Source organism: Vitis vinifera, chromosome 17 (genome assembly GCF_030704535.1).
Source record: "Vitis vinifera cultivar Pinot Noir 40024 chromosome 17, ASM3070453v1".
Taxonomy (NCBI): Eukaryota; Viridiplantae; Streptophyta; class Magnoliopsida; order Vitales; family Vitaceae; genus Vitis; species Vitis vinifera.
Window position 1 is genome coordinate 10231388 of NC_081821.1, and position 140018 is coordinate 10371405.

The following is a 140018-nucleotide window of genomic DNA, read 5'->3' on the forward strand; positions in this document are numbered from 1 at the left end:
TCCACAAGTTGTGACCAAACGTCATAATTTAATTCAGTCAAAATAATTCCTGGATTAAAAGTACCTTCAAATTGAAAAACAATAGTATTTTTTTCACTCTTTTTTTTAATCGCGAAGAAGGGGCGATGGCTGGCTTTACCGACAAAATATCCAGGATTTCAGTTTCATGGCTCTGATACCATCTTCAAATTGATGAATGATAGTTTTTCATTGATTTTTTCATTCGTTCATGTACAGAGTATATATAGAGGGTAGTCAACATTTCAATAATGGGAAAAAAATGATATAAGAAATGAATGATATAAGGAAAGAACAACTAATATCCTAGTATCTCAACTTTCCTAATATCTAAACATTCCTAATATCTCAACACTTCTTCCTTACTTCTCTACTCTCCTCTCATTTTCCCTCAAGCTCACTCCTTAGTGTCTTTTCTTTCCTCCGTTTTAACTTTTCCTTCCTTTTCTCTACAGCAAACCACCATAAGAATCCCCTTCTTTCTAAGCTCCCAGGAACCTCAAAAATATCTCCCGTTCTCTCGATAAAACCTTTTCTCCCAGTTCTGGCTTGCTGCTCAAGCCAAAGAATACTCTCTAAAATATCTCCCAAAACCAGTAGCCAAAAGCACCTCCCTTACTTTGCAGCTGGCTACCTTCCATAACTGAATACACATTCCTGCAGAATCTCTCTTTATAGGTGTCTTTCATTGGTCCCTCAACTCCACTACCTGATTCCCTAGCTACCAACTTAGAGACGACACGTGGTCTCCTAAGGAATCCTCCACCTGGCAAAACCAAGTTGCAAGAACATGAAAAAAAACAAGCCCCAAAATGGGGGTCTACACAATTTTTAAAAGATGTTCTCATAAACTATATTTTAGAATTATTTTTTGAAAATATTTCCCAAACAAAACCTTAATTTTTGATTTCAAAACGCAGCGTTTTAAAATGATAAATGAAAAACACGTGCGTTTTTGCGTGGGAGGCGAGATTTCAAAACGCTGCGTTGTGGCTGGGACCGCAGAGACACCACAAAACGGTGCGTTTTGAATTTTCTCACCAGTTCCCTTTGATTCTCTCTCTAGAAGCTACCTCACAATGAGGCCTCAAATCGTGTTATTTGGGGATTCGATCACAGAGCAATCATTCAGATCAGGTGGATGGGGTGCGGCTCTCGCCGACACCTACTCTCGCAAGGTTTTCCCGTAGTTTCTCCCTCTGTTTGGTTGCCGAGAAAAATAAAGTGAAAGACGTGAATTTGGAATTTTGTATCTTATGCTTTCTGTTTAATTGCTGAGAAAATGTGGGAAAGGAGAAGAAACTATGTTGCTTATCTACTTGATAGTGATTAATTTATTTTTATTTTTATTTTTATTTTTTTATTTTCTGCTTTTTGTGTAGGCTGATATAGTGTTGCGTGGATATGGTGGATACACCAGTAGACTGGCATTGTTCTTGTTACAATACCTTTTTCCTCTGGTAATGATTGACATCGTTTTTTTCCTTGTCTTCAAATCACTGTTCATAGTGTTGCTTTGTATATATCAGTGTATACTTAAATTTCATTTCATTTATTGTAAGAAGCGAGTTTCTGTTTATTGTTGATGGGCATGGTTCGTTTTCATTGTTAAGGTGCTTCATTATGTATACAAAGTTAGATCGTGTGCCTCATGATGTAAAGTTAGATCTTGTAGGAGAAACATATTAGGCGGAATCATAATTTTAGAACATCAGTTTGGATGCCTAAAAAAATAATGGATTGATACTACTAAAATGAAAAACTGTGAAAGTGAAAATTAGTTCGTGCATCTATGACACCAAATAACTCATTTGAGAAAGATACCAGAACCCGAATCACCTTAAGACATAATCAAGAACTTCAAATTACTACTTCACTATAATTTATGAGTGACAAGTGTGGTATGAATTGTTACAAAGTATGTATGTAAGTTTTTGTTTTCATTTTCCTTCATTATTACTATACATTGTGTAAATAAAAGTTTTTATACATGATTAGTCTTTCACATAACACCCATGGATGCTTTATGTTAATTGGTTCACCTTCCAATTGTTGTCCCAACTATTGACTAGTTGGTTTTCTGGGGTTGATCAAGGGTAGAGTTTGACTTTATATCCTTAAGACAAATTTTTCCTGCTCAAGTGCTTACAACACAAGTGATTGTCTCCTAGGATACAATGATCCCTTTTTTATGATAGTGGCACTCTAAATCACAAGAAATAGCGAATTACTTAGTGATTTATACTCTTTTAAATATAGAAAAAATTTATTAGAAAAAAGAAAAGACGAAACTTGAAGCTAAGAAAGACTTGAAAGTTTAAGAGACTAGAAAGGAGGAAGAGTGGAGAGAATGAATGAATGAATGAGAGAGTGAATCCCGAAAAGACATGGAGGGGACCTTATAGATTTTGTTGATGACTATTAGAAGAGATGTCTTTAAGACACTAGACATATCCCTTAAAGGGTTGTGTCTTAAGACACCAAACACATTCTTTGAAAGAGGTTGTGTCTTTAAAACACTAGACACATCCTCTGAAACAAGTTGTATCTATTACGAAACAACATGTCTTCCAAGGGAAAAATAAATATGTCCTAATTTGCATTCACCTATATATAAATTCCAACAATCCCCCACATGAATGGAAATTGACTTGGAAAAAGCAAATGACAAGTTAAACATTCTAGAGAGTACAACTTGGAAAGTAATTACATCAAGATAGGTAGCTTGTGACTTTGAAGCTTCCTTAGTGAAATACTATCAAATTTACTTAGCTGATCAATGAACCTGATGTCTTGAATTGTTCAATTGTTGATGTAAATAAAGACTATAATATCCATGTAATTCCCTTCTGAATCACCATTGATTCTCATGTTTGTGCTCATTTTGGCCTTGAACAAATCCTGGTTTTATGAGTGCTACAGAGAATTTCAGCCTTAAAAATTCTCATAGAAACGACCCCGTTTCACACTCACATAGGTGATTCCTATTAAGAGTATCCTATCATATCCCACTTGTTTTCCAAGCTATAAGACTCATTAAAAAGCAAAGCTTAACCTAGTTCACTCTGTAGAAAACACTAATTCATTATAGGAATAGGTAAGAGAGATTATCTCTTTACTGTTTCTTTTAGTCATTCACAACTTAGTTGTCCCTTTGAACCTAGATGTTGGGATCTCTAGTTAACTAGGTTGGGTTACCATTATGAAGACTTTTTTATCATAGGCTTTAATCCCATTCCTCTCGATGAGTAGTTAACTTGGTCTCTTGACAAACCTTTAGTAAGCGGACCCGCAAGGTTGTCCTTTGATTTGATGTAATCAATGTAAATCACTCCATTTGAAAGTAACTGTCTTACTATATTGTGCCTTCGACGTATATGTTGAGATTTCCCATTATATTCCAATAGCGGATTGATTATCACAATGTATGCTTATTATAGGCATAAGTTTTTGCTAACATAGTATATCCTCTAGAAAATTACGAAGCCATTTTGCTTTTCTCCTGCTTTATTTGGAGCTATAAATTTAGATTCCATTATGGATCAAGCAATACATGTTTGTTTTGAGGACTTCCATGATGTAACTCCTTTTGCTATTGTGAATATCTATCCACTAGTGGGTTTTGTGTCCTTTGTATAAGATATCTAGTTTGCATCACTAAACCTCCTTCAAGTACAACTGGCTATCTTATGTAATGCAATCCATAATTTAGACTGTATCTTAGGTATTTAAGAACCCTGATTATTGCCTTCCAATGATCTTTTCTTGGATTGTTTGTAAATCTACTCAATTTGTTATTATGCTATGTTTGGTCGTGTACAGTTCACGACTTACATTAAACTGCCAATTAGATGAGAATACTCTAATTAAGATATGGTTTGATTAGTATTTTTAGCTAAGTGTAGATTTACATTTATTGGAATCTTTACTGGACTATCTTCATTTTTATTAAACTTTCTAAGTATTGTTCAATGTAGTGTGATTGAGAAAATACTAGTCCATCAGATGTCTTAGAGATTTCAACTCCTAATATGATGTTTGCTATACCCATATCTTTCATATCAAAATGTTTGGTTAACATTTTCTTGGTAGCTCTAATGATATCGTTATTACTTCCGAAAATTATCATATCATCCACGTACAAACATACCATTACATAACCAATTGATGTGCTCTTAGCATAAACACATTTATCACATTCATTGATTTAAAGTCATTTGACATCATAATATTGTTAAATTTCTCATGTCATTGCTTTGGTGCTTGCTTTAATCCATATAAAGATTTAACAAGCTTACATACCTTTTTCTCTTGTTTAGAAGCAATTAACCCTTCAGGTTGTTCCATATAGATCTCTTCTTGCAATTCACCATCAAATTTATCCATTTGATGAATTGCAAGATTATGCGATGCTACGATTGCAATCAACACTCTAATGGAAGTTATTCTTGTGATTGGTAAATATGTATAAAAAAAAATCAAGGCCTTCTTTTTGTTTAAAACCTTTAGCTACTAGTCTAGCGTTATATTTATCAATTGATCCATCAACCTTCAATTTCCTTTCAAAAATCCATTTACAAGCTAAAGGCTTATTACCTAGTGGAAGATCCACCAGTTCCCATGTGTGATTTTTCATGATGGATTCAATTTCATCATTAATAGCTTCTTTCCAAAATGGAGCTTCTGGAGTAGACATTGCTTCCTTAAATGTCTGAGGTTCATTTTCTAACATATAAGTTAGATAATCAGGACCAAATGACTTAGATACTTTGACCCTTTTATTGTGTCTGAGTTCTTCAACATCTTGATGACTACTACTAGCATCATCATATGTTCTTTTTTGAGATCTTTTCTCTGGTGTACTTTTTCAAGGTGCTCTCAAAAAATGAGGCATTTCTTGACTCAATGATTGTATTTTTATGAATATCAAGAATGCCTGATTTATATACAAGGAACCAATATGCATTACTATTATTGGCATAACCAATAAAAACATAGTCAACTGTTTTAGGCCCTATCTTAACATTTTTAGGGTTAGGAACAACTACTTTTGCTAAACATCCCCACACTTTCAAATATTTATAAGATGGTTTTCATTATTTCCATAATTCATATGGAGTTACATCATTTTTCTTGTGTAGTATTTTGTTCAAAATATGGATTGCAAAAAGAATTGCTTCTCCTCAAACCAGAACTTATCAACATAGCATTCATCATTTCCTTCAATGTTCGATTCTTGCATTTAGCAATACCATTTGATTGAGGTGAATAAGGATCAGTGGTTTGATGAATAATATCATGTTCTAAACAAAACTCATCAAAAGGTGCTTCATATTCTCCACCTCTATCATTTCTTATTATCTTTATCTTCTTGTTAAGTTGATTTTCAACCTTATTCTTATAGTGTTTAAACACTCCCAGGGCCTAATCTTTGCTTCTTAGCAAATATACATAACTGTATCTTGCGCAATCATCAATGAAAGTGATGAAAATATTTTTTCCCTCTTCTAATTTACACAAACTTTAAATCATAGATATCATTGTGAATTAATTCTAAAGGCTCAGTATTCCTTTCAATAGAATGAAAGGGTGCTTTATGTCATGGATTTAGTCGTTCACTAAGCTCGTGCGGCACTTAGGCAAGTCAAGACGCTTGATCTTGCTAAGTCAGCCTTACTCCCAATGCTTAGCTTGCTAGGCTAAGACGCTCAAGACTCGAAAGCTTAAGAAGCTTAGTAGGCAACTCTTTAAAGAATGGAAGCTCTTATTAACTCAAGGAAGCTTTTACAAGTGCTTGGAAGCTTACTTGCTTGGTTAGGAAGTGATTTTGAGTAGTGCCTTGGCCAAATGAGGGCCTCACCTATTTATAGGCACCAATGGAACTATCTGGAACCTTGGAGAGTTCCTTACAAATCAATAATATTCTAGAACATCCTACCCTATTCTATGTACAACCCTATGTACAAGAATATACAAGAGATTTCTAGAAGTCTCTAGAAAGCCTTGGACTCCTCTCATGCCTTCCACCATAGTGTAGAGATGTGTGGACATCTCTAGGCATTTCTAGAACCTTCCACACTCTTCCCACCAATGGCTTAGTGTAGATGGCTCTAGGAGTCTCCAGAAGCTTCCCTCCTCCTATATAAGCCCATGGGGAGGGTCATTTAAAGCATCTTGTGACATTTAGCTAGCTTAGCTTCTACACATGTCTTGCACTTATGATTAGGATCAATGTGAAAGTTAGGTAATAAATTTAAATTTCTTAATTTGCGCAAAGAATTAAAATTCACATGTCCTAATATGTCATGTCATAAATTAAAAGACTCAAGCAAATAAGCAAAAGAACTGACTTTATTATCATTGAAATCTCATAGGATAGTCATTACATTTATCTTAAAAAGCCCATTTGTGAGATACCCTTTGCCCACATACACCTCATTCTTGGTGAGTATAAAGTTATTGGATTCAAAAACCAATTTGAACCCATTCTTACTCAATAATGAGTTAGACACTAAATTTTTTAGGATATCAGGCACATGCAATACATCATTGAGAGTGAGTTCCTTTCCTAAAGTCATCTTTAATATCAACTTTCCTATGCCTTCAATTTTAGAAGTAGTTGAATTACCCATGTATGGCTCCCTTCTATTTATTTGCACATAAGAAGAGAACATCTTTCTATTTGAACATACATAATGAGTAGCTTCTGTGTCTAGCAATCATTCCTTGGGGTTATCCATTGTATTAGCTCCAAACACCATGGCAGAATGCATCATATCCGACACATCAGTTGCCGGCTTCTCTTCTTTGGTCATATGTACTTGATTTTTCTTGTCATGTCCTTTGGAGTGGCAATCCTTAGCTCAGTGGCATTGTTTGTTGTACACGTAACACTTTCCATTGAATTTTTTGAACTTGTCTTTCCTCTAATTAGGACCTTCACTAGAGTACTTCCTTTTCTTGCCAAGTTTATGCTCGACCAAGTTTGCCTTGGACTCTATTGGAAGCTTTCTTGGTTTCTTGTTAGAAACTTGATTGTCTTCTTCAATCCTCAGTCTCACAATCAAGTCCTCAAGTCCCATTTCCTTGTGCTTATGCTTCAAGTAATCTTTCCAAGATGGTGGTAATTTTTCAATCATAGTTGCAACTTGGAAAGACTCGTTCAACACCATCTTTTTTGCATGTATCTCATGCAGAATGATTTGTAGTTCTTGGACTTGACTCATAACTACCTTAGAGTCTATCATTTTGAGTTCTAGAAATCTGTTGACTACAAATTTCTTCAAGCCAACATCCTTTGTCTTGTATTTTTTCTCCAAGGACTCCCATAGTTCCTTAGCAGTTCTTATTGGATTATACACATTGTATAATGTGTTGTCCAAACTATTGAGGATGTAGTTCTTGCACAAGAAGTCAGAATGATTCCAAGTTTCCATGGTTGCTTGCACTTGTTTATCAGTTTCACCCTCCTTTAAAAGAAGGGCATCCTCATATAGGACTGGAGCAGGATTCAAAGTTGTAAGCTAGAACAATATTTTTTGTTCCCCCCTCTTGAAGTCCATCCTAGTGAACTTCTCAGGTTTCTCACCATGTGCAGCAACATGAGGTGTAAAAGAAGTAGAAGCCATCTTCACTAAAAATTAATTGTAATAAAATTAGCTACAAAAGAAAATTTGTCTAAAGTTTGTTGTCCCAACTATTGACTAGATAGTCTTTTGGGATTGATCAAAGGTAGAGTTTGACCCTATGTCCTTAAGACAAATTTCACCTTGCTCAGGTGATTATAGTACAGGTGATTGTCTTCTAGGATACAATGATAACTTTCTTGTGATAGTAGCATTCCAAATCACAAGAAATAGCAAATCACTTGGTGATTTGTACTCTCTTGAATGACAAAAATATTTAGTAGAAAAAAGAAAATACAAAACTTGAAACTAAGGACTTGAAAATTTAAAAGACTAGAAAGGAGAAAGAGTGGAGAGAATGGATGAATGAGAGAGTAAATCCCAAATAGGCCGGGGGTGGGGGGGCGTTGGGCACTTATTTATAGATTTTGTTGGTGACTATTAGAATAGCTATGTCTTTAAGACACTAGATACATCTATTAAAACACATCCTTTGGAAGAGGTTGTGTCTTTAAAACACTAGACACATCCTTTGAAACAAGTTGTATCTATTAATAAACAACATGCCTTCCAAGAGAAAAATAAATGTCCTAATTTTCATTCACTTATGTATAAATTCCAAAGCCGATCATTTCATTATGCTCTTTTAATGGGATAAATCTAGTATTTAACTGTAAATATAATCATGCATAGTCGCATACCATAGGAAAATGCTAATATACTGAGAAGTGAGGAGATATTTTGGTGTTATGCTGATGTGAAGTGACTTGACTGTTTGCATAACAAGGTTAGGCCCCCTGGATATGTTACTTGAAGATTACATTATTTTGTTGGATGGGAGTGGTGAGGGCGGATGCCAATATAGAATTGGAAAAGATTTTAATTTTGGATTGCCTTTGTGATAAATATATTCGGCAATTGAATACAATGATGTTACAATGTTGAGATGATGAATAAGTAAAAAAAACTGGAATGATAAGCTAGAAATGGGAGCATTTGAAAAACTAGATACCTGATATAGTTAGGCAGTTTTAAATTGATATGGATTTAGCATGTACACAACTGTGCTGTTACATGTCTTGTCCTATTTCATCATATGTTGGGTTGGATGATCTCGAAGAAAGGGATGTTCTTAATCAAATCCTATTACGTGTCTTTGTGGTCTCATGAAGTGACATCCTTCCAAGTAAGAATATTTGGGTCCTGAGGGCAACATCTAAGGTCAGTTTGTTTGTGTGGAAGGCAGCACGGCAGAAGATTCTGACAATCAACTAGCTTATGAAGAGAGAGTCTGGAGTCTGGTTAATTGGTGCTGTCTATGCAAACATGGTGAAACATATGTGGACACATCCTCATCCACTGTCATTGGGCTTCTAATATTCATTGGCTGTGTAAAAATCTTCTATGAGATATTTTCTCATAAGGGATAAAAATTAAACTTTTAAGGGTGGACTTTTACTCTAAACAGATCTGTTTGCATAAGGAGAAAAAAAGTAACTCTTGGATCTTTGGAAACTTGAGATAGTCAAGAAATCTCTTTACATAAGCCTTCAAACCAAAGATGCTAGACACTTGAAAGATAGTCTAGAAGCTATTCATCAAGCTTTCAACTTGAAGAAGCCAGAGACCCAAAAGATAATCCAAAGAGCTCTTCTTGACCCAGTCATACCTCTTTCAAACAAACTAGTTTCTGGGATAAATTTTATTAGCAGTTATTCTACCAGGGAGTTTAATTTCATGTTTATATGGTTGTATTTAATTCAGGTATAGCATTTTATATATATAATGTATTGAGTATTGCTTATATAAGGGGACATCTAAGTTTGCTGTAGAAAGATTTGACCAATCTCCTGGTTTGCCTGGCATTTTAGTGACAATGTATTTCATCTTTGTGTAACTCTTCAGTCTGAGCAGTTTTGTTTATATGACTTCTTTTCAGGGCTCTACAAAACCTCCTGTTGCAACAACAGTTTTCTTTGGGGCAAATGATGCAGCTCTTGCAGGGAGGACCAGTGAACGGCAGCATGTTCCTGTTGAAGAGTACAAGGAAAATCTCAGGAGAATAGTCCATCATTTGAAGGTTCAAATCCCACATTTCGTATGCTTGTTGTATGCTAGATGCTATATGTTGAAATTCTCATGTCTAATATATGGTTTCAGTATTTCAAATTCCACATTTCACATGTTTGTTGCATGCTCAGATGCCCTTGGATCCTGGCCCAAGTGAAGCGGCAAGGGGTTTGTATAGAAGTGTGAGAGGTTAGAAGTTTGATTCCCAAACACAGGAGAAAAAATCCTATCAAAAGAAAAAAAAAAAAAAAATTGCTCATTGTATGCTAGTTGCTATATGTTGGACTTCTTATGTCTAATAAGTGTATTTGGCCTGCCAAGCTTTTTCATTGACCACTCAATTAATGTTTTTCCACTAATTTAAGAGAAATAACACACAAAAGCACAGGTTGCTCGATGGAACCTGCTGAAAAGGCCTGAAAATGAATTAGGGATTTCAGGACTCACTCACCGTGAAGAATTTTCTCGTGTTTTAACATTCAAGGACCAGCAATTGGTTGAATTATTTGGAGAGATTATATGTTGGATATTTCTCATCCTTCATCATTGACACCTTTGTTGAGTAGTTCAGGGATGCGTATAGATTTGGCAAGCACCTTCTTCTCTTTGAAGGAAAATGGAGGTGGATAATGATTGCTCCTACTTAATGTGTAAATCTTCCATTCCTTTGTGGGGTTGGGTCAGCAGTGTGAACCAAGGGCACCTAGCACTGGCTCTAAAAGGCGCCTCTTGAGCCTGTGCCAGCCTGATAGACATAACAAAAAATTGATAAAAGTCAATAAAACTAATGTTAATTGGACATATCTAGAATTGTTATATAAATCAAAATGTATATGAAATAATCATCAGCTCCATTTCTCACTGTCTAGAAACACTGATTGCAGGAGTGCTCTTCCACCATGCTAGTAGTGCTTGTAACTCCACCACCTGTTGATGAAGAAGGGCGTATGCAATATGCAAAGTATGATACTTTCTTCTTTATGTCAGTTGATATTGTTTAGAATGAGGGGCAGCTGCATGCGGAATCCATTTCTGAATCCACTGAATAATTAGTTGGAAGAGAACATGGTTTTTATAATGGGTGGTATTAAGATATTGATATTATAAAATGATAAATGTTTTATTGAATTGTGGAACATAATGGTAAGAGATATAATAGTGGTTATTCTATTGTTCTCATTGTTACCAAGCAATTCTCCCTTGAAGAAAGCAAGCTAAGATAATTTACAAGAATGCATTCCTCCTCAAATCGCTTAGGGGTCTTACCCTGGACTTGGGGTTGGAGCTGTTCCCATAACCCTCAAATGGCTCCCTTCTCTACACTCTTGGGACCTTGAAACCTCCTATTTGCCAATAGAAATGATGGCCTAACTTTTAACATGTGTAGTGGTCGAAGGTATTATATTTTGACACAACCAATTGCCACTACCATCACTTCCTATGCCATGCTATTGCTTCCTATGATATCCACCTTGAGACACTACAATCCCCTCCATCTTCATGCTACCAGCTCCACAATTGCAATGCCAGCACACAACCATCCCATTGTCACTGCCAACTTTGCCACCTTGCCTCCACCCACTCCTGGTGTCGGCCTCTCCATGTTGACTTCACCCCTGCCTCTCCTTCATCTTGGCCCTGCTGCAGTGGCCATTTCTAGCTGCAAGCATACCACCATTCAAACCTACGGGAACACCAGCACCTTCATGGCAACTCACCTTCACCATCATTGCCACCTCTATCATCACATTCACTAACACCCCCATTGGTAGTGTGCTGTCTTCTTCATGGCTGCATTTGACCTTTTTATTCAGTCACCTAAGATTTTAGAATATTTTCTGTCTTACAATGTGAATCTTATTGGAATTTGAACATCTAATTAAAGGAACAAGAACTTAGAGGACATGCATGATGAATGCTGCTTTTCCATTAAAATATGGTTACTTTTACTTTGGAAATAAGCTCCTCATTTGGCCTAGCAGATCTTTGTATGGTGAGAAAGCAATGGAGCTGCCTGAAAGAACAAATGAAATGGCTGGAGTTTATGCAAGGCAGTGTGTCGAGTTAGCTAGGGAACTGGGTCTTCCTTCCATCAACCTATGGTCCAAGATGCAGGAAACAGAGGGTTGGCAGAAAAAATTCCTCAGGTTAGTGATGCATAAAGCCTTCGTCTTTCAGGGAAATTTTGTGGCATGCTGCTTAATTAATCTGATTGAGTGTAAATTTGATCCATGATTTTCCTTCAAGAGGAAAAAAAATAAAAATGTAACTGAAAAACTCAACTCAGCCAAACCATATCCCAATTTTTTTTATTTTTTATTTATACCTTTTCATGCTTTTGACCTTTGTTGTATCAGACCATCTTGACAACTTTTCCGTATTTTCATTACCATCTATCCTAAATTGCACTATTGACTGTTGCTATCAAATTAGAGTTCATTTAAAGAGAAATAAACAGGGGACTAATCCCAACTGAGTTTTGACAAGTGCCTGGTGACCCGATTTCTGAAAACAAATGCCAAACCTAAACTACTATTATTGTTAACTGAACTTCCATTGATGTCTTTTCAAGTTTACCAGATATACAAAAATATCTTAAATTTTATTTACAATTATATTTTTTCCATTTACAGCGATGGGCTGCATCTGACAGCAGAAGGCAATGCAGTGGTCTACCAAGAAGTTGAAAGAGTGTTGAGGGAAGCATGGCTTCCGGCTTCAGAAATGCCGAATGATTTTCCTCACCATTCACTAATAGATTGGAAGCACCCTGAGAAGACTTTCCAGCAACAATGCATCTGATTTCTACATGGCCTTTTGGTAGAATTGATTCTTAAACCCCTTCATTCTCTTGAAGGGCCTTCTTGGGTTTCTCCAATTCTATTCCAGATTGGTTCTCCAGGTGATTCTACTATTCAGACATATTGTGTTTTTCCTTGCATTGGGTTCATTTCTTATGGAACAATCACAAACCCTAGAGATTTCCTGAGAGATTTTAATGAAAATGGTGCAAGTACTTGATGATATTTGGTATTTACAGTTTGTGAAATATGCCCCATTTCTTTGGGTTCAGCTCCAAATATTCTCTAATTCAGGCACATCTATCTATATCTGAATGGTCTAAGATTGAAGAGACCAAAAACCCCATGCCATTTTTCCTTGGAAACAAACAAATTTAAATTTATTTTATTTTAAATTATAATTAAGAACATTTGCTGCAGAATTAAAGGATAAGAAATTTCTTAACGTTACCTTGACCTGTGTAATTACCAGTAGTAATTGATATCTAATAAAATTAACATGTCTTAATTGTGTTTCTCTAATTAGAACCAACTCTTAATTGCTTACTAAATATTTCATTATACCAAACTCTCTTTCGGTTACAATCCTCCATTCCCTCTTTTAATCTCTATAAATTTTTGGATGTGCTGAAAGTTTATTGGATAATTTTTTTATAATTTATCCTTTTTTTTGTATAAAAAAAAAAAAAAAAGGTTAAGCAGTTAAAAGTTTTAATTAATTTTTATTTAAAATTTGAGAAAATAATAAAAATAATAATTGAAATTGGACAGTAAAGGAAAATAAATTAAAAATAAAAATGCTGATGGGCATGTGGGACAATGGAGAAAGCTGAAGTACTTAGAACTTTTTTCAATAGAGTAAGGGTAAAACGGTCATTTTGCATAGATAGTTAGCTCAGTGTCTTCCGTCATTTTTACCACGTGTTGAAAAAGTTTGACATGCATTTACAATTTACAGGCCTCAACAGAGTCCAGGGGTCTCAACAAACCTCCTATTTCTGTCTTTGCCAGTTGGCGTAATCTAATTGGATGGTTATTTTGAATTTTGAAGCGAAACTACTAACATACCCTAAAACAAAACATGAAGTACGAATGGATCCCAGAATATTCCAATGGGACGATGCCACGTGAGCAAGTTGTAATAACTTTACCAATCTGGTCAGGCTGATCCTCTGCGGTTGTCTGAAACCAGAGTCCTCCCTTTGACCATTTTTTACCAAAAATGGAAAATTTAATAAGGGCACTGTCCTACTAGCCATGGCCTCCGACAGTGAGAACTTAAGGGTCACAAGAGTAGAGCAATCCCGACCATTGGATTAATCTCAATCAACGGCCAGGACGAGCCCACTATTAGTAAATGCTTTCCCATTCATACCTATTAAGGAACACAAAGCTGATAGCTCCAAAAAGACACACAAATTTTCTCTCTCTTTCCCGTGCTTTCTCTCATGGATTTTGATAGAAAGTACAAGGAAAATCTTGGCTCTCAGCCAATGTTATTGCCTGAGAATTACCTGAAATCTTACATGGGAGATGGTGCGTTTTCCTTAGAAGCCTGTTCATCAAAAGCTTTCTTCCAAGATTTCCACCATCTCGATCATCAATTTCCCACCAATGCGTCATCAAAGACCCTCCAATTCGGGGTCCAAACTGCTTGCTTGGATCCCTTCGACAGTTTCACATATGGGTCTGGCATGAATCTCGATGTTTACGAATTGAAGCCTTATGCAGAAAACGTTGGAGTGATGGAGAATTTTCAGAGCAATAATGGAGGAGGATACCTGTTGCACCATCATCAGAGAGCCGCTGCTGCAGATATGATGGGGCTGGACCGAGGCCGAGTGGCCTTCAACTGTCAAGAAATCAAGCCTGTAAACTTTGTTATACCAGAGGAAGTGTGCATCGCGGCAGAGAATAGTTTATACAAGAAAATCAGCATGAGTACTGCTAAGAATGGAGCTTCGCCGGCGGCCAAAAAGACCTACAAAGGTAGAAAGAAAACCCATGTGGTTAAGGGGCAATGGACAATTGAAGAAGACAGGTAGACAAAAGATCTAACTCTACTTTATGGGTATATAAATCTTTTTTGCAAAATTTCTTCTGGGTTTTTGTTATAATTTTCTGTTTCTGATCATGTGCCCATGCATGGGTATGAAGACTGTTGATTCAACTGGTGGAACAGTACGGGGTTAGAAAATGGAGCCTCATTGCTCAGATGCTGAATGGGAGGATAGGGAAGCAGTGCAGGGAGAGATGGCACAATCACCTGAGGCCTAACATTAAGGTTTTTGGTTTCTTTCTTCCTTTGAATTATTTTTTATGTTCACACCATCTGTTGATGAAGTCATCAATTGATTAATTTCATCATATCCTGGGAGATACTCAGATGCATACACACAGACACAAACACACAGAGATATGGTTTCCTTTGATGCCCCCAAGCCAATGGAGCCTTCCACTGAATCAAAAACCTTGTGTCCATTACCCAAATGCCTTGATTGCTTCGCTCATCTGTTGTTTGTTAGCCATCCAATACGTCCAAATTCAGTAGGTTAGAAAAAATTATGCCCCCATTTCACTAACATAAGAGTCATGCATACATCATACATAAAACATATACACATGAATAAGATACTCATACCCTCTAATGGTACATAAAATATTAGGGTTTGAAATTATGCCTCATCATCATTGAGCTGGATGTATAGTTGATATTACGTACATAAATAACATACAGACATATTTATATGTAAAAGAGATGAGGATGCCAGTTCAATTGTTGTACATATGTTTGGTTTGCAGAAGGATATATGGAGTGAAGAGGAGGACAAGATTCTTATTCAAGCCCATGCAGAAATAGGAAACAAATGGGCGGAAATTGCAAAGAGGCTGCCTGGAAGAACTGAAAACTCCATAAAGAACCATTGGAATGCTACCAAAAGAAGGCAGCTCTCGAGGAGAAAATGCCGCTCAAAGTATCCAAGACAAAGCACCCTTCTGCAGAACTATATCAAGAGCCTCAACTTGGACTCAAGGACAGTGGATTACCAGAAAAACCCTACTGCAAATAACCCCATGGCAGCTAATAATACTGTCCTCAGACCACCCATGAACAGGCCAGAGATCTCAGACTTCTGCCCTGGCGACGGCGTAGTTCCGAATTTCGATTATGAGGAGGTCCCAGATTTCTCCTTTGATGCTAACATCTTTCAAGAGAATTGCAGTATCGACTCTCTCCTCAATGAGATGTCTAGTGCTCCTACTGGTGATGAGAAAGGGATTGAGATGGAGAATATGCCATTGGACATGGCTTCATTGTTGCAGTGTGAAGTGAAGAAGGAGATGGATTTGGTGGAGATAATTTCTCAAGTCAATCTCTGATCAAGTCCTTGGGAATTAAGCCTATAGATCATAATAATCCTGTGGGCAGAAAAGTTTTTTTCTTTTAACCATCTTAGGCAGGCCTTTAGGGTTCATCAAAGTGAATATGTAAGATGTAGAACAAGGCAAATAAAAATTGTTGAAACTGATCATTAGAAATGCTTTGACTTGTGCTTTCATCTTTTGTATGAAACAACTTGAACTAATCATAGATAGACGTTGTTATATTATTAATTTTTCTTTATAAGCTTATTATATATGTATGTATGTATAAGTATCTATGTATGTATATACGTACGAATGTTCGATGGTATATGTATACGTATAGGTAAGTGAATGACATGGGCCATATATTTTTTATTGTAGCAGGCTTTTCAAACTACAAATATTTGAATTAGGATTAGTACGTACAATTAAGTTAAAGTTGTATTTATTGGACTTTAATTGAATTTAAAGGATGTTTAATTCCAAATTTTTTTCAAAGGAATAAATGTGGTATTTTATGGTACTACTAAATTAATACATAGAGCAGAAACGGTATGGTATGATTGTACTGATATTAAGGCTTGTTTGAAGTAGGTTACTAGAACCATCTTGTCTTTGCCAAAAGGATCTTAAAAGGATTATATATATATCTATATCAAAGACCAAACACCCAAAATGAAATTGAAAACATTATCAAGTGTGATGTAAAACATTGGATAGGGGAGAAAGTTTTTTACCCTGTATAAAAATGAGTTTCTCTTAACCATGTATATGCGTTTTAAAGTCGTGAACATCTCTTTGGATTCAAAGTAAGTAATATCTATACAATTAAGTGTGAATCATTACAAATGATATCAGAGTTGATATTCGACCTGGATATGAAGGTTTATTTGATCTCATGAAGGATATTTGTTTGTTTGATCTCATAATCTCATAAACACAACGGGATGTTGTGCTTGCATGAGAAAGTGTTTGTGATGTTCCACATTGAATAGGAGAGAAAGTTATTGACACTATATAAATATGAACTCTTTTTAACCATATAAATGCGTTTTAAAAATGCGAGGACTCCTTTGAACTCAAAGCGGCTATACGTTTGAGTGTAGATCTTAGCATTATGAGGGATCTCTTAAAAAGAATTTAACACAATTTTAAGAAAAAGATCCACAATTAATTATGTAAGGGCTCCACAATTTTCCTAACTTGGATGCATCTAAACATGATAAATTAAGAAGTCAACAACTTTAGTAAGGGCCATTTGGGAGGAATTGTGCACTTTTAGCCTCTACTAGTAGGGATTTAAGTTTACACAAAAATAAGTGTTTCTAATAATATTTCTTTATAATGTATTAATAATAAAATAATTATTTTTGGAAGAAAGACTTACCATAGTCTAAGAATTATTAGATCTATTTGAAAATGATTCTCAAATAAATACTTTTAGTGTACAACATTTTCGTTGAACTTTTATTGTAATTTGTGAAGAAACCATATTTTAATACAAATTAAGAACGCGTTAGGTAGTATTTTTATTTGAAGTAATTTTAATAAATATATATATATATATATATATATATATATATATATATATATATATATATATATATATATATATATATATTTAAAGTATTTTTAGAAAAATCATCCAATAGATACTTTTCCAAAAAATATTATAAGTTATTTTCAATTTTTTTTAAAAAAAATATTTTTTAGCCTATAAGTACTTTTTAAAAGTATTATCAAACATATTTTAAGAATATGTTTTGTATTATTTTTATTTGAAGTGTTTTTAGTTGAAGTGTCTTTTTATAAGCATGTTTAAGAGTATTTAGTATTATGTACAAGTGTTTTTCCAAGAAGCGCTACAAATAATCTTTCAATTTTTTTATGAGAACCTTCTAAATTTTATTAAACACTTCATTTTTTTTTAGTTAGAAGTATTTTTTTTTAATAATATTGTTAAACAAACTTTAAGGCTATGTTTGGGTCCTAGAAAGTTTAAAAAATATAATTTTTTAAAATAAAAAACTTTAAAATTTTTTTTTTAAAATATAAGTAACACCTATATAAAATAAAAAATCTTTAAAAAATTTCATTAAAAAGATAATAATTCTTTTAAAACTGATTTTAAAAAAATTGAGTTGTTAAAATAATTTATTATTTCGATTTTAGAGTTTTATAAAATAATTTAACTACACCTTTTATATAAAAGTTTATACTTTTTTTTTTTATAGAGAAGTAATTGCTATTTTTAAAAACTATATCCAAATGAGACTTAAAGTGATTTTCTTTAAAAGCGAGAGATAACCAAAATCACTTTCCAATGGTTTCTTAATCATCTTAAGTTATTTTTCAAAATTATTATTTATTTAATAAAAGAAAAAAAAACTTTAAAATGACACATTCAGGCTTTTAGCCAAGTTTGTATTCGACGTAAAGCATTTGCCTCTTATGTTACGAGACTCATATAATGGTAATTTTGGGGGCAACGGGTTAAACTCAATGTCCAGGATCTATACAACGGTTTGAATTATCTTTGGTTTCGAAAATTTGATGAGAAAAAAACAAAGGATTTTCATGTTAAGAAAAAAAAATATAATTAAAATTAATCAAAATTTTATATATTTTAAAATTATTTAATTTTTATATAAACCATTTTTTTTTCTAGGAACCAAACATGGTCAAAACCTTTCTCCTTTTTCATTTTCATTTAAATTCAGATAAAAAGAATTCAAATAAAATCCCCCAAAGACAAATTTTAATTTTGAAGTCAATATTAGAGGCTATTATTTTTACGATTTTACTCGCCTAAAAATGAATAATAAAAAAAAAAGACTCCTTTTTAGTCTTTTCCACTAACCTTTGTCCACAGTGTCAGCCAGAAGGATGCCTCATCTTCATTTTCTTTTCCAAGTAAGCAGGGGATCAGGGATTGCAACTACCCACTTTGGCAAATGGTTCAACCCCACAGACTGGGGCCCCATTCAACTGAAATTTGAATTGGGAAGTGGGAGTGGATCTAACCTAATTTACAACCACCCTTCCCCCCTTTCTGAGTTCATGCTCCTCACTTGGGAAACACCATCTGACTTTCAAATATGGACACTTGAACTTCCACCAAACATTTTTAAAATAGATGAGACCACTCCTTTGAACTTTTCCCCAATTAACTATGGTAAATGTTTTGGCCTCATACATTCCTTTGGTAACTAGTAAATCAACTTTCACCTGCCTTAGGGTTGATGGTTGTGGACAAGACACAAAATGCATAAGAAACTTTCTAACTACTACCTACAACCTTGATGATAAGAAGGTAGGAACATTCAAAGGAGGAAGGAGGCTTGTAGATTAGCGGAGTAGAGTATTTACAATAGCATATGAGTGACACAACCTCTAAAAATAATTCAAATTTCATTCACTTTCAAGTCAAAGGCAATACATATTCAAAGTCAACTACGGTACTTACTTATATCATCACAAATTAATACCCTGATAGTACCTTTACCCATAGTAAAAGCATATAAAATCCTAATTGTTTTGAGTTGAATAAACTGAGTTTAGACTTTATAAATTAGCACACTTTTCCTTTTTAAAATTTCCAGACAGTGGTTACATAGGGCAAAGATGCCAGTGTTGGCTAGCATGTTCCTTTTAGCTTTCATTACTTATTTGAACTGCTTATAAAGTGTATTTTTGCACTAGCTTGCCCTAAGGTAACATTGCTAGAGTGAATTCTACATTCATGGCAAGAAATGAAAAATGGCAAAATGAAAAATCATCTCATATTGGCACATTTTGCCGTAGCAGAATTATGGCAAAAGAATAAAATTATCTCAAGAAAAAGAAAACACAAAACAAAAAGGAAAAATCAAAGGAGTAGATAAGTTCCCGCTTGGCCTACAACTAAATTTTTGAATCCCACAAAATATATTAACTTTGTCTAACCCAAGTTACCAACAAACTTTCGGCTGACAAACTTCAAGCTGTCTTTGGCTTGATGCGCTTCACTCTTGAATACAGGAACACTCCAGCAAGGGCCACGCCAGTGCCTACAGTGAAAGCCCAGGAAAAATATTTCTTATAACATGAAAATGATATTCTAAAAGATGGATGGAAAATCAGATGCAGTTAATTTTACCCAATGAGTTGACCGGTGAAACAGGGGTGCGGAAGAAGAGAACAGAAGTAACAATGACCACCACCCGCTTAACACAATTACCCACAGAGTGGGTAACTGGGGATACCCTTTGCAATATCATATAAGAGACCTGCATCAATCCAATTTCTAAATATTTAGCCAAATTTTGTCGGAATTGATGAATAATACAAAGACAGCAACAAATTTAGGAGTCAACTCTCACTAAAGAAGATCTTGGCAAGCTTTGACAGGCATTGACCATTTCTAACAAGACCTTGGTTTCCATACTTTCTCACCCTGGTGCATGAATGTTGCCAGTCTTTTACAAAGACAACCTTTGGTGCAATTCATTATATTCTTACTAAAATGTCTAATTTCTTTCACAACACCCACCATAACATCACCAATTGTCTTCTCTTCCTCTCAAATTTTATTTACTATTTAAAATATCATTATATTAGATTTCATTAGGGGTTCACATCCAAAATTTTCATAGATATTAAGATCTCTTGTTCTCATAGTATGCTGTATATCTTATGAGCACTATAATCTCACTGATTATGTTCCATCTTGTCATCACCTATGAGTCAGTGACTTGTCAAAACTAACAGAGGAACTAAACATGTTCTCAAGATCTACTTCTATTGACATAATGGGAGTCTCAGAACTTTGTAATGGGTAACTTTTGATAAATTTCTTTAATAGAAATATGATAATTATACATAATTAATATCAAACTATTGCCTTCATGAATTTTCAAAATGAAAATTAGGATCCAACATATTTGTAAATAAAATGTGGTTGACTGGTAAGCTTAGGTACAGTCATAAACTTACCAACACACTTTGATAGCTATTAATATAAAACCTTATAAACTTCCAATTATACAAAGAAAAGAGCAGATAAAAGAATAAAAAGCATGGTAAAGAAGCATAAAAAATCCAAAAAATTATTTAATGCAATGTCATATTTATGCGTTACTATTCATATGGCATGATTGAGTCTGTTCTATCTAGTTCGATATAAAAAAATGTAATACATGGTGACCGTTCTGTTTTTTCCCATTCAAGTGCAATGATTATTATGGAAAACCATAGCCATGAACTTAAGTAAGAAGCTTAACTGAATTCAATTATCTACAGAACTTTAGCTTTCGTGATTAGCCAGTTTCATTTTTTCCCCCTTCTCTGTACCAGAAAAATCAATTGATGTAGGTAAAATCCATTCAGATATGGAATCATCAAAGCAGCTATCTATGCTCATGAGAAGTTAGAGGACCAACTTAGAATCAGCAAAATAGATTACTTTGTTAATGTTCAAGTTGGAAAAAAGCTATCAAACAGACGACTACAGCCACAAAAGTATAGTGCAGGCACTAGGAGAAATATAAGACATGACTTCAGGAAGCAGAAGAACAACAAAAACATATAACAGGCCTCACCTGCTGATATGCGTGGAAGCAGAGTGCGGCAATGAGAGACCTTTTGTAGATCTGTCCCATATTCAGTCCCTAATATGCAATAAATAACAAAAATCACAGACTCATTAATCACTGATGTTACTTTATGAATGACCAAAAATGAAAATGGAACTGTAGCAATATCAGACTCTTGAAATTTACTTACAGCAGACTGCAGATATGAAGGGGTAAAATTTATGCCTTCCATGAAAATAGACACAGGGGCTAACAAGATAAAGGACATAATTGTGATTATTGAGAAGAGGGTAATGTTATCCAATGAATCCTGTTGAGAACGAACTGCTGGTCAGATGCCAATTTCAAACAGAAAGAAACAGAAAAAAATCTTAAAATAATTATAAAACAAAATATCACAATGACTTGAAGTATGATAATTATTTTAATTCGTTGAGGAACAGAAAAAAAAAAAAAAACAAAACAAAACTTCCCATGACACTAGCACTCCAATAACAATTAATTGGAAACAGAAAAAAATGTAAAATAAATTCTAAAACAAAAATATTACAATGAACTGAAGTATGATAATTATTCCAATTTGATCAAGGAATAAAAAAAATAAAATATTCCCACGACACTAGCAGTTCAATAACTATCAACTTCCTTTCTCCTTTGTAAACTAAATAACTACCAAAAACAGGTTATTAAGATCTGGATCCTGTAGATTACCTCTTTCTTAATCATGAACTTCTTGCTAAGAACATTACGAGATTGGTTTGTCAAATTTGATGCCATTGCACTCCAAAACCCGGACCTGATTTAGGAACAAAATGATGAGATTATTTTGTCAGAATCTAAGATAACCATTTCAATTACTTCTGAACTAATAATTTTTCTGTAACTGAACTCAAACAAAACAAGTAAATTCCCTTATAGAAAAGGATAATAAATAACATATAATCATATTTATTTTCTCACCAATTGAAGGAGGCCTCAGTGGCTGATGCCAGCGCCACTCCACCAACAATAGGAAGAAGGGAGGAGAGCACCCAGATTGTAGGAAACTGTAAGGGCAGGATAACAAAGGCATAAAGTTATAAACAACTTTTAAGGATAACTCTTAAAAAATGTCAGAGCCATGAATTCCTCAATCATCTGCCCAATAGGGCAACTTTGATGTACATCATAGGCATCTCAGTCTCATGTCATGAAATTGGAGTATAGAAACTAAATCTCAATGCAGGATTTCAGGTGATGCAACTAATTAGGAAAGGGAGGCAAGAAAGAAACATGAGAAATGCTCACCTCTCCTAGAAACATAGCAGAGAGGACAACTGAGAAAAAGGGCTCCATAGCTTTAATTGTGTGAGTGAATGAAACAGACACTTTCCCAAGACTCATATTAGTAAACAGGTTGCCTAACGTGTGCACCACAGCAAGTGGCAGGATTGCTACAAGCTGTAAAATGAATAGACACAATAAGAAGTGCAATGTAAATTCAATAATTTGAAAACAGGATTACCCCCAACAACATTGAAATACCTGCGAACTGCTAATTTTTGGTCTCTTATATAGATTAAGTCCCCACATAAGAATAACAAGTACAGTCCCTACTGCAAACTGAACCACGGTGACAGTTACAGGGAATGGGTAGACCTTCAGAACCTGTGAGCAAAAGGTATCGTTAATTATGCTGGAGTCCATGTCTGACAAATTCAACAATAAACTTTTTCACATATTCATATAACCAAAATTTTCAAATATCAAGATTAACTGTCAATAATTAAAAATTGACTTGCATAATCCATGTATTGCCACCATTAATTACTGTCTTTTGACAGAATTTGGCTCATAAAAACACTTTCTGATGATCGGGGCTGCAAAGGCCTCATAATGTTCATAGATAATGACTCACTGTATCTCGCCAGTTAGGTTCTGTAAAATATCCCCTTGCACTTAAATGAACATAAAGATAATTAAATTTATAAAATTTGAAACACTTGCAACTGTGAATTTTCCGGAACATGAAACACTACCTTGTTTACATATTGTTGTTTTGATTCATTTTCAAAGTCATTTAATTTTTTCACAGTATGAAATTTACAATTACAGAGATTCATCATTCTAGCATTCATGGGTGACAGGAATATAAAAAATAAACACTAAAAACCAGATCTTAGCCAATAAATTGGAACCTGACACATGGCTACTAAGTAGTGAGAGATCCTTATATCTTCCAAAAATGATAAACTCCCATTAGCATAATGCCATTAGTCTCAGTTTAGGGGAGGATCTGTCTTTCATATCATAAATAATGATAATTTTCAAATTTATTTCCCAATCAAAAGATTCAATATTCCAGAGCTTTCAACCTTTAAAGCCAGCGTAATGAACACCAAGGAAACAATCAAATCCATCCTAGAAAAGAGCTCCAATAGTTCGATTTTCAAAACTGAAAAACTCACATCAATTAAGCCTAACATGGCGGTATTACGTCAGTTCATCAGAGGCTTTGCTACGAAAAATCTCAAATTTCAGAACACACACCACAAAAACAAACCTGCTTGTTGTAGATATTGAAGTAGATATTGAAAAGGTACCAAAGACCGAACAACAACCCGAGCTGCAACGTCTGAACCAAGTTCCCCGACTTCTCGCTCTCCCCGGCGCTCTCCGGCACCGAACTCGCCCTAACCGTCAAATCACCCCTCCTCCGATCCTCAACGAGGTAGGGAGCAGAACCAAACGCGCCGAACCTCGACGAGGAGAGCGCAGCCGGCGTCCGAACGGAGGACGAAGCAGAGACGCCATTGGAAGAGGCGAGATCAGGAGATTTGGAAGAAGAAGAAGAGAGGGAAATATGTCTGAATCTAGAGAGAGAAGCGGCAGGCTTGAGAGGTTTGGAGAGAGAGATGGAGGAGATGGAAGGAGAGAAAGTGAAAGCGGTGCTCTGCATTTTAGGCAAGGGAAGGAGTAAGGAGATGGAGATCCGGATCGGCAGCGAGAGAGAGAAAGTGAAGGAAAGTGAGAGCAAAAGAGAGAAAAAGGGAGGTAGGCGGAATCGTTGGAATGTCCGCCCAGTAGCGAAGAAGTTGGTGCGTTTAAAGAGCTTGGAATTGGGGGTTTGGTGCGCTGCCTGCCCAAGACCAGCGACCGCATATTCCCCTGGATGTTACTTTGCCGGGAATTCTCCACTTGGTCACAAATTTGGACCTAGTTATTTTCTACCCTTTTTTTTTTTTGTCAATTTTATTTATTTATTTATTTAAGATAAATAAAACACCCTAACAAAAGTGGCAGATTTATAAGAAGTGTGTTAATTTTTTTTAAATTAAAATTAAAATTATTTTAATAAAATCTTTATCATATAAAATAGAAAAAGAATTACAAATAAAAATTTTAGTATATATTTGGATACACTTTCTATTTTCTATTTTTTAAAATCGAAAAGAATAATACTAATTTTTATGTAAGATACTAGAACTTTTAAATATTTATTAAAAAATTAATGGTTTTGAAAATTCTTAGAAAAAAAAAAGAAATAATTATATCAATTGGGTAGATAAATCCCGTAATGGCCCTGAAGACCATATATTTTGCATAATTATTAGTAAGTAATATGAAATGTGAAGGATGAAAATACCCTTATTAGGTGTCATGTGGATGACACTATGGCTAGTCCATTCAAACCTCTTACTTTTCTTCCTAGTCCATTAAAAATAAATAGGAAAATTTAAATATTTTTATTGAATTTTTTTAAGATAAATTTAAAAAAAAAAGAAAATAATAATAAATTTCATATAAAACACAAAAGCTTTTAAGGCTTCCAGTAAAAAGGTAATGGTTTTAAAAAACATATATAAAAAATGAGGTATTAAAATCCTTTTACTATCTCAAATTTTGAAATATTTGAAAGTAATATTTAAGGATATAAAATAAAATTTTATTTTTTAAGTTATAACATTTGTTATTACGTTCTTTTTAAAAAAAACAAAAAACAAAAAATATATTTACAATAAACCTTAGTATTAAATTTTTTTAAAATGTATAGTAGTAAAAAAAATATTTTAAAGTTTAAGATAATAATGAATATTTGGAAATTTTAAAGATTTTGAGTTTTAAAATTATAAATCCCTAGTGAGAAGTTTGGGGTATGCTTTCTTCTCAATTCTTAATGTTATTACTTCAACTATTCACACATGACACCAAAATCTCCATATTTTCTTCCTTTTTCTTTTTTAAAAACCCATATTAAAGGTATGTTAGGCATTTTAGGGTGATAACCTATCCATATATCCTTCATGGCAATTTTGAAACTTACCCTACCTTTTCATAGCAATTAGGCAAGCATTTCTACTCATCATAAGACTTAGGTTGTGTTTGTTTTTTGGCTTAATAGAAAAAACCAAATATTTTAACTTTTTCTATTCAACTAAAAGTAATTCATTGACATCAACCAACATTATTAAACCAAACTTATTGATAATAAGTTCACTTTAATTATGTTAGTTAGTATTAATAAGGTACTTTTAGCTGAATAGAAAAAGCCAAAATATTTAGCTTTTTCTATTCAGCCAAAAAACAAACACCACCTTAGCCTGATACCAATTGTCATAGACACGTTTCTTTCATTAAGTTTTTTCATATCTATGCTTTCTAAGCCAATCTAAGAGAAGTCACACGAGATTGTAACAATGAGAAACCCACAAAACATATGAGATTTATGGTGTTCTCCTCACTTGTATATTTACTCATTATATAAAATATAAGACAACTCTCAACAAGATGAGTTCTTTGCTTTCAAAAAACACTTTAGCCCTCTTTATATAGGCTAGTGGCACCAACCACCTCCACATATTAGAATTCAAGTTTACAATTTCAAGTTTTCAACCTACTACTTCATCTATTTGAAATTATATTCCTTGCTCTTATTGTTGCTCCATGTCCAAGCTTAACAGAACCACCATGCACTTGGGGACTTAGTTGCTTGACATGCCCATCTAGTTGAGAGAAGTGCTCAACCCGAGCCAAAGTGTCTTATCTCATGACTCAGTATAAATTTTAACCTACCAAGCACCAAGCCTATGGTGCTAGCATGTCCTTCCTAATGACTAGTCCACATTTCAACCAACCAAACATCATGCTTGATCTCGCCAAAATCATTATCTCAAAACACTTACCTGACTAAGTCAAACTGCAATCAGGTGCCCAAAATAAACCGACCTGAAGGCATGTTAGTTCTAAAGGTGTATTTGAATAACACCTATCTGCACCAGGTTAAGCTAATACACTTAGTGAAAAAAGAACCCATCTTTGACTTGACCCAAGAGGCAAAAAAATCTGCATGAGTGTCATGTCATTAACCATGAAGACTATAGAATCAAAACTTAAAAAAATAACTCAAGAGGAGAAAAAACCCTCTAGAAGCTTCATGCAAGAGGAGCATATAAGTAGCTCCTCCCCAACCAAAGGGAAAGATCGTTACTCGCTAGCTCTCCCTTGGGAAAACTCTCCCAAAATCATGAAACCCATTTCTACATCAAGGAACCTCCTTTGAATCCAAAAATGGAACAACCAAAATTGTCAAATATTTATGAAGATTTTGGAGCATCTTCATTTGGCGTCGTTTGTGGGAAAGTCTAAGCTCATCCCACTTAGTTAGAATGAAAAGCCAACCATGAAGATCAAGATCTTTACAAAGGTCAGGAGCCAACACCCGTACGCATATATATCGATGTCAACGAGTTTTCATTGTCGGAAGTCATCAGTTGAATTATCATTCTCAAATCAATCAAACTAGAGATCTTAAAGTCATGAGGCCCATATAGTCTTGGAATCACTCATCTCTCAACCACAATAGTTGCCATAGCCACAACAACAACCTCAACCAGGCCACCCATCTATGCCTGCCTTCAAGGAAACCAACATGAGAAGTTTGCATGAAGTTTCTCTTATAGTTGTGTGTGTAACTCATGATTTGGAAGCATGGTAAGGTTTTCCATAAAGTTTGTGTTCACTTCTCCATCTATATACAACATCACCCTTTTCAACTTCTTTACACTTGTGAACTACTATCGTGAGCTTTGCCATGAGACTCTCCAATGAGTAGTTCTGAGCCTAAGGTACAAAAACTAGACAATCTTTATCTCGAGTAATAAGAGCTACCTCATTCTCAAAGACCATCAAAGTAACTAGACTTGCACTCACCTGCCAGCACGCCCTTCCTTATAATTAACAATTGAACCTCTATCAAATTGACTACCCAAGGCATGTTGGATCTTGTTAAACTTGCTCAGGAGTTTACCCGACTTCTTGTCTTCTTAGCATATGTTAGAAGTGCTAGACTTTTCCTTTTAGGAAAAACGTGTTCGTGGTTTAATGCTTGGTCGAGAACACTTATATAGAATTAGGAGGCTATGAAAGTCACTAACAACATATGATGGGCTCATGCTTCAAGGCACACTAGGTGTTCAAAAATTAGTTAGACCTTAAAAGGTCATCTGATTTACTTGACCTTGATGAAAAGTCATAAGAAAGCACAAGAATGATCTTAAAGTCAACCCACATATGCATCAGCTAAACATATAAAAATCTTGTCACCTAGCAAGTAATCAACTAAGGCTTAGGTGAGTCTTCCTTAACACACCTATTTTATGATCTCTAGCTCATTTACTTTATGCTGAAAAGAAAAATGGTGAAAAACCAATGTCTTACAAGTTAGAAAAACCTCTTAATTGGAGACATAAGACCAAGTTAGTCTCGAAACAAAGGTTGTTATTGATGGCCTAGCTGAAAATAAATGGTCAAGGTGAATAGCTATGAAATACCTAAATGTCTATTTAATACCTCAAAACCTAACCTAAAAGCCCACATTTTGCATTAGTCCTCCTAATTCAAGACATCCTTTGCTGAACCGCCCTCAATGGTCATACATGAAAGTTATCTTGGTGCAAAACTGACCCCTCACTCTTTCAGAGATGGATCACCTCTGTGCTAAGCCAATCTCCACACCTTTGTGTATAGGTCGTACCTGCACACATTAAGTTAAGCTCTACCTTCGAGTATGGATCAACTTTGCACCAAACCAACTTCCAGAGCATGGATTACCCTTACTATAAAACCCTTAACTAAAAGGTCCCTAGATGTGTTATCCGCTAGACAAGTTGAACCATTGTCTAAATCAAAGTGATTAATTCTAATTATTCTAGCATGTAAAAAGCTTAGCTCAAGTCTTTTACATTCTTTACTCCGAAAACATTACTAATTCCACTGATTGCATGTGAACGAAACAATTGAACTTGCATATTAACTTATGATAAAGAAACTATTTTGAAAGAAGCCAGATAACCTGTAGAATGAGTCTGCCCTATGGCAAGATCACTCAAACGCTATATCAAGGTTCTTACAAGTACTAAAATAAGTACTCAAAATGACCTCATAAGAGGTATATTGGCAATCCCAATCCAATGGCAACAAAACACCCAAACCTTAGAATCAAGCTTACTTGAAAAGGTACTATGCTAATATTACTCTACTCAAAGCTGTCTGTTTTGAGTGTTACTTATCTCTTTACTCTGAAAACTGAAATCCTAGGCATAATACCTCTGATTAAGGTCTTGAATGGATTCCATGCTTAAGCCCTAACATCTAAAAATATGGGCACTAGGACCCTGCCTAGTTCACCTTCAGAGAATTGTTATTAGTCTTGCTAGCCAAGACGTACAAAGTCCAACCAAAAGGATGAATCACCTCAACAAAGAGGTCTCACCCATAGTTTGACCTTTCCCCCTTGGCTAAGGAAGATGATCAAAAGCCTGCAACAATATAGCATAAAAGCTTGTAATAATACAACATAAAAGTCTAAAATAATGCAATATAAAATCCTGTAATAGTGTAGCATAAAAATCTGCAACAATGCAGCATAAAAGCCTACAATAATGTAGCATAAAAGCCTATAATAGTGCAACATGAAAGTTTATAGCAATATAGTAACCCGTAATCACTTTCTCAACCTCATTAAACATGCATAACTACCATATCAGATCTTGACAAAACAAAAGGCAAATTCAAATTTCAAAGTGTTGTTCAAACCAAGGTTGCATCAACCTAACTCAAGCAAAAATCTACCACAATGGGCTAAAAACAAAGTAGACATCACATCATCATAGACACTACCGTAGAGAGGTCATGGCAAGTGCGAACAACTCATCATCTTTGCCCTCATCACCAAAAGGCTCGACCTTGTTTATATCGAAACACACCAACCTCACACCAGTAAAACAATATGCACCATCTGATTCACTTAATCTCCAACATGAGCAACTTCCAAATCACTCTAGTATCCACCTTGACCAAACATGGTAAGCTGACCATTAACAATCCCCAATAATAGCAAGTAAACATAAAACAATCAAGTTTGATCAACAAAACATCACATCTTTGGCTATTTTGCAGGCATCTTGTAATCCTCCAAAAAGCTCAACCTTATCACATACAAAATCTCAAAAAAAATTGCATCAACACCAAACTTTTTTGGCCCTTCCATCATATTAGCATTAAGCACTTAAGTGAAGTAGAATACAACCAAGTACAAATTAAGAAGCTAAGCAAGGCCAACAAACAAAGCAGTTCTAGATATCAGATCTAGATAAACCATCATCCTTAACCCGTATTAAGTCCATCTAACATTATCTAGTGAAACTCATGACATGGCAATAAGAACCAAAATCAAGGCAAAGGCCTCCATGCCTACTCTCAATCAAGCTAAAACAAACTAAGAAAACAAAGGCTATGTTTAGTTAAGAAAAACACCCAAAAGAGGGGGAGGGGGTGAATTGGGTTTTTTAAAATCTTTTCAATCACAACAAAATTAAACAAAAGATAAGCAAAGTAAAGAGATAGAGTTGAGAGAATTCAAACTCAAGTTTATAGTGGTTCGGCACTTCCTTGCTTACGTCCACTCTCCTCAACCTCCTAACCGAGTGAGGGTTCCACTAACTTGAAGCTTCAACCAAGCTTCCAATCTTCTTACACTTGGATTCCGGCTCCAATGGGCTCTTACACAACCTCTTCAAGATTCAACCCTCTTGAAAGCTTTAACACTCGAATTGTTACAAGATATAATCACTCAACCTAGCTTAAAGATGGCTCAAATACAAGACAAGGCTAGGATGACAAACAAGAGTGCACTAAAGGATATGCAAGTGGTGATTTAATGCACAATGAAAAAAATGAGAGCTTTTTTTATCAAGAACAGTTAGGTAGGCTTTGAATGCAATTGTTCTCTTGTCAATAAATGAAGTGGAGCTCTCAATTTATAGGTTTCTAAGCTCGGGAGTCAAAATCAGCAAAAGGCAACCTCGTCCGGTCAAGTTAGGGGTCGATCGGTTCACTAGCCGTTGGAGCATTTAATGCATGACAGGTTACCGTTATCTCAATCGGTCCTTGACTGGACCTCGACCGGGAAGAGAAGGCTACTGGGAGAGAGAGAAGGTTTTTAACCTTCCTCGACCGGTCCTCGACCGGACGACCTCAACTGGTCGATCGGTTCCTCAACCGGTTGACCGGTTGGCCATAGCCTCGACCGGTTGAGCATTTTTGGCCCCGAAAAACCTATTTTTTGATTCCTTTCTTTTCTAACACTTAGGCAATGTCTTTAGGTAAATTATTAAACAAATTTTGAAACATTTTTCCTAAGGTAAATTAGTTAAAAACTCGGGTTTTAATGGAGTCGACGTTTTAAAGAATAAACCGAGTTTTCTAAGATGCATGAAAACGTATGAAAATCCTAAGTGCACTCATGCATTCATCTTACATTAGTTTCCTATGATCTCAAGTCTTCCAAGCGTCTCGATCTTGTATCCATTTGGTCATTTGATGAATTTTCGAGTTTATACTTGAGATTCTTAAGCATTAAACCAATTAGTTACTTAACCATGGTTTGTTATCATCAAAACCCGATTAGGAGAACCCTTGAGCTAACACAAACCTCTCACTTCGAAGTAATTTTAAACGAGACTCAGACAAGCTCAACATCACTAGCAACTTACTTGACCATAGATAATTCATAAAAAAACAAACAAACTTAGCCTTTCAAGCCTATCCCTTCAAAATGAGGAGTAACACAATAAGCAATTGCTCAAATAACCATCATTTCTTGATGTTATTTTCCTAAGAAATAGCATCCACTCTTCAAAGTCCTTCATTTTAGAAAAAGTGGAGGCTAAGGGGACACTGATCCCACCAAAATCATTATCTTAAAACACATATACCTGACTAAGTCAAACTGCAATCAGGTGCCCAAAATAAATCGACCTAAAGGCATGTTAGTTCCAAAGGTGTATTTGAATAACACCCATTTGCACTGGGTCAAGCTAATACACTCAGTAAAAAAGGAACCCACCTTTGACTTGACCCAAGAGGCAAAAACTCTGCATGAGTGCTATGTCATTAACCATGAAGACTATAAAATCAAAACCTAAAAAAATAACTCAAATGGAGAAGAAACCCTCTGGAAGCTTCATGCAAGAGGAGCATATAAGTACCTCCTCCCCAACGAAAGGGAGAAACCACTACCTGCTAGCTTTTCCTTGGAAAAACACTCCCAAAACCTTGAAACTCATTTCTACATCAAGGAACCTCCTTTGAATCTAGAATTGGAACAACCAAAATTGTCAATTATTATGAAGATTTTGGAGCATCTTCAATGCTCATGATGCAATGTGACTTGATTGGGTTTGCCTCAATGCTTCCTATTGTGTTTTGTCCTAAGTCAACCCGCTCATATGCTTGAATTAGCCCATGCATTTGATCTAATCAAGCCTTGCAACCGATCAACTTGTTACATCCATCTATAGGTAGACGACAACCTGTGTGCATGCATGCCAAACCCCCTCTTGGTCCACACTCCTAACAACATGTCTTGGTGCTAAGCCCTCCCTTGGCTCGTGGCCCTTGGGGCATGCCAACCATGCTCGCATGCATTCCCACATCTGGATCGAAAGTGAAGACCATCAATTCATGTCCATTTTCTACCCACACCTCATGTCATTGTGCCCACCCTCGTGTTATAGTCTTGAGGATCATTATCACACTCATCTACTCCTTTAACATAATTGCCCTTTAAAAAATTGAGGTATTAAACAATTTTACTAATTCCCTCAAATTTTTTTAACTTTTTAAAGGTAATTTTTAAAGATACAATTAAAATTTTAAAATTAAGACAAAGTATTGAATGAAAATTTGATATAATTTTTTTTCTTAATGCAAGATAAATATAAAAAAAAATATTTAATTTAAAATATTTATACTTTTGTAAATTCTACTTTTAAAATAGAATTTATTACTCCTTTCTATTTTTAAAAATAAAATTTTAAAAAATATATATAAACCCAATGCTAAGATTTTTAAAAGTGATTTTTAAAATTTCATTCATTACCATACTTTCTGGACAATTCTCTCCATCAAATAGTGTTATTATGTTGTGTTCAGATTAAAAAGAAACAAAGAAAAAAAGAAAAAAAAATAGAAAAAAAAAGAATGCTATAAAAGTGATAGAAAAGAGAAATATTTGATTAAAATGATAAAATAATCTATAAACCGTAAATGTGATCGTTCTCATATTTTTTTCATAAAAAATAACTCATTTTTGATATAAATGTTTTTTATCATTTTAAGTATTTACATGTAAATTTTAAAAGAGATGGCTTTTTTTAAAATAAAAAAAAAAATAATGAGGATATTTTTACTCAAATGAGAAAAAAAAATGATGTAATGTCAAATTCAAAAATTGAATTTTCAAAAACTTTTTTAATCAAATAACGTAGAAAAGAATGTTCATGGAAATGTGCTTTCACGAGAAGAGTGAAATTTCAATGGGCAGGCGTGAAGTCTTCTCCGTATTGGGTCTCTCGTCAATTTTGACTTCCCCAGCAATCCGCCTGTTGTTTGGGCACATGCAGTGAAATTATTAGTTTAGCCCATAATTAAATTAATTAAATGCTAATATTAAAATTAAGAAAAAAAAATTATAAAAGAGTGTAAAAAAATTATTTCCTTATATATTTTTTATAATAAATATAATCAAAATTTTATATATTTTAAAATTATTTAATTCTTATTCACAAAAATAAATAAATTTAATACATAGATATATAATTTATTGATTTTAAATTTTTATTTTTTATTTTTTTATAGAGAAAAGTGAGTTTTGATTCGCTAATTTTAAAAAATATAGAAAAAATAACTTCAATTTTTATAAATCAATTTTATTTTCATCAATTTAAAAATATTTTCAAATACTTGTACTTTTTCATAACTTAAATAATTATTTTCTAAAATACCTTTGTACATGATAATATTAAATAAAATTATTCAAAATTAATTTATTATTTTAATTTAATAAAAGTGTTTTAAAAATAAATATATTGTAAATTTTTTATTATATAATATCATATACAAATTCTTATAAAAAAATTCTCTAAGATTTTCAAGTGACAAGTAAAATCTTTTTAATCCCCTAATTAATAATGATTTTATATCGACGTCTTATCTTTTCATTTTATTTAATAAAATTAAATAAAAGTTTTATTAGTTGACATCAATAATAAAATAAGAAAATTTTAAAATTAAAAATACAATAAAAACTTAAATACATAAAAATTAAATACAATTAAAAACAAAAAAAAAATGCTTAAAAATGAAAAATGAAATATTTACTCCTATTTTATTTTCAACTTTTTCTCCATATTTTTATTTTCTACTGATGTTGTAACAAAGTGAAAGTTAATATTTATTTTTATATTTTTAGCTTTAAAGTTTTTTTTTTTTTACTTTTAATTGTATTTTCAATTTTTAAATTTTCTTATTTTATTAATTGGTTCTCACAATAAATTAAAAAAAAAATTGTTAATTGATGTTATTAATTTCTAAAAAGGTCATTTTAGGATTTAATTATTTAAATTATGAAAAAGTGCATGTATTTTAAACTATTTTTTAATATGTGAAAGATAAATATGATTTATAAGAGTTTGGGTTTTTTTTTTCTATATTTTTTCAAATTAGTGAATAAAACCTACTTTTCCCTTTTTCATATACTCATTTTGCAAAAAAAAAAAAAAAAATTAATAATAAATTAAATTTATGGTTAAAAAAACTAAAAAAAAAGTATTTATAAATAATATTAATATATAATATATAAATTATTTTTATATATTAAATAACATAATATACAAAAAAAATATTTGTAAAGCTTAAATATTTTTTATCATGAATATTATGAAACATAAAAGAAATTTTATTTTTAAAATTAAAAAAAATTGAAATGTAAGATGATTTTTATTTTAAACATTAAAAACAATATATATTTCCTATTATTTTTTATTCATTTCCATAACATATTCCATTAGATATGGTATTTAAAAATATCATGAAATATATATATTATTCTATTAGATATATTACCTTAAAATATCATATGTATATCTCTCTTCTTGTAACCCTGAATCCACTGAATAACCCCACACTCTTGCATGAACCAATGCATCCATCCACAAGCACTAGTTGAGGACCAAGGAACTACCCGACCCCATACATTTGTAACAAACACAATGGTATTGTTAAAACCTACTGGAAAATGAATAACCCCCTTTGATATTCTATGCACACTCTTGCATGAACCAATGCATCCATTCCTAGGTGAACCAATTCTTGGTATAAATATTTTATCATCTCATTGTGGCTACTTTCCTAGTTCCAAATATAAAACATTACCAAATTAAGAGCTTTAGGTAGTGATTTTAGGAATATTTTATGAATATTGCTGGTGATTTTAGGAATGTTTTACGAGTATTAGAAAGGCCAAAAACACTTTCTTACAAATGATATATTTGGTTACCGAACTAACAATTGCATTTTACCAAAAAACACTTCTTTCTTTTTTTAAGTTATATCTAACAAGTTCTTAAACAAAAGAAGTTACAAATAAAAAAGTTTAAATAAGAATCAGTCAAATAGGACCTAAATATCTTTCATGGAAACAAAAGATACAAGGATTTAAACAGATTCATTGAAAATGCAAATGATACAAATTTGAGATGACATCATTCATCTTTCCAGAATTTGTACAATAAAAGATAGAAGTTTGGCTAGTTTGAGTTTAAAGATCTTTCTATTGATTCTGAACATCAAGATACATACACAACAAAAACAAGGCACCAGCCCCCCTCCTCTATTTCAAGTTTTCAACAAGTTCATTAACAGCCTCATGCCCATTTCACAATTCCAGTGACCATGAGAGAAGATATTTTTAATTCAAGGTAAATCCTGTACTTGAAAAGCGGTAATGAAACTTGCAAGTGTTTAGTCACGACATGAACACTTGAACACTTGCAGTTTTCATTACCCGACAAACCGGGCAAACGTCAATAAATCCTTCACAATCCATGCACAGACACAAGTGTCTACAAGGCAGTAATAACACACTCACTTCTCTAACCTTGCAAGCTCTGCAATTCACCTGCTTCTTCATGGATGTAGGATTTCCAGAACAGCCCACAACGCCCAATTGGATATGGTCTGTGTAAGATGCTGCATCATCTACCTCACTGTCCCCACAGCCTTCCTTCCCTTGCATGGCACCTTGTGCCAGAACCTGCTTCAAATTGCTCTTCAGCACATTGACTAAAGACTCATTGTACTTTGCTCTGTAGTGCCATGACTGAACTTCCATGGTCACCTGCTTTACTCTCTCCACTAGTTCTTTGTTCTTGCGGTTCATATTTTCTATCTCGAATTCTTTCTCACGTAATTTCTTGCCTACTCCTTTTTCTATAGAACTTAGGAAGGAAACTGTTTGTCTCTGCTTCAGTTCCCTTACACCCTTGATGATGTTTTCTTCCTGCATAAAACAGACTAATTGAGAAATGGATGTGAAAGCTACAAAAACCAACAGTTGCATCAACTCAGTACAGATTAAATATGGAACCATAGACATGAACCTAAGTACTTGTAATTAGGATCACTTGCCATACAAGATCAGTAAAATCTTATTGTCTTCTTAATATTAGTCATTTGGATAGGATGTCTTAAATGATGGGATAAGAGATGATATTGGATTGTGTCTAGTATAAATGTTTGACATGTAAATGAATAACACAAGTAATGGGGTTCTGTTCTGTTTTTGTTTTTTTGTTTTTGTAGGCAAAAGGATTACAACAAGGAGTAAAATTTATTTCTAAAAATAAAATACTATTAAATAATATATCAGGAAACAAAAGTTTATCTATTTATATTTTTTAAGAATAAAAATATTTTTTAAAAACTTATTCAAGATACAGGTCCTGATATATGCCTATCCAGGAATTTATGTTCTTGACCGGCAGACCCTAAAAACCAAAATCCTCCCTCTCAATAGATATGAAAGTCACCAAATATGGCAGACCTTTTGATCCTGAATCAGCTATCTTTAAAAAAATGACAAACACATGCATTTGAGTGGAATTTCCATCTTCGGTGGACAGCATGACAAAAGATTCCAATGCAGGGCATGCAACAAGACAACTTTAAAGCTTTTGTCCTCATCCATTTTAAATCAAGATCAAATAAATTAGTATTTATATCTCAGAAAGATAAAGAAGACCAAGTCAAGACAAAAACGTCTACAATATTTAATGACCTTTGCACCAGGGGAAGGTTTTGTTTATGATTTGTAAATACATAAATCATCCTACACTTTATCTGGACCCTTTAGAATATAAATGTTTGTACAGATTCTAGAATTTTTTTTTTTTTTTTTTTAAGTCCTAATAGCTTTCAAACCTAATAATACAGTTAGTTAATTTTTTTTCTATACTGATATAATCAATCTAACCAACATTTTGATATTTTAAAAAAAATAACTTCATTGTTTATTATAAGCTTTTTTTTCTTTAAATAAAAAAAATTATGAAAGACAAATCTTTCTATTTCCTGATTTAGCATATCCTATAAAAAAAACAAATATTAGAAAAATGAAAACAAAAAATTAGAAATCAAATTTAAAATCAATCTAACCAGATGTGCATATGTAGAAACATCTATATCCAAGTTATCATGAGCAAGCCATCTATTGTAAATAATTCCATTCTTGTGTAAAATCACAAAATTGATCTTAAATATTCCAGAATAACAAAATTACCACTCTTCTCCTGACTCATCATATGGCAGTTTACCATTCAAGTGTTTTTTTATGAGATGTTCATTATTCAAGTTTTCCCAGCTTAGTCATTATATTACCGATTAATTCCCTAACTTCCAATTATTTCTTCACTAAATTTTCTCATATTTTTTCAAAAGCGATATTTGCTATTAAATTATTTAAGTTTTCCCAACTTACTCATGGTATTTACCAATTAATTTCCACTTCTTAATTGTTTCTTATGGAGAAATCACATATCTCCAACTAGAAATCACACAAGCGGATCCATCAACTGGTCATAGGTTGTGGAAGAAGAAGAAAAAGAAAAAGAGGATTGGATCATTCTTGCAAGTCCTTTCCAAGTTTGATAATACTTGCATAGTGGTAGACTTTGCATCTAACCAGAAGTTAATTAATTAAAATCAAATTATTACCTGAACTCTGATATAGTGATCAAATTCCTCTTTCTGCCGATCAATCTCTGACTTCAGATTATCACCAAGAGATGAAATAACAGGGAGCGCGGCGGTCATGCTATCACTTGCGGAAGTAATAGAAGAGTTGTGCTCATCTTCCTCATAAGAAAGTTTCAGCCCAGTTGATACTGGGTTTGGATTCAGGATGCTCCCAGACTGACCAGCTTCATCATGGCAAAGGTTATTATTATTCAAAGATATGTGAAGTTTTTGATGTCTAGAAAAAGATTCTGCCTCCCTGCTTCTTTTGATTGGTCCATGCAGAGCATTTGCATGGTCATTTCTCATGTAGTTTAGGGGATTACCACCACATCCAACTGGGACTGTAACATAGATTGCAAAAGTGCTTTATGGAATTAAACCAACCATAAAACACTCAAGAATATCAAGAAAAAACACCAAAAATGATTATAATTCTGAATTAACACGGAGGGCCAAAGAACTTATTAAGTGTGGTTCAAGTTGTAAGTATGTGACCAATAACATACAGCATAGAGTCCAAAGCAACCCAAAAGGAAGTGAAAAAAACACTCTTAAGCAAATCATTACATGGGAACAGGGCTTTATACCTTGACCTTAAGCAAAAGTTTGGCACTCCAAAGTCAGTATCAATCTCTAGTATTGTGTGTATGTATATATATATTTAGAACCAGGATGCCAAATATAACCATTTATTGATTCAAATTTTAATATAGTTCTTCAAACTAAATTTGAATTATGAATATTTCTAGAAGCATATAAAAATGCATAACAGAAAGGGGAATGATTTTTGGAAGAGCTGAAGCATGCAGAGAATCATAACTACCCTAAAGCAGTAATAAAAGATGCATCAGAAATTTAAGCAATCACATTGTTCTACCACACTAAGACTATGACCGACATGTAATTTTTTTTGGATAGGTAAAATAAAAGACTATATATAAAAAAGAGACCAAACGAGTGTCCCAAAGTATATAACCAAAAGTTAGAACCAAGAGAAAAGAGGGTTTACAAAATACAACACCCGCCTCACTGGGAACCAAACCAATCAATGATGTTGACTATAGACAAAGGATTGTCAAAAGCTAGAACCACATGAATGGCATATAATTAATATAGAAGACCCAAAACCAATGTGAACACTGAATGCAATGTCTTCTCTACCATTATCAATATATTTACTGTGCTTGAAATTCGTGTGTGGCTTAACTCAACACAGAATCATCATCCCAACAAAGAGTAAAAATGCAAGATTAAGGTCCTCAAGTAATAATTCCAGTGAATCCCATGAGATGTGCAATGCGCCTCACAAATTGCATCAAAATGATCTTAATTTAAAATGTGACATTTGTTGCCCATATGGCACAAGCATAAGGTACTTGATCCTTACATTCAAGCACTACCTTAAAACTTGAGCTTAAATTGTGAACCAAGCAAAAATCTTTGAACCCACTTATACAACTTGTGAAGCAAGGATACCCCACTCATAAAATTGACCTCCCAGCAAAGCAGAAAACAAAAGGAATAATAAACACAGAATATATATGAACAAAGATAGACAACCGTTTGATAGCAAACCAAGTTTTGAGAACTAGAAATTTCTTAACCATAAAAAAGAAAAGTAAAAAAATGCCGAAATAAGGATAAAGTTTAGGGGAACACTCACAGTCTCCAAATAACTGCAACTGGGGCATTGCATTAGTATCATATTGGTAACGATTTTCCTCAAGGAAAACTGGAAAAACAGGGTTGTTGTTATTGCCTCCAAACATATTCCTATTACAATTGAACACAACACGATAATTCCATGAGTTAATCAAACCAATCACTGTCAGTAAAGACAAGAGAAGCAACAAGAGCATTGTAGTAATTCAAAAAATTAACTCATGTTCAACATTATTTTATTCCAAGACAAAGGAAAAATGAGGATTTGATCCTATTGAATGTAGTCAAAGCACCTTAAACTTTAATGCTTCCGAAGAAGGGAGAAAGCACAACCAGACTGTACACCTGCAATAAAAATAACCCAAATAAATTGCTTGTAAGATCAAAACCAACTTCGCTAAGAACAAGAACTGATCCATAGATAATAACCCAAAAACAAATTCAAAGACAATAGAATTTCACATATCTGTCAAACCATCAACCTTCTGTTTGCTTCCAAGATAATGCAGACATGAATTTATCATTCAACATAATCAAGACTAAGATTGGTGTTTCCTTTTTCTTTTCCCATTTCATCTCATCAATCAAAAGCAAGCTGAAAAAACCAATTCCCCTACCAATCACATCCAACCACCAACGGAAGACTTTCAACCCTCCCTGATATGATTCATTGACATAATCAAACAACCAAATACGAATCCATAAATTTAACAAAATAAACAAGAAGCAAAACCTATCATCCGATCAAACATTCCTCCACCATCCAAAACAAATATACACCGTCTGTTGCATACAAGACAGAACAGACTACCATCAACCAAAAGAAAAAGAAAATCCTCAAAACAAAACCAAACAGATGCGTTAGGCACTGGAAATCAACCACTAAAACACACCGTCCATGTCCATTTTCCAATATTTTCTTGGCATCCAAACGGAGGAAAAACAGCTATAAAAACAAAAAAGAAGCGATAATCGATACCTGGAAAAGCTCAGATCTCAAGACAGAGATGAAGAGAGCGTGGTGGTTTGGATTCGTCGGAGCGAGCGATCTGAATCGCGGAATAGTGGTTGGAGATGACGATGAGGGAGAGACAGAGAGAGAAAGAGAGAGAAGGAGAAGAAATAAAATGAGGAAAAGTGGTAGGGGTGGATTCGGTTAAGAAGAAAAAAACCGATTCCATTTGTACGGGGACTTGAAATCTTCATTTCCTCTCTCTATCTGCTTTCTTTTCGTTTTCCAACCAGTAATTTGATTTTTTATTTCGGTTACTCCTCCCTCCATCAATTTACCAAAATAACCCCCTTTCTTTTAAACCCCGATTTATTATTATTATTATTTTTAGTATGTTTGGAGCAACAAATATTATTATTTTCTTATGTTTCAATAATTAATTTTTATTTTGTTATCGAATCAATGCGGGGGTATTTTGGTCATAGAGAGGGGAATAGCAGGGTGATTGGAGAGCGAGAAAGGATGGAGAAAAGCTGTCCGAAAAGGAACAATAAAAACAGGAAGCAAGCATCATTTCCAAACCCGTGAACGAGGGTCAAAGCCACCCACCCACCCACCCACCTCTTATTTATTTGAGATCACGATGGGCATTTTCGTACACACAGTGACATTGTGATCGCCACCCCTCCAATCAAAACCCTAAGATATGTAAAAAAATAAAGAAATAAAGCGCCAAGACTCAGCCGTAGCACAGAGGCTAGACGGCTCGCTGAGACGCTCTTTCACAGCTCTTAGTTGTCTCGGTCCCACCCTCCAGTATTTTTGGCGGGTAAATTGAAGACCGGCGTCGTGGACCGTAATTCACGGACGTACACCCACCAGCATTTTACGTGGCTAGGATTCGGTGTTGTACGGTGTTTGATTTTTTGGTACGATACTGGAGGGATAGCCCTTTGATTGCTCTTGGGAGTTGGGATGCACACCACGCTCCCCACATTTCACCCATCAGATTTGAGAGTCGTATTATTTACATCCAAATCCTGACCGTCAAATTCATTACTTTAAATAGGATCCACAACAAGTCCTAATTTTGATTGCCCAAATCGACTCTAAAGACACAGTGGTAGAGAATATCATACTAGGAAAACAAAACCAAACCATACAATAAATAAAATGATTAGATTTTATTCTAATTAATATAATTAATATCTTAATTTAATATTTTTATGATTTAATTAATTTATTTATTTAAAGTCAAATTTCAAATTAATTATTTTTAAGGTTAAATTATGTCAAATATATTTAATTTATTTAATAAATTATTAAATTATTAAGTTGATTTATTAAACATCTACTTAACCTAAATATACTAAAAATTCGTAGGTATGGACTTATATTCATCAAATGATATCTAACTTTAGACAACGAGGAAGCGTGAGTCGCGTGACTACAATTTAATAAGGAGTAAAGGTGGATAGACAATTTTGCCACTTCCGAATCGGAGTGCAGTGGTCCCAGGAAATCACTTATGAAGGTCCAGACTCAGTCACCCATATAACCATCAGGATACGGAGCCCAATGCAGTCTGCAGGTCTCCTGCATTTACTGCTCTGCTTAAACGGCGTCGTTTCGTCTTGGCCAACCCCACTCTGCAACCACTTCGGTGTCAGCACATGCCTAAAACGGCAATGTTACCATGCGGCGCTCCACACCCGCTGCCAGGTATACCGCCGTGATGCTTGCTTTTCAGTTTCCGCTGTCAGTGCCATCTCCCTGTCCTGTGTTGGCAGTTGTCACCACATGCAGAATTGGAAAACCACCCCAAATTATTTTGAGATTCAACTTTTGTATTTCTTATTTAATTATTATTTTTTATAAATGATTTTTAATTTTATTATATTTTTAATAAAAAAATTTATAATTTATGAGAATTCAAAGCTTTAAATTATAATTATGGTTTTATAGAAATTAATAAAAAAACACGCTTCATTAATTGATATATCATATATGTAATCAAGTGACAAGTCATAAAATGACACATATTTATGAATGGTAAAATTATATTTTATATAATACTTCAAACTTTTTTCACTTATTTTAATTCTTCAATATAAAAATATATAATTTGAAAATATATAAGTTTTTAATTAATTTTACCTATATTTGATTTTCTATAATATTTTCCATAACACAACCAAACATGACAAAATCATTTTCCTTATGCTTTGTTTGATTCTCAAAAAAATTAAGGGAAAGTATAAGAGAATGAAAATAGAAAGGAAAAAAGAAAAAAAAAGTGAAGGAAAATAAAAAATATATATATTTGAAGTTAGTAAATTATATTTTATATGTTACTTCAAATTCATTTAACTTATTTTAACTTACTAATATAAAGTCTAAATAATTTGAAAGTGCATAAGTTTCTATTTAATTTTAACTATGTTTAATTTTCTTTTATATTTTTCATAAGACAAACCAAATATGAGAAAATAAATTTCCTTGACATTTTTTCTTTTATTTTCTCAATGCTTTCTAGGAACCAAACATAATTACCTAATACCATAAAATGAATAAAATTTAACATAGGTTCAAGTCTTGGCTTTTTTATCCGTTTGATTTCTTATAGCTTTGTCTTAGGTAGAAACCGATTCAATAGTTGCGGCAATGAAAAAAAAAATCATCTTAAACGGATCAATGGCATTGAACAAAACATTTCTAGCCCTAGATTTAGGATCTTTCCCATTTACCATTCCTAAAAAACAGGATATTTGATTCAATAATAATGTTTTTTCCTCATTTCCTCCGATCTTGAGCAATTCATGTGAACATATTTAGAACGAATTTCCATTATGCCTATCACCTTGAGCTTCCTCCCTTTTCTAGTCTACTTAGAACTTCTGACAACAACTAAATCTATGGCATTTGCCTTGGCTTATTCCCTCATGATATGGATTATTCACTCCCTAAGATAGCTTTTTAGCCTCTCATAGGAGTGTTGTCACATATACAATTCATAATAGCCCTATGATGCTTATATTTGATATCAAAATCCTTAAGCTCAATAGACCAATTAAATATCTTTCCTAAAAGATTGAGACTTTTGTAGAATTACTTAAATAAGCATTTAAGTTAGAATGATTATTATATGGGCTTCAAAGTATGGTGTAAGCCTAAGAGCAATTGCAATCAAGGAAAAAGTTAATCCTTGAATTGGTGAATATCAATTTATTATTTCAACCAATATTGTTCTCACATAATAAATAAGGGCATGAGAAGCGTCACAATTCTGTGTTAGGACAACACTAACAACATGTCTTGAAGCGACCAAGCATAACACTTACAGTCGCCCAAATATTAGGTATAATAGAGTTAGTGGACTAGACAAATATTTCTTTAACTATAGAAAAATAGTCTCACTTTACATTCTACTCAACCCTTTCCTTTTGATAATAAGCTTATAAAAGGCAAGAATTGATCCAAACTTTAGGAAATGAAGCTCCTCAATGCAACAATATAACCCATTAAGTGTTGCATATCATTCAAATTTGTTGTGGAAGGCATTTCTATTAGTGTCCTAATTTGGGCCGGGTTTAATTTCAATTACCCATTAGCTTACTGTGTGCCCTAAGAACTTTCCGCGTTCAATCTTAAAGATGCATTTTTTGGATTCAACTTTATCTCATGTTGAATTAAAGTATTAAAAGTTAATCGCAAGTCTTCATAATGTGAACTGTCCTTACTTTTAACCAACACATCATCGATGCAAGGCTACATATTTTTCATTAACAATCTATCAAATATTATGGATGTAGGAAGCTAGTAATTGGTGTTTACATTCTCTAATTCAACAATATAACTAACAAAGATCCCTTTTTAAGTAATAAATGTGATCTTCTCAACATCATCAGAAGGATTCATCTTTATTTGATTATAGAATATGTACCCATAAAGGATAACTTTTGGAAACCAGTTGATCCATTCATGGTAATGGAAAACAATCCTTCAAACATACATTATTTAAATCTTAGTAGTCCATGTACACTCTTTATTTACCATTCTTTTTTAGGGTACCAATTATATTGGCTAACCAACCTAGATGCTAAATTTCCTTGATAAATCCAACTTCCAAAAATCTTTGAACCTCTAGATTTATAATTCATTACTTATCTAAAAAACTTTCTTATTTTTTACTGAACTAAGATTGCTTATGCATCTACCTTTATTTTATGCACAAATACTTTCAGATTTATCCTTTATATATCAACTACTTATTTATCCTTTGTATATTAGCTACATCTTAGGAAAACACAAATAAATAGTTAACCAACTCTAATAACTCAAAGTCTATTAGGCTCATACCATTACAAACTTCCCTTCTAAGAAGGTTCACTTCTTTGTCAACTAATTTATCATCCAAGCTAGCATATTTTGTATCATTGGCAATGATCTTAAATATTTGTTGTAATGAAACTACTAAAGCCTAGATACTGCGTTTAGAACTCAAATTTTTATTTTTGAAGTAGTGATTGAAGTCAAAATATGTGCTCTAATGAAACATATTCGATATGATTTATACATCATAAGACACTCAAATCATCTGACTTGATCCAAATTGACGCTAAAGCCCTAACCATGAGTTTAACTTGCATTTTAGAAATTTATCTCAGGTTTAAGGGAAGAAAATGGTGGAAGTTGAATTACTTTAGATTTTGAAAAATCAAGAAATAGTTAAATGAGTAAATGAGTGAGTTGATACTCACAGACTACAAGGTGAGGCAAGACGAGGATATCACGAGTTTGGAAGATGAGGAATGCTCATTATGAAGTAAGAAAGAAGGCACACAAACATGGGAAATAAGGCATGAAGCAAGATTCATCAAGTTGCATGAAAATTTAGAACTCAAAATCTTGGGCAACATGAACTTTGACTTTGAGGAAAAATTTGGACTATTTCCCGGAGTCCATTTTAGTCATGCTATTTGAAGCTCGAGAAGTCAAGAGTCCAACACTTCAAACGGTGTGCAAATCAGAGCTGAAATGAAGATGTTATGACTATCTGAAGACAATTGCATAGAGTTGAAAAACCATTTCGAAATGATTTCAAAATTCAACTTATGAATTCGAAATCCAATTCGAAATGACCCCAATTTCGAATTCACCCACTACCACTTTGGTGTTTCACCTCCTTCACAATGTGTCACATGTTAGGTAATTGATGACATTATATAAACTTTCTTAGTTATAGGGTTTAAGCATCTTTGATCTTTTCCGGGAGTTTTGACATTGAAGGCAGAAGAAAACGAGAACTTTGATTTGTTTATTTTCTTATTTATTAAGTATATTGTTTTTAGTTTTTCTTGATTCAAATTATGGAATTTTACTCTTTTATAAATTATGATTGTGATATCACCCCTAGAAGCGACTAAAAGCCAACTTAAGGCTTGAATCATGAAAACCTAAAGGCTATGAAACCTATAGGGGCAATGGGTAAATCATTATAACAATAAGATTAATTATTGGTTGAGTTACAATTTATCAATTTTGTTTTTACCATATCCTTATGAGTTAGTTTAGGGAATAATACAATAAGTTATTACTTGATACTAATGATTCTTGGTAACTCTTGATCATTAGTTATTCTAGTATTCTCTATCATTATCTACCCCACAACAAAACTATAGAGAGTAGGAATGGTTAAAAAGTCAAATCTTAAATTAGTAATTCATCTTGTGAAACCAAGGTTTGGTTAATCTTGATTTTGATGATAACAAAACAAGGTTTAGAACTAATGATCATATTTCAAGTGTGATTAGGCAAGACGATTTTCAAAGTGGCAATCACAAAGACAAATCAATCCAAGGAGAAATCATGAAAAAGAAGACCACCTCAAAGAGAAGAGTTTTTCAAGACCAAAGCTTCATAAGATCTCTTTGTAAGGTTGTTGGTGCACTAGGACTTTCATACATTTCATTCTTTATTTATGCACCAAAATCATCCAAGAGTAATATTGTTTTAAATATCTTAAGAATTGGATGATTTCATGTTTTCAACTAAAACTGTGTTAAATGATTTTCAAACTTGTGTTAAAAGGTTTTAAGTTGAAAAAGGTTGGGTGGTGAGCCAAAAAATGGCTCAACCGGTTCAACCGGTCGACACGTTGTGCTAGTCCGGTCAATGACTGGTTGAGGGAGGTCAAAAAGCTTTTCTCTCCCAATGGCTTTCTTTTCCCGGTCAAGGTTGAACCTCAACCGGTTGAGGTCCAGTCGAGGTCCGTTTGAGGCCCAACGGTCACCTGCCAAGCATTTAATGATAACGACTAATCAACCGGTCGACCCCTAGCTCGATCGGTCAAACCCCAAACAGCTAGTTTGACTTTTTTTCTTCTATAAAAAGGCTCAAATCTTCATTGTTTCGTGTGTTTTAACCTTCCCAAGTCTTTCTTGATTATATTTGAGCCTTTGAAGAGTATTTTTTTAGTGCACCATTATTTCAAAACTTGCATATCTTTAGTACACCATTTCAATCCTAGTTTTTCTTGTATCATTTGAGCTTAAAGTTCTTGTGCTATGATTTTTGAGAAATCATTCATTTATAAATCTTTGAGATGAAGTTTCTCAAGTGTGGGGTATCACTTGAGAGGTTGTTCAAGAGTGGGATATCTCTTGAGAAGTGTAAAGGGTGTTTGAAGCCAAAAGTCCAAGAGGGTGAATTGGAACCATAATCCAATTGTATTGCTTAAAGGCTTGGTTTGGAAGCCTTGAATTAGTGGAACCTCAAGCTTGGGATTGAAGCTAGAGGAGAGTGGATGTAGGTCGGGTTGCGCCAAACCACTATAAACTCTTGTGTTTGCATTCTCTCTTCCCTACTCTTTAATTTATATGCAATTGTCTATATTTATATTGATTATTATATACTTGCATATAATTGTCTCTTGCATTCACTTGTTTAAATTTGCGAAAAGAGACCATCACCCTATTCACCCCCCCTCTAGGGTGATTACCATAGGTTGGATTAGCCTCAAATTCCTAACACATCTAATTTATTTGAAGGGGTTTAGGAATATGTTTTAAAAAGGAAAATTAGGTTTTGGATGCAATCTTCAATTTTAGAGCTCGGGTTGATCGCGAGCGGTCAAGGATCCTAAAACCCTAAGATCATATTACTTAAAAGACCCTTGGTCTCTTTAATTTCTATTCCATAAGTTGGATTTTGGAAACCCCAAGATTGAGTCAATCAAATTTAAAATCAATATTCATTTTGTTATTAATTTAGTTTCCTTTACTTAGTTCTATTTCATAAAAGTTAATTCTCATATTGCTTTTCAATTTAGGATCTAAATAAAAGTGTTTCATTTATCATAGTATTAACAAATTCCATAAGTCAATCCCTGAAGACTTTACCCAAAATACTACAGAAGTCATAGTAGTTTTTTCTCTAATTTTTCTTGGCTAGAGCTACTACGTATTAAACTTAAGTATTTTGATACAACAGAGAAGATTGGTCAATTAAATCTCTTAAACTAATTAAAGATGACATTTAATTTTGGTTTTCAATTCTATTCAATCAAATGTCCATATCTATCTTGTAGATTCAACTTTGAGATCCATTAATACTAGGATCAAATTGAGGTAAGTAGTAATCAAGGTTTTTATAAGAATCACTAACACTTTTATACGAAGCCTTTATTTTTTATCTAAGATAAACTAACACAAAAGATTTATTCCTACCAATTCAAACTTAAAAATATAAAGAAAATCATAATCTTATCATGTTATTACTACTTCTTCTTTGAATTCTTCACATTTATGTTAACATCTCTAGATCCATCAAGTTAGCTAAACATGGTAGAGAATTTCCTTTCATAACCCGTATTTGGTTACCAAGAAAATATAGTAAAAATATGGAAAAGAAAATAAAGAAAACTAAAGGTTTATTAAAGAATTCAAGAAAAAGAGATCAATTTTGCCCATTATATTTTATATATTCATTGTTAGCTCAAGGGTTCTCCTAATCAAGTTTTGATGATAACAAATCATAGTTAAGTTATTAATTGATTTGAATTGTAAAGAATCTCATGTATTAATTTGGAAATTCATCAAAGAACCTAATGAATACAAGATCAAGACATTTGGAAGACTTTTAATCATAGAAAACAAATGTAAGATAAATGCATTGGTGCACTTAGGTTTTACATATCATTTCATGCATATTTTGAAAACTCGGTTTATTCTTTAAAATTACAATCTCATTAAAACCCGAGTTTTATTAAATGTACCTTAGGCCAAATGTTTCAAAATTGACATATTAATTTACCTAAAGACCTTGTCTAAGAATTAGAAAAGAAAACAACAGAAAAAAAAATAGGTTTTCGGGGCTAAAAGGTTGAATCGATCGAGGCACTAGTCAACCGGCTCAATCGGCTAAGGAACCGGTCGACCGATTACCCTTTGTCCAGTTGAGGAGTGCTAAAAACACTCTCTCTCATCCAATAGCCTTCCATTCCCGGTTGAGGTATCCTATTTCCCGGTTGACTTCCAATCGAGGTCCAGTTGAAGAAATGATAACATGCCAAAGCATTAAATATTCCAATGGCTAGTGAACCAGTTGACTCCCAACTCGACCGATTGAGGCTACTTTTTGTTTTTCTTGGCTCCCGAGGTAAAAAACTTATAAATTGAGAGCTCCACTTTATTTATGACATAGAGAACACTTGCATTTATTTGTCTACCTACTTGTTCTTGGCTTAAAAACTCTCATTTCTTTCTTGGTGCATTAAATTTTCACTTGCATATCCCTTAGTGCACCTTTTGTGTTTCATCTTAGCTTTGATTTGTATTTGAGCTAGGTTGAGGGATTTATTCTTGTAAAATTGAGTGTTAAAGCCTTCAAGTGAGTTGAATCTTGAAGAGATTGTGTAAGAGCCCATTGGAGCCGAAATCCAAGTGTAAAGGAGATTAGAAGCTTGGTTGAAGTTTCAAGTTAGTGGAACCCTCACTCGGTTAAGAGATTGAGGAGAGTGGACGTAGACAAGGAAGTGTCGAACCACTATAAAATCTGAGTTTGAATTCTCCAACTCTTTATATTTGCTTCTATTGTGCTTGAATTTATTGTGTTGAAAAAGATTTTAAAAAACTCAATTCACTCCCCTCTTGAGTGTTTTTTTTCATTTAAGATTAGCCTTTATTTTCTCATTCATAAACCCTAGAACAAAACATACATGTAGCCTAACCCTAAACATACATCTTCTAATTTATCATTTTTTTTATTTTTTATTTAAACAACAAAAATATCCTAAAATAATAATAATAAAAATTATGATTTCTAAATGATCTAGGCCCATCTTGGGTTGGTTGAGTGCCAAAAATATCAAATTCAAGGTGGAGGAGGTTCAAGTTTAAAATAGCAATGGACAAATTCACATTGAATGAAAATTTGAATTAAAGGTTAGTTTTTTTTCCCTTGGACAATAGATGAATTTGAATTTGGTTAAAATTTGAAGTAGATTTGGCTAAAATTCGAATTGGATTCAAATTCATTAAGTCCAATTTGAATTTAGAATTTGGAATTCAAATTCAACAACTATTCTACCTAGTTGACTTCAACTAGCTATAACTTTCTTGTTTCAATTTCGACATGCAAAATGTTTGAAGCATTGAACTCCTATTTCACAAGATTTGAAAAGAGATATAGCTTACCCCAAAACTATCTTAGAAAGTGCTCCATAATTTACCTCAAATTGAAGGTATGTGCTGCAATCAGATTTTGAATTCCAATTCCTATATTAAACTTCAAGTTATGGCCCCCAACCTTCTTTCGTTTGTTTGCTTACTTTCTAACTATCTCTATAGCATTCAATACTTATATTTCATACCCATGACTTGCTTGTTTTTCCCTTGATTATGTCTTTTCATACTTCACAAGTCTTAGATCCCTCATTTATGCATATTTGACGCACTTTCTCTTCCTTTGTTGAAATGGACTTTTACAACTTGCATTTTTTTCATCTCTTAAAATTGAAATTAAGTTTAAAATGTATGTTAACCCATAACTTGGGTTGTAACATTAATTTGAGTTAAGTTGGGTGATTTAAGTCTTTTATATAATAGAAAACATATCATCTATGTGTCATTGGAACACATATTTTGACTTCAATAAGACATTTAAGAAATAGTCCCCTTTTTCCCTTGCCATTGACTGTAATTATTATAACTGCAGTGCTCCTATTTCTAGCTTCTTAAATGATTCTTTCAAAGCTACATTATAACATTTATTTTTAGTTAGTCGATCATTTAACATCTTTATTACCCTATAGTTTATAGAAATGAGCAACTTGTAATGATAAGTTGATGAGACCACCTTTAATCGATGAATCCAATTTCTCTTAAGCATAACATTGCAAGGAGAGGATACACATACTATTCAATAAATTAACTCCAACTATATGTAGTCCAATACTAACTGGAAGAGCCAATTCCCTTGGTGCATTTATTCTCTGAAGTAGTTGAAACCTAACTCCAACTTGTTTAGCAGTTTGAAAACACCTCCATTTGTGGTAATTTTGATAAACTGTAGCACTCAACACCTAAAGTCTTATCTTCCTTGTAGATAACTAAAGTGACCCTTTTTGCACATTTGTCAATGGAGCTCATATTCTACTCAAGAACTTCTATTTATATTCCTTTAGCAACAAAATTATACAACTGCATCTTTCTCACATACATCTCATCATGTGCTTCAAGTTTTAGGGATTCCTCAGTGGTATGTCCTTGGACTCGATGATATCACACAATATTTAGCAATGTTTTCAGAATTGGACCGATCATTGAATCGGAAAAAGTTACCGATTCACGGTTCACTAGTCGGACCTGCGGTCGAATCGGTGATGTCATAAATATATAATTGATAAATTATTAAAATTTAAAATAATTATAAAAATTAAAATAATAATTTATATATTATTTAAAAATTAAAATTTTATTTGAAAATCATAAATTATGTTCAAATTATAAATTAAAATTAAAATCATAATTTTAATTTAAAATTTAAAATTTTAATATTTATTTTTTAAATAAAAAACTTATTTTAAAATCAGAAATTTATTCAAAATGGTAATATTTTTACCATTAAATCATATCTCAGACATATAAAAGACATTTTTTTTATAGGATTAATTGATTAAAAATGATGAAAACATCCCAAATTTGTAAAACTAACCTTTCCCATTTTTGAACTTGAAGAGTAACCCATTTTTTTATATAAATACCTTTCAACATTTTCATTATTTACATGTGTGTTTTAAAAGAAATGATTACTTTTGCAAGAAAAAAATGAGGGCATAAAAAATGAGTATTCTTTAGGTTGAAAAAATGTGAAGAATTAGTTTTCCAAAGTGGGGAATATTTCATCATTTTTAATCTATTATCCCTTTTTTATATGTATAAAATTTTAAAAATTTCACTTTACACATTCGGAATCCAAAGGCTCCATAAGCGCGAATTCAATAGCCCCAACACTTCCGACAACGCCTTCCTTGTCAAGCCCTTGTGGTTGCTCGCCACCATGCCTTGTATAATCTCCGCGGTCTCCACCGCCAACTCTTCTCCCAAGACGTCTCTGTTATTGTCCTTCGCCTTTGCTTCTTCGCACCCATCACACATTATCAGGGCGTGGCTCTCCTGGGCGGGTGCAATGCCAACGTCATCAGTATTCAACACTTTAGGAACTTCTTCCTCCACTACCAACATTTCGAGCTAGCAAGATACATCATCTAGCTTATCGGTGATACGATGACCAACACGCTCTTTCTTCTTCCCTTTGCCACTGATTTGGGGCGGGTTGGGAGGTAGACAACAACTACGGTTTGGAAGGAGGTTTTATATCCTCTAAAACGGTGTAGTTCTGATGCTTAAAAAAAAATAAAAATTAATCGAACCCATCCGGTTCACCGGTTGGACCGTCGATTTAGTCAATCCGATCTCGGTTCAACTTGTTTTCGGTCTAATTGACCGGACTTGTCCGGTCCGGTTTTTAAAACCATGATATTTAGTGGGGTCTCTCTTAGAAGAATTCATCTCAAAATGCGAGGCCACTTGAAATCCAATATCTTGACAATTCCTTGAAAACTTGTGTATCTTTTAGTTTAGTAAAATCTAGGTTAAGGTCTCAAACTATTGCCCTAATATTCCTTGTAGAGTTGGTAAACCATTCCACATGTCGTCACTTTCCTTAACAAAACTCCCTAAATTTTCATCTATCTTTTTTTCTTCATGGTTGGTAACTGCAACCACCTTAGACATAGAAGTTTCCATGTCTTCTTCTAAACTTGCATATTTATAGCCTCTAGTGAATATTTCTTTTATACTTGATCATTAACATCATCACAACTTTTACTCAGACCAAAGTTGCACCTAAATCACTTCACATACTTCTATATGCTCTTGCATTTAATCATGCAAACATTGAAGAAGGAATTCTTGTCCTTTCTTTGTCATAAAGAGCATATGTGTTGAGAAACAAAAGTGGCACAACTTCAAGAAATGAGAAATGAACTCACTCAAGAGATTATGAAACTAAACCATGTGGGCCCTTGTAAGCTTATTAGGCGTACTATGCATGAAAATTAAAGAATGCAAACCTTGGTGTTATGTTCACTTCTAGTTTGTTCGTAATAAATAAAGCATTAACCAATCCACGAACAATTTGATTAACAAAATGGTGGACAATTTTTCCTCTCATTGAACAAACTTTAGTCTTCAACTCATCTAGTTATTCTTCCATAGCAACCTTCTCCTTGTAGGAATGAATGATCCTTCTCCAAATCAATTTATCATCTTTCACGATGAGAAGCAAGTCCCTTTGGTGTGATTGGTTAATTGTGTCTAGCATGGATAAGGTTGAAAGTGAAACCAAATACCCCAAATGTAAGCATACTCTTAAATTATCATTGTCTTGTCTTTGACCAAAACCTTATTTTCTAGTTAAAAAGACCACATTCTCGACATCAATCATCTCTATTGAAGCTTCAATTATATTTACAATTGAGAGTGTAGTTCTACTTTGACCAAATGGAAAGGTCACTCGCCCTTCATTTTCAATCGGACGGCTGATATTGTGGATGCCAATGGGTGATGGACTCACACTTGATCACAGCGGAAGAGAGTATTGGGGCCGTCCATATTTTCCACGGTGGACATCTCCAGATTCACTACTTGGCGACACGTGTAAGGTTCTCTACCATAATCACCAAAATCTGCTGGTGTGGCTCTGGCGGAAAACCAACCATGAGCAAATAAAAAAGATCCCTTTTGTCATTACCCAAACTACCCTTACCTTGGTCTTAGATTAGCAACGCTGTCAGGGCTGGTTTAGTAATTTCATCTAACAGAAGGCCCGGGGCACTCCATCATGACACTCACTGTTGGAATTCTCTGATCCTCTACCGCACAAATTTTTCCCGGAAAAATTTTCTAATTCGAAGTGGGTGAGAAAGTGGAAAGAAAAATTCGAGAAAGGGAAGGGAAATGCATGCATTGAGTTTCAAAGGGTTTCCCGATTTGAACGTTGGCAGGGAGCGCTCTTGGCCTGGCCGACTGTACCATTGTACAGGGACGAGAAAGGATGGTTGGAATTGTAGGGATTTTAGGAGAAATTGCAGGATTTTTGCTTGTTCTTCGGGGGCAAATGGGGAGAATCAGAGCCCGAGTTCGTTTCTTTCTCGCAGTCAAACTTACGCTCTTCTGAAGCAGCAACTGCAGGTTGCTGCAAAATCTGAGGTTCTCTTCTCTGTTTCTCTCTATGTATAGTGATGTGGGTTTGTATTATGGTGTCTGTGTTTTGCCTTTCTACATCCCACTTTCGTTCGTCGGAAACCCAACTGGGAAGTGGAGTGGTTTGTTGGGATTTATATGTCAATTATTAGAAAATGGAGGAAAATGCTAATTTTGAATGGGATATTATTATTATTATTATTATTATTTTGATAGAGGTGGGTTTTCATTAAAAAAGAAGAAGAAAAAAAATCTGTACTTGTATGGAACATATGATTTTTGAATTTTGGGGAACCAAACAGTTGAATTGTGTCAGGTTTTATTGATAGTCAATCATGGAGAAATGGATTAAATATGCTTAGTTGTTATGAGTTTATTTTGGTTGTAGGATTACAAAGAAGCTGCTAGACTACGCGATTCATTGAGATTATTTGAGGAAGAGGAGCCGGTTTTGCGTCTTCGCAGATTGATTAAAGAGGCAGTCGCCGATGAGAGGTTTGAGGTACCTGATTTGAATGCCCAATTCTTCTTTTCCACCTTTTTGTTCTTCAAGCATATTATTTTGCTTTCAATTTGAATGGGAGGTTTTGGAATCTGGGTTAATTGTCAATGCTGCCTAAATTCCATTTGGAAAGTTCATGGTTTGGTTCTATCTTGTGTTCCACTGTGCAATGGGCTTTGTGATCTTTGATAATGTCATTTTAAATGTGTAAAGCTACATTTTTAATATTGTTCACATTAATTTTGTCTGTCTATCATCAGGGCATGGCATTTGGCTCCTTATGAGGTCAAATACCAAAGAGATCGATGTCATTTCCTATGCCAAAATAGGCCTTTTATCCTCTTTGTTGGGATCCTTTCCTATACTAGGGAATTGTTGAGAACACCGTTCTGTATATAAAATGGGCCTTTTGTCCTCTTTTTAAGAACCTTTCCTTGTCTAGCGGAATTGTGTTGGGTTACTCCTTGATTGCATGAGTTTAAATTTCATGACTGGCAGGGTTTGTTTGCCTAACCACCAACTAGTCTCAGCCAAATTTCATGACAGCCCCTTTCCTGCCATGATTTGGCATCAATACCTAAAAGGTTAATGTCAGGTTGAGAACCAATTATAAACCATCAGGTTGAGGACCAAACATAGACCATTCTCAAATCTTGATGGATGGTACTTTTTTCTAAAAGTCAACACTGAATCTTGGGGCTATTTCTCTCTGGTTCTAGTTCTTATTGTTCCCCCACCAGCTTTCATTTAAATATTTAAAGGACATCATGATTAGAAACCCTTGACAAAAGACATGTACCTTGATTGATTGTTTTATGATAATGGACAAGGCAACATTTCTATTTTCTGGTTTCAAATTTTGATATTAAGAGTCTAGTTGCTAGGAATCATATTCTGAAATCTGATGTCTGTTCATTTCAAGTTGTTACATCTACTAACTTTCTGATAGATCTGTTGATTTTCGTAACCTTTTCCCAGGATGCAGCTAGATACCGTGATGAGCTTAAGGAAATTGCACCGCATTCTCTCTTAAAATGTTCAAGTGACGCAACAACCGTGGTATGATTTAAACATCCTGATTTGTATGTGATGGTTTTAAGGTTAATTCTCATATTTGCTGATTATGTCACATGCAAGTAGTTTCAATCTTTGCCTTATTAAGGTCCTTTCAGTTTTCCTTATGAAATATAATTTTCATTGATTGTCAAAAATTATTGATGCCAAGTGTTGGTCGATATGGCATGTATGAAACTCCCCTCTGTCATAATCAAATTACTAACTTTTCTTGAACAATCAATTACTTAATCATAACCGTCCAAATAGTAATTTTGAAAAAGAAGGAAAAAGAAAAGTTGTTACTTTTAATCAAATGTAAGTAAAAGTCACATTCATTCTTGATCCTGTCATACTGTGGGATATTTTGATTAGCATAGATACAGAAAATGGAAACTGTATTAATATACCAGTGTTATATGGCTATTTGATTCTAAGTGCTTCATGGGTATTATCAGAATTTTCCTAATTGTTCAGGGGATCAGGGTTCAAGTTAGAAGTGTGTACATTGAAGGTCGAAGTCAGCCTTCAAAAGGGCAGTTCTTTTTTGCGTATAGAATAAGAATTACCAATAACTCAGACCGCCCTGTTCAACTTCTCAGAAGGCATTGGATTATAACAGATGCAAATGGAAAAATTGAGCATGTCTGGTTAGGTTTTCCTTCTTCTCGTTTTCCCCTTTTTATGCTATCTATGATCTTCATAGATATGTTGCTGCTTTTTCATATTACTAAGGGGCATAAGATACATTTGTCTTTCCTCGAATTGAATTCTATATTTTTCTTTTGTTCACAGGGGGATTGGTGTCATAGGTGAACAGCCAGTTATACTTCCTAGAACCGGTTTTGAGTACTCATCTGCATGCCCATTAAGCACTCCAAATGGAAGAATGGTAAGATGGAATAATTTTGCTTTCTTTATTTGTTCCATTAAAATTAATATTTGGGTTTTCATCTGTTCTTTAAAAATAAAATTAGGAGAAAAAATTTATTTTATTTTTTTGCTGAAAGAAGCTTTGACCATTGCACTGGCACTGAATGATAGAAAAAAAAAAAAAAAAAAAAACCTAATGATGATATGGCATCATTGTTGAAGTAGTATATGATATAAACCTCTATAAAAACTTATCATGGGTATGGAATTCCGTCATTTTGGAGGATTTTTATGGAACTTTGTTTTGATGAGTATTTAAATTTTTTTTCACCTCCAAGCACAACTTAAGTTGGGTTTTGCTGTTTCGGAAAACTTTTCATGTATCTGCCTTTCCACATCATGAAATTCAGCCTTAATAATTTTTGTTGGGCATGTGTCAAAGGTGTATCCATATGACTGAAATTGCCATAACTCCATGGTGGGTACCAACATAATCATGTTGCTTGACTTGCATAAGAGGGGGCAACACCTTATTTGGCATGGACTTTCCACAGGACTTTTTCTGATATAGAGGAACTATTTGACCTATTGAAAAATCTAGTTTTCTGTCCTGAATGCATTGGTGCAAGTTCAATGAATGGAACTTCCTGAAAAGTATCCAAAAATAAACTCATTTTGCGCATGGTTTTTATGCTTGTTATCACTGGTGACATCTAATTCTTTTTACGATAACAAGTCAAATTATTTTTTTGATCAAGAAGTCCTAAAATCAATTTGCACAATTCTTTTCGTTGAAGTTGACTTTGATTTTATTGCTGTGCAGGAGGGTGACTTTGAAATGAAACATATTGACAAAGTGGGTTCTCAGACTTTCAATGTGGCAATTGCCCCATTTTCTCTCTCCACACTCGGAGATGAGTCTGATACATTTGAGATGTGAATCATTATACCACAATGGAGAAGCAGAGGAGTGTTGCATCCTAAAGATGCTGTAGATTTTGGTCAAATTGAAGAGGTGAAAAGGCCATTTTACTTTCAATTTAATGCTCTGAAGTATGAAGCATTGTGTTTGGTGATGCTGTGTATTGATTTACCTGCATTATCAGGATATTGTATAGGGATATGCTCTCATCAATTATTGTAGGTGGAGCTCTAACTGGTGATGTACTTTGTTGAAAAGCTTCCAAAAGAGAAAAAATGGAAAAGAAAAGAAAAGATAACTGATAGAGCTGAATGGAATAATGTCAGAGTCCCCAAATGGGTTTCTCCAAATTACTTCTCTGTTGATTTTGCAAGAAGGGAACTAGACATCGCATTCGTTTGTGAAGCTGTTTTGGAGAACCCATTTGGAGAGTATGATTTTTCGAATGAATGTATAGGCAGTGTGACAGTAACAAATAAAATCTATTTTTGACATTTCTACGACATAACTCTTTTCGCTCTCCTTTTTTTTGCTCTTTTTTTCCCCTCGTTTGTTCTCTCTGATGCCTTCTTAAATGGTATACTGAGTGATCTATGTATTATCTTTGGTGTCATAGTTGTAGGGGTTTTAGGCATTTTTCAATGATGTGGGAATTTGGGTTTTGAAGTTCATACTTGCTTCACAACAGTTGCCTCAATGTGATTCCACACACGATTCCCTTATGCTTAGGGGCACACAAGGACAATGTGCAACATCAATGATGCTGCCCCCCACAAGTGAGCAACTACTTCTCCACATCTTTGTCCTCTCACTCACCTCCTCACTGCACCAGAAACATGAAACAACCAGCTTGGTCATGCTTGCCGACCTCCTAAACTGGCCCATACCATTTGCACCTTCCTCATCATCAACCCCACTTATTTTCCTTCCGTATTTTTCCTGGAAAAAAGGCTAAATGTGCAGTTGGGTTTTGGGTTACTTGCTTGCTTGGCAAGTTTCCGTGCCGAATACGCGAAACCGTGTGTGCCGAGTGCCAAAGTCCTTCGTACACACATAGAAACTTGTAAACTGGCCTGAATATGTTATTTATCAATTCCTCGCTATACTTCCTCCTGCATTTTTCTCTTTTCTGAAACTCCAGTGGGTTCTGCATTGTGTTCCTCACCATGGAAGGTATGTACTGTTTCTTCCGCGCACACAGTTGATTTTTTTTTTTTATTCTTGCCCGCCATGATTGAGCTTGTAGTAGAGTCAAAAGTGATAGAAAACATGCTTGTTCTTGGATTTGAATGTCAATAGAAATAGAATACCTTCTTTGCCTCCATGCTAAAGTTTTCTTCATTCATAAACTCTGGAATGAAGAATGGGAATAACGAATCAATTCCATTCATTACTGTTTTGGACTATATTCTAGAACGAGAATGAAAGTAAAAAATTCAATAGCATGGAAATCAAATTTTACTTTTTTTAACCTTTATTCTTATCCTATTTTTATTCTTATTTGGATGGTGCAAACCCATGTGAATTCAAGACATCATACCCAACCATCCATAAAGGGGAATTAGTATCCTTCATTCATTTCCCATTGCCAAGAAGATAGAGGTATTTCCAAAATTTCTCCCATTGTCATGCTCATATATTCCATTGTAATGGGTAATCGAAGCATGATGAGAACTTGCCAGAAGAGTAATGCTGTAACTTCTCTGAATTATTCTTCACTTTACAGAAATTTACATGCCATTTACTTTACTACATTTTCTAGCCTCTTTCCAGGAGGCCTAGAAGCAACCAAGCCCACCAAATTCAGCGTAACCCCTTGATGGAAGCAACGTGTAGAATGCAGACAATGGAGAATTTGGATTGGGGGGCTTGGGGATCAAGTATGACAAAGCATCAGACATGTCACAATCGTACTAAGCTTGACACCTGTCCTCCAGACATCCCTCCAAATCACCAGCCTGTCAATCTCACCCCACCCATTTCCGATATTTTCTCCTTTTAAGTTTTAACTTTCCATCATTTTCTTTCCTTTTCTTTCCTTTTCTTTCTCTCCAATCCAACAAAACCCACCATTGATTTTACCATGTGATTCTTTACTTCATTTTGCATAAAAGAGAATAAAAGATGTTTTGATATAATCACAATAAATTTGACAAAAAAACATGACTAATAAATTCAGACAAGAAAATTTTAGAAGTGTGTGGATCTAATTTTTCTTTCAATTAATTAAAAAATGAATTATTTCTGTTTTTATTTTTCTTTTCTTTCCCTCAAATGGGTATAATTATATCCAAGACATGGAAAAGGGCTGTGTCACCTGGACCACAAAAATTGTGACTTCAGCTAAACATTCAAACAGTATTGATGAAAAAAAGACAAACCCAGTTCCCAAACACAGGAACAAGGGTTGGTAATTTCAGGGTGTGTTCTGCTTCTACAAAATCACCAAATTGCCCCTTACAGATGTCATCACAGGGTGTCAGGTTGTACCACAGCTGTGACTATTTTATATCACAGGCCTAACTTTTGTGTCTTTATGGCCCATGGGTCACCAACTCATGGCTTGTCATCACATTTTCATTTTGGCATGTGGCTGATTAGTGTGACCCATCAACGGTGGAGATCATGGGTTGATGGGTCAGAGGAAGTTGTAGCAAAAGGCCATAGTGGTTGAATGTAGGATTTAATTTCTCTCCGTGCTCCCGCTGCTTTATTCCTTTAACGGAGGGCACAGTGACATGGAAGAAACCAGAGCTAAATTTATATAATGAAAAAGCATCTCAAGACAATCCAGCATGAAATCCAATTAAAATAGCAGATGGGTCTCCGTCTGTGATCCAAATATCTCTTTCTCTCTCCTCTCTTTTTCTCTCTAGATTTTCTTGAAAGACTGAGAAAAGGTGACAAAATCTTGAAGAATGAGATTTTAAAAAATTTGCATGGAGATGTATGGAGATTGAAGCATGCAATGCAATGCAGTGGAGGTCCAGAGTGTGGGGAGAGTAGTGTATTTTTATTTATGGGGATGATGATAAAAAGAGAAGCTTAAGCTCAAAGCAGAGCACCCTTTTCTCTTCTATGTCTTGCCTTTACTAGTTTTCTCTACAAAGAAACACAAGCAAAGAATCTCTTCTTACACACCACCACCACCCATTCTCTTTGCTTTCTCTTGTAAGTATCAGCCCTTTTCTTTGCTTGGAATTTAGCTTCTTCTCCTTCTTGCTTTTTATCTTTAATGTCATTAAGTGTATAATATTGTGTTTTATCTTTCTGGGCAAAAACCAACCTAAAGTTTGGAATCTTTGCGTTGTTTTAGGGGATAATGAGGTCAAATTTGTTATGGGTTTTGGTGTTTTCTGACCTATATTGGGGTATTTTGAACTGCATGTCTGGGTCTTGGGCAGTCATTGGGTTCTGAGTTAATGGGAGGTTTGTTGGGTTTCGAGCATTTGAGCTTTCCTTGTCTGTCTTTTTGTTCTTCTAAGGAATGGGCTTTCTGCAGCACTGTTTTTGGAGCTTTATTTTGATAAACTATTCTGCGTTTTGGGTCTGTGGGGGTTGGGTTTCCTAGAGTTTTTCCTATAGCAGAAGATTTTTCTCCTCCTGGTTTTCCCCGTAGTGAAAATTCTTTCATTTGTTAGCTTCTCTTGGTTTTTCCCATCTGACTTGTAAACCTGAAAATTTTCCTTTGGTTTTTTTCTTTCTTTCATTGGGAATCGCTTCCAGGGGCCTTTGATTCAATTAAAAATTTGTTCAAATTCTTTCAATTTTTTTTTTCTTAATTTTCTGGGCTTTTGGTGATCTAAGTTTCTTTTCATTTCTTTCCCATGTAATGATTTGGAAATAAATTGGGCATTGTGGCAAACATAAAGTCAGTGAAAAATCAGAGAAGTAGAAGTAACTCCATGGATTTTTTAACAGGAAACTCCAGAGCTTCTTGGCAGCCAGTCATGACTTCCGATACAACCACGTCAAGTTACTGGCTTAACTGGAGGGTACTGCTTTGCAGCATATGGATCTTGATGTCCACTGTCTTTGCTTCCTTTCTCATATGGAAATACGAAGGTTTCCGCAATTCACAACATGAAAACAGAGAATCCCAGAATGACACTGCAGGAGCTTTGTATGAGGATGAAGTTTGGAAGCCATGCCTGAAAGAAATCCACCCTGTTTGGCTGCTGGCTTTCCGGGTCTTCGCATTCTTTGTTCTTTTGGTACTGCTAATCATCAATGCCATTGTGGATGGAGGGAGCATATTTTACTTCTATACTCAGTAAGTTGTTCTCTTTCAGTTCCACCTATAATGATGATACAATAGGAATTGGCATCTGTATTGTCTTTACTCTCTTAATCATATGTTCATACAGTTTCTTCTTTAAGTTCAACTCGAAAGAGGGCTTTTATGGTTGAGCATCAATGGCTTTGAAACAGATATTATATTTAGGTATTGGGCATTACAGAGATGGCAGCTTCTGCCAACTAATGAGTAGACTTATGTTGGAAATAATTCTGATCTTTTGGTCCATGGCTATATAGGTGTTTGAAGGACTTACATAAATTTGAAGAAAGATGAAAGCTGGTCTTGATATTCATTCTCACATGATTCTCAGAACAATGCCGATGTTAATTTAATCATAAGCCATCCTATTTTATATTGTTCTAATGAGTGACTTTCCTGTGTTGGACAGGTGGACTTTTACATTGATCACAATTTATTTTGGGGTATGTCATCTACCTTCGGATGCATATTTCTTTTGGGCTATTTGAATATCTACATCTTCTCTTGAACATTGTTCTTCTTTTTGTCTATATTTCCCCACAATCTTACATTTGCCTATTTGTAGCTTGGGTCGTTGCTCTCCATGTATGGATGCTACCAGTATCACAACAAAGTTGGTGGTGAAAGTGTTGATGATGCGGGTTTAGACGCAGAGCAGGGCAGGGTGCATGGAGAAAATTTTAACTTGTCCAATACAGCAAAAACTTCACATTCCCATGACAGACAACATGTCCGCAAAGCTGCCGGAATTTGGGCTTATGTGTTTCAAATTATTTTCCAGGTAAATTGATGAAAACCCGTAAACAATTGGAAAGCTTTTGTGTGTTCCTATCTCTTAGCACTTTTCAGTTGAACTCTTTGTTGAACTTAATATAGTGAAAGTGTATTGCAATCATGATTTTGTTGGAATTTTTAGTTGCATAATACGATGTCTGGTTCTCATGCAGCATGTAAATTTGGTTATCAATTTCAAATTTTCATCACTACTGCTCATCTCTGTTTTGCTCATACTGGTTCATCTTAAGTGAAAAATTGGTGTGTCCCACCATGGCACAAAGGTTGAAAAGCTTTAATGTTTGTTCAGTTTTTCTTTTCCGAGAATTGATTGTGGCACCCCTCCATGGGGTGCCATACCATGATGTAGCCTGCTGTAATTGGTTATTGTATGAAATAGCGATTCACCAAGCAGAATGGAGCTGAACCCTTGACAATAATGTTGAGATCTTTCTGTTGGTTTTAATGTTTATACACTAGATTTTTTGACATTTTCTGTTTCTTTTCTCGTGAACAGATGAATGCAGGTGCAGTGATGCTCACAGATTGCGTGTTTTGGTTCATAATAGTTCCATTTCTTACCATCAAAGACTACAATTTGAACTTTGTAAGTATCATATACTTCATGCAGTTCTACATTCATCATCATACAATTCTATCCAAAAAAATACATTTTTCAAGTAGCCTGGAACATTGAATTTTTCTTGAAATATGAAATTTTTGTAGAAACAATTAAAATGATCACCAAAGGTATCATTGAAATAGATCATGATTTTTCTGCATACTTACTATGCCAATACTACAAAACAGACATTTACCAATGATGTTAATTTTTTTTTTTTGTTTTTGTGGCAGTTGATTATAAATATGCATACTATCAATGCTGTGTTCTTGTTTGGTGATGCTGTTTTGAATCGCTTGGTGAGTTGCAGTTCCATGGTGGTTTCTATTTCAATTCGTTTTCTAATTTCATTTGCTTGATTGTTGTCTCTGAATGGTTTTTTCTTGATCAGCGTTTCCCCTGGTTTCGGATCGCATACTTCTTTCTGTGGACAATTGTTTTCGTTGTTTTCCAGTGGATCGTCCATGCTATTGTCTCACTTTGGTAAAACCTCTCTTTTTTGTGTTTATGCAATACAAACACATCTAATTTCAATTCTTTCTTTAACTCTTTTCCACTTTTATAACAGGTGGCCATATCCATTTCTCGACTTGTCATCTCCTTTTTCTCCATTATGGTATGTAATAGAAAACCTTACTCTAAATTTTATTTGAAAAGATTGCTTGCTTGTAACAGTTTCATGAGCTTGCTAGCAAGATTTATCTAATAATGGACATTAATACCATCTTAGGTAATAATTTATCTACTAAGTTTGGCTGAATTGGAATTTGCAGGTACTCGTCGGTAGCACTGATGCATATCCCATGCTATGGTGTCTTTGCGTTGATCATGAAGCTGAAACACTTCCTTTTGGCTAAATGGTTTCCTGAGTCCCATCACTTGTGAGGTAACTCAGGCGATTACCCGGTTTCATGGTCCCTATTATTTGTGAATTTTCTTCTTAGTAACAACAACTCTAGTATACAAGAGAAAGAAAGATGCACACAGATTATTGTTTTAAGTCCCAAGTCATAGAGAAATGCTTCACATTATGGGAAATGTAGTGAGTTTTGTTTTGAAGATAAACAATGAAAACAACATTCTTAGTTGTTCATATAACCATTCCCAAAGGAGTGGCATAGTTGTAATTACACACAACCTCAAGTTGAAAAATGAAAAAAAAAAAAAAAAATGGAAATCCACACAGAAATTCTTCCTTTTATATGGCCTCCAATATGTATTTGTATTTTATTTCTTCTTCCTTTTCTTGTTGGTTGGCTTCCTAAAAGTTCAGCATTTCATGCTACTCATTCATTTGTTCATCTTACATTGACCATCATATTCATTGTTAATTAACAAAATGTTAGACTGTAAGAACACGGACTTAGAGGGGTATTACGGTAACCTGAACTCCTAAATCCATTCCCAGTTCACAAACTAGCTCTTCTTACATGGAGTTGGTCTTAGGGTTTCAAAAAAAAAAAAAAATCAGTTTTCAAATAATTTTTTCATTGAGATCGAATCTCATCATCAAGTAGGAATATGTGAAAAATGTAGGTTCACAAAAGTAAGTATATTGGGCTTAGGATGGATTAGGACTAAAATTGTAACCTATAATCAACGAGTCTGCCGTTGGGGAAGATCTCAAATGATGACAATCTTTGGCATCATTTAGACAACTGGGTGGATTCCAATCATGAGAGACAAGCAAAGGAAACTAATTTAGAAGACAAGCAGCCCCAAATCAAGGGCTAAAGTCCCTGCATAATCAATAAGAAGATAATTTTAACTCCAACTATGGCATATCTCCCAGTTCACAAAGTTACTCATTATGGGCCATGGTTCTCTATAAATTCTCCTACAGTGGGGCATAACCTGTCAAAAAAGATCAAGTCAAAGAACGACCACTTCTTTGAACTTTATAAAGCACTCATTCAGCAGAAAGGGGAAATAAACAGTATAGTAATATGGTGCTTTCAAGCAATGATCAGCCCCCCTGCTTTCATGTTTAGATAGGTTGAATTAGCCCCAAAATAATCACAAAAGAGAGATTCCTAGTTTCCAAATTGTTTTGTGATTTATTCCAAAGTGTGAAGAGGCTGATGCAGCTTCCACTTGAAGGAGGTATTTTGTACTAAAAGGGATTGGTCTAAAATATAGATCTGGTAAACGGATTTGATAAGAGGTGTCAGACCAGACATCCCCCTTTTTTAAAGGAGAATGAAGATCTTTGGAAGGTGACACTGGAACTGGATCAAAAGGACATTATACAAAACCAAAACTCAGCTTTTGCCTCCCTTTAATGCAATTTGCCTGAGGAGTTTGCAAAAGGCACTTGTCTGTAAGTAAAGGTATCAATTAGCATAGCCTGCCTTGGGCAGTTTGGTTTGTGCAGTATGCATTTAGAATAAATTTGCGATAAATTTAAATGATAAAAGCTTCTGTATTGAAAGCATGGGAAATGATCTACAACCGAACCAAACTCGATCTGCATATGGATTTCCAAATTCTTCTAATTCATCGGGTATTGACCAGCATTGACTTCAAGCATTCTATGATCAAATTCATCCATAAATCTGCCTTCCAATAGACAAGGGCTATCACACTTCATGCCTCTGGAAATGGCAAACAGGATTTCAATGAAGGTATTGTAGCAGAGCCTAAGGCTTTAGGTGCTTTGTGATGAACTGCTCAACCTGAGATATCTCGCCCACCAGTCCGGAAGCTTCTTCAACAGTAACCATATTGCAGCACTGGGAGAAGGTAAAGGCTTCTCCAGTTACACCAAGTGTGTACTCATTAGCAATATCAGCTTCTGAAATGGCAGTTCCTGATGCCCTCAGCTTTTGACTGTAAATAATGGGGAAAATTTGGGAATGAAAACAGAAACTGTTTTAGTAATCAACAAATGATCGAATAATATCATTAGAAACTAACTAGCAAACAAATCGAAAGCAAAATTGCAGTGTTTAGAAATCACATGGAGCATCCACTCAATAGCAACCTATAAATAAGCAAGCAAACAATATTTGGGTTCATTAGCTTACTATGACTAAAATAGCAAGAAATTATTTTTCCTAGTGAAGCATACTATGTAGACAGATTTTGTGGATTATTCTCTAAAAATAAAGGAGAGATAGCAACATAAGAGATGAAGTGAATCAGCTGGCTATGAACAAATTCCAGAAAATGCCATCAGTTTAAACTTTCAAGCTCCAAATTCCTGATGCAAGCATAGAAGGGAATTGGAAGGAGAAAAGTTAAAAGAGAAAGAAAAAAAAATCTCCATCCAGTCCAACGACTCGCACCTGTCACCTAACAAGGTGGCAAAAAGGGATGAGAAGACGGGCATTTCTATGGATATATAATAGCTAAATTAGATATTACATGTATTTTGCAGCTTGTAAGCTCTAATATGATGCGAATCCGAGTGGTAGTTATTGAAATATTTAATATCTAGAGAAGAAAAAGGAGTGAAGTCATACATTTCCCTTTCCAGTAGTTTTTGAATGAATTCCTTGGTATGTGCAGTTACTTTATCAGTTTTGTTGCAGACGATGAGCACAGGGATTTTTCTCTTCACAACGGTAGTATTGGTCAGGATGTCCAACAAGTACCTTTCACATAAAATACCAAAGAAACTTTAGATACTGCAGATGTGTGAAACAAACACACATATGCACACAAATAAGCACTCAATGTGTGTTTGGTGTGTCAAAACCAGACATATGGCTTGTGAGTACTCAGCAATTGCAGGGCAATGTCGTAAAAACTCTAAACCATCCACCAAAAAAATAAGGCCAGCTGCTTGGGGCAAGTATTTATCAAGTTTAGATCGAAGATGGGATTGCCCAGGAACATCAACCAAGTGAATGAGCCTTCGCTTTCCCTTCTGTTCAAAGAGAGAAGAAATTGCATATAAGTGTGCAGATACTAAATAATTATGCACATACATGAAAAAGAACCAGATTTTATAATGATCCAAGAACGAAATCTTTACTTCCAATAAAGAACCTCTGTGAGTACCATTTCACCAAGAAAATGCAGTGTGATTGATTTAAAAATAACATTTCAAGACATTACAATGGAACTTCTGAGGTTTGATATTGGAACCTTAATGCACAGGGCATGCTTATGTCTATGGCAACAGAGTCATGTTTAGATATCTTACAGATGCTATCTTTTCTACTGGAGGACTGAGGTTCATGTTAGGACCAAATAAAAACAAAGGCACATCAGCAGGGAGGTTACTCCACCATTCACCACGCCCAACATAAAATTTACCTAATTATTCTAGGGGATCTAAGAAATTGCAAAAATCTCATCTACTTTGCCTTACGAAAAAAAATATTGAAGCACCATATAAAGTTCGTATATTAAATTGCCACTGGAGAAGGGAGGCACAGAACAAGTAGTTGCAGTCAAGATGGATAAGAAATGAATTGTAACCAGCACAAGAGTTTCTGGATTCCTCATGGGCTTGATGCTTGAACCCATGAGTACCGGCCGGTGGTCCTGGGCTACTCCCGACAAAGTTTCTTGAGAAATTACTTAGAATTTTTTGGCGTTATAGGGAATAAGTCCTGAATCCCCTCCATCCCATCCTAACCCCTTGTAAACTAACCATGGCCTTAGAGGCAAATTATAATAAAGAAATATATCAGTGACCAAGCAGCATGAAAAGTGATGCCATGGAAAATGCAGTTTCTAATGTCATAGTGAGCATAGGTCAAAAACATCTATTGAAACACATTATATTACCCAAAAGGGATCAGTTTGCAGCACAAAAGTGGCTTCATTTGTATCCGTCGAAGTAACAGTTCCTTGATGTGAAGAACCATCTCGAAGCTGGCACATGAAAGACTGACATAACTATCATAACATGAAAGAAATATACAAATTTATTTACTTTGAAACATGGTCGGATTCTCCTAATGATTCCAATAGGTATGGATCAAACAACAGGTCCCAGAAACCTTGATAGTTCCCCCATAGAGCAAACAGGTCAACGAATGAAAAGGCTTTTTTGACTATATCTCTGGTACAGATCCATCTAATCATCTTACTCATCCCCATAATCAGATCTCTGTTCCAAGTTGGAAAGGAAATAAGACCAATAGAAAATAACAGTGTTTGTACTGCTCCAACAACTTCTATTTGATAAATGAATTTTTTTTTGTAAATGACGCCTTGTTTTACCAGCATTTGCAGGAAAGAATGAAATTGTATGGTTAAACCTAGCACATACAACTTTTATGTTGTCTGATTAACCTTATATTGATTGTTGTCACCACTATGTAGGATGGGATCAAGGTATGCAAAATTAAACCAGGAAAGGAAGAAACTTAGCAGGACATCCAGGGCATCCCTTGTTGGTTTATTTGGAAGCCAAAGAAACCACATAAAGCCTTCCATAGTTTAAATCCTAGAGTGCACATTTTGCAACTTAGGCTTTAGCCAAGGTCTGTGCTACAAAAATCAAATCACTTTTCTTGATAGGTGCTCCCGTTAGCTTATCTACAACCAAAGACCATTCCCGGCCATATAAACATGAGTAAAATGACCATTTATCCCTGATATCAAGAGGGTAAAAGATATTAGATTCGACTAAATGAAATCCAACCAGAAATTTTAGGTAAAAAATGTGAAATTACTTGTAAAATTGGATTAAAGTTATTACTTAGTCCAGGACTAAGGAAATAGCGTGAAAAAGACCAAAATTAATGAAACGATGGAATGGTTTGTTTAAGAAAAGTGTAGAGTACAAAGAAATCTGGAGTGGCAAGAAAGAGGATTCAAAATTAAAATAAATGAGACCACAGAGGAAGCACCTGTTCTGTTATATTAATAAATTAACATATTTGAAATGAGTAGGTAACTGTTTTTTTATTATGGGCATGGACAAAAAACTTTTCAAAAGCATGTCAGAAGTTTCATAGAAGACCAAAAAATATTCCACAAGCAATATTTCTGATTTGTCTACATGACAATCAAAATGAAGCTCCTACCTGATAGAAAAGTACGGTTTTCCCACTACCACTTAGTCCAGCAAGAATAATAGTATTGGATTTTCTTGGCTTCAACCAACGAACTGCAGCAATCAGTTAGGAGAAGAAGGTCAGTAAATGTTTGAATCATCTAAGCTCTATTTGAATCTCAAGGATGAGGGAAAGGAAAGGAAAGGAAAGGGAAAGTTCTGAAAACAGATTGATACAGGAATCGATCTTTAAATAAGTTTCAACATTTTCTTTTCCATACCCTCATTCTTTTTAAGATCAAAATGGGGTCTCATTGCAGAACATATTGGACTTAGTTTATGATGAGTTAGTGCCTCTTGAGAGGTTAGAAATCATTTGCAATTTTTGAAAGATAGGAAGCCAGGATTAAGGAAGCCTTGTTAACATTACAACATGAAAGGCTTTTAGGTCTTATGGCATTCCAGCTGAGGCAACAGTGGTTCAGTCTAATAATTCAAAGTGGCACCAACCTTTATGAAGTCATCTGAAAATCAGTTAAGGTAAAGACCCAAAAAAAAAGGGGATTTCTCCTTCCACTTTCATCACCTGTTTTCTAACAATGTCGTAAATGAACTTCCCTAAAACAAATTTAAAAGCTTCTACGGATTGTTTTTCATCTTTATAACAAGTAAATTGGGCTAAAATTATTTCTGGGTCAATTCTTCACACTTGTCATGCGAGTCAAGAAGATACAGAACAAGAGGTGAGGGAAACGAACTTGAAAAAATGACGATGGTTGATAGGGATACAACGCCAATAGTAGTGTAAAGTGGAGTTGATGACATCCGTTGAAGCCATTGTTGTGCTTGATTTACATATTGTAGCAGTTGATTTTTCCACTGAACAATTCTATCCATTTTTTTTTTTGGTTTAACTAATCAAATCAATGACAGAGTCTGTTCCTGTAACAACTCAGGAATTAAGTTAGAGAAGAGAAATAATTTACTTTTCGCTACGAAAAAACTACGATTGTGGACTTCCCAAAAGCCACAAAAATGAAAGCAGCAAAAAAATAAAAAAAAATAGAATATAAATCATATACAATCCAAAAAACAGAAAGAAAGAAAGAAATCTCTGTCTTCAAATAAATTTTGGGGAAACAGTTTCTGCAAACGATCTTTGATATTCATTTTCAACATCAGTTTTTGACACAGAACCAAACAGAGCCTAAATTTCTCTGAGATTCTCCATTTCCGTTGCAAACACCCGATTTTCAGCAAAAAAAAAAAAAAACACAAACTAAGATCTTTAAGAAAATCATATCCACCAACAAATGACAGTGAGCTTCATATTGCCATAATTCTTCTTCCATCCTAATGTGTTTCGAAGATCCAACTACGGTCCTGTCCGTTTTGTTGCCGAGAAAATACAGGAAACAATACAAAACTTGAATCTGTCTAAAATTTATCATCATTAAGGACCCGGGAAGACGAACAAGCTCCACTCGATCATAGCATTGGGCGGAAAGCAAACGCATGAAAAAGAAAAGATTAAAACTTTTCTCTTAATTTTCGTTAGCTTTCTTGGAAACCAAACGGAAACCCTAGAGAATGGTGTACCTGAGCAGCTCGGGAGCAAAATTGGATCGATCAAGGAAAAAACTAACCGCGACCTTAGTGAAAAGCCAACCAACTGTTATCAACAATCGTGTTAAGGCCGCGTTTGGATTCTGCCCTTTTGATATTACACTTTGTTATGACTACTAGTTTGCACGTGCATGGCTTTGTTGATTTTTGATCGATGATTGCCATCATGTACAAATGTTCTAGTGAATAATTGATTTAATATTTGGAAGTAAATTAAAAATATATATTTTTAATAATATGCTATACAACAAGACAGTGATTTTTCTAAGAAAGACAAAGACATAAAATCAACAACTTTATAAAAATAATCAAAATATTGACACGACATTCATGTCAAAAATAAGTTATTTAGTTCAAATATGAACTCAGATCAACAAATTTAAAATCATTTCATCAATTTTAATCGAATGATACTATAAAAATAATTTGATTTTATCCCTCCCTCTCTCGTAAATCAACAATTTTATAAAAATAATTAAAATATTGAACAACATTTATATCAAAAATAAGTTCAAATATGAACTCAGACCGACAAATTTGAAATCATTTCATTCATTTTAATCAAATAATACTAAAATAAATAATTTGATTTTATCCTCCTCTCTTAAAAAAAAACCGCTACTTTGTTACGTAACATATTATTAAAAATATTTTTAAAATTTATATCCAAACAATTAAATTAAATTTTCACTAAAACAACTAGGGGTTAGATATACCAATTCGGGATGTTAATCAAATAACCCTAATTCTTAATCATGTGATGATAAGTTTGTCTGGCTTTAGCTTTACCTTCCAACTAAAGCCAAAAATATGAAACTACCCAAACAAGGCCAAAGTTTGGTCAATTATTTTGGCTTAGAAAATGAGTGAAAAACAAAGGGTAGAAAGTTCCATGGTGACAGGATGTGCTCCCACTCATGCACCTGTAAAGTAACCTGTATCAAATCCAAACTGCGAAAGATCAACCAAGCAGAATCCATGGCAAATACACCAACTCAATGAAAACCAGTCACTTATATCATATTATTAACAAACATTATGTTACAAAGAATCACAAAAGGGAAAAAATATATAAACTCAAAGTCTGGTCACAAATTATTAACAAGAGTTGCAAAAAATTGCTCCAGATTCTGTGGTTTTTACAAACTATGAGTACAAATTGGTAAAATACAATTAAGAGGAGATCAAAGAGAAGTGCTAGGTAAAGAACCCATTAAGATGACATTGTCGCTTTCTTTATGGTCCAATGCCTTTTCCTGCCTTGCCCTTGCAAATAGTCCAGTCAGGAATCCACCACCCAAACCAGTACTACTTAACTTCCTCCCAAGCAAGTCCACAGCTTCGCCCTCCTTGCCCCCACCCCGACCACTTGCCTTCTTGGTGAGCCCTGTGACCTCCTCGGCCCTTAGTTGCACCCCGCAGGGACAGTTTGTGAGCTTTCTGAAGCAAGATTTGTGGAAAACCAATTCACAGGATTTACATCTGTCAACCTCACCTTCCTGTTGATGATATAGTATATGGGTTGATCATATCAGTCATGATTAATAGACAATAACTTGAGGCTGGTTTTGGGCTGTCTTAAGGGCAAAATGAAAATAATTAAATTTTCAGGAGAATTTAGTTTTACGACAATATACAATCTTATGGTGCCCATGCTCATCAAGCCATACAGGCCCTAAAAAAGGAATCAATACAATGAATAACCCACCTGAAAAGGGAAAATGAAAGAAGACGGGTCATTACAGGCTTGCCGACCATTACAAGGGACGCCAACATCACAGCATATGAGGCATTGCTCTGTGATATGCTCCAATATTTTCCTTGAAACGGTTTCTACCATCACCGGTAATGCTGCAACAAGAGTTCTCATACATCAAAAATGTCTAGAAACATGAGATCAAATAACAAAAATTGTGTCAAACATCTACAAAATATTCTTTTACAAGTAACATTTAAGTTGATGAAAGGAAGATGTTTGGCAACCTTTTTATGCTGCTCCATATTAGGTTAAATAAAAAATAGAAAATTAAAGGAGCCAGGTCTAGGCAAAAACTGAACTCTAAAGCACACAAAGAAGAAAAAGCAAAAAAGGCCAATATAGGATTAACTGTAATATTATCATATTTTAAACTGAGGAAGATCAACATCAAATATTGACTTTTGAAACTTTGAAACTTGTCATGCCCCTAGCTAAAAATAAAAAAATAAAAAATAAAACTTGACAGCTTGAGAGGCACATTGTCATGCCCCTAGCTAAATGATAAAACATTTCACCGGAGCAACTCAGATCTGATGTTTTGCTCACTAAAAGAGTTGTCCAAGAGATAGGTTGTGTGAGGCTTATAAGATTGGCCATCTGTTTCTTAGAGGCATTTAGTTGATTTTGAGTTGAGCTTCTAGAATATTTAAATGATCATATATTTATGCACCAAACAGGCCCATTTCAAAAGCTGTATAAAGTACAACTGAAGAGAATGTGGGTATTATTGCACCTTAGATAATTCTGAAACCTAAGTAGATGCAATACATTAGATGCATCTGAACAAGAGGGTATGGCTCCTAATAGGGCAATAACTGAATCACTGAAAAAAAAGAATAGGATTTATATAACAGCTAACCTGAAAATGCCCCCTTGGACAGATCAATAAGGTCTCTAAGTGCAAAAAAATCATTGCTTTCAAGAAGATATCGTCGAGACCCCAGTCCTTTGTTGACAGACCTACGGAATGGACAGCGAATGTATGGAAGAATAGCTCCTATCTTCTTTCTGACACCTGTAACATGAAGCAAGGCTGGGACCTTCGAGAATAGGAAAGGATTAACAGCACTGACACAAAGCATGGGCTGCAATAAAGAAACTTCTGTCAAGGAAATCTAGCAACAGTTAAAAAGATCTAAGAAGGAATTGAAAGCATAACCTAATTTCTAATATAGAGAAGTGCACAATTAAAAATGCAGCTGAGGTGCATGAGCCATCTGAATACCATAAATGAGTGCAGGATGCCTCTTGGTTGGATAGTTTTCATAAACAAAATTGAAAACTTAATCTTAGTTTCCCTGAATAAAACACTTCACAGACACTTTAGAGAGGTTTTGACATCTTCGGGAAATTTAGGCTTTGGGAAAAAGAAAAAAAATAAAATAAAATAAAATAAAATAAATGAAGAAAAACTAGCAAATGCTTAGATAGGAAAACCCAAATATTTTAACTTTTAAGTGTATACTAAAATAAATATTTGGTCAATGAAACTGAAATCTATGTTGGCAAGGCCATCAGCTACTTGGTTCTTTCCAAATTGCTTTCAGGCCATGGTGTCAATATCAACTATGATTGTGCTTTTTCTACTATGCCAATGGAATTAAGTTAGCAGTGAGACTTCAGACTTAAAAAGGAGGAAACCTGAGAAAAACTAAATGATATTCAGCGTGCTTAAACATCTTCTAGCAATGAAATATAAATAAATATAATAAATTTCCGCTGCTTACTCTGGACTCTGGAGTAAAATCAACTGATTTACATGGACAGATATCAATAGATAGCAATATAAACTACAAAAGACATGAGAATCTTTAGATTACCTGATCATGGATAGAATCCAGATATGATTTAGCCAATTGAGAAATTGGATATTCAGTAAAATCCCAGTGATGTAAAACTCTGGCTGGCAAGACTGCAGTATCATTCGTATGGCACATGGAACAAAACAATTGACCAGTGTATTCACAAAGCCGAGGTTTGCCCCACCCAAATGTCTGTACAAACTCCCGAACGAGGGTCTTGCCATCATCAAAATGTTTGTGGCATCCTGCACAAGTATAATGTTGTGCCTCTAGCATCTGTTTCATGGATTTATATGGTTGGAGTTCTACCACAAGAGATATGGTCTTCCCTAGAGCGGAAACATTTTCAATATTCACACCTCTGTTAAAGGATGTAGAAGAAGGCATCAGTGTATTTGATGCAAAGGAAGTAGGAACAGCATTTTGGGGGGACAGAAACCAAATCAAAGCATTAGGAGGACTGGACAGAAACCTAAAGTGGAGAATGGAGCGTAAACACTCTTGAATGAGAACACTTCTCTCTGCTACGACATCAGGAGAAGCATTTCCAAAAATCTTTCTGGATTCCCGTTCAACAGAGGACCAAGGAGAAGGAAGATTCCAACCTTGATCAGAAAATACTGTTTTCATCCGACGATAAAGAGTAAAGAAATCACGGTATCGACGTTCAACCTCCCATTGGTCATTGCCACTCCACACTCTTATTTTATAAACAGTGTATTCCTTAACTCCAACCAGTCTTTCACCAAGTGAGACATCTCCCTTCTTTTGCTTTGCACCAATCACTTCAACCCCATCAATGTTCTGTAGCTGTCGAAGTGGTGGGTAAACATCATCTGTACCGGAAGTAGAAGCAGTAGAACCACCATCTCTTAAAGGCAAAGGTAGATGGGATTGGAATGTCCTATTGCCTTGAGTGAATCTAGCCCCAGGAGACTCACTAGACTCGAGCAGAATTTCCTCCATGTCAAGGACAACTTCATCATAGGATTCTTTTAATTCAATATTCTCCATCTGCAATATTTGAATAGATAAGAAGCAACATAAAAGCAGCTCAAATTCCATGAGTAATTGACCCACAGAAGAATGCCCAGTGAAGAAAGACTGATGGGTTGGCACATAGCCACTCTGATGCTTCGTCAATGAAACACTCAAAGTAGGTGGTACAAATTAACCAAAACTATCCATCAGATGAGAACTCTGAATGAGTCATATTCGCAACTAAATTCAACTGAAAGATACGAGCTACCTATGGTTGACTTTTTGCATTTACAGAGACCAAAACAGATGCACATCATTGTTTTCAAAAGAAAAATGATTCATTAAAGCCATTGAACTTCACAAAGTCTATACTATGACATGAAAATACCCTGTAGACTCTTCAATTAGATCATTTAATCAAATTTCCCAATTCTATTGAGATGCTTCAATGATTCCTGCTTTTTCAAATATAGATGAACAAGATGGCAGATCGGAATTTAGGCACCTGAATGAATAGTCTAGTTGTTTTTCCAAGATTCTACGAATAATTTTGTGCATCCACCAGTGTACCAAAAAATCCTAAGTAGCCATTACTTTTCATTTTAACTCAAGCCATGCTCTCTGCATGCCTTATGTGGATAGGAAGAATATTATATCTGTAACTCCCTCTTACAATCTATGTCTGTGGAATGATGCATCATTTTTATCTAATTTAATTTATGGCTTTTTAGCTTTTTCTTTCTTTCTTTCTTTCTTTCTTCCGTTCTTTCTTTCTTCCTTTATTTCTTCTACTTCCCTTTTTCTTTTTTCTAAAATAAGGTGGTTGATGAGTTTGGGGTTAAAATGTAAATTCATGCTTACATGATAAGATTCCAAGTCTTCTAGACAGAACCTTGCTTGTTAAACAATATCCACCACAATTCTTCAGCTTGTCTTGGGTTTTTTTTCCCAAACCTTGCTTTTGGATCATCTATTGCAAGACTGGATATTAAAGGCTACATTAGAGCTACTAAATTTCTCGAACATAGCCTAAAAAACCCCTAGTTTAACAGTAGATTGCACCACCTTACCTCCATGGTGCTGCCAAGCTCCTTTGACAGCACTAATTATTCAGTTGGCGATATTAATTACTAAAATGTATGCAAGAATTTTTATATAAAAATCCTCACCGATTAAGCAAGTTTTGAATTAAAAATTCCTAGTTGCCATGGCACAAGCAAATTCATGGAAAGAAATGAATGAGAAAAATACAAGGCCAATATTTCAAAATTGATGATAACATGAAAGAAAAGAAAACATTTCCAGGTTAGAAACATTATAACTTTATACTATGGAATGCCACATGCATGAAGTCAATTTTTATTCCTATTAAATATAAAAGATATTTTAAGATTAATGCACTCAATATTTTAATTCCTAGTGCCAACCCAATAGTAACTTATAATGGGCCCTGAATGGAATCTGTGCAAGCATCCCTCAATCCATGAACGCGGTTATGCAACCATTCAAAGCAGTCAAGCAAGTTTGCATAACAAGAGGCCAATGTAAATTGAGGATGCAAGCCACTGAACGAGAAGTAAACAATCTTCTGGAAAGTAATGGCTGACCTTAACTGGTGCAGAATGACCTTCAAAGGGATCTGATGAAACAGGAGAATCCTTTGATTCATTCCACATATCATTCTCAAGCATTGATGTGTGTGGATCTGGTTTGTAGCCTTTGAAGAATCCTGCTTGTCTATTTTCTAGCGCTTCAGTTGAAGGAGCATAAACTTGATCAACAGTATTATAAGAAAGTGGATCCAATTGTACTTTTGGTTTCCCCAATTCTGGACTATCTGAGACTTGTCTGTCACCAAGGTCAAGAACTTCTGAGGTGTTTCCATGTTGCTGCTCCCTTTGCATGATACCATTGCTAGTGTTCAATCCTATCCTCAAAGTGGCCTTTTCTGCTAGCGGGTCCTGCTCTGTTTCAAAGATATTGTTAACAGAGCAACTTTGAAGATACTCTTCTGATCCATCAGCACCTTGAATTAGAATCTGATTATTGGTTTCACAAATATCTCTAACAGCTTCTCCTTCCTCTGACTTACCAAGATTCCTTAAGGCATTGAAAACTGCAGAACTGTTTTTAAGGTACTCAGCTGATTCATCAGTAACTTGGACTTGATTAATGGTCACATAAATGTCTTTCACATCTTCTTCTTGCTCTGACCCCCCAGTACTAATTGGGACCAAAGAACAACGTTTGATACACTCTTCTGATTCATCAAGATTGTGAACTTGTTTTATGGCTTTGGGCACATCCAAAACATTTTCTCCTTCTGTTGTCTCACTGATACTTTGAAGCCCAATTGGTGTCACGTAACTTGAATTTGGCAGCATTTTTTCAGCTTTGAGATTCTGTTCCTTCTGCTCCTGAAATTTATCCAACATCAAAGAAGGAAAAGCACTTTCCCCTGTTTCTTGGACAAAATCATCCCAATCTTCTGAACCAAAGGCTAGGGATGAGTTCATAAGCAATGGGTTCCCATTCTCAGCTTTTTCTTCTTGACGATATTGCACATTCTTCCCACGATTCAAATCTGTCTTAAGTTCATCATCTGTCCCATACTTATACATTGAATCCTCATCTTCTGAATGTTCATATCTGGATGAGGTTCCATCTTCCTCACAGCAATTCCCATCCTCCCTCTCCTCAAACTGAAAATTAGATTGCAAATTTAACCCATAAAAGTATCTGTCGACTTCATTAACCACGTGAGATGATGAATCTTCTTCAGCAATCCCATCATTAAACATGGCATCCTCAACAAATTTTGCATTAGCATTCTCTTTGTGGCATTCATTTCCCAGACCGCTTAGCAATGACCCCTTATCCCCACACCCACTCTCCACCCTCAAAGATGCCATTTGACTGCTAGAACCCTCCTCGCCATCTCGTAATTTTGACCCATTCTTTATCGTTCTCTCACCATCGCTCTGTGCTTCACGATTTTCAATTCCATGATCATTTCTACAGATATCTGACCCACCCAAAAATGCAATTCTCCCGTGGTTTTCACAGTTACTATCAAAACCTCCTCCCAAGCTAAAATTCTCCAAACTACCATCCTCCCCAAGCCCAGAACTCCACATAAACCCTAATTCAGAATCGATACACTCATTAAAAGTCCCAAAGGAACTACTACACATACTGGGCGTACCCATGACCGAGTTCGCGCTACAATACCTATCGAACTCAGATTCTCCACAGGAGGAGTATTGAGACAATGGGGAATCATCCGATTTCTGACCCTGGAAGGGCACAAATTCATGTAGCGGATCGGGAGAGTCCTCGCGAGCCGTCTCTCCATCGGTCATCTGATAAAGGATCGAGTCCTTGACCTAGAACCAAAGGCCTTAATCCAAACTGGGATTGCGGTGTCAATGGGATCAGGCAACAGTGGATTATACCCAGATCCTGTCCCTGAGCATAGAGGATTTGAATATAAACACGAAAATGGTCTGAAAAAGTAAGAAGAACAACTGAGAGGATCGGAATCAGAGAGAGAGAGTACCTGCGAGAGCTGCCAGAGCGATGAGAAGAAAGGAGGTTTTGGAAGTGTTTTCTAAATTCCGAGAAATCCGAAAATGTTATCCATGTTTTCGTTTTGAGTTTTCGGTTTGTATTTTGTAATGGAAATATTATCTTCTTTTATATATATATTGGATTTATTTTTTCCCTTTCATTCCAAGCATATTCATTTGTTAAAAAATAAATAAACTTTTAGGAAATAAATTTAATTTTTTTAATATTTAAAAAATTTTATTGTTCAAATATTTAAAAGAGTATAAATATTTTAAAAAAAAATTATATTTGCATTTATCAAAATTCTCTTTGCATCTACATTTTTAATGAATTTTTAAAAATATGGAATCCCTAAATTATCCTATGCATAAAAACTCGTCAAAGTTCCCATTTTTTTATTTATTTTCTTGTAATCTTTGCATAATTTAGGGAAAAGATGTCATGTTTTTCATCGATACATAAATAAATAATTATTTTTAATGATGATGTAAGTGTAGAGAGTTATTTTTTTTTTTATCGTATTTTTTGAGTTGGGAAAAGAAGGTGTAATGAAAAAAATTCACCATAGGATGAAAAGATCTAATATTATAAAATATTTTGTATGTAATTTGGTGTAGGGGTAATTGAAAAGATCCCCTTCAACATAATTTTTAGTATATAATTTCAAACTTGCCAATAAATTAGGGTTGTAGAAACAAAATAATAACAATAAATTTATACATTTTAAATGAACAAACGGGCTAATTCAGCTCCCTGGGCTTAGTTAGTACGGGTCAGTGCCATGTTTCATTGGGCCTGGGCCCAAGTCAACTTTGGTCAAATGAGAGAGAGAAAAACTAAAATCACCAGCAAACATTGAAGCACAACATTAGACACATTCTCGGCTCCAAAACGACGTCGTTCCCCGTTACCACCAACCTAAAACCCTAAACCCTCTGAAACAATCCAGGGTTGGAACTCACCACCATGGACACCGTGCACCGCCTCAAGTCGACGGAGCCGCCGCTATGGCTCTCACCGAGTTCCGAACTCTCGCAAACGGCTCGTGCAGCTTCACAGCACCTTTTCGCTTCTCTAAAACCATTTGCTCCCAAATCGCCCTTTGATCGCCTCCTCGTCGACGGATTCGACGCCGAGCAAATTTGGCAGCAGATTGACATCCAATCTCAGCCTATTATCTCCAGCCTCCGCCGCCAGATCAATCGGTTTGAGAAGAATCCGGAGGAAATTTCGAAGATTTTTGGTCGGAAGAAGGTTCGAAGAGTTGAAGAGAAGGTTCGAGAGGTTGAGCAGAAGGTTCCAGAAGAGGAGATTGGGGGTTTTTCTGAAGAGGAAGATGAGGATTTGGAGGAGTTTGACGAAGATAGCGAAGAGGGAGAGGACGAGGAGAGAGAAAGCGAAGAGGATGAGGCGGAGGACAACGAAGACGGCGGAGGTGGTGGAATCGAGGATAGGTTTTTGAAAATTAAGGGTCTGGAGGAGTATTTGGAGGCAGAGGAGGACAGAGAGTACGGATTGAAAAATAAAAAAGGTGGTAGCGATGCTTTGAAAGATGGTGAGGACGAGAATGAGGATGAGGAGGAGGAAGAGGAGGAGGAGGAGGAAGATGACGAGGTGAGAGTGTTCTTGTTTGAGCTTCGTTGGACAGTTTTTGGCTTGTGGTTCCATAATTTTTCCTTTGTGGTTGATAATTACATGCTGTTCTGCTTCTTGGCTATAAGAAGAATAAAAAAATTAAAAAAAAACATATGAACTACAAATAGTTGTATTAGAGGATGTCAAGTGATGGTTTTGGTTTTTTGGGTGTGATGAAAAATTGTAATAATCAAAGATTTTGATTATTTTCCTTCTTCACAATTTTTTTCCTGGGAACCAAGCAAAGCCTTGAAGAGAATGTCAACTTGTCTCTGCTATGAATTGTGTGATTTTGATTTTATAATATTTGATAAGATGTTTGATGGTTGAATTTGGTTGAGAGAATGCCTTTTTGTTCTCTTAACTTGGTTTTTAGGATGCATCTGTTTTCCCTTTCTTTTGATCATTTTTGTTCAATTTTTGCTTTTGCAGCTTGGAGCTTTTGACCTTGATGATGGGGAAAACGAAGGCATGGATGAATTGGATGATATTAAGTAATGTTTCATCTCTCGTCATCCCTGTTTCAATCCATTTTGATCTATGTGCTGATGTGGTACAGGTCACAAGATATTGAGTATAACTTGTTTGGTTCTTGTTTTATTTGCTCTAAGTTCTTATGATTACACTGGAATGCTTTAGGTAAAGTAGTAGATTAGTTGTCCTTGACTGGAATGAAGGCTTGTAGATGAAACACAAACACACTCAACTCTTATGCATTTTAGTGTTGCTTGCATTAATAAAAGAAATAGCAATAACGGTAAAAAGTTGGAATGCCACAGGGTGGTGCAATTGAGTAATGTGGTGGTTTTCCTGAATCATGATGATGGTGAGTTTGCAGTGTGGGCTGTAGAGTGGCAGCTGCTGCAGTAACATAGCGGTGGCTAGGCAGTGAAACTTTTGAGTGGTGGTGGTGTACAGTGATAAAACAAAAAGACTATTATCATACTAAATAAAAGATGGCTAATATGACTCAAACTAATGAAACATGTCATATATGATGTGTCCTGATTCAAAAGAACTTCCAGCATTTTCAAAATTCTCATTAAGCTATTTTAAGTAATGTATTTATGAATATTATCTAACTGGTTTGAGGGTATAATTGATTTTTTGGTTTCACTGTGCATCTTCTGTCTTCAGATATGAAGATTTCTTTGGTCCTAAAAGGAAAGTTTCAAAAAAATCCAAATTGACTGATGGGTTGGAAGACTCCGACAGAAGTGATGAACAAGAAGATGATCAGGCAACTGATAATAAGGTAGCGTTATTATTATCTTCACATACTTTGTATCTAACAAATTCATGCTTACTCTATATAGCAATGAAAGTCTTCTTTCTCTAGAATGAATTTAAATAATCATTATTTAGTCCTCTTTCCTTACAGAACAAAGTTCTTTCTACCCATGAGAAAGAGCGTGAGAATGTTCGAGCAAAGATAGAGGAGATGGAGAGAGCAAATTTGGAGTCAAAAACTTGGACCATGCAGGGAGAGGTAACCTTTTTTGTTTCTGACATTTTTGTGTTAGAGATGAATTACATTTATTCAAATGCAAAGTGTGCTTTGATATGAATGTGTGTTTTTAAAATATGAATTTGACACTGCTTACTTTGGTTTTTGATTGCAGGTAACTGCTGCTAAAAGGCCAAAGAATAGTGCTTTAGAAGTTGATCTAGATTTTGAGCACAATGTGAGACCTCCTCCTGTAATCACAGAGGAGGTTACAGCATCCCTTGAAGATTTGATCCAAAAAAGAATCCTTGAGGTAAACTCCATCTTCTAATTGATATATTTGAAAACAGCAGGACATAAAATGCTGAAAACACAATAGTTTTGTAGGTGCTTGTTATGGGGATGATCATAAAGTAATCGACTTTTGTATTTGTTTATATATGGTCATTTAATCTGCCTAAGATAGTACCAGCTGCATGCCACCTGATTTTTTGTTTGTGGGATACTATTTTTCTAAAGGGATTGGAACATTTTCCAGCACCAACAATTAATATAGTAGGGATGGTTGTTAGGGGCCACAATAGATCAGTTTATATCATGTCAAGATAAATGATACTAGAGATTTACTCAATGCTAGAGATAAAAGCAAACTTTTAAGTTTACACTATGTTTTAAAATTTTATATCATTTTTTTTAATCATGAGGTATTTTTAATCTTTATCATTTTGAAATATATAAAGTTTTGCTTTGATTAGTTTAATTATTTAATTGTTTACCTATAGGATATTTATTTTTTTGTTTGATCAGAAAATGACCTATAGGGTATTTATAAGATAAATTATTTTAAATTTTGTACAAATTTAAAAAATGAAATTAGTAAATCTACCAATTTTTTTTTTTTTTTTTTAAAAAGAACAAAGTTATCCTCAATATAAATCTACCAAATTTGTGTCATTTTCATTGTTTTTAAAATCGGACTAGACCGGCCGGTTCAATCGTCGATCGGACCCTGGTCTGGTTCAGTTGAACTTCTAAGCCGGAAGGGCTTTGAACTAGCACAAAATCAAATGGTTCGTTTGGTTTTCAGCGAACCGGTCAACATGTGGGTTGACCAAAACCTCAATGGGCTTTGCCCACACTGGGCCCAAGATTTCTTGTTCTCCCATTGAACAACTTACCCATACCTGCATGTGCAAGTTATTTATACAACTAATTATGTTTGTGAGTTTCCCTTCTTTTAATATAATTTTTCTGTGTTTATCTATCAAAAAAAAAAATTATGTTTGTGAGTTGCCGATGTGGAATGTGGGATTTGAACCTTGGATCTAAGGTTGCCAAAAGGAGGAGCCAACCATTATGCTGCACACTTCTTTTGATTAATACATATAACTATATATTATATTAATGCTCTTTTCAAATTTTTATAATTTAGAACATTTAAACAAATATAAGTATTTATATTCATGCTTATTTTTATAATAATTATTAATAATAAATATGAAAATAATATGAATTAATTAATATAATAATTTTTGAAATTTTAAAATAATAAAATGCATAGATACGTAGATAAAATTAAATGTTGTAATTTTATTTTCATATATATATATATGTATATTTTTAAATTATTTTTAATTTTAATAAAATATAAATTATATATTTATGACATCACTGGTTCGACTACGGTTCGACCACCGGTCCGATTAGTTGACCGTGAAGCAGTAACTTTTCCGGTTCAATGATCAGTCCGGTTCTGAAAACATTGGTTATTTTCGAGTATTGGTGATGGGTTGTGTTAAAATTTTCACCCCTAATGGTTAATCATTTGCAAGTGCGCACCTTTCCATCAAATGGCAATTTCAGCCCAAAAATATCTTTATTGGCTTTCTATTTTTTGAAGTGCAAAGGGGAATTGATTTATCAACCCAAATGGTGTTCTCTAGAGTAAGATGATAAAAGTAATTTCCACTTTACTAAGTTAGGACTATTTCCCAGGTTTTTGTAGAATTCCTATACGGTTGGCAAAAAACAAGCAGTTTCCTTTTCACCTTTCTCATTCTTCTATTTAACCCTTGCTGTGATCACTCTGTTACTTGTGGAGCTGTTCTTCTTAAAGAAATTTTTCAGAACCATCCTTCAAAAGATGTGGAGCAACAGATTCTCCTTTCTGTTCCACTCCTAACATGACATCACTTTATGAGTTACCAACAGAAGCACCTGGTGCATCTTCAGTTAGCACCTTTAATATATTTATTCTGTTTACCTATCAAAAAAAGTTACAGAAATACCACTTGCACAGCAGCTAGAGTGATGTTTCCTGAGAGAACTCTTGAACAATATTTTCCTTTGATCCAATGATTCTTTGCTTCTTGAGTCACTGTAGCTCTTGTATTTTAAGCATTAGATATCTGTGTGAACTCCAAATCTCTCTCTTTCACACATACGCCCTTACGCACAAAACAACACTCAAGCAACAGAACAGTAGGTTACTGACCAAAAATAACTGTGTTATAATGTTTTAGGGTCGTTTTGATGATGTTCAAAAGGCTCCACGTCTACCGTCTAAGGCACCGAAAGAAGTTAAAGAGATGGTAAGCATTTTTTTTTTAAAAACAACTAATTCTTTGTCATCTGTAATGTCCATCTAATTTTTATCCACCTTTTCCTTGACACTTGCAGGATGAAAATAAGAGCAAGAAGGGTCTTGCTGAGATTTATGAGGTCAGCATTTCCTGATAGTTAGTTGTCAGATTTTCTTCTCATGTTTCCATTGCTGTAGACTGGATTTGTTATGATAGTGTTATTTTATGATGATGTGGCTATTGATTGTTAATCTCTTTTATTTGCTTGTTCAGCAACTTTAACTAGCAAGACTTGAAGTCTAAAGAACTTCTCCTTTAATTATTGCAGGAAGAATTTGTTCAGAAGACGAATTTGGATTCTGCCCCATTGTCCTTCTCAGATGAACAAAGGAAAGAGGTATTACTTTTGATTGTTTTACTACTACATTTGCTATGATTCTTTGTCCTTTGTGTCAATTATTTTATCATTGTTATATGGGTTTAATTTTCAAGGGACTTTCTCCTGGTTATGTAATTTTTCTAGGCTTGTACATCGATATATTCAATTGTCCCTTGCATGTCAGATAAAGGGGAGTTTTTTTTAGTGCTTTTTAAATTGTATATGTTCATCTCTGCAAGTAAAAAAAGAAAAAGAAAAAAAAAAAGAAAAAAAAAAGGAAAAGGAGATGCTTGCACATTTATTTATGCCTATCATTAATGTGTGAGCATTTCTTTCTAGGCAATAAGCAAATACATAAGAATTTTACATTATGCTTCACTAGATCTAGCTGCTTCTTTCCCCAGCGTTGTGCTTCCTTTCCTATTCGAGTTTTAATGGTGGTAGATTTGCTTAACCTTGGGTCGATCTTCTTGGGTCAGGCAAGCATGCTGTTCAAGAAACTTTGCTTGAAGTTGGATGCTCTCTCGCATTTCCACTTCACTCCAAAACCTGTATGCTTCTTAGTTACTATTGCTAAATTTATTAAGTACAATATATACTTGAATTTGTGGACTTTTCTGTTCTTGTATTTATCTATATTGAGTTGGACTTGAACAGGTTATAGATGACATGTCTATACAAACAAATGTACCTGCTCTTGCAATGGAAGAGGTAAACAGGTCTCCTTATTTTTCTTTGTATATTTTAATTTGCTCTGGCTATTCACCTGCTAACATTTGTCTTAATTTCACCCTATTGAGGCTTATAACCTCGAGGCTATTGTGTCTAAAATTTTCAAAAGCTTTTAATGGGTTTGGGGATTTGTGGGCTTTTGGCATACATATTTTGTAACAGGTTTAATTTTCAATTTTCATTAAGTTTTAATGGGTATTGTGTTTTGGTGGGCTTTTGGTATAGATTTTACAAATTTTGGCTTGGGTTGAACTTTTTACAAAATAAGGGTGTTTATTTTAATTAGCTTCTAATCGACCTTTAAATGGTGGGGGAGAAAAAGAGATTGAGAAAAATAAATAGAAGAATTGTCGAATGCTTTTGTTGATAGATATAGGGGAAAAAAAATAGAAGTATTGAACATGATCATAATTCATAACTTCTTGGAGGGGATCCTACTAGTGATTGTAATGGTAGTGTTAAAGATTATTAGATGAAGTTATGAAAGAGAGTTTAACTTTAGAAGAACTAAATTTAAAACTATTGGCAATGACAAACAATTAATTTTGTTATTATGAGTTTTATGGTTTCCTTATTATTTAATTTTCGTGTAATTTTGTCAATATTTTCTTTTCTTTTCTTTTTTTTTTTTTGGAGAAATTTACTTTTTCCACCTTGAGGCTTATGCATTGCTTCATTTGAGCAAAATGCCTCAACACTGCTGTTAGCTTTTTACAACATTTTAACCATAGGTTTGATACTATGCTAAGCTATCAACTCTTCTAAAAGCTTAAGCTGTCGGGATATGAACTCCTCAATGTATATAAGGCTAACAACTTGCAAGTACTATATGTATACCATGGACAGATTGCACCTTTGGCAGTTTCAGATGCAGCTATGCTGGCTCCTGAAGAAGTCTTTGAAGGCAAAGGAGACATTAAGGAAGAAGCAGAGTTAACACAGGCAGAGAGGAAGAGGAGGAGAGCAAACAAGAAGAGGAAATTTAAAGGTGGGCTGAGAATTTTCCCTTTCTAGAATCATTCATTTAATTTCAAATTCTTGTTTTTAGTATGATCCATTAAGGATGAAGGTGCATTTTGGTTGTGCACACCCAGATCAGCAAGATTCATCTTGGTTTCTCCAGTTGGGGGGAATCTTTGTTTAAACCTAGCCCAGCCACTTGTATGCAACTGTTCTAATTCATCTAAAATATACTAGACATTGAAAGGTTTGCTAGAGTCCAGGAAGTTCATATATCAAATACTAACAAAGATCTTTATTGCACATCCTTTTTGGGAGAGAGACATATCTTAGCAGCTAAAGTTAGACAGAGTTGCTGTGGAAGTTTTATTGGCTATCAATCCCAATCATTGCCTTACTCCTAGAATCATTCTCAGATTAGCTTCCATTCTCTGGAAATTCTTAGTGGTATTCATGTCTATATGAAACATCACTCCTTCCCTAGCAACCTTGGAGTTTTGGAGCAAGGAGGGGTGGTTGTGTTTGCTTGTGGTAGTTTCAATTTGGAATCAAGTAAAATTAAAGATTCTCTTATCTCCAAACTTTTTTGTCAATGTCAATGTCAATGAATTCGTCCAGTTGGGGAACTGATTTCTAGTACAAAAACCATCAGAACTAGGACTATACTTGCCATTATTGCAATAGGTTGTTGTCATGTACTCTGATTGTGGTTCTTATATAAAGTATTAATCGTTCCATTTACCTGACTTCACTTCAACTGCTATTTTTGCACATGATTACAGCCAACACAACAAAAAGAGCTGCAAAGAAGGCACAGGACGGCACATTGCAAAACAATAAAGAGGGTAAGTTAAATATTCTCACCACCCAATGACCTTTTCTAGAAAACTTAATCAACATATATCATATTCCTCACCTCAACTCTTCATAACAATGCAGGCAAAGAAGAAGCATGAGTTCTCACATAAGATTTCAATTGACAACAATCTCGGAATGCCTTCAACCTAAAAACAGTTGCAGTTTCAGCACTGCTGGCTGATGGAAGGTGGTCTTCATTACTTCCTCAGGACTTTGGAAGTGAGGGGGGGGAGAGGGTGGAAGAAAAAGATGAAATGCATCTAGGAGTGCCTGGCAGAATGTTGGCTGGGGTTAGCCACTTCTGTTGTTTCAATGTAATTTTTGGAATTACAAAAGAATTTTGATTCGTGATAAGTTAATAATTTATTTTTCATTTACATCCAAGTCATGTTATCATTCCTTAGTATTATTCTTGCAACTGTCAATGATTATTGCGTAGCAACAAGAAGTGATTGTATCAAGCAATTAAGCATCTATTTTCCTTTGCATAAAAGTTCAAAGTTGTGACCTTGAATTTAAATGGTTTATACCATATTGTGAGACCAATTTTCAATCTTTCCTCTCGTAACAGTTTATTGCATTTTCCACCCTCACCCATTCACACTCGCAAGTCCCAAGTGAAATTAGAAGTGAAATTCTCAACAAGAACTTATGAATCCCGTTGAATAAATGGAGTTCAAAAATTAGATGAGAAGGAATCAATAAAAGCTAAATTCTCATGAGGTATCAGTTCAGGTTTGGTTAACCCTTTTCTGCAGAAACTGGTATGATATGTAGCTGAGTAAATATCATGGAAGATGTGAATAAAACAAACTTTCAATATGCCTATGATCAAGATCGACACCATTTTTATACAAAATTATTGCCAAAATTTTATGCTTCTGCATGCTTCCAAGTCTTCTTTTCCCAAACCACATCTTCTGGGAAAATGGAAATAAATGCTGGACATAACCATTTAATCAGGTAATCCAGTTCTCTCCTCTTGTTATCTATACCTATTCTTCTGCAGGAAAAAGAAGGGTTTCACCGCTGCACTTATTGCTGTTCTATTTATTCAACTTCCCTTCAAGCCTGTCAATTGCAGCGCCAACACCACCCTTCGCTTGTCCTATTTGATCTGAATCAGGATAGGCAGCTAGTCTTCCTTCATTTGCTGTCTCTAACAGCTTCAAATGAGCCCAACCTGTCAGCAAATTCCATAATTTGGTTACATGCCCTGCTTCCCTCACAGTTTGAATGAGTTCTCTAATTTTATACACACTGTGTGTGTACGGATTGCACCCCTCTTTTTCAGTCCATAATGTTTCTTTGCCTATCAAAAAAGAAAGAGTGCTCTAATTTTCCTTTTCAATATCACCTGGGGATGCAACTTCCCATGCTACCCATCTAGATTAATACAAGTTATCAAATCTTACAATTTACAGCCGTCTCATAAACAGGCCATAAATATTATTCCATTGCTTTTTATATAACCAATTTCAGATGGAGATATATTAATATTTTTGGGATAGTACTGCAGTACATAATTACATGACCATTGTTTAAATTATAAAAGGTGCTATAACCTTTGTTTTTGGTGTTCATGAAATAACAGTTATTCAAATAAACATGATATTAGGACAACCCAAACAGTTTACTATGATGGGATATGGGACAGCAACCCTATTAAGGTGATTTGTCACAATAGCCAATATTTTTTTGTTCTAATTTCTGGTAATAACTGATGTGTAGCACTTATTTAAAGACTGTCTTAGAGCCCACATGTTATGTCATTTTATAAAATAAATAAATAAATAAATAAAAAACTTAACAAATACAAAATACAAATCAGATGATAAGATGAGAATATATTACCAAGGGGGAAACCAAGTGCTGCTCCCAGAACTGAACCCAGCAGCACATTCCTTGCACGCCAACGAATCGACCCTGGCACTAATTAAATAAAGTAAAAAAGACAAAAAGTCAAATAGCCAGAGATGACTGCATTTCCTCAGTTCTATTCTCATATTCAAGGCTTTCAACTTTGGGTTAATTGAACCTCTTTCACCCCAAAAGTGAAAACAACTTTGCCATAAATTCAAATTACAAAATCAAGCATAAATGCACAAGATATTAAACTTCAACTTCATGTTAAACTTCAGTGAGTCATGTAAGTGAAGTTAATATGCTGAAAATAGTATAAATCTTTATAACTATGAACTCAAATCACCAGATGGTATAAATTTTTAATAAGTATATAGGTGCCATAAAGGAACTGCAAGCAAATTTAAAAGTTCAAATGAGAGAACAGGTCTGATGCATTAGTTATGAATTCTTACTAATTAGACCAAACGTTGCAGCAGTGAGTGAACCAGCTCCAGCAATATTAAAAACATCATGTACACCTCGTTTTTCAGCAAAAAAATTCTGTAGAGTATAGAATGCAGCAGTGAACATCCCAAGGCGTACTCCACCAACTATGGACCCACGAGTGACTCGGATGAACCTTTTCTCCATTGCATCTCTCATTAACCTATATTGCTCCCGCTTGTCTGGTGTGCTCCCAAGCTTCAGCATCACTTCTGCATCCTTGCTCTGCCATAACATTGTAATCATCATTAAAAGTTTAATTGGATTGTGCACAAGAAGACAATGAAAATTATTTAAGATACACTGTTTACTAAGACCTAAAATCTATAGGAAATCATAATTCATACCAACACTAGAACAAAAATGTGTCAAGAAAGATCGGTAAAGTAAGAATAATTTGCGCATGTAAGTTTCAGTTAAATTCATTAATTCAAAAGTTTAGTTTGCATAATATTAAGCTGTGGTATCCTTAAAAGATAGCTTCTATAATCTCAATATCCGCATATACAAGTCTTCTCTTCGTACTCCTTCCCTCCTTTTGAGTTATTCTATTCAAGAGGAGCATGACTGCATAGGAAGGAGGACAGAGAAGATCATTGGATGGCTCTGTTGAACAGAACACTTAGGTTATGTTTGATTTTCAGAAAGTACTAAGGAAAGAAAAAAAGTTCAAGAAAATGATTTTCTCATGTTTGGTTATACTATGGAAAACACGAAAGAAAATCAAATATAATTAAAGTTAGAAATTTATGCATTTTCAAATTATTTAATCTTTATATCAATGAACTAAAATGAGTTTGAAATAGTATATAAAAATAATTTATTCACTTTAAATGTATTTTTTATTTTCTTTCACTTTTTCTTTTCTTCTACTTTTCCTCTATATTTCCTTTTCCTATCATTTTCCCTCAAATTTTCTGGAAACCAAGCTTAGCTTTAATAAGTTCCTAAGAAGATATGCATTTGAAGCAGTTTTCTGTATGGCAACTTACCACAGAAGCAGATGCCTCCTTGCTACCTCCATATAACATGCCAGCAAGCACACCAAGTACAGTCGCAGTGCCCCAATTAACAGTTCCAGGGATCTTTGAGGTACCCTAATTGTGTGGAGAAGACAAGATTAGCCTCTAGATATATCACAAAATCAACATGATCATAGAATCATAATAGTCATACACATAATATCTATTCTGCCAATACACATTCATAAAGCTATAATATCTGAACTATTTTCCCGGAAAACAAACTTAAGAAAAATCAACCAGGAAAAATATTCTATCCCCAAATTCAATGCAAAGCACAATAGAGCTGCTCAAAAACCATGGAGGTTTCCCTGAACAGAACGAACCAAAATATATGTACTACCGAAAATGAAAATTTGTAAAGGACACAAACAGTTAGGGTTTCTCATTTTGTACCTTGGATTCATATCAGATATTCATGAAATTTTCTTATGGTTCACCAAATCAGTACCATTTGACACAAAAACCACTTAAAAGGCACTAGAAATGGCCTGAAATGAATTCAGACAAACAAAACCTTAACCCCCCACCTGGTAGCTAAAAAAATCGATTAAAAACAAAGAAGATTTGCAATTGAAATCTCGATTTTTTTTGCCTAATTTTTCTCAGCAGCTAAACAGAAGATAACCCAAATTCAAGAGCAAGTAAAAGCCAATATCTAGCACTGTATATAAAAAAGAAATGTAGACTGAGATGCTTACATTCGATAAGGTTTCTTCAGTTTTTTCTACATCTTCCATGGCCACAGAGCTTCTCAAATCTCTAATGAACTGTTTGGTGGCTGAGAAGAAAATTTGAAGCTTTCCTGTGAGAAGTTTATCAATAAGGCAATAATCAGTTCATATGTGTATTTTTATTTTCCTTGGTTTTCTCAGCAACCAAACGGAAGCTACTCAGACTCCATGAAGCTATTCAGGAATTCTACCGCCATGGCAGATCGGCACCAGAGGGGACAGAAGTCAAATTACCAATTTATCCCACGAATTGTACAATCCCCGAAATACCCTTTATGTTAATCTTCACAATTTTTGCCAATTGAATTCTTTCTTTTTATTATCAATATTAATTTTAAGATATGATATCAAAATTTTCTTAAAAAAAATATATATATTTTGGAATATTTTCTGTATCACGTTTTTTTTTTCCTATTTTAAAATTTTTAAAAAAAAAAATTATGTATCACATTTTTTTTCTCCTAATTTTTTTCTTTTTTTTTTTTCTTTTTCTACTCATAAATTAAAAATATGTAATTTATTGCTAGAAGAATTTTGATTATATAGAAAGATAATTCTTTATTTTCTTTTTATTTTATAGGATATATTTACTTGATTATTATGACTTTGTCTGGCAAGTGTTTTAAAAAATAATTTTTAAGAATGATTTTTGAGAATTATTATATAATATTTTTTTCTTTGTTTGGTAATTATTTTCAAAAACAAAATTTTGTTCTCTAAAATAAAAAATAGGAAAACACATTTGAAAATAAGAAAATAAAAAACAGTTTTTTATTCTTAAAAATAGAAAATATGATGTTTTTAAATAATATCTTTTAATTATTTTCATTTGTTTTCACTTTTTTTTAAAGGTATTTTAAATAATAATAATTATAAAAAAAATGAAGAATGATTAAAAATGAAGTACTGCCTATAAAAATATTTTTAAAATATATTTAAAACTATAGAAAATGTGTTAAAAACATTTCAAGTTTTCAAATAAATTTTTGTTCTACAAAACATGGAGAACAATTTTTTCTTTTTTTTAAGTCTATTTGATAGCCTGGAATGTTTTTGGCATGTTTTCTATATTTTTAAATATGTTTTGAAATAAACTTTTATATGGAGTGTCCTCTATATTTGTATCATTATTTTTTATTATAGTACTCAAAAAACAAGTGAAAAATCCTCTTTTCTATTTTGGAAAACAAAAAACTATTTCTAAAATAGTTACTAAATAAAGCCTAAGTAAAAAAATAAAAATAAAGAGCTTAGAGCTAATGGGAAAGGAGAGTATAAGTCCAACCTTTTTAATTCATTTTGTGAAAATCATAGGATCATTCATGAGAGTACTCTTTTTTATTTCTCGGAATCTAATGGAGTGCTAGAGAGGGAAAATAAGACTCTTAAGGATATAATGAACACAATGTTGGTAAGTTATCGGACACCCATAAACTTGTGAGGGGAAGCTATCTTCTCCGTTTGTCATATTCAAAACATAATTTCTTATAAGAAACCTAATAAAACACTTCAAGAGTTGTGGAAAAGTTATGCAACTACCATAAGGTACCTAAAAGTGTGGGGATGTTTGGTAAAGGTACTTCTTCCTGAACCTAAGAAATGAAAAATAGGTCCTAAAACTTTTGATATAATGTTCATAGGATATGTTGGGAATAATGTAGCAAATAAGTTTCTAGTTGTTAAATCAAAAAACAACCTCATAGAAGTGAATACGATAATAGGAACCAAAAATGTTGATTTCTTTGAAAACATCTTTCCTGCGAAACCTAGTGGTGAAGAACTAATTCAAAGAACAATTAGAGACTAGTCTAATGAATCCTTTTAAATTGAACTAGAAGAAGTAGAAGAGATAGGAAAGCAAGAAACCTTGGAGATAATTTTTACACCTTCCTAATAGATAAGGACCTTAGGTTTAATAAAGAAGTAATAAGTTTTGTTGATGCATCATTCTATAAGGAGGCCATTAAAAGTGAAATTGAATCGATCACCACAGATAAACCATACATGAGATATATAGATTTTGTGAAGATTATAGGTTGTAAGTGGATTTTAAAAATAAATTAGAGTCTTGTGTCCATAGAGAAGTACAATGCATATTTAGTAGCCAAAGGGGTTAAACAAAGGAAAGGTGTAGATTAGTTTATCACCTTTGTCCTAACCATGATTTCCTCAATTAGAGTTATGTTAGCTCTAACTTCCATTCATAACCTAGTAATACATGAGATATAAGTGAAGGCTACATTGTTGATGTTATGATAAAGCTTTTAAAAGTAAGATATGATACAACAAAATTAGACTTAAGTTTTCACTAATTTATCCATTGTTTGCATTGATATTGATTTGAGTATTCAAGCTTGCATCACTTATATTGTATATGACTTAGGTACATTAAGAGTTGTATAGAAGATCTAAGTCATATTTGTTATAGTCCACAATAGCCACTACAAGACACTATCATTGTTGTAACCTATCCTAGTTTAAGTATATCCATGATAACTACATTAGACTTTATACTTACTGTATTATTTTATTTCTAAAATGCATTGTTTCTCATCCAAGGAATGCCCTTTAGGCAAGTTCTTGACCATTGAATCCTGAAGGTAGGACATCAGTTCCTTGCTACATTGAGATTAATCTTTGAAAAGGGTGAATCTACTTTGAAGACAATGTTTTATTACGTCTCAACCATCCCAATCCAATAAGTACCTAAATTCTTCTTTTGTTTTCCTTGATTGTTGTGTTTTGGGCTTAATTTAGTTGTTACTTAGCTTTAGCTCTCTAGAACATTCAAATTACAAATTTACAACAAATGAGAGAGAAAAAATAAAAAATAAAAATAAAATAATGGGGTGAATCCAATTTGAGAAGGAAAGATGAGAGAGAATAAGAAAGCATAATATTTGAATAATATTCTAATGTTAGAAGGCCCCTTGGTTAAAATAATTGAATTCCCTAATGATAATAATAATAATAAAAAGATTAAATCCTAATAATAACAAATTTGTCTTTTAAAGTCATAATTAGAATTCCTAATCAAAGTAAAAGCTAAAGAACATCATAATTGAGTTTCATGTATTGATTTTCTCATATTTTATTTTATTATAAAAAAATTAAAAAAATCAAATATAATTAGAATTAATTGAAACCTTATGTACATATATTTTTAAATTATTTAATTTTTTTATATGAATTAAAATAAATTAAATGAGTTTCAAATAATCTACAAAAATAATTTATTTATATTATTTTATTTTTTTCCTTCTATTTTCTTTTTATGCCCAACCACTGTTAGTCATAAGTGAGAGGGAGATGGAGAGCAAGTTGCTTGATTCTAAAGCAAACCCAACAACAAAATCTAGGGATTTCTTATGATTTCTCTCTGTCTGAAATACTGAAAAAGCAAACTAAAGCTACGAGGGAACCTCCAAAAGTCCTGAACATCCGCTCAAACAAGTAATAATTCCTTCAAAAAGAGAATGTAAATTCCTAAACAATTCTTCCACCAACCTCATCAACACTACCATGTGAATAAAGTCATCTTCAACCATACAAGCAAAGTATCATTATCTTCCAATACTCAAAAACTTTCTTTCCTTCCAAACACTCCACTCCTCTCCTCTCTCATCCTCAACCATGACTACACTACTACTAGTATTCTTTACAACCACCCAGCTGTTTGCTCTCACCTCACTCGCATTACTGGTCTCCGGCCGTGCCGTCCATGTCAACACATGCCGATCCTACTGCGGCAACATCACCATTGACTACCCCTTTGCGCTCCGATCAGGCTGCGGCCACCCGGGTTTCCGCGACCTGCTGTTTTGCATGAATGATGTGCTCATGTTTCACATAACCTCAGGATCATACAGGGTCCTGGATATCGACTACGCTTACCAGGCCCTTACGCTTGACGACCCCCACATGTCCACTTGTGAGTCGATTGTGCTGGGAGGCAAGGGGAATGGGTTCGCGATCGAGCACTGGCGGGCGCCGTACCTGAACCCGGCTGCAGACAATGTGTTCATGTTATTAGGCTGCTCGGCACAATCCCCACTCTTCCAGGGGTTCCCAAGCAAGCATCTTCCGTGTAGAAATGTTTCAGGGATGGGGTGTGAGGAGTACTATTGGTGTTCAGCTTGGGGAGTGTTTGGGCCAAAGAAGTTGGGGTCTGGGACAGGGCCGCCGGAGTGTTGTGCGGTGCCGTTTGAGGCGATCAAGGCTATAAACCTCACGAGGCTGGAGTGTGAGGGGTATAGTAGTGCCTACAGTTTAGCGCCATTGCGAGAGATTGGACCTGGGGGGTGGTCGTATGGCATAAGGGTGAGGTACTCGGTGCAGGGGAATGAGTTCTGTCGAGCCTGTGAGGCCACCGGCGGCGCCTGTGGGTACGGGAGCGATGGCGTTCGGGAGCTGTGCCTGTGTGGGAGCTCCAATTCCACGTCCAATTGTGATTCAGGTACAACGTTTCTGCCCAGATTACACTTATTTAGACTTTAAGATTATATTTGCTTCCAAAAAGTCTCAAGGAAAGGAAAAAAAAAAAAAAAATCCAAAATAATAATAATAATAATTAAAAATAATGAAAATATTAAAATTTTTATTTTTATTTAATTTTTACGTAAAAAATGTGAAATGAGTTTAAAATAGCATATAAAAATAATTTATTACATTAAATTTAATTTTAATTTTTCCTTACATTTTTTTTCATTTTTCTTTTATTTCTTTTTTTCATATTTTTCTTCAATTTTTCTAGGAACCAAACCCAACCTTTACCAAAAAAAAAAAAAAAAAAAGCAAATGCCACCTTAATTTTCATTTTTGCCAACTCGTCATAAATTTTATTTTTTTATTTGATTTCAAAATTTTAAAGAAAAATACGAGGAAAAGAGAACAATAAAAAAAAATAAAAAATAAATTTAAAGCAATGTTTTTAGAGCAAGACCCGATATCAAACCAAACCAAAAGAGTTATTAGTTCATCCGTTAAGTGATTGATTGGATCTACAAGTTCGATTTTCAAATCGTTGATTTAAAATTTATAAATTATTTTTATATGTTATTTTAAACTTACAATATATCTAAATTTTTAATTTTATTTTATCATATTTTTCAGTTTCCTTGAAATTTTCAAAACCAATCATAATATTTACATTTTTTTTCTTTCTTTACTCTGGGAAACATCCAAACATAGGTTTAATTTGATTGTATACTGTGCAGTGAAGTCATCTTCAAGCAAAGTAGGAAGGTCATTGGCCAACACTTTAGCAGGTATCATAATCACTATTACTCTTCTTCATCATCCAGCAAAAAACAATATTAATAATTCTTCTCTGGAAATGAACAAAATTATGATTTTAAGGCCTTGCTGATCATTTTTGAAAGAAATATTTGCCATGAAAATTTAGGAATTCAATTGGTTTTGAAATGAATGCAGGAATTTTGGGTTGTATAGTAACATGGAGGAAAATGCACCAGACTTGAAGGATTGGAGATTCAAAATCAGCATTCAGCAGCTGGTGATTTTCATTTTGTATTGATTATAATTATTAATTATTAATTATCATTACTTGATTTTAGTGGTGTGTTTGGATGCCATTATTAGGAGCACAAACATTGAGAGTGAGAGATGTAAGCATATTTTTGTGAACTACACATAATTTTTCCATTTCCTCTTTCTTCCATGGAAAATAGTTTTAAAAAGGCTAAAAAAAATGAAATAAATAAATAAATAAATACAATTTACCTTATTTTTCATTTGGGTATACAACATCTAACATAATTGATTTGATTAATTCTAATATTTAATAAGGGATAATTTTTGCTCACCATCTCTAAAGTTTAAGTTAAGTACATTTTATAGAGATTTTATCAAACATCTCTCCCATACTTCTTATTTATTATTTTTATTTATCTTCTCTTTAATTCAAAATAAGAGAAGCAAAATTAATCTTATTTAAAAGTTTGTTTAAACCCTTCAAGTTAGTCCAATTGGTTAGGACAAATACTGAGAAGTATGGTCCTAAATTCTATCACTTGTGATACCCTTAATTTACGCAATGCTGGTTGTTGTGAGAAGATGAGCACCCCGGGTCCTCATAGAGAGTTATAAGGATTTGGTCATGGAAGGTTCCTTGATTAAAAAAATAAAAAAATAAATAGTCCATTTGACAGTAATTCTATAAAAAGTTTTTAACCTAAAAAGTGTCTTTTTAAAATAAAAATTAAAAAATTAGATTTTTGACAAGATTTGTAAAACTCTTTTAAAAAATTGAAAATTCATTAATGTTGAAAAATTACTTATCGTGTTTTCTAAATAAATATTTGATAGATGATTCTTTAGTAAATATTTCAAGAGAAAATATTTCTACCGAATATAATTAAGAGTAAAAATAGTATTGAACGCAATCTTAATTATCTCAATGATTTTTAGAAATGTAATTTGAATGGGTAAAACTTGCTATTTCCAATAGAATCTACACCTTAAATCTAGATATGCATGGAGATTTAACATTTGAAATATTTAAATTATACTTAAATTTCTAGATCATTTAAAGGGTATTTGTTTTTTTTTTTTTTTAAACTTTTTACTCAAAGTAATTTATTTTTAGAATTCAAGTTATTTATTTATTTTTTACTTTTTTATAACTTGTTATAATTTTTTGACTGATAAAAAAAAGATAAAATATTTTATTTTTTTTAAATAAAAAAATAATATATTGATTTTTTTTAATGCTTAATATAAATAAAATATTATAAAAATAAACCACCTGATACTTAACTTTATTAATCATTATTTAATTTTAATTTCTATTTAAAATCAAGTAAAAAAAATTAATACCCATCAAATATTTTTTAAATTTTAAAAGAATAACAAAAAGGAAAACAAAATCATAATGATGATAAAATGAAATATAAAAATATTAAATTGATCCCCGCCAATAAGGAGGAACTACAAAATGAGTATGGGTTGAATGGGACTAAACTTGAGAGGAAACGCAATGATAAGCAAAAGTGAAAAAGGATAAATAAATGCACATGGTTTACTATTAGAGTGTCCCTGTGGACCACCCAAATGCTTATTATTAACTTTATTGTTTTGGGTGGTAGAGGAAAAAGCACATGTTATAAAATCATTCCATGATGTTACAAATTTTATCGGTGTTCTTAAGAATTATTTTCGAAAAAAGTTTTATGTCCTTCGTAATTAAAAATATATATTTAATAATTAAAATTTATTTTTTGTTTTTTGTTCTTAAAAATAGAAAACAGAATGTTTTAAAAAACATCTTTTAATTATTTTATGTTATTTTACTTGTTTTTTGAGTGTGTTTTTAGAAAATAATTATGCAAGTATGTAGAATGATTAAAAATAAAAATGATTTTTTAAAAATTTTTAAAAATTGTCACGCCCCAAGACCCACTCTAAGGGTATGACGGTCATTTCACACTTCAAATCCGAATGTTTACAGTGTAACCTGACCCAAACAATTATCTTATAATCGGAAGTTACCAATTACCAAATACTTGTTTAGAGTAGCGGAACAAAATCTAAAATCCTCAAAATTCGATTTCAAAACTAAAACATCCACTATCCAAAATCCATTATCCAAATATTTGTAAACTTAAACAATTCAAGTACTAAAACAAATTTCAAAATCTTCAAAACTCAACTTTGAACTAACATAAAATTTGAAGGATCAATATCCAAATAGCTTCCAAATACCAAAAGATCCAAATGAACATAACTAACAGTTAAACAAAATCCAACATAAAATCCTAAGTCAAATCCTAATGATGACCATTCCTCAACCTAGCCATCACTCATCACCCGAACTAAGGGTACCTAAAAAGTAGTCAACAAATAAGAATGAGCTCACAGCCCAATAAGGAACATTAATGTAGTCCATGGATCAAATATTTCAAATTCACTTGCAAAATAGGAGATATTGTAATCAATCATTTTCATAAACCTGTGAGTTAAATTTTGTTTTTTTGCCAATACATTCAAAATTTCTAACTGTATGCATTTATTTCTGATTCAAACATTTTCATATCAAATTTAGTCAAAGCATTCCAATAATTTATTTACTCTGGTCATCAAACATCAGAGGGTGCCCAGTTAGGTGGGACTTTTCAAATGGATGACTAACCTCAAATTGTTCCTTTAAGGTGGATGGAACCAAACACTACTAGTACTAGTAACCTTTAACCGAAACCCCTAGAGGTTAGGGTTCAAATCAATTACATTCCCCACCAAGAAATGTAAAGATCAACTATTATATCCCATTAACAATGACCAAAAGTCAAAAGTCAACTATTATATCCCGTTGACAAAGACCAAACAAACCAGAGTCAAATATTTATTTCATTTATTCAAATTTACAACATATAATATCTCCACATTTATTTGTCAAAAACAAAATATAAAATTTTAACATACTTTTCATACAAAACAGGTTTGATCTATGCATAAAATGGAATATAACTCAAACGTTTTCAAATAATGTATATATGTAGAAAAAAAAAATGTTTCAAAAAAAATTTAACAACTGCATTAATTTCCCTTACCTCAAATAAGCACTCCAAATCTTGAAAAGTTTGGCCCCAAAATTTACTTCTCACCTAACCTAACAAAAAGGTACTATCAACATTATTGACTATTCATTTAAAATAGGTTTGGGAATCCTAAAATTTATTTATTTATTTATTTTTATTCTTTTTTTTTTTAAGTCAATATTATTATTACAAAAATTATTTTCCAACTTTTTAACCAATAACAGTTTATCCTCAATAATTTATTTCTCTTTCCTAAACTAAATTGAATTTCCTAAAAATATTTATTTACAACAATCTCTTTCATCACTTTACATAAGAATTTATTTCTTTACTTATTTATTCCAACTTTTCCTAGGACCTACTTCATATTTTAATAAGATTATCCTACAATCCTCGATATATCATTTTTCTTTTCCACCCTCAATATCACAAGTCATTGACTTTTCAACCATATAACCAAACTCACACATAGTATGTCTCCATGATCTCCACATTTTCTTTTTAATCACTATTCTGCCACATGTTTTTTTTTTTTCTATTTATTTATTTCAAAACCTCACTTTCCACACCTATCCTACCATCTCCAGCACACACCAACCATTAAACATTAAATAAGAAAACATACACTCCACACCCAACGGATCCACACATTCCCATTGCTGTTTATTTATTTATTTTATTTATTTATTTAATCCTTAATTCTATGGGGCTTCACGCTGCCACAACTATCACACGTCATCCACCACGAAATTAAATTTATTTATTTATTTATTTTAAGAAACACAAACCCTAATCTAGATTGGGGTTTCCTACCTAAGGTTAAAAATATAACGAATATATTAAAATAAGATCTAAGAATTAGAAAACAAAAATCTTACCTAAAGAAATTTGTTCTTCAAACCCTAGATCCGAAAGTCTTATGTCCTCTGGTATTTTGCCAATAGGAATGAAAATTTAGAGAAGAATAGAAAGGATTTTTCCTCTTTTTTTATACCTAGGGTATTTATTAGGAAAATTACCTTTTTACCCTTCTTTCATTTTATTAAAATAATTAATTCACTAATATTACTATTATTATAAATTTCCTATCTTATCCTTATATAAAAATTTCTGGGCGTTACATCCTCCCCTCCTTAACAAAAGTTTAGTCTTCTAAACTTGACATACCTAAGTCTTGAAATAATTGAGAATGTTTTTCTCTCATCTCATCTTCTAACTCCTAAGTGGCCTCTCGGATACTATGATTGCTCCATTGGACCTTTACCAACTTGACAACAACATGTCGTAGTACCTTGTCCATTACATCTACAATTTGAATGGGCACATTTTTATAAGTCAAGTCCTCAAAAATCTGAATAGGCTCCAACTCCACAACATGAGAAGGGTCAAAAACATATTTCCTCAAAGTCGAAACATGAAACACATTATGAATCTTAGACAGACTTGGGGGCAAGGCTACTTTATACGCCAAGGCACCTACTTTTTCCAATATTTCAAACGGACCCACAAATCGAGGACTAAGTTTTCCTTTTCTCCCAAATCTCATCACAGACTTCATTGGCGAAACTTTTAAGAAAACATGATCACCTACTTCAAACTCCAAATCTCTCCTGCGATTATCGGCATAACTCTTCTGTCTACTTTGCGTTGCTTTCAATCTTTCTTTAATCAAAGTTATCTTTTCAACTGTCAACTGCACAAGTTCAGGCCTTAAAAGTTTCCTTTCTCCTACATCATCCCAACAAATAAGAGATCGACATCTCCTACCATACAACCCTTCAAAAGGTGTCATCCCAATGCTAGCTTGAAAGCTATTATTATAAGCAAACTCCACTAGAGGCAAATAATCATCCCAATTACCTTTTAGGTCCAAAGTACAAGATCTCAACAAATCCTCCAGAACCTGAATTACCCTCTCTGATTGACCATCAGTCTACGGATGAAAAGCAGTACTAAAACTCAACTTAGTACATAATGCTTTTTGTAAGTTATGCCAAAATCTAGAAGTGAAACGAGGATCTTTGTCAGAAACTATAGAAACAGGTACCCCATGCATTCTCACAATCTCCTTAACATAAAGAGAAGTCAAACGGTCCATAGAAAAATTTACTTTCATAGGTAGAAAATGAGCAGACTTTGTCAATCGATCCACAATCACCCAAATAGCATTATTACCTCCTAAGATTCTTGGCAACCCTGACACAAAGTCCATGGTAATATGCTCCCATTTCCACTCAGGAATAGTAAGTGGTTGTAAAGATCCTGTTGGTCGTTGATGTTAAGCTTTCACTTGTTGACATACCAAACACTGAGCCACATATTGTGCAATATCCCGCTTCATTCCTGGCCACCAATAGTTCTGCTTTAAATCTCTATACATATTTGTCCCTCTTGGGTGGACTGCAAGTTTAGAACAATGAGCTTCCTCCAACAACTTTCTCCTTAGATCTCCATCATTTGGGACACAAAGTCTAGTCCCAAATTTCAAAATCCCATCATCTGATAAGACAAAGTCAGACTTACTACCCCTTTTTACTTCCTCCATAAGTTGCAATAATTGCACATCATTCTTTTGTAGGGTCTTAATTCTCCCAATCAAGTCTAGTTGCACTCTAAAGTTTGCCACAAGAGCTCCCGAGTCCAAAACTCTGATATGGACTTGTAAACTCCTCAAATCTTCCAATATTTGCCTCTAACAGCCTCCAATAGCTGCTAAGGAACCAACAATTTTCCTACTCAAGGCGTTAACCACAACATTCGCTTTCCCTGGGTGTTACTAAATAATACAATCATAGTCCTTAAGTAGTTCAAACCATTTTCTTTGTCTCATGTTCAATTCCTTTTGGGAAAACAAATACTTCAAACTCTTATGATCTGTGAATATCTCACAAGTTTCACCAAAAAGAAAATGTCTCCAGATCTTAAGTGCAAAAACCACTACAGCTAACTCCAAATCATGAGTAGGATAATTTCGTTCGTAAGGCTTTAATTGTCTAGAAGCATAAGCCACAACTTTCCCATGTTGCATAAGAACACAACCTAAAACCTGACGAGAGGCATCACTACACACCACAAACCCTCCTGAACCTGAAAGGATAGTCAAAATAGGAGCTGTCACCAATCTGTTCTTTAACTCTTGGAAACTACATTCACAATCATCATACCACTCAAACTTAACCCCTTTTTGAGTCAAACTGGTTAGAGATAGGGCAATCTTAGAGAACTCCTCAATAAACCGCCTGTAATAACCAGCCAGTCCTAAGAAACTTTGAATCTTGGTCACAGTAGTAGGTCTCCTCCAATTTGACACAACATCTACCTTTCCAGAATCAATTGAGATGCCATCATTGGTCACCACATGCCCAATGAAAGAAACCTTGTGTAACCAGAACTCACACTTCTTGAGTTTAGCATACAATCGCTTATCTTTGAGAGTCTGTAATACAATACTCAAATGGCGCTCATGTTCCTCCCTACTCTTTGAGTACACCAGAATATCATCTATAAAAACTACCACAAACTGATCTAGATAAGGCTTGAATACCCTATTCATTAAGTCCATAAAAATAGCAAGTGCATTAGTCAAACCAAAAACTCATAATGCTCATATCTAGTCCAAAAAACAGTCTTAGGTACATCTTCACCTTTAACCCTTAACTGATGATAACCAGACCGAAGATCAATCTTAGAGAACACACAAGCACCCTGAAGCTGATCAAACAAATCATCAATCCGAGAAAGGGGATACTTATTCCTCACCATCACCTTATTCAACTCTCTATAATCAATGCAGAGTCTCATAGATCCATCATTCTTCTTTACAAATAAAACAGGAGCTCCCTAAGGTGAAACACTAGGCCTAATGAAGCCCTTATCTAACAACTCCTGAAGTTGAATCTTCAACTCCTTAAGCTCCAAAGGTGCCATCTTGTAAGGGGTCTTAGATATAGAACCTGTCACTGGTACCAAATCAATGGTGAACTCCACCTCCCACTCTGGTGGCAAGCCAGGTAGATCCTCTGGAAAGACATCAGGATAGTCTCTTACAATGAGTATGTCTTCCAACTTTAAATCATTTTCCTCATTCACAACATAAGCTAAAAAGCCTTGACAACCTTTCCTGAGCAAAGAACTAGCTCGCAAGGCTGAGATCACACGTAGTGGTTTGTCCACATGCTTCCCCTCAAAACTAAAATCAGGCTGACCAGGAATGCTAAAAGTCACTCTTTTCCCAAAACAATCAACAGAAGCATGATAAGAAGCTAACCAATCCATCCCCAAAATCACATCAAAATCTTGAAGGTCCAGAAGTATTAAGTCAACTGTCATCTCTCTATACCCAATCATCACACAACAATCTCTAATTATTTTATCAACCACAACAGAATCTCCCAAAGAAGTAGCAACAAATAAATCAAAGTCCATATTATCAATCGGCATACCCAACAAACCAGCAAAAAATACGGAAACAAAAGAGTGCGTTGATCCAAGATCAATTAAGGCTCTAAAAAATAAGGTGTGGATTCGAAAAGTACCTGTCACCACATCAAAAGTAGGCTGAGCATCTCCATGAGTCATAGCAAATACCCGCCCTTGAGCCTTAGGCTGTTGTCTATCCTCTTTATTCTCCTCCTTAGGCTTTCCAAAAACAAACTTCTTATTCTCTAGACAATCCCGCACCATATGACCCTACTTTCCATAACCAAAGCAAGCTTCAATCTCTCTATAGCATGGCCTACCCCCATGTTTCCTACCACAAGTAGGATAAATCCCATCTGAATTTTGTGTTGTCTTTCCTTTATTTTGATTTCTACTTGGAGTAGACTTTTTATGTGCTTGGTTACCACGAGTACCATCATTTCTATTCATCTTCCTTTGTTGTTCTCTATATTGGTGAAACTTTTCATTGTCCTTCTCTGCAATAAGGGCTCTGTCTACCACCTCTGAATAAACACCTATCTTCAAAATTGATATCTTATTCTTCAAATAAGGTTTCGGTCCATCCTGAAACTTTAAAGCTTTTTCCTCCTCTGTAGCAATCAACTGTGGGGCAAAACGTGATAGTTCGGTAAACTTAGCCTCATATTGGGCCATAGTCAAATCCCTCTATTCCAAGAGAACAAACTCTCCCACCTTTTGTCGTCGAACACTGTCAGGAAAGTACTTCTTATAAAAAGCCTCCCTAAACTGTCTCTAAACAATAGGCCCCTGATCCTCCAAAAGCCTTTTAGTCATGCGCCACCAATGGTCTACCTCTTTATCTAACATGAAAGCTGCATAAGAGGCTTTTTGCTCCTCGGAACAATCAATGACATCGAAGAATTTTTCTATCTTCATAATCCAAGACTCTGCCTCAATTGGATTCGAAGTACCAGAAAAATAAGGAGGACCCAACTTCTTAAAGTTGTCAAATGAGCTACCCCTACTAGATGAGGATTGTCTTTGACCATTACTTCCAGTAGCTCAAGCCTGACACTCAACCAATTCATCCAAGGTCCCCAAATATCTATAAAGCCCTTCAGTACTCATAAGGGGCAAAGCCTCAGGTGGAGGGGGTATATCATCATTAGCTTGACTATTTTGGGAAGAGACAGGTCTTCTTGGTGGCATGGTGTCCTATAAAGCAAAAGATATAACTAAATCAGTCACTAAGAAGCCAAATAAGCAAGTCAAAATTGTCCAAAATAAAAAGAATCGGACTAGATGAAGTTGAAACTTTAAACTAATGCGTCACTCATCTATTTCCAAAGGTAAACTAAACAAGTTCCCATCAAGATCAAAACTTAGTGCTCTGATACCACTCTGTCACGCCCCAAGACCCACTCCAAGGGCATGACGGTTATTTCACACTTCAAACCCGAAGGCTTACAATGTAACCTGACCCAAACAATTATCTTGTAATCGGAAGTTACCAATTACCAAATACCCGTTCAAAGTAGCGGAACAAAATCTAAAATCCTCAAAATTCGATTTCAAAACTAAAACATCCACTATCCAAAATCCATTGTCCAAATATTTGCAAACTTAAACAATTCAAATACTAAAACAAATTTCAAAATCTCCAAAACTCAACTTTGAACTAACATAAAATTTAAAGGATCAATATCCAAATAGCTTCCAAATACCAAAAGATCCAAATGAACATAACTAACAGTTAAACAAAATCCAACATAAAATCCTAAGTCAAATCTTAATAATGACCATTCCTCAGCCTAGCCATCACCCCTCACCCAAACTAAGGGTACCTGAAAAGTAGTCAACAAATAGGAATGAGCTCACAACCCAATAAGGAACATTAATGCAGTTCATGGATCAAATATTTCAAATTCACTTACAAAATAGGAGATATTGTAATCAATCATTTTCATAAACTTGTGAGTTAATATTTTTTTTTTTTTGCCAATACATTCAAAATTTCTAACTATATGCATTTATTTCTGATTCAAACATTTTCATATCAAATTCAATCAAAACATTCCAATAATTTATTTACTCTGGTCATCAAACATCAAAGGGTGCCAAGTTAGGTGGGACTTTTCAAATGGGTGGCTAGCCTCAAATTGTTCCTTTAAGGTGGACGGAACCAAACACTACTAGTACTAGTAACCTCTAACCGAAACCCCTAGAGACTAGGGTTCAAATCAATTACATTCCCCACCAAGAAATGTAAAGGTCAACTATTATATCTCATTGACAATGACCAAAAGTCAAGAGTCAACTATTAAATCCAGTTGACAAAGGTCAAACAAACTAGAATCAAATATTTATTTCATTTATTCAAATTTACAACATATAATATCTCCACATTTATTTGTCAAAAACAAAATATAAAATTATAACATACTTTTCATGCAAAACAAGTTTGATCCATGCATAAAACGGAATATAACTCAAATGTTTTCAAATAATGTATATGCATATAAAAAAAATTGTTTCAAAAAAAATTTAACAACTGTATTAATTTCCCTTACCTCAAATATGCACTCCAAATCTTGAAAAGTTTGGCCCCAAAATTTACTTCTCACCTAACTTAACAAAAAGGTACTATCAACACTATTGACTATTCATTTAAAATAGGTTTGGGAATCCTATAATTTATTTATTTATTTATTTTTATTCTTTTTTTAAGTCAATATTATTATTACAAAAATTATTTTCCAACTTTTTAACCAATAACAATTTATCCTCAATAATTTATTTCTCTTTTCTAAACTAAATTGAATTTCCTAAAAATATTTATTTACAATAATCACTTTCATCACTTTACATAAGAATTTATTTCTTTACTTATTTATTCCAACTTTTCCTAGGACCTACTTCATATTTTAATAAGATTATCCTACAATCCTCAATATATCATTTTTCTTTTCCACCCTCAATATCACAAGTCATTGACTTTTCAACCACGTAACCAAACCTACACATAGTACGTCTCCATGATCTCCACATTTTCTTTTTAATCACTATTCTGCCACATGTTTTTTTTTTTTCTATTTATTTATTTCAAAACCTCACTTTCCACACCTATCCTACCATCTCCAGCACACACCAACCATTAAACATTAAATAAGAAAACATACACTCCACACCCAATGGATCCACACATTCCCATTGCTGTTTATTTATTTATTTTATTTATTTTTTTAATCCTTAATTCTACGGGGCTTCACGCTGCCACAACTATCACACGTCATCCACCACGAAATTAAATTTATTTATTTATTTATTTTAAGAAACACAAACCCTAATCTAGATTGGGGTTTCCTACCTAAGGTTAAAAATATAACGAATATATTAAAATAAGATCTAAGAATTAGAAAACAAAAATCTTACCTAAAGAAATCTATTCTTCAAACCCTAGATCCGAAAGTCTTATGTCCTCTAGTATTCTGCCAATAGGAATGAAAAGAAGAATAGAAAGGATTTTCCTTTTTTTTTCATTTTTATACCTAGGGTATTTATTAGGAAAATTACCTTTTTACCCCTCTTTCATTTTATTAAAATAATTAATTCACTAATATTATTATTATTATAAATTTCCTATCTTATCCCTATATAAAAATTTCTTGGCGTTACAAAAATGGATTAAAAACATTTTGGGTTTTCAAACAAATTTTTGTTTTATAAAACATAATAGAACAATTTTTAAAAACTATTTTTCAAAACTGTTTTCGAAAACAATTATCACACATGACATTACTTTTGTTGGTAAGGAAAACGTACCACTAATCAGCTAATATCACGTATATATTTTTCAGATTTATTATTTGTGATGTAATCTCAATCATGCATATACCCTTACACCTTGATCACATTCCTTTATTTTCCTCATTTAACAACTCAGATCTCATTAATTTGAAATTTTCAATTACGTAAATGATCATGTCAAATCTACCCCATGTATATAACCATTCGAGTATCCTATAATACCACAAAACACTTTTTTAATTAAGTATTGAAAATATATCACTAATTAGATGATGTGAAGACCATATAATCCTAACACGATACAAAAAGTTACATTTTTAATGGATATCGACATTTATTAGGTAATGTCACATATGCACCTTCAAGTCTTATAATTTTATACCTAACTTCTATTGATTTGTATCCTTTATCTTACCTAAATTTTGTCAAACATGTTTGGCTATTGTAGTGAAGAACTCTTCAATACTATAAGGAATTACCATGTCATGCATATTCCTTAATTTATTCTAATAATCTTAATATTATTAGAAATTAAGTTAATTACGTAAATAGCCTTTTAACCTAATGAAACTATTTTTACTAAACGTAAAAAGGTGCTATTGATTGACTGGTCAAGGATCTAATTAGGGAAGCAACCTCCAAGGTCAAGGATTGCACATTAGGGAAGCAACCTGCAGGATCTAATTGGATTTTTTTTACTGAAAAAGGACATGGTAGAATATCATCAAGTCATTTGAATCTCTGAAAACCCTAGATTCATGGCACTCGTTGTCTGCAGGGTCTCTCCGCAGTTCGTATCTCTTCATTTGATCCCTAATCCTTCTCCACTGCAAGCCAATTCCAGTTCCCAAAACTGCTTGCAGGCTACAGTGCAATGATGGCTTCGCTTAGTCACCATCCCGTATATCTTCTCTCTTCATTTACTGGCCGATATCCCCAAAAGTGCCTTTTTGGGAACCCATATGTTCGGTTTGAGCAAAGATGCGTTACCAAGACTCTCGTGGCTTCTCGGCCCATTTCAGCCCCACCCACCTCCTTCAATAAGGTGGGACTCGTGTCGGCTGCTCGGCATTTTGGAATTTGGTTCTGGGTTTATGGGTTTATGGGGTTTTTATTTTTTTATTTTATTGATTTTGGTTTTTGGGTTGTTGGCAGTTGATTGAATCGTTGATTAGCCGCGTGGATTTGACAGAGTCGGAGGCGGAAGCGTCTCTTGATTTTCTGTTGAGTGAAGCCAATGAAGCGCTCATTAGTGCTTTCCTTGTTCTCTTGAGAGCCAAAGGCGAGACGTATGAGGAAGTAAGGGCTTAGCCGTTTAAGAGTTATTTTCCCCTCAGTTTTCCCTATGAAAAAACTGGATCATTTTTCCGTTATGGGCAGGTTGTGGGCTTAGCGAGGGCGATGATCAAGTGTTCTAGGAAGGTGGAGGGGTTGAAAGACGCAGTGGACATAGTGGGTACAGGTGGAGATGGGGCGAACACGGTGAACATTTCTACGGGCGCATCAATACTTGCGGCGGCTTGTGGAGCCAATGTTGCAAAGGTGACATAACCGATTTGAAGTGGTTTTGATTATCAGAATTTAATTTAATTTGGTCTTCGATGTGATGACATCTAACAGTATTTGATGGGCCCCAAAATTACAGCAAGGAAACAGGTCGAGCTCTTCTGCGTGTGGCAGTGCTGATGTGTTGGAAGCACTGGGGATTGCCATTGAATTAGACCCGCAGGTTGGAATGATATTTATTGCTGATTCTCAATTCGTACTGTGATTCTCTGATTGGTTTTGAATGTGGATGTGGCTTTTGCAGCTAGCTGTTAGCACATTGTAATGAATGTTTTGCAGGCTGCTAGCTGAACATTTATTGAACTCATGCTCATATGAAAAATAAAAAGAAGAAAGAAAGAAAATTTATTTAACTCACATGATTCTTTTTCTTTATTCCCTTTTCATGTTTTCTTCAACTTGGGTTGGATTAGTATTCTAGGAATTGAATTTTGGAGCAATCGGGGAAGTGGGTATGCAGTCTAAACTGGTCACAGAGCCACATTTCACTGTATGGATTTCAATTCAGAACAGTAAGCAGACATTTATGTAAATTAGAACTCAAAATTCTGCTTGAGAATGGTGCTCTATTTAGTCTGGCAGGTTGATTTGTGTTAGGCAAAGGTCTAAGTTTAGTTCTCCTCAAATTCACCCTAAAACCGATATTAGAAAGAAATGACTGTATAATTATAGTATATTTTCGGGGGTGTGATAAGAGGGCATGAGAAATGGAATCTACTTAGAATGTGATAGTGGTGTGAAAATTCTTACCTACATATTTTTCTAGCATTTATTGAGTAAGTTTCTTCTTACTTTTCTTGGATTCAGGGGGTAACAAGGTGTGTGAATGAAGCAGGAATTGGGTTTATGATGGCTCCAATCTACCATCCAGCAATGAAGATTGTCGGTCCTGTGAGGAAAAAGCTGAAAGTGAAAACTGTTTTCAATATACTAGGCCCTATGTTGAATCCAGCCAGAGTTCCTTTTGCTGTTGTTGGGGTATTCACAGAAGACCTAGTAAGTTCCTCTACCTGTATTTTATCAATAGTAGGATTATCATCATCCTTTCTTTAAATTGAATTTCTTGATGTTGGGCTATGTTTGGTTTCTGAAAATTACCAAGGAAAGGGATACAATGCTAAGGAAAATGATGTTGTCATGTTTAGTTTACCATAGAAAGTACGAAAAAAAAAAATTAAAAACTTATTCATTTTCAAACCATTTAATCTTTATATGAAAGAAGAAAAATAAGTGAATTGAGTTTAAAGAAACATGTAAAAATAAGTTATGAACTTCAAATCTTTTTTTTTTCTTCATTTTTTCTTTTTTTCTATTTTTTCTCGATATTTTCTTTTCCTCACATTTTCACTCAAATATTTCAAGAACCAAACATAGGTGCACTTCTCATTGAAATGCTTTATTTGCTTCTTGTTTTAGCACTCTTTGGGTCTTCCTCATCTCAATTCAGTAAGCTTTTCCTTTGGATTTGTAATCTGAATTGGCCTTGGTCTTTTAAGTACCATCTTTTACCAATCCATTCCCCACCTGCTTCTTGTTTGAAAAAAAAAAAAGAAGGTTCCTGGGCCTGTTGTTAATGAATTGGAGCTATACAATAATACAGCAAAAATTGAACAGGAGGATATTTCCGAATGGCTCAAACACTGTCAATGGAGAAAAAGGAAGTCCTTTGAATTAGAATAGTTGCGAATTATGAAGGTTTTTTAGCTTTATTATTTTAACCGTTTCCAAGTATCCTGTATGAGTGGTTAATGTATGCTTTGTTGATCAAAGAAGGTTTGGGAACTCTTCAATGCCATAATTTTACCCCGAGCAGGAGCATTTTGCATTTTACAGAGGTCAAGATGTTTCTGTTTCTCCTCTTGTATATTGCTAAGGGACTTGATTTATAAGGGAAAAGTGTTCTTTAATATTTTGATCTCAAGAGTATATAGAATGGAACTGAAACAAGTGACTGTCAATCTTCCTTGTAATCTATTTTTCTCAATAGATGATGCATGCATTATGCATTTTTTGTCATTATTGTTTCACTTTTCATACTTAAATTGATTTTTTATGTGGAAGATCATGAGTTCTAACATGCAGAAAAATTGGGCACTACCTTTTGAGTGATCTGTCACCTCTGGTTCATGGAAAATTGCTTCATCAGTATTAGAATGTTTCTGAAAGACTTACACTTTCCCATTTACTGCAAGGTTTTGAAAATGGCTAAAGCACTTCAACGTTTTGGAATGAAAAGAGCATTGGTGGTTCACTCAGAGGGCTTGGATGAAATGAGCCCCCTTGGTGAAGTTCCTTCCTTTGTATATTAAGAACGTTTCATCTGGAAGACGTTCCCTTTTGGTTTATAACTTGTGATCTTTCCATTTCTCTTTTCCTTACTTTGTATTCTAATGCTTTGTCATCTTACTCACATATACACGATCACAACTCATGCCTCAGGACCTGGACTTGTCCTTGACGTTACTCCAGAAAAGATTGAGAAGTTTTCATTTGACCCATGTAACGATCTCCTTGCACCTACCGTGTGCAGTAGTGAAATTATATGTAGGATGGAACTTGTAGTCTACAATCAAATGGTCTAACTGACTCTCAAACTATTTGTGATGCAGTGGAGTTTGGTATTCCTCGCTGTACTCTGGATGACTTGCGAGGTGGAGGGCCAGACTATAATGCTGAGGTACTAAAGCGTGTACTATCAGGAGAGAAAGGGTCGATTGCAGATGCATTTGTGAGTTCTTCTTTGCCTCATTATCCTAAATAACTGCCCTGTTTGAGAATGCTCTTTTTAACAAGAACAACCAAAATTAACAAACCATTTTTTCTCTTCTAATTCAGCCCCAGTTAAAGATGAAAAAAAACATAAGGGAATTTGGATGCCCCAATGGAAATCAAATCATACCATTGTACCATCTGCGTGACTTTTAACTAGTTTCATTTTTGTGCTGAACAATGTGTTTCCAAACTCTCCATACTCTGCCATTATTTTCTGTATGGACTCATGGCTTTATGTCTGAAAATGATGGATTTGTTCCTTTAATTGCTAAGAGTGACCAAATGAAGAGGTTCATGTTTCTTGTACTTACAAGGTAACCCTTATCATTATTGATGGAATAATCCTCTTCAAAGTTAATATAGGCTGGCTGCTGCCTGCCTCTCCCAAATAACACTCTAGTTTCCATTTTGTGGGTTGGCATTCTATTCCCTTACCACTTCCACCAATGAATTTGATTATTAGAGCCGAATATGTTGACGAATAATCAAACTCACCATCTTGTTTTTACATAAACATATGGATAACTGGGTAATTGACCTTCACCATCGATACCAATTCTTACGAAAGCAATCGACCAGGTCCTAAATGCAGCAGCAGCACTCTTAGTCAGCGGCCGTGTGAACACCTTGGCTGATGGAGTATCCCTGGCTCGTGAAACACAGGAATCTGGCAAAGCCATCAAAACACTTGATTTGTGGATAGAGATCTCCAATGTACGCAAAATCTAGCCCTCTCTCTCCTCGAGTTTATTGCTTCATTCAATCTTGTCACTCAGGTATCCATCTCATTCCATTTTACTCTTAATCATTACAGAAGGCGAAAGCAGCACCATCCAGCCCTTAAAAGATACTGGTGCGTGAAATTTTTACTTGGAAGAGGTTCCCACTCTCTTGGAGATAACAAAGCAATGCAAATGTCTTGAGGGCTCCTCTCCATTGCACTTTTGGTGTAGAAAGTAGTTGTCAAGGATTGGTTTTGAAATAAAACTTTGTAACTCTCAGTTATTGGATTGTTCAAGGGTTGTACCATCAACTGTTTTTTCTTATTGATTAAATTTAAGGGTAATGAGATAAAATGGAAGGAATGCAATTTACTTATGATAAATTCAGGCAAACAGGCTGCAACCCAACAAGGATCCAAGCACACTCCCCTAAACCTCCTGCATATTTTTAGGAGTTTGGGCCATCCAGAAAATGGGTCCTATTGATATGCTTTTTATGCAAAAGATTTATTCTTATTAGGTGATAAAAGGAACCAACAACTAATATGAAGATTTCTATAAAATTTTGTTTAAGAAGCTCACCCATGAGAAGTATCTCATGCAAATGGGAAATGGAATATAGCTGCAATGAAAACCCCAAAACAGTAGAAGATTTACAAAAGAGCAAAAGCATTCCTTAACAGTGTGCACGACCTACTGGACTACATGTATCACCATTGTTTACACACCATATGAAGTGGTGGTTTATTAGCATACTACTTGTGGCTTCCCTACCTAATTCAGAGCTGGGTAGAAACTTCAGCAATGGCACCAGCCTCTTTGAGAAGGGGCACAAGCTTGCCTTCCTGGTGCTTTTCCATCACAGCTGCAAATGACCCAGAAAGAAAAAAGACCCAAAAAATAATAAAAAGGTTCGTCAATGGGGGGTGTTCTATTGTATCTGAATTGAATGCAAAAGGGAGACTTACAGTCACATCCACCCATGTGTTTTCCCCCAATAAATACGTTAGGCACAGTGCTCTGACCAGTCCATTCTCTTAGAGCTGATTGAATTTCAGCTCCATCACCTTCAAAACACAAGATTTCCAGATTCAAAAGATAACCCAATCCAACGCCTCAAACATATCATTGTAAATTGAGGGAAATGGGCAAAAACCACATACTTTCCTGATCGAGTTCAATGGTCTTGTGGGTTGCTTTTAGCTGTGAGAGCAGCTGCTTCACTCTCTTGCAATAACCACAGTAAGTCTTACTGCAAATTCCCATTAAAAAAGAAAAAAAAAAAAAAAAGAAAAGAAAACCATTAAACATCAGAAATTCTCACACCATGGGGAAAAGGCTTCCTGATTTGCGCGGAATATCACCTGAAGACAACTACAGGTGTTGAAGAAACGATCTCTTTGGCCTTTGCGAGGGCCATTTCCACTTCCTCCTTGCTCTTTCCCTTGCCGAGAACGGAACCCATTTCCAGAACTCCTCCGTTCCCTGATTGTATATAGCAATTGGGTATTGGTAGAGAGAGAGAACAGACCGAGACAGGTGTTGGAAGGCGACTCCGGATGTCTTGCTTGGTGGCAAAGAGAGAGAGCCGGCAGGTGTTCCCACAAGAGTAGATCTTCGGGAAAATGGGGAATCTTCTGGTGATCTTGAGACCACTCTATCTAAGGTGATCTTGCCTAGGCCTGCCCCCAGATGCTGACTGGTTCTTGATTGTGATGGCCTCATGGCCCCACCCACCTGCCTTTGTCCTTTGTATCATGTAGTACAAATCGAATTTCATATCTAGACTTTATTAGTGATGTCTTTTCCTTTCCTACCCAAAATACATTTTAATGATGAATGAGAATTTGTTCTCTTGGACAGGACAGCGGTGTTTATAAGCTTTTTCTATAAGAATTTATGTGACACACACGTATATTATTATGCGATCTTTATTTAAATATCAAATTAAATATTATGATCTAATAAATAATAAAGTTAAAATGCTCTAATATGTTATAATTGTAGTAATGAATGCCACCACATTAATATTAATTAAGTATTATTTATGACTTCCATTAATACTCATTAATGAAAATCATTAATGTTATTTATGGGTTTCATTAATATTCATTAATAGGGATATTAATGGAAGCCATTTGAAAAGCCTATAAAAGGGCTTTCCGTCTCTTGTAATAGACATCCCGAGAAAAAGAAGAAAGTTTTTCCTCTCATTCTCTCTCTCTCTCTCCCTTTCTTTCACTTTCTCAATTCTCTTCTTTGATTCTTTCTTTCATATTATATATCAAAGTAAGATATATTTTATCTCTACTACTTTGATTTGCATTATATTTGTCCTTATTTTACAACACGTTATCAGCACGAATTGCTCTAAAGGTAATTCTCGTATCTTCACTTAAAGTTATTTATATAGAATAAAATTTTACATATTTATATTATTGTTGATTTGTTTTGTTACATATTATTAAAAGTTGTAAACAAATTATTTGATTTTGTTTATAATCAAAGTTATACCAATGTTATCAAGTTATTATAACTGATTCTAATAATATTGTTTTGTCATATATATGAAGTTATTTGACAATGTCGAATATCACAAAACTCGAATTTGTGGCACTTGACATTTCGGGAAAGAACTATCTATCTTAGATCCTTGATACTGAATTACATCTTGATGCAATGAGCCTTGGAGCTATGATCAAATAAGGAAATCAAGCATCCCTGCAGGATCGCGTAAAAGCATTGATTTTCCTTCGTCATCATCTCCATGAAGGTTTTTTTTTTTATTTATAAAAAAAGAGCTTTTGATGAAAACTCACCAATCTCATCCAACTAGATTTGAATCATTCCCTGAAGTGAATGCGATATCGTCCCAAACTCGTGGACGTGGATGAGAACGTGATTGTGGTCGTGAAAGAAATCCCTGATACCATGGTTCTTATAGTAATAATTCTCAGAAAATGAAAGTCTCATTGCACCACCAGAAGTGGAACAATACTGAGGCAAAACAAGAAAATGGGAAGTGTTTACAAGATAAACCTCCTAAGAATCATGAGAATAATTGTTATAGATATGGTATTAAGGGGTATTAATCACGTACCTGTCGTACGCCCAAACATTTGGTCGACCTTTACCAAGCATCAATAAAAGTTAAAGGAAAAGAGATAGAGATGAACTTTACCGATGGTGATGGATTGGATCTAACCTACTATGACATTGATTTTTTTAGAGGTTCCAATGAAAAAACAGACCATTTGATAAATGATGAAAAAATTAACATTGATTGATGTTACTCTATATATAAAATAATATATTATTATGTCTTATATTTACATCTGATTTACTTTGTTATTTACATTATGCCATTTTTTTTTTATATCTGAAATCCATATGTTATTTGGTCTCAAGATGAATGAGGATGATGTATGTCTCGCAGACTGTGCGACCACGCACACAATTCTTCGAGATAAAAGATATTTCCTCGAATTGACATTAATAAAAGCTAATGTAAGTACCATATCTGGTACTACAAACTTAGTTAAAGGCTCTGGAAGAGCAAACATAACATTGTCAAATGGAACTAGATTCCATATAAATGACGCGTTATATTCTAGCAAATCCAGAAGAAATTTGCTCAGTTTTAAAGATATCCGCAGAAATGGATATCATATTGAAACTATGAATGAAGATAATGTAGAATATCTTTACATTACTTCCATTATATCTGGCCAGAAGCTTATAATGGAAAAACTCCCGGCTTTTTCCTCTGGGTTGTATCATACAACTATAAAGCCTATTGAATCATATGTTGTCGTGAACCAGAAGTTCAACGACCCAAAAGTTTTTGTCCTTTGGCATGATAGGCTAGGTCACCCAGGGTCTTCAATGATGCGTCGAATAATCGAATACTCACATGGGCATCCACTAAAGAACCAGAAGATTCTTTCGCCCAATGAATACTCATGTGCTGCTTGCTCACAAGGTAAATTGATAATCAGACCATCTTTTACTAAAGTCATATCTGAGTCACCAATCTTTTTAGAAAGAATACATGGGGACATATGTGGGCCTATCCATCCACCATGTGAACCATTCTGTTATTTTATGATCTTAATAGATGCTTCTACTAGGTGGTCACATGTTTGTCTCCTTTCTACACGTAACGTAGCCTTTGCTAGACTCCTTGCACAAATAATCAAATTACGAGCACAATTTCCAGATTATCCAATTAAGACAATACGTCTTGATAATGCTGGCGAATTTACTTCTCAAACATTCATTGACTATTGCATGTCAGTAGGGATAAATATTGAGCATCCTGTTGCTCATACTCATACCCAGAATGGTTTAGCAGAATCCTTCATCAAACGTCTCCAGTTGATAGCTCGACCATTACTAATGAAAACCAAATTACCTACTTCCGCCTGGGGTCATGCTATTATGCATGCTGCAGCTTTAGTCCGTATTCGACCTACAACTTACCATGAATACTCTCCTTCACAACTTGTGCTTAGAAAACAACCAAATATCTCTCATTTACAAATCTTTGGTTGTGCAGTATATGTACCAATTGCACCTACACAACGCACTAAAATGGGTCCCCAACGAAGACTTGGGGTTTATGTAGGTTTTGATTCTCCATCTATCATAAGATATCTTGAACCTTTGACAGGCGATGTTTTTACAGTCCGCTTTGCGGATTGTCATTTTAATGAGAGCGTTTTCCCATCATTAGGGAGAGAAAAGTCGATTCCTGAAGAAAAACGAGAAATTAGTTGGAAGACATCTACTATGACCCATCTTGATCCTCGTACAAATCAATGTGAACTAGAAATTCAAAGGATCATTCATTTGCAAAATCTTGCAAATCAATTACCAGATGCATTCATTGATACAAAGAAAGTGACAAAGTCACATATCCCGGCTACAAATACTCCAGCACGGATTGATGTCCCTATAGGACAATTAACAAATGAATCTAAGATACACCTGAAGCGTGGTAGACCTATCAGCTCAAAGGATGTAACTCCCCGGAAGAGGAGAACCTAAGAAAAAACTTGGCACTCTAGAAGAGGCCATCAAAATGACTGATCAGTTTAAAATTGATAAATCTATAGCCCTAGAAGAGGCACAAATAATGCAGAAAGCCCCTGAAGAGGTACATATTGAACAAGAAGCCCCCGAAGAGGCACATATTGAACAAGAAACCCCTGAAGATCCACATATTGAACGAGAAGCCCCTGAAGAGGCACAGGTACCTGAAAATTGTGAGATCTCAATAAGTTATGTACAAACGGGAGAAAAATGAGATTGAAATAATATTGTTATTAACAATATTTTTGCTTTCCAAGTGGCCTCTGATATCATAAGAAATGATGAAGATCCCGAACCACGAAATGTGGAAGAATGTCGACATAGAAATGATTGGCCAAAATGGAAAGAAGCTATACGGGCAGAATTAAACTCATTAACAAAACGAGAAGTTTTTGGACCTGTAGTCCAAACACCTGAAGATGTAAAGCCTGTTGGGTACAAATGGGTATTTGTACGAAAGCGCAATGAGAATAATGAGATCATAAGATATAAAGCACGATTAGTAGCACAAGGTTTCTTGCAGAGACCTGGTATTGACTACGAGGAAACATATTCTCCCGTCATGGACGCAATCACATTTCGTTTCTTAATTAGTTTGGCAGTCTCAGAAGGACTGGATATGCATCTCATGGATGTTATTACAGCATATTTATACGGATCCATGGATAATGATATATACATGAAAATCCCCGAAGGATTTAAATTGCCTGAAGCAAATAATACAAAGCCTTGTAGCATGTACTTAATCAAGTTACAACGATCCTTGTATGAATTAAAGCAATCTGGACGCATGTGGTACAATCGCCTTAGCGAATACTTGTTAAAAGAAGGGTATGTGAATAACCCTATATGCCCATGCATCTTCATTAAGAAATCAGAAACCAGATTTGCAATTATTGCAGTGTATGTTGATGACTTAAATCTTGTTAAAACTCCTGAAGAGCTCACAAGAATAACAAATTACTTGAAAAAGGAATTTGAGATGAAAGATCTTGGAAAAACAAAATTTTGTCTTGGCCTGTAGATCGAGCATTTTCCAAATGGAGTTTTAGTACATCAATCAACATACATTAAGAAAGTTTTGAAGCATTTTTATATGGATAAAGCGCATCCTTTAAGTTCTCCAATGGTTGTCCGATCACTTGATGTGAAAAAAGACCCATTTCGTCCTTGCGAAAAGGATGAAGAGTTACTTGGTCCTGAAGTACCATATCTTAGTGCTATTGGTGCACTTATGTATCTTGCCAATTGTACACGTCCAGACATTGCTTTTTCTGTCAATTTATTAGCAAGATACAGTTCCGCTCCAACTCGAAGACATTGGAATGGTATCAAACATATATTGCGTTATCTTCGCGGAACTACTGATATGAGTTTATTTTACTCAAGGGAATCAAAGCAACAATTGCTTGGATATGCAGATGCAGGATATCTTTCAGATCCACATAAAGGCAGGTCACAAACAGGGTATGTGTTTAATTGCAATGGTACTGCTATTTCATGGAGATCTGTCAAACAAACAATGGTAGCCACATCATCAAATCATTCAGAAATACTGGCAATTCATGAAGCAAGTCGTGAATGTATATGGCTAAGATCTATGATCCAACATATTCGGGAATCATGTGGACTCTCCTCTATCAAAGGTGACCCGACAACATTATTTGAAGATAATGTTGCATGCATTGCACAAATAACAGGGGGTTATATTAAAGGAGATAGAACTAAACACATTTCACCAAAATTCTTTTATACACATGAACTCCAGAAGAGTTGTGAAATTGATGTGCAACAAATACGCTCAAGTGATAATCTAGCAGATTTATTCACAAAATCATTGCCAACCTCAACATTCAAGAAGTTAATACACAGAATTGGAATGCGTCAACTCAAGGACATCGACATGAGGGGGAGTATGCTTGTAAAAGGGTGTTAGTGTACTATACTCTTTTTTTCCTTCGTCCAGGTTTTTTCCTACTGGGTTTTACTGGCAAGATTTTTAACGAGGCAATCCTAATATACCAAGAAAAGAATATTGTACTCTTTTTCCTTTGCTAGATTTTTCCTATAGGGTTTTTTACTAGCAAGGTTTTAATGAGGCATATTTTTTCAATGTGGTGGACATCCAAGGGAGAGTGTTATAATTGTAGTAATGAATGCCACCACATTAATATTAATTAAGTATTATTTATGACTTCCATTAATACTCATTAATGGAAATCATTAATGTTATTTATGGGTTTCATTAATATTCATTAATGGGGATATTAATGGAAGCCATTTGAAAAGCCTATAAAAGGGCTTCCCGTCTCCTGTAATAGACATCCCGAGAAAAAGAAGAAAGTTCTTCCTCTCATTCTCTCTCTCTCTCTCTCTCTCTTTCTTTCACTTTCTCAATTCTCTTCTTTGATTCTTTCTTTCATATTATATATCAAAGTAAGATATATTTTATCTCTACTACTTTGATTTGCATTATATTTGTCCTTATTTTACAACATAATCCTATTAATCGGTTTTTGAAAGATTAGTTTTCTAAATTAAAGGCACTTTGATGGAAAGTGCGCTCTCTATTGTACAAGGAAACCGATGATCATCTCTCCACCCTATAAAATAAACGTTATATTCCATCAATAACACGTAGAAGAAAAAATCTAAGGATAAAAAGGTTAAAGGAGAGAAACACGATTTATACTACCTTTATTGTTTGGTCTCTTCAAGATTTTTTTATAAAATAAACATAGACATGTCTTTTCTCAATAATAAAATTGTAAAAATCATATTATTCTAAAATCCTCACCTATTATGATTTATTAGCTATTTCACCGAGTTGTCTTCTTTTGCAAATCGCTGGATATGGATCAACCTTTCATAGGTTTTATACCAATCTTGTTTTAGGTGATATGTTTTTCCTAAATAGTACAAATTGAAGGTACTCTTTATCATGAAATATTTAGTTAAAAAGGATGAAATAATCCCCAAATTAGAAATCTAACCCTTTTCATGTTTTTTTCTAGAAAAGTAACAAATTTTTTATATAAATACCCTTTTCTATTTTAAGTATTTACATATAAGTTTTAAAATAAATTATTATTTTTACAAGAAAATAATGAAGCCATTTTTGTTCAAATGATGCCAAAAAATGGTAAAAGATTAAATTTCAAAAATTAAGTTTTTCAGATACCATTTTAATCAAATAACCCTTTCATCATTAGGTGAAACAAACTTTCAGCCCTTTAAATATTTTGAGGGCCCCTAGATACTTAAAGTAAAAAAGTGATTTTAGCCTTTCAAACACTTATAATTTTTATATTTTTCAAATATTAGAAATGTTTGAAATATTTCTTAAAATTACTACCAAACACGAGCTTAAATTTGAGCTTAAATTTGAAACATTTGACGTTCCTTCTGATAAAGTAATTCAAGATGATTACATTTTTTTTAATAAAAATAAATAAATAAAAACAAAGCTCACCCTGCATTGCTAGATAACTGGAATATAAGTTCAGAGCTTTTACACTTGCAAACAGAAAAGAATGAATAGCAGGATACCTCATTTCAGACTAACCAGAACAGAACAAGAATGAGTTCTGAGCTTTACATCCATAAATTTAAGCTACTCCAATCCAAAATCCTAGATGATCAGCTTCTAGGACTAGCCATAAGTGTTAGGATTCATATAGACCCCAGATGGGTTGCAACCCTAATAAACCACTCACAAATTGGGATTCATATAGACCCCAGATGGGTTACAACCCTAATAAACCAATCACCAATTCCTACAAAAGAGAAATGAAAAAAAAAAAAAAACAGCTGAAATTTTTCAAGGAGTAGTTGATGCCAATTATACTAGCTGCTGAAAGATTGATGAATAAAGAAGTAGGGTGAATGAACTGGAGATTTCATTGTCCTGTGAAAGGTTTCACTTGGGTGTGAAAATGGTTTCCAGATCTTTGTACAGTTCCCTTGGTTTTGACTTTAAATCATGTGAAGAACTTACAGATGAGCTTCCACCCCTCTTGGCACCCCAAAATCCACTCCATCTGGTATGTGTGCTTGAAGGATCTGTTGCAACTGCACTCCATCTGGATTGACTGGTTGAAGGATCAGTTGGAACCCCACTTCCTTCTTTACTAAAGCTAGCTTTTGCCAGTTCTCTTAGTTGTTTCAACCATGGCCTATCTGATGTACGCACGGTCCCACTTCCAGAGCTCTTGGACCTGTCAGCTGAAGAAGTAGCATCCCCAGTCTCTCCATCACCAGGTTGATTTACTGGGAACCAGCCTAGTTTCTCAATGATTTTCAATGGAATGAAAAACAGGAGAAATCCGATCAAAGCTGTTTTCAAACCCGATAGGAATGAGCTTTCTGCAGGGTCCAGTCGCTTTGCCTGTCGATACAAGGCATACCACTCATTGATCATCTGTGCCACATATCCTACCAAGAACAGTAAAAGCATGAATATTGCAATTTTTTTCTCGGCCCCTGCTGGAAATTCCATCTCTAATAGAACCAAACAAGAAGCAAAAATAGCCACTTCAGTGGAAACTGAGATGATCTCAACTAGTTGAACCTTTTTCTTGATGAAAGGCTTCTTAAGAACGAGGAAGAAAAGCTGGAAAGAAGTGATGCAAAGTAAGAAAATTATTGGAGCTTTTGAATACCACTGCTCTGAATAGGCACCAGCCACAATCCCAAGAGTAACTCGTTTCATGGATTCAAGCAGTGTATAATATATTCTGAGAATTCCAAAAACCCTCTGAATAAAAGGTGCTTCTGCATCTTCTGTCTCATCATCCGAGGCAATGATATGATCACTGGGCTTACGTGAATTGCCACCAGCTATTTGTGAGAGCATGTATTTTGGAGGACCTCTTAGATCTTCAAACAGAGGGCCAAACATGGTTAAATAAACAGAATTTGACTGGTTCTTCCATGTCCACTGACCTCTTTTACCAGGGCCCAGAGTCACTCGAACAATATCTTGATACCAGTGAAATTGCTGACCTTCTCGATGGACTTCCTTGTACAGAAGCAGCTTCCCAAATGATATTCCAACCGAAAGGAACAAGAATAAGGCTAGCAGTACAAAAGCTACAACACCAAACAGCAGAATGCCAACTACAACTGCTGAAGTTGTTCCTCCTTGGACCATAAGAATGAGATGAAACAAAATCAGCATAGTTTTAGACTCACTGTAATCCTTAATAATCTTTGGACTTGAGGAAGTTCTGGGGGAAAGAATCAACTAAGCTTAAATTTCAAATGACAACTTCTAAAAAATTCATATTGGATATGTGCAACACCAATCTGGTTTGGGTTTAGTGAAATGGTGGAATTTTTAGGCCACATTGTTGAAACCAGATTGTTATGTAAAGCACTGTGAATAATAATAACTAAAAGATAAGCATGCCTTTTATTGGTGCAGCATTTTCAAACCGGAGAATGGTGCCCCAAAATAAAGTGGTGCAGGAGAACGGAAAACAGGAGTTGCATAGTGTAAACTACTCATGATTTTGCTCTCAGAATCATGTGTTAAGAAGAACTGAATATTTGCAGAATGGAAAATGCCATACTAAACCACAATTGGCATGCAGCATATTCCACAATATGCTGCAGAATGACACAATGATAGTCAATTAATCATTTCTATAGAAAGTCTTTGATCCCATTTGAATTCATAAAACCAGTGGTAGCATAAGAAAAATCATAATCGGTCAAGGTACCTTTAACTAGAGAGGCTGATGCTTCACAGATACAAGGTAACACGAGAATTATCAGAAATATTTCAAATCTTGGGAATACGAGTGCTCCATAACTCCCCTGTTTTTCTGAGCTTTTCTTCCTGATTTTCAAAACAAGGACGAGTAAAGCATGCAATAGTATCAAGCTGCCACCAATTACAGCTAACCAGAACATGCTTCTATTGAAATCCCTCCGCCTATGAGAAACAAAATCGATCAGGTATGAAAATAGTAGAGAATAAATAAATCTTTCATATTAACATGGAATTGCAAACAACAATGACCACTTCAAATAAATCTCCAAAAAATAAGAAATAAGAATGGAACTTTTGTCTGTTCGGTTTTGATCATCATTTTGCAGTAATGTCAATTGCCTAAGGGAAGTTCAATGATCAAATGACTAGCAATCCAGATGGCACATGCACTGAATTTTGTGCTTGCATTGAATCATATTGAATGCTTCCCCATCACATCTTCAAGTTTCTCTCCTCGTATGTTCAGTTGTTTAAGCATTTTCTTCATTCCTTTCATAATCATATGACAAACTGTTGAGAAGTGGCTTTAAATTATCTCATTTGAACAATCGGGACAAGAGGAACCACATTTGAAAGGCACTTCATCTTTTTGGGAAAACTATATGTCCACCTAAGCAAATTAACATGAGCAATGACAGGTGTAATCACATAAGCCTGCCCAAAGCAACACAAGTTCACTTGGGTGGACTCTGGGTCCATCTGGGCAGACACTAAGTCAGTTTGGATAAACTTTGTGGTACTTTGGGAGCACATACAGAATTGGGCTGCTGACATGGATTACAATGTTTTTTCAATTAGAGTTTCTTGTGGCTCATTGTTCAATTGGGTATCAATGAGTGGCTTTTACAGATTAAGAGAGGAGATGATCTTGGTAAAGGGATGATTGTAAGAAAGAATCAAAACAAGAGGGAATTCTTGAGTGAATATAATTGAGAAGTACTCTTGTGTTAACTGTTGGGAATGGGTGAGAAGGACTTGTTTCTTGTGTAAAAGAGAGGGACAAGAGTCTCATAGATTACTAGTGAAGGCTGAAGCATTTGTGAATTCTTTTCCCCTGGATGTAGGTAGTCTTCACCGAACCACATAAAATCTCTGTATTGTGAGTGTCTTCTGTTCTTGATTGTGTTTCTGTGATTCATAAGTTTGTTGGATTGAACTTGTCGAGGTAAATCCCGACAACACAAATGAAGAGTTAATTTAGTGGATGAAGAGATGCTCAAATATCCAAACATTTTACCCATTTGAATTTTGTGGATCCGAAATATACTCAGCTTCTGGTTTAAAGTTATGGTTCTGCAAGTATAAATGGCACTGTCAGAAATATATCCTTTTTCTTCTCTTAAAAAAGGAAATTTTGTTACAGAAAGAGGAAAGTTTTCCAACCTCAAAAAATGTTCTGTATTCCATTGGAGTCAGTGGGAGCCCATATACAGAAGCAGCCCTATCCAAATTATCTTCTTCTGGTTGCACAGTCTCAAAAAATCCTGAATCATGAATTCTAGAAGCATATAAATGTGAGAGAGTGGGGGAGCTTGACCCCACCATAATGGGATGAATGTGCCCGGTTTCCCATGGGAGACTGAAGTAGGGGATACTCCACTGTATTCCCCTGGCAAACTCGTAGTACTCGACTGGCAGGGTAACTGGCAACCATCTAGACAGTGCAAAAACCTGAATGTGGGATGCAATTCTCTGCATCAAAGCAAAACAGAAGATGCTTGGTTTGATTTACAATGATTATGGGATGGTAAGTTGAGATCTCACAAAGCAATGATACTTTAAAGCACACAAGGTTCATCTTATGACTTTGTTTAAATTGTCAAAAGGATGAAAAAAGTAGCAATACCATTGCATGTTAACTACTGTCTAGTTAATTTTTCATTTAGAACTTACTAAACACTGGATCATCAATCAAGGAAAATGAACCTAATTTTTTTTCTTTGATAGATGATAGTTTAACCGTAAATACAGAAAACAAATTTTGCACAAACAACCCATTTTCTCTCTTTTGATACACACGCTTTGTTTTGTAATTTTTTTTCATTTCAGTCTTCCACCATTTTCTCTTTTTGGAGGAAAAGGAAGAGAAAAGTTGGAGTATTACAGTAAGCATTCCCACTCCAATAGCTATATGATTTCAACTTCCTTTTTTCTTTATGCACAGAACATTAATGAAAAGTAATCAGAAAACTGCTTAATGGTTCTAAAAGTTGTCAACTCAAAGTTCCAATGCAGAAAATATTTGAATTCAGGTTACCACTAGTCTGGATATAACTAAGAAATTTAATAATCAAATAATCATTCAATAACTTGTATCTTACAAAAAGATTCCTTGCAGGATCAGACACCAAATAAGAACGTGGTCTCAAAAATGCCCCAACAGATTGAAGGCTTGCAGTTGAAACAGTGAGCCACCCCGCAGCCAAGGATGTTGCCACAAAAGAAGCAGTTGTAAAGGTGGAAATTACACAAGACGTTATTGGCACAGAATCTGTAAAAGTACTTCATAAGTTAAATCCGAAATAACTAAAAAAGTTCCTGCAAGATTTACATATCCTATTGCAAGCAGATGAAAATGGGAAAAAAAGAGACCGAATCCTTACAGTGCCTCACTTGTAGGATATTTGATGCTAGATTTTGGTTTCCAGCAACATCCCCTGTTATGTTTTCCGGTACATTGACGGATACAACATCATGATCTGCTTTTATCTCTGCAGTATATATGCTTCTACTTATTGCATTAAAGCTGGACAGCAGTAAAGAAGTGCAGAAGAAAGGAAAAATAATCAATCAATGGTGGATTTAAACTTATATTTCCATTCAAGAATCTGATACTGTAAAAAACAGTAATTTCTTTCAAAATTTTCCAATTGTTTTGGTTTATACTCACACCAGCGTAAACAAGCAAATGCTTGTGAATGAACATACAGATGCAAATGCACAAACACATGTATGCTTGAGTTTGGGAACAACTAATCACTTGCCTCTGCAATTGTCCTCCTGAGATTGATATATGAGAAGAGTTGAAACCAAAAACAGGCTTCAAGAACTTTATCAATATCGGGATAGTATGTTCTCTTGTTCGCATATTGGATGTTGTACTCAACCTCACAATAGGTCTCTGAGAATCTGACACTCACAACTTCACCAATGTTAGCAAAAAAGAACCAGATCTAAAATATGTAATCTCCAGAGCCAGAGCTAAATTTTGTACAGAATATACCAAATTTTCATCAAAACAAAAAAATATCAAAAAAAAGGGAAAAAAAATGAAGAAGAAGAAGAAGAAAGAGTGAAAATTTTATTCCACATGAATTGCATAATTTATTTTCTTTATAAAACTCATCACACAAGTGTGGCATGTACCATAAAGAAAAGTAACTGGAGCAATTGGAGAAACTGGGGTCCCTTGTCTGCTTATGATAGCAGAGGAATCAAAGCTTATTGTGACTATAGCAACACTTGATACATTCTCAACCTGAAAGCAGAGATGAAAATAAAATTAAAGCAAGCAAAAGAAGGTCCAACAGAAACAAAGTATGAAACCTATAATAAAATTTATTAGCTAACTAACCAGAAAGCCAAATCTGCGATTTCCAAGGCTCCTTCCACCATTAGGAAGAAGCACACCCTGGCTTGTATTGAGAGAACTCAAAACTTCTGTTGATGAGTTGAGAACAGGTTCTGAGAAATATAAATACACCTTTAAATTCTTATAATTATTAGTTGCTTGCACTGTTCTAGTTTCACTGTTAAGTTCAAGTAGCTTTTCGGGAACATGAGTCCTCAGGTTGACAAACACACTTCTTATGTCTGCAAAAACAAACCATCAAGAGAAAAGCACAAGTTGAGCACAGACTGAAAGCGCAAACAACATTTTACAATTAAACAAATAAGGGAATCATTTTCAAAATTTTCTCAAATTAGAGTCGGGTACATGAACGGATTGTTAAAGTCTAGCTTATCTCACATCACAAAAGAAATATTAGAACTAGAGAAATTAGAAAACAATTCAACATAAGCACCCATCTACTTAGATTTGCGGTTACAAGTTGGTAAATTTCAAAGGTAAATGAAGGTAGTTCTTCTCATATATTCTGCCCGTACTTGAATTGCATGAATTTTGTGCCTTTCTATAAGAATAAATTAATTAAAGAAATGATGGAGTGTCACTAAATTGTGACATCACTTTGCCTAAAGGATCTTACATATCAACAAAAAACAGTATCATAATTTTTGGAAGAAAATCCATAAGATGCTGCACTTTCAATATGAGCAAAGAGCAATTACAAACTATATTTCAATAATACAACGTGAACAATGAACAATTAAACTCACCAAAATGCACGAGTAAGCTTGAATTTTCTGTTCTCATAAATTTGTTTCTGGCACTGTCAGCACAGAAACTCTTGTCCATTACCAGTATCACCCGTCCATACGGAACACTATAAGATAAACCCACAAGAACAGAAAACTTGAGGTTTGGCTGAAGAACGTTGAATGTGGATGGTATAACTTGGCCAGCACCATATACAAGAAGCTGCACAGAAATTTTACATTTTTCAGTTAAATGTCAGTTCATTAATTGGTCAACACAACTTCACACGAGGAGATTACTGACTCTTAATTCTATACATCTTGAAAATCATGGAATAATCTGCAAATGGAGAGAATAAAATGAAAATCCAAGAACTAACAGTGATACAAGAAATTATAAGAAAAATATGGAAGGTTGACACTAATGACGTAAAAATCCTCATCTTTAGATTTAGATAATCACAATTGATCCGAACAACAAATAAACAAATTCATCATTTGAGATTTAACCTAAGAATATCATTCAAATTCATGTTACCACAATCTGGATTGGTTTCAACCAACAAAAGAAAACATACAAAGTGCATGAATACTAACAAAAGACTAAACAAAATATTTAAAAGGAAACATTAACTGTGTATTAACAAGTGTGATCAACACATTTCCTTCAAGGCATTTTAATGCAAAAAGTATTACTAAAACTTTTCAAAATTTTCAGGTGACCGTGTAGTAGTGGGCACAGTAACTCAGGGGCCAAAAGATACTTGAAGGTTATTTCTGTATCTTTTCAACACTATTAGAGCATCAGTGTAGCTTCCCTGACTTGTCATTTATCAACTAAAGCTATGGGAAAAAGAGAGTAACAAGTAAGCTATTATAAAATTGCAGTTTATGAATGACTAGAGAAACCACTAAACAAGTTCAGAACAGAACATAGAAGAGCATTGAGATAATAAATTTCAGTTGGCCACCTACTCACGTTGCAGGCATTCACAGAGGAACATCCAAAACTGCCTCCAACTGTACAGGGTTCACTAAAAGAAATATTTACAGAAAAGTTTAGAGCATTTGTAAATGATGTCGATGCTGTAACATATGCTGTAGGAGGGACTGTGTCTGCAAAATAAAATAGAATGAAAATTAGCAAAGCATCTGACAGAAACTTAAGTCAGAAAATTCTCAATATGTCATAATTATCATATGCTAATAGACTCAGTTTTCAATGCTTGACTTTTATATGCCAATTTTCTGTCTAATTTGAGTGTAATCCAGTGACTAAAGAAGTTGATTCAACAACTTTTGGCAGAGTTCCATTCTCACGCAGGATAAACAAACTATGAATTATGTTTTGTCCAATTTTCTCATCTTCAACCAAACAACATTTTCACAGGAACAAAAAAAAAACCAAAGAGAGAAAAAGAAAGCCAATTTCATGTCAAAACTTGAATTAAGTTTATTGAAAGTGTACGACTTTTGTTGCAGGGAAATCTGTTTTAAACCTGAATGACACCTATTCTGGAAAACAAGAAAATAAAAAATAAAAAAAGGAACCCAAAAAGGATATAGGATAGTTTCTTAACCAACAGTCCAGCCATAGCTAGCACAGCCAACTCCTTGAGATCCATTGGTGCAGACCTCAAATGTATGATTCCCATCCAGTAAGCCTGTGTAAGAAACTTTCTTTGCTTGACAATCCGAAGGAGTACCATTATCCAACTGCATTCATGGTGCATTTATAAAGGCCAATAAGTTGATTAACAAACTTATAGGAAAAAAATCAACACATAATTTGAAATTTCACTTCAGAAACTTTCAATTTGGCTACTGAAAAACTAGAGGAAAAGAAGATGAAATATTGAGTCTTATAATTGTTGTTTTGGAATGAAAAACACAATTCAGCTAAGCCAAACAGTTATATTAAGCTCAGCTCAGTAGGTGTTACCGTCTTTCAAGTCATCAACAATGAATAATCAAAAACTCAAAATTTTAGTTTCATTTTTTCTTTTACCTACCATATCTTTGTTACCATGAGCATAATTCAAAACCATGATCCTTTTTTTTCCAATTCCAGCTAACCCACATGGGGGAAGGCCCAAAATAAGGAAAGACATTATCAAGTAATGTAATATGGAGCACAGACATGGCAACCCAGAAACAGGGGGTATCAAAATAACAGAATTCCCAATTTTTATCAGTTTAGTAAATAAGAGATTTCCATATACTCATTTCATCTGAAGTCTGTATACAGACATGCTGATCACTTTGCCAATGGCGAAATCACAGAATTACAAGTATAGATCCCAAAATGAATCTCTAGCATCAAGTTCAGTTAAACTACAATCACCCGCTGCCCACAAAATCAAATAAGAGAGAGAGCGAGAGAGAGAGAGAGAGAGGGAACTAGAAACCAACGAAGAATAAGACTGGGAAATATAAACTTGAGTTCAAAGTACCTTGCAATTGAATATGCAGTCATTGCAGGGATCATTATTCCCACCCACCAAAACTTCAAACACAAATGTGGCTGAGTTCAGCCGTGAGAATGCAAGAGGAGCCGTCAAGAAGTTCACAGACACCTCTGAACCATCACATCCACTTCTTAAACATAAAAGTAAAAATACCCAACAAAGCAAAACCACCCATGAATACCTGCTCAAACCCATTTCAGAACAAACCCCAAATTTCGCTCTCAGGTATGCAGTGTTGGCCTCGTTTGAATTTTAAGAGCAGAAGAGACACATTTGTGGGGTTTGTGACAATAGTGTAGAACAGTAAAGGTAAGGCATTGTTTGTCTGAACTAGTGGTAAAGAAAGAGATAAAGAGATTAGACAAGTAATGAATGTACGAGGGAAGCTTAGAGGAAGAGTCTAGTGGCTGATGAAGCCACAGTTGAGGATAGTGCACATGAGACTGACAATGCACTCAGTGGAGTCTGTATTCACTGTAGATAAGAAAAAGAGAGAGAGAGACAGAGAGAGAGAGGGAGAGAGAGACAGGGAGAGAGACATTACTAAATGAAAGACAGAAAGCAAGAGAAGAATCACTGAGGATTCTGCTCTACTAATTAGGGGGGCCTCACGCATTATTGAGCTATGGATTTGAATGCTGCCTGTATTCAATGTGGAAGCTTGGGATCAATCACGTAATGAAGTTAATTATACATAATTAACTAATTTAATAAAACAATTCTAATTTCATTTTTTTTCTTTCCTGTTATTTATTCTTCATCTGATTCTATGTAATCCATAATTGTAATGGGCCTCCTTTTCTCTTAACAAAAACATTCTCAGATTCCTGAAAATTGAAAATCATGAGGAAAATGGGTAATTTTCTTTTGTCCCTTTGTCATCCAAATTCAAATGCTGTAGTGTAAAAGTGCCAACATATCTGAAAAAAAAAAAAAGAAAGGCAAAGTTTTGATGCCCAAATCTTTTTGTTTTCTCCCATTTTGATTGGCCAAGCTGGTAAATGCATTGTTCTCCCACCAAAAATAAAATAAAATCTGATAAATAGAATTAAATATAGGTAGGTCAACTTGGTAAATATGAAAAGGCAAATTGCAGTTTCATAGCATACCCACCAAGGTTATTTTAACCAAAAACCAGAAAGGCTTTGATAAATTAGTGTGATGGCAAAATCTTGATATTCCCTTGGAAGATGCTTCCATAAGAGTAAAAAAAGGGCACCTTCACATGCATAAACAGCTTAGAAACACAAGAGACCAAGGTGTCCTTTCAGATGAGTTTTAATTTTATAATAATGATCATTTTCAAGTGTGTAGCCTGCAATGTGGGCAGATTTGATCCTATGGCCCCACTTATCCAGCTAATTTGATGAGGCTCACACAAGCTTTACCTTCTAGTCCACTGCAGTTGTTTTCTTATTCATTCACCATCACTCTGGTTCCCATTTTTCAACATTGAGTATGGCATTAGGGTCTGTTTGGGAGCATGGAAAGTGGAGCCACTTTATATGATATTCATGAGCTGATTTTTCTTGCATTTGTGTTTAAGATGTAAAAGAAAATTTCCATCACTCATAACTTATGTGGTTGCTCTTTACGTATGTACGTGGCCTTGTTTTCTTCATGCAAAGTTAGCAAGCCTCATCTTTCTGATCTCATTCAGGAATGTTTTTCTTGTACTTTCTGTTTGGACGCTAGGGAAACTGAGGAAATGAGAAGGAAAAAAGTTGACATTTCAACTAACCAAGTGGCTATATTAAAATCTGTTCAGCACAAGAGAAGATGGGGTTTGCGTATCCCCTAATGTGATCTACTGACTCGTCCAACAAAAAAAAGATAGGTAATAATAAATAAATAAAATTAAAAAAACTAACAGGTTACAGGATGGTTGGGTTAATCATTTACCAGAAGTGGACACTCTTATGGGCATGGTTATGGAGGTTATAGGCCATCCCTATAAAGGTGGGGGGGCACAGTTTCCATGGGGGACCATTCCTCCAGGAGGAATTCAATGAACAAGAAGAGTGTTGCTGTCCTCTGGTGTTTTTAGTCCCCACAGAGGACTACCAGGAAGAGTAGAAACAAGAGGTGAAAATCTGAATCAGACTGGTGACAGCTGCATAGTTAGTTGTGGGGTGATGGTCCTCAATCCATAGCCTCAAAAACATTATCATCTTCACTCAAATCGCTGAATTAAAACTCTCCCTCTTTTCTTTTGGTCTCGGTTCCGTCCTTTTCAAGATGGTACATCTCGTAAGGACCAGACTGCTGAATTAACATCAATCCCAACATTCATGTGCACCCCCCAACGACCAAACTTGATCATCTTTGAATAGAACAATGGAGAAGACAAAGTGCAAGATTAATGCATTCAAACAGAGAAACATTGTAAGAATAAGAAAGAGTAGAGCTGACACCAGCATTTACAGAGTTAGGTGTGGTCTGGGATCTTTCCCCACTCCAGTAATGAAAGTACCCAAGAATTTTTCTTAGAGCACTGGCTTAGATAATGATTCTGTCTTCTCTGTGATATGAGAAGGGCCTACAACATGCCTGATAAAATTCGAAGAAAGGTTCAGTGGAGGTGATACATATGACCTTTCCAATCTCAGCTAAAGAAAATGCTTTCAAATGCAGAGTCATGCAACAAGATTACTCTCTGTCGTCCATATCCGCAGAAGACGGTCATAGAAAGAGCATGTGGCCACCACAGAACCACCATTGTTTTGGCCTTTCCGACACAAGTCCCCTCTCTGCCAATCTGCTCCATATGCAAGTGATTCATGCTTACTGTAAGTTTCAATAACTTCAGGTTCCTCACCTTTGGTCTTGACAACTGCAAACCCATTGTGCATACAAGCTGCCAGGACCAGACCTGGTACTGAGGGATGGTGCTTGATTCTCCAGACTCCTCCCCCTAGACAAATTGAAGTTTCATTAACAGGCTTGATTATTGATCTCACATCCCATAGTCTCAGGTGCTCATCATAGCTGCCAGTGAGAACTAAATTAGGGTCACTGGGGCTCTTTGCAATGCAACAAACACCCATCTTATGGACCTTGGAATTCTGAAATGCCAACTTTGAAGGACTATCCCGCAAATCCCAACAGCTGAATTTACAGTCATCAGAGCCTGTGTACACCAGTTGTGGCTGATGGATATCAAAGGAAGTTGACCAAAGCTCAAATTCATGTGCTTTCCATTCTTGACATATATCTAATTGGGACTCTCTCAGGGAAATTATTGAGATAGAACCATCTGAGAGGCCCACAGAGATGCATGTTGCCGAGGGATTCCAGTCCAGGAAAAGGCACATGGAAGAACTTATTTTTTCAGCATTGATTTCTGTCAAAGAACCCCCTGCATCAAGAATAAAAAAATGAAAAAATTTTTTTTTTTAAATCGAAAATAAGCTAAGCATATATTGGCTAAGAAATCAGAGCTGAAGCTAGCCACTTTTCTTGGATGATACTTGACATCTACATGGATATGCTGCTAAGGATGATCAGCACTTCAGCTGTTCAATATATACTTAATATAGACTGAAAAGTAACAGGAACTCAATCATCTCAAAGTTGAGACAAGTATCCCTCCCCATGTGGATGAAGCTGATGTACCGTAGGATAGGCTGTTCTTTCCACCACCTCAGAGCCCAAAGTGAGAAAAAAGAGCTTCAAGGAAGAAAATTCTATAACAGCCTATGGAAATCCTTCAATTAAAATAAAAAGTCTGCCATGTACAAGATTTTCTTCTTCACCAAGCATCATTAATCAGTAACATGCCATGACTCAAAAATGTAATGGCCATTCAAACTTGAAAGCATTATGCCATTGCAAATTTTGATAATGGGGCTTACGTGGATAAAGTTGCTGCTTTTGTTTGATTTGCATGTAGAAATCAAAGAGAAGAGGGCATATACACCACAAAAAAATAGCATGGAGTACCAATGTTGATAAAAAGGATATACTGGATGTGTTCTTCCAAAAACTTAGTGGCCAATACTCATGGGAACCATAGTTACAAAATCATCCTGGGTGGTACTACAACTTAAATTTGCAAAGTCACAGACAAAAAATTAACAACCATAGATCATGAGTCCTCCAATCATGCCAGGAAACAAAAGGATTATGAACAACCATATGATGTGTTCCATTAGTAGCTTGTGTGTGCAAATAAACATGTATACATGTATGATGTAGGAGAATCCTCATGATGTAAGATAACCCTCATGATATAGGACAACCCTCAAATAGATGTCTACAATCAAGTTGATGGGTTAGGGTTTTTATTTTTTAGGGCTTAAGGAGAGGAACAAGGGCAGTGAAAAAAATAAAATAAAAATATAAAGAAGAAGGGATAGAAACCTTAAAATCTCACTTAACGTCTTCTAAAGGCCTTTTAGGAATCTAACCTAGAAGAAAAGCAATGGAGTCTCACCATTGAGAATGACAACACTTGCCAAACAAATTAATGTTATTTAATCATCAATACTGAGGCTTCTCTAAGAAATCCAAATTCAATTAGGATTTTAATAACCTATTATGAGTGTATGTGTGTAATTCTAATTCTCTTATTATGATTCTAATAATTAGCTACTCCTAATTTAAATTCTACAAATACTAATTCTAATTTAATTCTAACTGATACTAATTACACTTTAATTTCAATTAATACAAATTCACTTTCTTGAGGTATATCTAGGAGATTCATCCTCGTCACCTTAGCAGTTGCATTCCCACTCCCAAGAGTTAATTTATCCAGAAATTTTATTGGAACTGAATTTCCTAGATCATCAAATCAATCAACATTTTTGCTCAACTGATCAATTGAATGAAAAACCCACCAAACTGGAGGTTCTTATCAGTATTTGACACCGAACCCAGTTCTAACATGTTCATCTACCAAGCATAACACCAACCATTCAAGCTAAAGAAGTAAAATTTTGGATCTTAGACATACCCAGAGCTTCGGCTCCACTTGAACCGCTTTCCAAACCATAGAGTCTCAAGTACCCATCAGCATCAGCTTGAGCTAACGAAGGAACAGCAGTGCTTCCAGCTGGGCTCCACTTTATATCAAAAATCCCAGCCGTGTCCACACGATGACCCAATTCAAGACGCCCGAACTCAGCATCAATATTGAACAGTGAAACGCTTCCTGATCTACTAGGCTGATCACCCTCTTGCAGCGTATACGTTGAAGCCGCTAAAACATGGTGGTAGGAGTCGTGTGGGCAAAACTCCACCGCATCGGCGTTGCCTTCCAGGTAGCAATGCGCCACATCCATGCCTACATCATTGGCAAACACGGTAAACACCACATTGTAAATCTCTTAGGCATTTTATCAAACAGGTGGTGAACAAAAATTTGACGTACTGTTAAATGAAGCATACGATATAGCATGGTACAAAGAGGCCTAGAGAAGAAAGACGTTACCTTAATTCTTGGTTACACACAGAGAAGTATTCAAATCTTAAAGATTGTTGCTAAATCAGCACCTTGACTCAAACTGAACTTCTTGTCGCACCGGGTCAAAGGCGTCTTCTATCCACCAACGACGGGTTATAAAAATTTAATCTGACCATAGGTATGGTTTTTTGGAGATATAGACATATATATATAGTGATGTCCAAATATAGCTTGATGAATGTATACGGTGAGATATACCTACATACCTACGCTATTGAACAAGAACACGAATAAATAAGATCATGATACAAAATTATAAACCAATGAGAGTTGAAACTTGAACTTGAAATACGTAACAAAATATTGGAAAAGTATATTTTCGATGGATACCAATCTAAGTGATGTTATTTGTACCTTTATCCAATGATTTAAATTTCATTGCACATGTTAAACTGGTTATTAATTTGATATCTTAGTATTTTTCTTTAGTTTAAATATATAATATTATAATAAGTTCAAAAAAAAAAACTTTTTAAAATATTTTTTTTCCATAATAATTGGAATTATTGGGCATTATGGAAAAAGTTTCTAAAATATCTTTTATGTTTTCCATTATTTTTTAAAAAATACTCTAAAAAAACACCTAAAATATATATTAAAATTGTTTAGATATTATATATATATTCAAAACAAATTTTAAAAAATAATTGTTTTCAATAAAAATTTTGTCAAACATACTTGTTAAATTTAAGTATCCTTCCTAACGAAGTCATGCAGGTAGAAAGAGACTAATTATCATTGAAAATAGTTCGGAAGTCTTGAATTTGAGTCTCGGCCGAGGAATGTTTTGAAATATTTTTTTAATGATAAATCTTAAAAACATTTCACAATTATTTTTATAAATAAAATTCCATTTAAAAATAAAAAAATGGAAAGCAAATTGGTTTTTATGAGGGTATTGTACATTTATATATATAATGTAAAAGTTTTCCGAGTATTCATTATATTTTCAATTATCATTTACAATACTTCATTAAAAAAATAAAAAATAAAAAAAGCCTTAAGTTTATTCTAAAAATCAATACTTGTTTTGCCCAAGTTCTTAAAAAACTATTTTCTAAGAAAATTTTGTTAAACATATTGAATTTGAAAAATATTATTGAGAATAGTTTTCAAATTGGTCCCTAATATTTCTACAAAATTAAAAGTCTTAGATTATGTGGGATCCCGTAGACATTTAGACGCAAACCCCTTGGGCGTGTGGGTGTTAGCTATGCAAGGGGGCATCTGAGCTGCACTCTAATTTCTGCGTTCAAGGAGACAATTACTCCATACCCAATTATTGGCAATTAAAGCATTGACAATTCCATCTATGTAAAAAGCGACTTGATGATGGAATCAAGTATTAAAGAAGTCCAATAAGAAATTATTGCCCATTTTTTCCAAAAGCTAACTTAAGTTTCAGAGTATGTACTTGGAAAAACCATCCAAACGCTCCTTATTGCAAGTTCACTTACCCTCTAGAAGAAAATTATTGTGTACCAAAAGACTATATTCCTAAGTATGCTTCATTATAAATATTTAGGTTTTGTTTGAAAACAAGAAATAATTTTTGAAAACAATTTTTGGAAATTGTTCTTTAATATTCTGTAAAATATAAATTTATATTAGAAATATAAAATATTTTTAGATATGTTTTAAAAGTAATTTTTATATATATTATTTTATTTTTAATCATTTTCTATATTTGTATAATAATATTTTAAAAATAAGTAAATATAACTATTTTTTTTTCTAATGGACGGTGTAAACTATGTGTGGACTTGCGTTTTTCACATGCATCCCCACTCGAATTGTATGACTCGCTTTTAATTTATTTGGTGAAAATAGGATTTTTAGAAAAGACTTGAAATCGCTATTTATTTTTGTTTTGTTTTGAAAAGAAAATAAAATAAGAAAGAAAACGCTAAGTACAATTTCTTATTTGGAAAAGATAGTCTGTGAAAAACCAAAGTTAGGTCCGGGGGTTAGGTTACTTATTGAGAAGGTATGGTAAAAAGACTGCAACACATCTCTAAGTCCCTAAAAACGGGTTTCTACTAAATAAGGTGAAACAAGTATGATAATTGATAAGGAAATCAATGAATACCAATAAAATGATCAAATAATAAAACAAATCATGTATAAGAATAAGCAAAGTGGGAGTGAGATTGTACCTTAACAACAAATAATAGTGCGCTATCATGGAAACAAAGTTAACTCAAATATAAAATTATCACATGCATATCAAAAAGCAAGACAAAGATTAACCAATATTCATTAAGCATAATAGTTGACAATCAGAAGAGAAAACTCATATGTAAGATCCCCACCAAAGCTCAATTGATTTTGCATGAATTAATCCAACAAATTCCATTGTTTTAAAATTATGAAAATCATATTCATTCTTATTTAAAATCAAGAGAAACAAAAGATTATTTAAAAATTAAAAAAAAAATTTGTGAAAGTGCTTACCTGAAGGGAAAGATAGCAAGTTTATTAAAAACGACATTTTTTTTTACCTAAAACCCTAATAAATGATGAAAAGTTGTAAAATTAAAAATATTTGAAAACTAAAGTGAAATTAAAATTATTTGAAAGAAAACTAGAGTTTTGAAATTTATTTGAAAATTGAAATATCGAAAATTAAATTTAAAAATTGGATGTTTGAAAATAGAAGTTTTGAAAATTAAATTTGAGAATTGAAATTTTGAAAATGGAAGTTTTGAAAATTGGAATTTTGAAAAATTATTTGAAAATGGAATTTTTAAAAAAATTAAATTTGAAAATTGAAATTTTGGAAAGTTATTTGAAAATGGGAGTTTTGAAAATTATTTGAAAATGGGAGTTTTGAAAATTATTTGAAAATGGGAGTTTTGAAAATTATTTAAAAATTGGAGTTTTGAAAATTAAATTTAAGAATTGAAGTTTTGAAAATTAAATTTAAGAATTGAAGTTTTGAAAATTAAATTTAAGAATTGAAGTTTTGAAAATTAAATTTGAAAGAAATTAGAGTTTTGAAAATTATTTGAGAATTGGAGTTTTGAAAATTGAAGTTGTGAAAATTATTTGAAAATTGGAGTTTTGAATTTTTTTTGAAAATTGGAGTTTTGAATTTTTTTTGAAAATTGGAGTTTTGAAAATTAAATTTAAGAATTGGAGTTTTAAAAATTAAATTTGAAATAAATTGGAGTTTTGAAAATTATTTGAGAATTGGAGTTGTGAAAATT

General features: G+C 34.3%; 16 protein-coding genes across 27 annotated transcripts; 7 read left to right on the forward strand and 9 right to left on the reverse strand.

Annotated features, from left to right (window-relative positions):
• Positions 1-978: 978 nt before the first annotated feature.
• On the forward strand, positions 979-12737 carry LOC100257038 (GDSL esterase/lipase At5g62930). The gene is made up of 6 exons (XM_002282416.5): positions 979-1196; positions 1401-1478; positions 9583-9723; positions 10598-10674; positions 11696-11860; positions 12347-12737. Exons 1-6 carry the CDS (start codon positions 1098-1100, stop codon positions 12513-12515), a joined length of 729 nt encoding a protein of 242 aa, XP_002282452.1. The 5' UTR covers positions 979-1097; the 3' UTR covers positions 12516-12737.
• A 1081-nt stretch (positions 12738-13818) lies between these two features.
• LOC100243240 (transcription factor MYB98) lies at positions 13819-16072 on the forward strand. The gene is made up of 3 exons (XM_002278997.4): positions 13819-14555; positions 14672-14798; positions 15317-16072. The coding sequence occupies exons 1-3, from the start codon at positions 13963-13965 to the stop codon at positions 15893-15895; spliced, it is 1299 nt and encodes a 432-aa protein (XP_002279033.1). The 5' UTR covers positions 13819-13962; the 3' UTR covers positions 15896-16072.
• A 3568-nt stretch (positions 16073-19640) lies between these two features.
• Positions 19641-24627, reverse strand: LOC100248370 (phosphate/phosphoenolpyruvate translocator). Its single transcript, XM_002282388.4, has 9 exons — positions 23996-24627; positions 22978-23100; positions 22741-22893; positions 22414-22499; positions 22165-22249; positions 21644-21763; positions 21460-21528; positions 20019-20148; positions 19641-19929 (listed from the first exon to the last, which is right to left on the reverse strand). The coding sequence occupies exons 1-9, from the start codon at positions 24389-24391 to the stop codon at positions 19859-19861; spliced, it is 1233 nt and encodes a 410-aa protein (XP_002282424.1). The 5' UTR covers positions 24392-24627; the 3' UTR covers positions 19641-19858.
• Positions 24628-35478: 10851 nt separating this feature from the next.
• On the reverse strand, positions 35479-41259 carry LOC100262147 (probable BOI-related E3 ubiquitin-protein ligase 2). Of its 6 annotated transcripts, XM_010664856.3 has the most exons (7): positions 40709-40955; positions 40463-40512; positions 40212-40386; positions 40023-40074; positions 39731-39840; positions 38044-38408; positions 35479-36331 (listed from the first exon to the last, which is right to left on the reverse strand). In XM_010664856.3, the coding sequence occupies exons 5-7, from the start codon at positions 39834-39836 to the stop codon at positions 35798-35800; spliced, it is 1005 nt and encodes a 334-aa protein (XP_010663158.1). In that variant the 5' UTR covers positions 39837-39840; positions 40023-40074; positions 40212-40386; positions 40463-40512; positions 40709-40955; the 3' UTR covers positions 35479-35797. The 6 variants fall into 6 exon arrangements, with proteins under 6 accessions (XP_010663158.1, XP_010663159.1, XP_010663157.1 ...); XM_010664857.3 differs by lacking the exon at positions 40463-40512 and having other exon boundaries at positions 40709-41197; XM_010664855.3 differs by having other exon boundaries at positions 40212-40512; positions 40709-41002.
• Positions 41260-53949: 12690 nt separating this feature from the next.
• On the forward strand, positions 53950-58297 carry LOC100267315 (uncharacterized). Its single transcript, XM_002282347.4, has 6 exons — positions 53950-54453; positions 54836-54949; positions 55928-56008; positions 56480-56652; positions 56798-56894; positions 57699-58297. The coding sequence occupies exons 1-6, from the start codon at positions 54202-54204 to the stop codon at positions 57813-57815; spliced, it is 834 nt and encodes a 277-aa protein (XP_002282383.1). The 5' UTR covers positions 53950-54201; the 3' UTR covers positions 57816-58297.
• A 197-nt stretch (positions 58298-58494) lies between these two features.
• Positions 58495-64673, forward strand: LOC100245004 (uncharacterized). 2 transcript variants are annotated; one of them, XM_010664853.3, is made up of 9 exons: positions 58495-58970; positions 61719-62070; positions 62486-62519; positions 62642-62857; positions 63368-63457; positions 63706-63771; positions 63864-63955; positions 64041-64088; positions 64246-64673. In XM_010664853.3, the coding sequence occupies exons 1-9, from the start codon at positions 58964-58966 to the stop codon at positions 64355-64357; spliced, it is 1017 nt and encodes a 338-aa protein (XP_010663155.1). In that variant the 5' UTR covers positions 58495-58963; the 3' UTR covers positions 64358-64673. The 2 variants fall into 2 exon arrangements, with proteins under 2 accessions (XP_010663155.1, XP_002282364.1); XM_002282328.4 differs by lacking the exon at positions 58495-58970 and adding an exon at positions 60456-60968.
• A 1028-nt stretch (positions 64674-65701) lies between these two features.
• On the reverse strand, positions 65702-71160 carry LOC100853033 (uncharacterized). 2 transcript variants are annotated; one of them, XM_010664851.3, is made up of 7 exons: positions 71028-71160; positions 70187-70370; positions 69460-69542; positions 68213-68299; positions 67195-67343; positions 66937-67068; positions 65702-66301 (listed from the first exon to the last, which is right to left on the reverse strand). In XM_010664851.3, exons 2-7 carry the CDS (start codon positions 70323-70325, stop codon positions 66112-66114), a joined length of 780 nt encoding a protein of 259 aa, XP_010663153.1. In that variant the 5' UTR covers positions 70326-70370; positions 71028-71160; the 3' UTR covers positions 65702-66111. The 2 variants fall into 2 exon arrangements, with proteins under 2 accessions (XP_010663153.1, XP_003634279.1); XM_003634231.4 differs by having other exon boundaries at positions 70187-70379; positions 71028-71128.
• Positions 71161-72049: 889 nt separating this feature from the next.
• Positions 72050-79278, reverse strand: LOC100853506 (uncharacterized). Of its 2 annotated transcripts, XM_010664850.2 has the most exons (6): positions 79156-79278; positions 77204-79064; positions 74634-75629; positions 73673-73898; positions 72763-72905; positions 72050-72553 (listed from the first exon to the last, which is right to left on the reverse strand). In XM_010664850.2, exons 2-6 carry the CDS (start codon positions 78956-78958, stop codon positions 72239-72241), a joined length of 3435 nt encoding a protein of 1144 aa, XP_010663152.1. In that variant the 5' UTR covers positions 78959-79064; positions 79156-79278; the 3' UTR covers positions 72050-72238. The 2 variants fall into 2 exon arrangements, with proteins under 2 accessions (XP_010663152.1, XP_003634247.1); XM_003634199.4 differs by having other exon boundaries at positions 77204-79271.
• Positions 79279-79926: 648 nt separating this feature from the next.
• LOC100241507 (M phase phosphoprotein 10) lies at positions 79927-88143 on the forward strand. Its single transcript, XM_003634198.4, has 13 exons — positions 79927-80780; positions 81234-81295; positions 81939-82056; positions 82183-82290; positions 82424-82561; positions 84771-84839; positions 84928-84969; positions 85159-85227; positions 85689-85760; positions 85867-85920; positions 86788-86929; positions 87684-87746; positions 87841-88143. The coding sequence occupies exons 1-13, from the start codon at positions 80133-80135 to the stop codon at positions 87855-87857; spliced, it is 1602 nt and encodes a 533-aa protein (XP_003634246.1). The 5' UTR covers positions 79927-80132; the 3' UTR covers positions 87858-88143.
• A 416-nt stretch (positions 88144-88559) lies between these two features.
• LOC100246841 (uncharacterized) lies at positions 88560-92111 on the reverse strand. The gene is made up of 5 exons (XM_002278892.5): positions 91832-92111; positions 91101-91205; positions 90078-90333; positions 89614-89691; positions 88560-88942 (listed from the first exon to the last, which is right to left on the reverse strand). Exons 1-5 carry the CDS (start codon positions 91868-91870, stop codon positions 88806-88808), a joined length of 615 nt encoding a protein of 204 aa, XP_002278928.1. The 5' UTR covers positions 91871-92111; the 3' UTR covers positions 88560-88805.
• Positions 92112-95309: 3198 nt separating this feature from the next.
• On the forward strand, positions 95310-97533 carry LOC100250137 (uncharacterized). The gene is made up of 3 exons (XM_002282237.5): positions 95310-96320; positions 97081-97131; positions 97298-97533. Exons 1-3 carry the CDS (start codon positions 95498-95500, stop codon positions 97342-97344), a joined length of 921 nt encoding a protein of 306 aa, XP_002282273.2. The 5' UTR covers positions 95310-95497; the 3' UTR covers positions 97345-97533.
• Positions 97534-103481: 5948 nt separating this feature from the next.
• Positions 103482-105513, reverse strand: LOC132252769 (uncharacterized). The gene is made up of 7 exons (XM_059733966.1): positions 105273-105513; positions 104955-105083; positions 104535-104681; positions 104300-104414; positions 104093-104197; positions 103584-103964; positions 103482-103506 (listed from the first exon to the last, which is right to left on the reverse strand). The coding sequence occupies exons 1-7, from the start codon at positions 105511-105513 to the stop codon at positions 103482-103484; spliced, it is 1143 nt and encodes a 380-aa protein (XP_059589949.1).
• A 3764-nt stretch (positions 105514-109277) lies between these two features.
• LOC100255305 (anthranilate phosphoribosyltransferase, chloroplastic) lies at positions 109278-114070 on the forward strand. The gene is made up of 10 exons (XM_002282192.4): positions 109278-109672; positions 109783-109926; positions 110008-110169; positions 110273-110356; positions 111001-111189; positions 112386-112476; positions 112633-112692; positions 112803-112921; positions 113545-113679; positions 113780-114070. Exons 1-10 carry the CDS (start codon positions 109502-109504, stop codon positions 113807-113809), a joined length of 1185 nt encoding a protein of 394 aa, XP_002282228.1. The 5' UTR covers positions 109278-109501; the 3' UTR covers positions 113810-114070.
• A 269-nt stretch (positions 114071-114339) lies between these two features.
• LOC100260385 (glutaredoxin) lies at positions 114340-115441 on the reverse strand. 2 transcript variants are annotated; one of them, XM_002282160.5, is made up of 4 exons: positions 115052-115441; positions 114851-114939; positions 114656-114754; positions 114340-114552 (listed from the first exon to the last, which is right to left on the reverse strand). In XM_002282160.5, the coding sequence occupies exons 1-4, from the start codon at positions 115150-115152 to the stop codon at positions 114467-114469; spliced, it is 375 nt and encodes a 124-aa protein (XP_002282196.1). In that variant the 5' UTR covers positions 115153-115441; the 3' UTR covers positions 114340-114466. The 2 variants fall into 2 exon arrangements, with proteins under 2 accessions (XP_002282196.1, XP_059589914.1); XM_059733931.1 differs by having other exon boundaries at positions 114340-114754; positions 115052-115350.
• Positions 115442-122307: 6866 nt separating this feature from the next.
• Positions 122308-131896, reverse strand: LOC100257111 (uncharacterized). Of its 3 annotated transcripts, XM_010664846.3 has the most exons (13): positions 131328-131896; positions 130455-130590; positions 129854-129990; positions 128896-129097; positions 128132-128370; positions 127924-128035; positions 127542-127686; positions 127161-127303; positions 126879-127048; positions 125941-126249; positions 125795-125850; positions 124505-124719; positions 122308-123923 (listed from the first exon to the last, which is right to left on the reverse strand). In XM_010664846.3, the coding sequence occupies exons 1-13, from the start codon at positions 131535-131537 to the stop codon at positions 122701-122703; spliced, it is 3297 nt and encodes a 1098-aa protein (XP_010663148.1). In that variant the 5' UTR covers positions 131538-131896; the 3' UTR covers positions 122308-122700. The 3 variants fall into 3 exon arrangements, with proteins under 3 accessions (XP_010663148.1, XP_010663149.1, XP_010663150.1); XM_010664847.3 differs by lacking the exons at positions 130455-130590; positions 131328-131896 and having other exon boundaries at positions 129850-129964; XM_010664848.2 differs by lacking the exons at positions 130455-130590; positions 131328-131896 and having other exon boundaries at positions 129846-129935.
• A 1753-nt stretch (positions 131897-133649) lies between these two features.
• On the reverse strand, positions 133650-137113 carry LOC100265599 (uncharacterized). Its single transcript, XM_002282104.4, has 3 exons — positions 136777-137113; positions 136300-136629; positions 133650-134700 (listed from the first exon to the last, which is right to left on the reverse strand). Exons 2-3 carry the CDS (start codon positions 136625-136627, stop codon positions 133979-133981), a joined length of 1050 nt encoding a protein of 349 aa, XP_002282140.1. The 5' UTR covers positions 136628-136629; positions 136777-137113; the 3' UTR covers positions 133650-133978.
• Positions 137114-140018: the final 2905 nt, after the last annotated feature.

Coding starts and splice junctions, on each gene's coding strand:
- LOC100246841 (XM_002278892.5), bottom strand. CDS start 91,870: ATGGAAGATGTAGAAAAAACTGAAGAAACCTTATCGAAT. Junction 90,334..91,100: donor AGGAGGCATCTGCTTCTGTG/GTAAGTTGCCAT, acceptor ATGTTATGGCAG/AGCAAGGATGCAGAAGTGAT. Junction 88,943..89,613: donor AGCACTTGGTTTCCCCCTTG/GTAATATATTCT, acceptor ATTTGCTGACAG/GTTGGGCTCATTTGAAGCTG.
- LOC100255305 (XM_002282192.4), top strand. CDS start 109,502: ATGATGGCTTCGCTTAGTCACCATCCCGTATATCTTCTCTCTTCATTT. Junction 112,922..113,544: donor GGTCGATTGCAGATGCATTT/GTGAGTTCTTCT, acceptor GCAATCGACCAG/GTCCTAAATGCAGCAGCAGC. Junction 113,680..113,779: donor TGTGGATAGAGATCTCCAAT/GTACGCAAAATC, acceptor TAATCATTACAG/AAGGCGAAAGCAGCACCATC.
- LOC100260385 (XM_059733931.1), bottom strand. CDS start 115,152: ATGGGTTCCGTTCTCGGCAAGGGAAAGAGCAAGGAGGAAGTGGAAATG. Junction 114,940..115,051: donor ACACCTGTAGTTGTCTTCAG/GTGATATTCCGC, acceptor GGGAATTTGCAG/TAAGACTTACTGTGGTTATT. Junction 114,755..114,850: donor CATTGAACTCGATCAGGAAA/GTATGTGGTTTT, acceptor TGTGTTTTGAAG/GTGATGGAGCTGAAATTCAA.
- LOC100245004 (XM_010664853.3), top strand. Junction 62,071..62,485: donor ATATTTTACTTCTATACTCA/GTAAGTTGTTCT, acceptor TGTGTTGGACAG/GTGGACTTTTACATTGATCA. Junction 62,858..63,367: donor TGTTTCAAATTATTTTCCAG/GTAAATTGATGA, acceptor TCTCGTGAACAG/ATGAATGCAGGTGCAGTGAT.
- LOC100243240 (XM_002278997.4), top strand. CDS start 13,963: ATGGATTTTGATAGAAAGTACAAGGAAAATCTTGGCTCTCAGCCAATG. Junction 14,556..14,671: donor TGGACAATTGAAGAAGACAG/GTAGACAAAAGA, acceptor ATGGGTATGAAG/ACTGTTGATTCAACTGGTGG. Junction 14,799..15,316: donor ACCTGAGGCCTAACATTAAG/GTTTTTGGTTTC, acceptor TTTGGTTTGCAG/AAGGATATATGGAGTGAAGA.
- LOC100267315 (XM_002282347.4), top strand. CDS start 54,202: ATGCATGCATTGAGTTTCAAAGGGTTTCCCGATTTGAACGTTGGCAGG. Junction 54,454..54,835: donor AGGTTGCTGCAAAATCTGAG/GTTCTCTTCTCT, acceptor TTTTGGTTGTAG/GATTACAAAGAAGCTGCTAG. Junction 56,009..56,479: donor CAAGTGACGCAACAACCGTG/GTATGATTTAAA, acceptor CTAATTGTTCAG/GGGATCAGGGTTCAAGTTAG.
- LOC100241507 (XM_003634198.4), top strand. CDS start 80,133: ATGGACACCGTGCACCGCCTCAAGTCGACGGAGCCGCCGCTATGGCTC. Junction 82,057..82,182: donor ATCAGGCAACTGATAATAAG/GTAGCGTTATTA, acceptor CTTTCCTTACAG/AACAAAGTTCTTTCTACCCA. Junction 82,562..84,770: donor TCCAAAAAAGAATCCTTGAG/GTAAACTCCATC, acceptor ATAATGTTTTAG/GGTCGTTTTGATGATGTTCA.
- LOC100257111 (XM_010664846.3), bottom strand. CDS start 131,537: ATGGGTTTGAGCAGGTATTCATGGGTGGTTTTGCTTTGTTGGGTATTT. Junction 130,591..131,327: donor ACTGCATATTCAATTGCAAG/GTACTTTGAACT, acceptor CCATGAATGCAG/TTGGATAATGGTACTCCTTC. Junction 123,924..124,504: donor ATCAGCCTCTCTAGTTAAAG/GTACCTTGACCG, acceptor TTATGGTCCAAG/GAGGAACAACTTCAGCAGTT.
- LOC100853506 (XM_010664850.2), bottom strand. CDS start 78,958: ATGACCGATGGAGAGACGGCTCGCGAGGACTCTCCCGATCCGCTACAT. Junction 75,630..77,203: donor GTCATTCTGCACCAGTTAAG/GTCAGCCATTAC, acceptor CAAATATTGCAG/ATGGAGAATATTGAATTAAA. Junction 73,899..74,633: donor TGGATTCTATCCATGATCAG/GTAATCTAAAGA, acceptor TCTTTATTGCAG/CCCATGCTTTGTGTCAGTGC.
- LOC100250137 (XM_002282237.5), top strand. CDS start 95,498: ATGACTACACTACTACTAGTATTCTTTACAACCACCCAGCTGTTTGCT. Junction 96,321..97,080: donor CACGTCCAATTGTGATTCAG/GTACAACGTTTC, acceptor TATACTGTGCAG/TGAAGTCATCTTCAAGCAAA. Junction 97,132..97,297: donor ATTGGCCAACACTTTAGCAG/GTATCATAATCA, acceptor AAATGAATGCAG/GAATTTTGGGTTGTATAGTA.
- LOC100853033 (XM_010664851.3), bottom strand. CDS start 70,325: ATGGATAGAATTGTTCAGTGGAAAAATCAACTGCTACAATATGTAAAT. Junction 69,543..70,186: donor AACCATCGTCATTTTTTCAA/GTTCGTTTCCCT, acceptor TGATTGCTGCAG/TTCGTTGGTTGAAGCCAAGA. Junction 67,069..67,194: donor CATTGCCCTGCAATTGCTGA/GTACTCACAAGC, acceptor TTTATGTGAAAG/GTACTTGTTGGACATCCTGA.
- LOC100265599 (XM_002282104.4), bottom strand. CDS start 136,627: ATGGATGTGGCGCATTGCTACCTGGAAGGCAACGCCGATGCGGTGGAG. Junction 134,701..136,299: donor AAGTGGAGCCGAAGCTCTGG/GTATGTCTAAGA, acceptor TTCTTGATGCAG/GGGGTTCTTTGACAGAAATC.
- LOC132252769 (XM_059733966.1), bottom strand. CDS start 105,513: ATGGCCCAATATGAGGCTAAGTTTACCGAACTATCACGTTTTGCCCCA. Junction 104,198..104,299: donor AAGATTCAACTTCAGGAGTT/GTTAGATAAGGG, acceptor CATTGATTATAG/AGAGTTGAATAAGGTGATGG. Junction 103,507..103,583: donor AAAGGGGTTAAGTTTGAGTG/GTATGATGATTG, acceptor CTATCCTTTCAG/GTTCAGGAGGGTTTGTGGTG.
- LOC100262147 (XM_002282354.4), bottom strand. CDS start 39,836: ATGTTTGGAGGCAATAACAACAACCCTGTTTTTCCAGTTTTCCTTGAG. Junction 38,409..39,730: donor GTTGCAGTTATTTGGAGACT/GTGAGTGTTCCC, acceptor TCTATGTTACAG/TCCCAGTTGGATGTGGTGGT. Junction 36,332..38,043: donor ATCACTATATCAGAGTTCAG/GTAATAATTTGA, acceptor TGTTTTATGCAG/GAAGAAAACATCATCAAGGG.
- LOC100257038 (XM_002282416.5), top strand. CDS start 1,098: ATGAGGCCTCAAATCGTGTTATTTGGGGATTCGATCACAGAGCAATCA. Junction 1,197..1,400: donor CCGACACCTACTCTCGCAAG/GTTTTCCCGTAG, acceptor CTTTTTGTGTAG/GCTGATATAGTGTTGCGTGG. Junction 10,675..11,695: donor GGGCGTATGCAATATGCAAA/GTATGATACTTT, acceptor TTGGCCTAGCAG/ATCTTTGTATGGTGAGAAAG.
- LOC100248370 (XM_002282388.4), bottom strand. CDS start 24,391: ATGCAGAGCACCGCTTTCACTTTCTCTCCTTCCATCTCCTCCATCTCT. Junction 22,250..22,413: donor ACTGAGGCCTCCTTCAATTG/GTGAGAAAATAA, acceptor TTCCTAAATCAG/GTCCGGGTTTTGGAGTGCAA. Junction 21,764..22,164: donor AGTTCATGATTAAGAAAGAG/GTAATCTACAGG, acceptor CGTTCTCAACAG/GATTCATTGGATAACATTAC.